This window comes from Diorhabda sublineata, chromosome X, assembly GCF_026230105.1.
Source record: "Diorhabda sublineata isolate icDioSubl1.1 chromosome X, icDioSubl1.1, whole genome shotgun sequence".
Classification (NCBI taxonomy): Eukaryota; Metazoa; Arthropoda; class Insecta; order Coleoptera; family Chrysomelidae; genus Diorhabda; species Diorhabda sublineata.
Window position 1 is genome coordinate 3435889 of NC_079485.1, and position 144179 is coordinate 3580067.

Here is a 144179-nt window from a genome sequence, read left to right on the forward strand (position 1 = left end):
CAGGCAGTGATCCTTATCTTAAGGCCCAATTCGCACCAAGCCAGTCTAGTCCATTCGCGTCCAGTCAAGTCGGACGCTTTTACATTGGAAATATTTACTTACAATTAAAACAAAGAGTATGTGTAAATCTGGTTTCATACTAAGCGCGTCCCGTCAAGTCAAGACTTGCCAAGACTTATTGCGACTCAACCGGTCGAAAATCTCAAGAATTAATCAGTCGAGACAGTTGCAAGGAGAAAATGGATATGCATTAGTGCAAGCGAAAGAAGCAATATACGAGCCTAAACACCCAAAGCACAGAGATCGGGATTTTATTGCTACTCCATGGAGAAGCAGAGCTATAGAATTGAACACAACTGGTAAGTAACTAGCTTTTTATCATAGTATATTTTCGTGAAAAAGAGGTACAGATTTGTCTACAAAACATCCCGACATTTGCCATGGTTCAGAACCTTATGGTGACATGAAATACTCTGTTAATTGTTCTCGGATCTGCATTGCCTTTGTATTTGTTCTGTGGATACTTGTAGGTATTAAGGATTGAAGTTGAAGATTGATTGAATTTCGTTCCAAAAACTTGGTTTCCAGAATCTTGTCACTTTCCTTTTGAACTTGTCGGCAATTTAAATTGAGTTTTCCGTTAATTATACATCAGTTTCTATAGCTTCTCTACTATAAACATAGTAGGGTCTATCCATAAAGGTCTGAAAATGATTTACAGCTCCAACTTCATCGATTGCATTACTTAATGCTAGCTCAAGCCTTAGGTTCATGCAATGTCAGACAATAATCTCTGGATACATTTTACTAAGCCTCACTGCAACGCATGATTTTTCTTCAACGTTACACTGGCACCATTACTCGCAAAATATTAAAGTGGACTTTATACCAAGACAAACTGAATCGTCTATAAGAATTGAAATTCTTCCAGAAATTTGTGAAATTTTGTTACTAATCTTCTCATTTGTGCCCCCCTTAACCCCGTGGTACGTACAAAAATGGTGTTGAAATCGGAGCACTCTCAGTGTTTAAAATACACTCTTAACATGCCGAGGCTTTACTATTCGTATGAGAATAGTGACCGTTACAGCAGTATAATACTACATTATTCTAGAGTATTAAACTTGATCTCTTTTTTTCTCGTATTTACGCTTGAAAAAATAATATTGGCAAAAAGAGTACCTGGTTTGGAGATTCCAAGAAAAATGAATTCTCCTGTACTATAAGTTAGAAAAACTTAATTGAGCTTTGAATTCCCATCCAAATGATACTAAGTTTGTAAAAAATTATTAATTTATAAAGTTATAACTATTTCGCTCTCACCCTGTATCAATTATTGAACACTTTCAAGAAATAGTCCACACTTACCAAGGATTTACTATAGAATAATTATATTTTCTTTTCTTTATTTTGGACTATATCCTCTAGGAGTTATTTGAAAATAGTTTTCAAAAGTTTTTGATATTTTTTGATCAATATAGCAGTTTATTTCCTTTCATCTAATAAGACACTTTACTGAATTAAGTTTGACTGAAATATATTGTGAGTTATAATTGAGGAAAGTCTATAAAATCCAGGAAACTTAAAAAAAACTGTACAAAACAGTAAAATTATTTTGAATGCAATATGACTTGAGTAAACCTGTTCCATTATAAGTCGCCGAGATTTATTCTGTAACTGAAGCACAATGGAAAATCCATAATATTTGAAATATCGTTACAAACTTTAAGTAAAATCGCTTTCAAAATTGATACTTGAAGTAGAGGTTGATATGTATTGTTACATATCGATCTTTTGGTACTTCAACAAGTTATTAATTCAAAATACATCATTAAAACTTTTCAGACTTGCCTTGAATATGTTGGGTAGCAATTCCATAGTATACCTGACTGCTTTTGTTACGACTCGCATTGTCATAATTCAAACAATGTATTGTGACTCTCACAATTATAATTATGTTTTGGTTTTACTTGTCAGAGTAGTAATTAAAAATAGCAGTATTCAGATGTACAATTGAGCTACCTTTTTTAGCTAGAAGTGTTCACTGTTGCAATTAGCGGGTTGAAATTTATGTTTCTGAGCTTGTTTTGTGCACAAAAAAATTCTCCTAAGGATTCTTAAATGAAATAATTGTTTCCTCAAATATTCAACTATCCTTAAATAATTTAGAATGTATTTTTTTGATATTTTGTAAAATATTTTATTACCAAACTTCGAGTCAGGCGAGAAAACATATTTATTACTGAATAAGATTTCCAAGAAATAAATGTAAAGACCATAGTCAACTGCTATAAACATTGGTTGTTCAAAATATGTGAAAAGAGCAATAGGAAGCCGAAGACAAGATTTGCAGATCTCTCTCTACAGTGTCTTGCATCTTCTTGTTTACAAAGAGATTCGTTGAATGTGTTGTTCTGAACTTGGAAATCAACTTCTCTGATTGGATCATTTCCATTGCCTAATACAAATCAATTTTTGGTTACACTAGTTTTTTCGATACAAAAACTATTGCTGGAAATTCAAAAATTTTCAATCGTTATTACCGAGGCTGTAACAATTCAAGATAATCTTAACAAAGTTAAAGCAAAATATTGTTAAAAGTTGTCCAATATATGTTTAATTCATATGATAGAAGCTATTTCCGAATAATTGAATTACAATTTTCGCACCTTTTCATCGTGTATCCCTTTTGTGAACTCGAGGTCATTACAAATGGATTTTTTATTCATCGGTCAATCTCTTTTAAAAACGATCTGGATACAAGAAAATGGATTTGGTCTTTTCATGTTGAGGGATCCATTTACGTTTTGTTACTACCCGAATAATCTTTGCCAGGCTTCTTCGATTTTGTCCCCTTCGATTTCACGACAGATTACTATGGCGTACTGGTTGGAAGGATATTTGCGAAAAGAAAATAATAGATTTAGAAAAAGTTTTCAAATACCACCGATTTTCAGTATTTGGAAATTTGTTTGTTGAAAATAATATGATCTTAATATAAATCTTCACGTTCGTGGTATACATTTAGTTAAACTAAGAACAGTAATTAGGAATTTCTGACGACTGTGATTTCGTTAAAATGCACCAGATATCAGTTTACTCATATGAGCTTACGATTTTATATAACCCTATGAGTAAATGTCCGTAGGAGTTAATTCAGGACTGCGTGAAGGCCACTTGTCTATGGTAAAAAGACACTTTCACAGAACCGATGCACACAACGTGAACAAGGAAAAAACGAGTATGGTGGACGAATAAGCTGTGACTAGGGTATTGAAATGTTGACTCATAGAACGGAAAAGATCATACGAGAATATTAGAACCAATTCGGAGAAAGATTGACCTAATCCCACTCTCTGAAATAAAGGAAAGGTACCGTTAAATATAAAAACTTCATCCATTAACAGCGGAAAACGAAAAGTATGAAGAGTTGGCCTTTTACTGCATGAGATATTTGAAAACAGATAGCCAACATCGAATACATAGACAGATTACAACGCACCAGTCATAAGTAAGCTGGAACAAGAAAGGTACGAGTTTTAAGAGAAGTTACAGGCATTACTAGGCAAAATACCAGCAGGAAACAAACTTATTCTGGCGAGTACTATCAACGCCAGAATTGGCAATCAAGTTGTAGATAAGGTGAAACAACTATTCAACGACGAAACAATAAATGACATTGCCGAGACTCTTTAAGGTCTATGCAGCCACATTGAACTCAGAATAAATGATTCCTCTTCCCATCATAAACTACAAGAGAAGATAACATGGTCAAACTCCCCAGGGGCTACCAATTCGTCATTGATTATATAATTACCAACAAAAAAATACACAGATCACAATGTGCGATCCCTTGCATTACCAGAGCGGGGTAGGGGCCATCAGTTGGTTTTCTGATGACAGTCGTAGCATACTGGAAAAAGAGGCTGTTACTTTTGAAATCAGCGAGGGGAAGACGATCCAAAAGTTGAAGAATGGGAAGTCTCCAGGACCGGATAATATCTGTAACGGAATGTTTGAGTATGATTGCAACTCACTAATAAAGGACCTGAGAGCATTATTGAAAATCTTGTCTTCCGGGACAGTAACCAGTGGAAAACCATCATCACCATTCCTATTCATAAAAAAAGAAAGAAGAAAGTCCAATGCTTTTCAATCTTGTCCTAGACCGCATAATAAACATAGTCAAAACTGCAGGAGAATGTCTATTCTCAAGACAAAGTCTATGACAATAAGTAAATGCCTAGTACTCCGCAAATTAGCGATAAAGCTATGAACTTCAGCTATGTAGGAACTATAACATCAACCAATAGAAACAACTACGAGGAAGCACAAATACTACCAACAAGGCTGCCCGAATCTCCGGAAGTTTGCGCGACGTTATATGGCGCAACAAATTCATGTTCACCTCAAGCAATGTGCGTATATATATATATATATATATTTGTATTAACCAATGCAGCTGAAACGAGAGCCGATACAAACGGGACAAAACAACTTCTCCAAAAAACAGAGATGAAAACCTTTAGATCAATAGTCGGAGTAACCCTCTGAGACAGAAAACGCCGTTCCGATATTAGACACACATCGACAGAATGGGGGGGGGAATAGGCTGGAGAAAAAATAATTCAAGGAGAAGTTCTCCAAAGATATGTGCCGATTCATGGACATCGACGTTCTAAGATCGAGATTGAAAAAACTGGAGGGGAGAAAAAGAAGTAATTTGGAGCACGTGCGTGAAGCGCTGTTTGCTGCACCTAACGTCGTTATTATTTGCGTTGAAGATTAAGCCATATTTAGGCCATCAAAAAACAGAAAATAGACACTTAGTGCAGAGTATTGACAATAACTTTATGCTTGAAATCGTATTTAAAGCTGCAAGTTTATCAATCTCTTCCTTGTCGAATTATAAAGCTATTCAGTAAAAATTGCCAAAGACCGATTGCGCAGTAGTAGTAATAGATATTTTTTTTAAATATAGGGACAAATTTGATACCAAAGTAATGGAACTTACATAAAAACAAACAAGTTATATACGTGGATCCAAATTTATAAACACATAGTACTGCAATGGATTTCAGCATATATAGTTTTCCAATAATCTAGTTTTCCTGTAAGCTTACTTTCCACTATATTAAAAGCCTCCCCTGTCTCTCATCATTTACTACCATCTTATTTAATAATAGAAAACACGGTAGTGATTATTATTTTAACAGTCAAGATGTTAACAAGAATGATGATATTATTTTGAAGGCTCTCCAATTATGTCATTATGCTCCTCGCCACACTCCAACTTATTTTTTAATTCACTAAATACCGAGAACTCGTGGAATAATTATGTTCAAGAGAAAATGAAAAAAAAGCAGCCATGAGAACCCGAAGAATGTTAATTTAATTATTTTTGCATTTATTTGCAAGCAATTACTTACGCTTCATAGGATCTTCATTAGTTTAAGTAATCTACAGACGTGAATAGTTTAACACGACAAAAATGTTTGATGGATAGGAAAAATATCCTTGAGCTTAGATTGTATGAAAAATTTGATTTGAAATTGATTAGAGATGTATCAGTTCTTTAGTAAATGCCATATAAAGTATAAATTTAAATTATTAAAGCATTTTAGTTTGATCATAGGTTTATAAATTAATTTATACGATTCTTGTAATAGTTATCGATACTATTTTTAAGTGCTGGGATTAAGAAAATAAAATATAGCTGTTAGAAGTCTAATGTGAGAGCGACTATTTGTCATTTCTGGGATAGCTTCAGCCAATTTTTGACAATTTACGAACAATAAATGGTTTTATCGGAGCAACATAAGAAGTTAATGTCAATTTAGAAATTTTTCAAAGTTATATAACATTAACATTAAAAGAATTGAATTGAATTTGTGATAATAGAGATGAGTTTATTTAAAGCTACAGAAAACTATAAACTCTCCTTACTTATTCTCGTAATTGCTACAAATAGTTTGATTTCATTTTAAAAGCTACACAACAGGTTAATATTAACTCCAAGAGATTTGCTATATTTATCTACAGCATTCAAACGATTCAAGGAAATATTTGGGTGCTTTTGTCATTCCTGAAAATTTAATTTTGAAAATATACTATGCTCCAATGATAAATAAGGTGCCATATGTACCTAAACATGTTTTTCCACCACTTTTACGGTAAGGTCGGAGAACAATTGATAATAAACATCGAACAGCAGTAACCACGTTTTGAAAATCATTCTCTTTTTTGGTATTGAGTGGTTTTAATATTATTCTTTATGTCACATAACTCATTACAATTTATATCTTCACTAATTTTTTTGTAATTCTCTCCAAAAATTCTAATAGAATGAAAGGTATTAGTTATTGAAAATGGAATGAATTATTTTAAGTGATTGATGATTGGCAACGGACAATGTTCTTACTGATATTAAAGTTTGTTGCGGTTTATTGACATCTTGTTCTTCTTTTAATGCTTATCCATTAATGGATGTTCGCGACCATATTTTTCATGGCTTCTCTATCTCTAGCTGTATGGATCAATGTTTGAATATCTTGTATACCCGTCCACTGCCTCACGTTCCGCAACCATGACATCCTCTTCCGTCCCAATCCTCTCTTACCTTCAATCTTGCCCTCGACTATCGGCTGAAGGAATTGATATTTATGGCCTCGCATTATATGGCCAAGAAATGCAATCTTTCGTTTCTTCACGATGTTAAAGAGTTCACGGTCTTTACTGATACGCCTGAGAATATCCTCATTCCTCACTTTGGCAGTGCATGGTATCTTCAGGATTCTACGATATAACCACATTTCGAATGCCTCTAATTTGTTGATGTTTTTTACCTTCAGGGTACAACCCTCCATCCCGTAAAGAAGCACTGACCAAACGTAGCACCGCACAAGTCTCAGTCTAAGATCAAGATCAAAGTCGGTACATGTAAATACATTTTTAAATTTTATGAATGTACTTCGAGCTTGCTCAATTCGGCATTTTATTTCACCGTCAGACTCGCAATAATTATTTTAGTCCCAAAAAATTACGCAGCGCCTCAAATGATCAATACAATTATATGTCATATCGCAATATATCGAATATTCTGATAAATGAATTTGTTGAAGTTGCACAAATGTACCTAAGTAAGCCTTAAAAAAGGTCTTCATCATGTGTCCATGGCATTGTTCCATTACCGTTTGGTTACGAATATACCTTCATGTAGAGAGAAATGTGATAAACGACTTTACAAAAAATTTCTTACTAATTGACCAACTGCTTCAAAGTTCATCAAATTATACATTTTGTATTGCCCATTATAAAATTACTATAATTATACCTAAAATCAACAAACGTAATGTTATCACCAACAAAACACTATATAATTAATGCCAACCTCTGAACCGAGATCTTTGTCAAATCAAAATTCCCTACACACAAATCACCAAATCAGTGTTGTTTAGACACTTCAACATTATATTTGGGGGCGATAATTCAATAATCCCAAGCAGTGAATAGAATGCAAAGGGGAATAAAATTTTGATGACTTTGACAATTTTCTGACTGGTTGGTATCCATGCCGAGACTCAAACTTTTAGTCCTCGACACTCTTCACTCAATTATAACGAATGAGTGGTAGCAAGCTTTGAATTAGGGGGGCGTGCTGATATGTCTGTTAATATTTTTTGATAACAAGTGCAGGATCGGACTTTCCATAACTGAAATGTTTAGAGATTCTAAATATACTCATTTCGAAGGACCCGCAAATAATAACGATAACAATAATGAGTGTCTCATAAGAAATGTGGATTTTCATATTTGAAAATTTCTCCGCTTCATTGAAATATATCAAATGAAACTAGTCTCTAATCATACGAAGAATATAATTGCTTCACTTTGTATATTGACGTTTTTATGATGAATAACATGGAGTGCGATAAATATGAAATTCGTGTATTGTGAAGACAATATTACAAATCAAAGCAGCAGATAAGGGATGTCACAGTTAATGAGGGAGTAACACAGGGTTGTGTTGGTTTAATCGTTTAAATATTGGAGATTTCACGGTTAAAGATCGTTCTCGCTCAGAGCGTCCACTTGCGACTTCCTTGAACCCCCTAAAGATACCATACATTGTATTTAAAGTCATAAGGTAAGATCTATAAAAAATGTTCAAATGAGGTGTGTAAACAGCCCTGTCGAAAGATGATAGAACTTGCTATTGAGCTCCTACCATATCCAGCATTTAGACCAGGTTTTGCACCGTCAGAGTACTATTTATTCAGATCCATGGCATCTAAAAACAACTTGAAGATGTTGAAAATAAAGTGAGACAATTTTTTTGTATCCCAAAGAATGGTTTTAATAAAATCTCACAAGAACCTACTGAACGTTGGGCTAAAACCATAAAATACGGTGGGCTATACTTCGAATATTAAGGCTTCCTTCTTGTACGATTGTTTAATAAACAGAATGGATATTGGAAACCGACATTAAGAGAAACTCCATTAATCGTAAGCACCAACCTGTTCAACTCTTTGTATAGACAGGTTGAGAAAAAATATATTTCTTGACAGCGGTTTTTAATAGAAAATGAAAAGATGGAATTCAAAAAGCTCTGAATATCCATATTATGTAAATACAACAAATTAATGAGATTTTATTAGTTTACTATCATTTTTTCAAATACAAAGCGAACTGACTGAAACGGGTCTTCTCGTCCGATATTCATTGAGAACCTGCTTAGCTGGTCTGTGCAATATTTCATCTCACTTTACTCACGTTACACAGCTTATACTCGTAGAATTGATATTATTGAAAATAAATTGCTCGTGCTGTTCTACTCATCGAGTACTCAGGGGTTTTGGAATTGTTGAAGCCACTTAAATCCCTTACTCGCAGAATAAGAGACCCTTTAAGCTGTGGGAAAGGGAAGCACTAAGATGTACTGAGTCGTTTGACTGCAGACAACTTGTGGACGTAAGCTCAGGGGTTACACAGGGGGAAATGGATGTGAAAACTACGATACACATCCTTTGTAGCTGGAAGAGTCTGGTTTCCAAGGTAGCAATATCCAGAGGATTTCCCACTTCTATAAAGACTTCATGGATGAATCCGACAAGAAGGCATGGTAAGACTTGCTTATTCTTAATATCGGTATTTATTACGCAACTTTGATTGACATTTCGTTCACTTGTTTCTCTCACTATATACTTTTTGTCGAAGTATTTAGATATTCTAGACAAAAATCATCTACAAGGTCTCGCAAACAACCAAATTGTATTTAAGTTTATAATGACTGTTAATGGTTACCCCCCGTATATAAGCCTCTTTCTAACTCGGTGAATTTTCTAATAAAAATCATGAGAAAATTCATCCCTCGACTAAATTTACTCGAAAACATGAAAACGTACAGCGGCTGCTTTTCGATATTCATTTTGTTACTGCCTTTTGAATGGCATAGAAAAGCAGATAATGGTGAATCTGAAAATTTTATTAAAAGCTCTGTTACGGCAGCTTTTGAACATAAGCGCACAAACACAAAAGGCTCAAAAGTCGTGACTTGATGCTTTACATGCCATTAAAAAATCCTTACAAAAGAAGTACGCTGTACACTGTCAAATGCAAATAATATGTTTCATATGATATTCGCAATTCCATTTTGGATTTCAAAGCTACCAAAGAGCTTAAGCCGTTTTTTGTTATGAAGTTGATAATACTCGAAAATAAAAAATTCAAAAGAAATTATATGCGGCAAATTATTATCATCAATCATTGAGAGGTAAGATGTCGGCGCGTAAAGAGCCTCCTGATAAGGCTGGTGAAAAAACTTTTAAGTGTCATCCCAAACAAAGGGTTACAACGGTAATTTGTTTATTGTGTGATAATTATCACCTTAGTGATATATTAAAAATGAGAAAAGAGAATAAATTAAGCAAGAAATTTTAAATGAACTTGCAAATGAAACTCGAGTGGATAAAAATGCAACGATGCTAGAAGTAGAAGATTTAGAAAGTATAAAAAGAGAATTGTGCTTGTTAAGACAACTTAATGAGGATCTTATGGATAAAAATCAAATATTAAAGGATATTTTAAAAGAAAAACGTAATGTACAACCCCAAAAAACTTTCGCTGAAATTGTTAGTAAATTTCCTAAACAACAACCTAAGAAAATATCTAAAATAATGATTGAAAAAAGGAATGCAGAAGATAATAGTGATATCAAGAATTCCGTGAGCCATTACCTTATAAAAAATAAATCTATCAAAACTAAACGCATGCATATAACTAACGAAAAGGATAAAGTAATTTTACACTGTTTAAAAGAAGAGAGTGTTGAGAATGCTAAAAAAATTCTTCAAAATAAATTAAATAAAAATTATACTGTTGAGAAAGAAAAATTAATGAAATCCAAATTAAAAATTATTGGATTTGAAAAAAACTTAAATTTTGATATGGAAAAGTTGGAATTAGATATAAATAAGAGAAATTTTAATAATTTTGCTGAAATGTGCCGTGTCTTGCATATGTATACTAATAATAAAGGATGGCAAAGCGCTATTGTGGAAGTGTCATCTGATTGTATAAAATTATTAAAGATAGTGCTTTAATGTGGAAGATTTGGGCATAATGGTAAAAAGTGTAGTAATATCTCGGTATGTCTAAAATGCGCTGGTAAGCATAAAACAAGAGAGTACACAAATAATATAAATAAGTGTGCAAATTGTATTTATCACAATGAGCACTTTAATACGAATTTTGAAACATCTCATGTAACGACAGACAGCGCTATGTGTCAAGTTTTTAAGAATAAAATTAAAAGATATATAGAATCAACTGATTATCCCATGATGCCTTCAGTACCAAGATACATCGGTAAAGTGGATAATTTTCAACCTTTGCTAACAAGAAGCATGTCAGGTCTTTTGGATCGTTCTATATCTATAAGCGGTGAACTCAATACGTCAGTAACTACAAGCAGTTCAAGAAATAGAAACAGATTATTTGAAGAAAGCTGAAGTTGTTCCAATATTTAAATCTAAAGATAAAAGTAAATTAGAAAATTATAGACCTATATCATTAATTTCAAATGTTGCGAAGATACTTGAGAAAATTATGCATGATAGATTATTTAATTTTCTAAAAAAACATAATATTTTGTCCAAAAAACAGTTTGGTTTTATCAAAGGTTTGGGAACCAAAGATGCACTAGCATATATTACTGATGTGATATATAAATGTTTAGACAAAAGTAAACCAATTATAGTTACTTTTCTTGATTGAGTCAATCATAAGATCTTACTACATAAATTATATAGTTATGGAATAAGAGGTAGTGCCTAGAGTCTATTAAATCTCTCTAATAGGATGCCAAGAGTAAAAATTGATAATGTTTATAGTGATTATAAAGAAATCAAAACTGGAGTACCACAAGGTACAATCTTAGAACCACATCTATTTATTATTTACTTAAATGATCTTAATAAAATAACTGATAACGATATTGTTTCATATGCAGATGATACAGCTGCGATAGCTGAAGGAAAGACATGGGAAGAAACTATAAATAAAATGAATAAATTATTGGATGAATTAATAGATGTTTGGCTTACTGCTAACAAATTAACGTTAAATATTGACAAAACGGTCTATATTACTTCTGGAAATTATCTTAGAAATAAAAATTAAAGAAAAACTACTAACTAGAGTTGAATACTGCTAATACATTGGAATTATAATTGATTATAATTTAAAATAAAATAAGCAAATTGAATATTAAATCAACAAAACTAAGTATCTTACTTTGGTCTTCTATCCATTATCTATATTCATGGAAAATGCACTTTTTCAAAGTATTATAGGTTATGGAATTATTGCATGGGGTGGTGCGTATTCTAATAATTTAAATCTGATATAGACGCTTCAAAACAAATTTTTAAAAATTATTAACAAATACATTTTTACTAATGGCGCTTATCCATTAAATATGGATCAATTATTTTGCTTGGAAGCTGTTGTATATTACTATAAAGAACTAAATAATAAATATGAGTCATCAACAAGTAAAACTAGAAATAAAAGTATTCTACTACCAAAAATGGTTAAAACTGTTTAAATTTAAAATTATTTAATAAATTACCGAATGAACTTAAGGAGATAAAGGGAAATTACAATAATAAGTAATTAAAAAGTAAATTGAAACTTTGGATTGTAAAAAATGTTTAAACCAAATAAGTACCTACTACATTTTATCAATGTTAATTATTGTATATTAAATTTATTATCAATTTTTTTATACCGGGGTTGGGATGACACATTTCTTATTAATGTATTATCTGTTTTATTATTTTATTTTTAGTAAGTAAGGCACCAGTTCCTACGTACAGGTATTGTATACCTTTGTAGGAATTATAAAGTATTGTAAATGCTTGTAATTTTTTACTGGTTATAAATAAATAAAGAAAAATAAATAAATAAAACACTTTTCGAAATGTTTAACATATTTTGTACATAATGTGGATTCTTATTTTTAGATAATATATGGGGACACTGATTGACTCAACATTAGTATTATTTGAAATTGAATACAATAAAAATGTGGTTCTTTGAAAGAAAAAAATAGTTATGAGATAAGAAATTATAATAATTACCAATTATCCTGCTGTATCCAGCAGTTTTTATTTGATTTCCAGAAAATGCTGTTTTTCAATATAGTTTTCTGAATTTGTTTCTAACCTATATTGTCAAGTTTACATAGATTAAGCAGGTGAGAAATAAGTGTTTAACTGCTTGTAATAAAAAAAAGCAATTTCCTGTTATTTTTCTACTTTGGTCTCGTCTAAAGTTTTAGCTAGCCGCCCTCCTGATTATTGAAATCATTCGACTTTCCGAGCAACCTCGTTGCGCAACTTATATTTCTAACAATAGTGACGAAAATCATGGTTATACAGATAGAAAATACATTCGAAGAACACTTTCTTGTATCCAATTAATATCAATTGTGAATTGATCTTCCTATAAATTACAACTAAGTGACACAGCTTTTCTGATAGCACCCTTCAAAGCTTCAACGAAATTGTCAGAAGCATTTCCATTGAATCAATCTATTCTAATATCAAATCCATATCAAAAATCGGTAGCGGTAACCGGATCAGACAATACGGCTCACACTGGGCTTAATTCAAAATGAATTGAATCCCAGAATTGCCGCTTCTCAATGACTCTACACTCTGACCATTGTTTGGTGTAATTGTAGCCTCTGGAGCAGTGGCTGAAACACCAGGTGGTAAAAGGCCACTTTACGAAGTACCGAACATAACGCCGAATTAGTTGCGGAGGTATTGGATAATTATTAATCTCCGCGGGTCGCTATACTGTCAAATGAACTCTCTTTTTCAAGAGGTTTTAGTGTTTTTATATAACGGTGTTGAAGCATTTTTTCAGTACAGCTAAATACTAACTATATTATCAACTTCGTCGAAATATTTGTTTTGATGCTCCAATATTCTACAGGAAATTATAAAAAAGAAGAGTATTAACCGCCGTAGTTAATGTGAAAGTATTTGGTTGTTGCCCGAAAGGAAAATAAATGCAATAGATGTTAAAAACCAACTGCAATCAAATACGTTCCAAGAAAATAACTATGTATAATAATATAAAGAAGTAATAATAACAAAAAAAGAAAATAAAGACATGCGATACGGATATAAAGACAGTTCATTAACTGAATGATAAATTGGAAAAATATAACTTAACATAAGTAGTTATTTTTCTTTACCAGAAAACAATGACTTCAGAAACGAGTAAAAGTTTCAGCAGAAGAAGAAATTGTGATATTTTTATTTGCAGAATGTATCCAAAATAATAATAAGAAGTCCAAAATAGACTTGCTAAATTAATTTGGAACTAAATATCAATTGCTAAATGAGGACTACATAATAAATGAGAGAAAAATATTTAGAAATTACGGAGAATGTAGTCTACAAGGTGCTAACCACAGCAAAAAAGTAAACTTTAGCTCACACATAGTGTTGATTTTGGATAGATAAATGATATGCCAAATATTCGTTATGCTTTTTATTGATTTCAAACGAAGCTATGAATCAATGCTTAAAAATCAATTCGAAGTGATAATAATAAGAGAAAGTATCCGTGCAGCAACGATAGACAGCAAAGTTTCCGATATGAAGGCACATAAATGTTTTTAACAAAATGAGAAGAAGATATCGAATAATATGTATAGTTATAAGAACAAGTACTATCACAAAAACAATTCATACTGTTGATAAAACCCAATTAGGGAAACTAGTATAAATTTAAACAGAGTGAAATTAATTCAACCATCTGTGATGTATAAATCTTATATATACCTAAATAAATGAAGGAGTAGTGATTCACTGCCATTAAAATGTATATGAAATCCTTAATTAAGAAGAATACATTGTCCGTATTTTGAAAATTATTTTGTTTCAATTTAGAGAATCTAAATTTTGTGAACTCATTGTATAGGTACCTTATCGTTCTATTCGTAGTATTTTCAACTTAAATGAACATTTATATACACATAATTAGTGGTAACTTAATTATGGATTTGAAAAGGCATAACAACTCACGCAATCATCATTCTATCGCTTTGGACAATAGAAGAAAATTGTTTTTCAGAACTTCCACAGTTCATGATAAAACATCCATAATGTGGGGACTTAAAACGTTGTTTGTAATTACTATTTCGATAGAGTCCTTCAACAATAGACGATGTTTATTTTTGAATTACACAAAACTGACACTTCTATGTTGAGTACAATAGAAAAAAACTATTAAATAGTCGATAAATCATTATTGCCGACAGCGTGTCGGATCAAGACAAAATCGAAAATTGTTGCTGTGTTTTGAATGTATTAAATATATGGGTGTATAAAATGTTAAGATACGTGAAATATTTTGCATTTATAATGAATTAGCTTATACGAGGTGAATTGCTCTACAAAATCAAACAAATTAGGTTGAGAAATTCCTACATTCCTGCTAAAAAGGTAAATATTATACCGTATGTTTCAAAAAGGATAGCAGAGTTTTAACGCTTTACTTTGAACTCATTATTTTTATCCATGTTCTCCCTTTATTTTCACACACTTTTCAGAAAGTCTGACTAAAACATCCATGCCACTATAAAGATATGATGTATCTTTAGAGTCAAAACGTTAAAACACCGCCTATTTAATTCCAACAAAAAATAGTCGGATGGAGCTAAGTCAGGGTTATATCGCGGATGTTCAATCTCTGTGGAACCACATTTTTGTACAATAGCCTTGGAAGCGAATCTGTGTGAACTGAAGCATTGTCGTAAAACAAGCGTGTTTTTATACAACTTCGTTTTTGGCGTTTTTCGTGACGTTTGCTTCGTTTGGCATAGTCTCTCATTTCCGATGACACTTTATAGAATCTCATTTGGATGTTTTTACATGCCCGTCACAATTTCTTCTACTAATATAGTGTTTTCTGATTAGTCATTGTCGGAGAACCTGCCGCACTTGGATAATGTTCTGATTCTCGTCGCCAACGAAAAAAAGATGGTAGTCACCGTAAAAAACCTCCATTCTGTTTTTGATTTGTGTTGGTGTTAATAAAAAAAAATTTTTTTTAGCGCGATACTAAATTTGATACATTTTTCGATACAACTTGACTGAGTGGTGGTTCGACATCTACTATAATAAATGAATTGAAGCTGTTATTTTGTGAAAAACTTGTCACTGATGCGTGCATAAAGATTACTGTGAACGCACTCTATTTATTATAAGAGGCCATGAAATCATGGATCATGGACCTCAGTACGTACATAACACATAGGAGCAACTGGAATGCGTTGTTACCACCACATTCCCTTAGATAGCGATAGTAGCAAAGACGACGAATATAGAATAGAAAATGTTTTGTTATGTTTTGTTATTGCAAAGACAGAATATGTATGTCAACTTCACCGAAATGTTGCACCATGATGAAAAAGATTTTTTAGATCCTTTAATCTTTACTTACGAATCGATTGTTCATTTTTCACCACTTATATTGTGAGGCTCAGAAAATCCTCACGCTATGTTATAATCAAATATACATGTTACTTTTTATCTTAATACTACTTCTGGTGATAAAGCTTCGATGGAAGACCGGTCAGCTACTTAGAGCACTTAAGTTTGGTGGTATAAAGATATGAAAACTCTATAGGCAATTCTTCATAATTGCATGGCCTATTAGCCAATATGTATTATAGTTCAATTATATTCTACTTCTTCGTTAAATGAATTAGACGCATGTCGAAGAGTAGGCATACATTATCACAAATCATTTTTTATATTAAATTTTGTGGGGCATTTGAACTGGCTTTCCCCGTAAACGAAAGCGATACTTTCAATAATCGTGGTTTTTATTTGGTCTGAACTAGTTCAGTGAGCAATGTTTCAACTTGGTTAAGTTACTGGAAGCCTTTAAACTGTTCATGTCGCTCATGACATTTCAAATTGAATAAGAGTAAAGACCTAGGTGAAGCGTTTTTTTGTGTGTGTGGCAACGGTTTCAACAACCCATCATTTAAGCATGGAAGGCGATAAAAGCAATTACCTTCCAGAAGAAAGTTTTGAGAAAACATTGCATATTATCTAAAATTTTTACCACCAGCCGCCACTGGATGGTATATATATTATTCGTACGATCACGTTTCAGTAAATTAGATCAATATCTTACTGACATCTAAACGTCCGACGAAACGTATTAAATAAAGGTGGCGCCATATTAGCATCAGGGTGAATTTCTTTTTGTTCCAATTTATTAAATTATGGAAATTTTCAATAATGAACTGCTCGAGTCTATTATTGCTTCATTCATACCACCTTTTGTCTACACTAGCGCCATTCTGGAGGGTTTTTGGACTTTTATTCATCATGTACGGCTTGTCACTTTTTGGATTTTTTCCCATATGAGATACTCCTCTTTCCGTCTATCCTCCATATTTCATAAATGCAGTTCTCTTTGGGAAATAAGGTTGGTTAATAAAAAAACAAATTCCAAACAAACTATTCTATGTTTATTTTTGATCTTTACATATCTTTTACAGTAGTTACTCTAATATACCGAGAGTGATTAATAACAAGATATACATCGTAATTACTTTAAGTATGACTAATACCTCAATATAGGAACAAAAACAATATGTCAATTATGTTATAAATAGTCCAATAAAATTTGTACAACAAAATATAACCAAACACAAATTGATTTGTGTTTGAAATGACATCTTCTAAAAGTTTGGAAAACAATCAAATGTCTAAATCTAACTATTGCTTACTAAAACTGGAAGATTGAAGTCAGGGTTAACATTAATCTAATGACTAGTCAAAAATATAAAAAGTTTATAATCAAAATTAAACGAACTGAACTGAGCGGACATTACTTCAGTTCTAATGATAAGAAAAACAAACAAAATGATATAGCTGACATATGGACCTCAACTTGAACTCAAAATATTTAGGACAATAAATAACTTCGTAAGCCTAATGTATATATAAATACTAAATAAACAACAAATATTTCCTGCTCAAACGTTAGATTTAAAAGTCAAGTTTCTACTTGAGGTTTATTGAAATGATGATGAAATGTGATTGCTACAAACGAGATTTTCCTAGTTTTCCGTTTTAGTATAATTGTTATCCAGCAACCCTTTAATAACAGAGATGAAGACGCTACTGCTGTCAACTTAAATGAAGAATGTCCATAAACCAAAGTTGAACATTAAGATCATAGTCATTGTTTTACTTCGATTGTGAGCAACAGTGAACTTCGAATTTCGCAAAGGACTATATGAGTTTTTGCTAAACGATGTGTGAAGACATTATGACAACGCTCCTTGCCATAAGTCGATTACGATTTGCGAGTTGTTGGCATCAAAAAATATTCATATCTGTCCACATCCACCAGATTCAGCACTATTAGACTTCTGCCTTTTCTAAAAATTCCAAAATGTACTAAAAAGGAAACGTTTTGACAGCATTCACGTCATTGCTAAGACCGCGATACAGCAGCTATTCCGAAAGAAACCTTCCAGGGTTGAATTCAACATTGGGATAAGTAGTATATTGAACTTGAGTAATTTCTTGTTTTTGTCTTATAATGCGCCATATTTTTTGATTACCCCTCGAACATGACTTCTCTGCAATATAATTAAGTTGTAATATTTCAAAACCACGTTTTACTTATGATTAAAAATTCAATCATTTGCTCAAGAAATAAAAAAAAATTGATAATTAATGGAAAAACTCATCATCCTAATACTTGATCAGCCAGTGAGTAGAATGGGATTTATTGATCTAATTGGATTTAGTAATTTCTTGTTTTCCGAATTTCTAGGTTTAACTGTTTCATATTAGTTAAATAATATATAACTATATCTAAAAGCACATAAACATATATTACTGTACACAATACAATATTTACATTTTTTTACATCGACAACCATTCGTACAATACCTTCTTTTCAATAATAAGAGTCAACATCACACTTATAAAAGAGCTAGTTAGGCAGGTAAATTATATAATTTGCACCGAAAGGTTGAATTTACTGAATATAGAAACTGGGACAGCTCTTATGAAAATTTATATATTCTCTATATATACCAATTTCATTTGGTTATTACCAGTTACGAAGAATCTCAAACTTGGTTTCTGAGATAAAAATTTGAACTAAAATTCGTTAATGTGTAAAGCTGCGTTTAAAATGTCAACATGTCAATTAAGAACAAAGTTATTCACAAGACCAAGAGGTGATCTAAAAGAAAGTCTAAAAATGTCGTTATTGAAATACCTGCTTTTTATCTCATAACGTGATAAAGTCACAGAATTATCCCTTCAACATATTTTTCAGTTTCAAATATTATTCAGTTCCGGAAATACTAGGATTGTTGTACGCAATTTTTCTTCATTCAATTTAAATTCAGAATTTAAGCTCAGATGATTCTTTCAAATTAAAAATTATAGCGTGGATTATTTTGCCGGCATATGTAACATAAATTATAACAACGAGAAATGTTTATAAATCAGATTAAGTTTTTATAATTTACCTACCGCACCTGGTCATATTGTTTGTCACAGAAATTAAAGTTTTTTGTTAAGGACGTTCCCAAGAACAACGTACATCGCAATAGTTTTGGCAACAAATTAAAAACTGCTTGACATAATGCAATGCAAGACGCAATATTTCTTGATCTAAAGCATGCCAGATTAAGTTCAGATTATTGTTTCATGCAAAATCTCGCACTTGCAACATTAACGATTTGATGCTATTTTAATTGTGTGCAAGTTGCAATTCTAGGGAGAAGTCGCGTAACAACCAATCTGTCCTTCAGGCTCCAAAAGCGAGGCGGCCGCAGTTATCATTATTGCCAGTTCTTCACTGACCACTTTTTTCTTGTTCATTCCACTTAGTTTTGTTATTTTCATTTTTAAACCGATCACAAAATATTAAATAAAATTTGACGTAAGAAGTTTGTTTAATTTACCAATGGAATTTTTGTTAGGGGCATCCATGATGCAGTGGTAAGAGACTTGCATAATGTCAAACGACATGCAATATCAATATATGAAATATTTTGACTTTGGAAAAAATTGCATGCAGTTTCTTGCACCATGTTAAGTTACCTTAAAGTTTAAAATAGGTCGTTATAATCAAAATGGCTTTGTAAACAAAAAATTGTTTATATTCTTGAGAGTAGTAAGACAAGTATTTTTTTGAGTGTTGCATTAATATGTCTTATAAGTTGGAAATAAGAAATAGTATTTATAATTTGGTTGGACAGATCCCTGACCGCGATAGAGTTTGCATTTTCCAATATTTTTCAAAATTTCACTCAGAAAGTAGATACGTTTTGCGAATGAGAGAGTCATTTTTATTAACGATGAAAAATACTTCACTCTTGCCAATTCGGCAATTAAAGGAAACGATGGCTTTTATACGGACAATATAGAAGTACCCTAACAAAGTAAAATATGAAGAAAAAGCAGAATTTGCTGATAAAATTCTTGTCTAATGTGCGATTTAGACAAGAGGTAAATCTACGCATAATGTGAGAGGTCCGTCCAATTGAAGATTTTTGGGCACTTTTATTTCGCAAAGTGTATAATGGAAGATGGCAAATAAGTAACGTTGTATAATTACATCGTAGAATTTTTAGAATAATACGTAAAATAGCTGTTCAATTCGTCCAAGACCTAATGGTAGATGTTCGCAGAAAATAACATCTGGTTGAGGGGCACGGATCCCTTCAATTAGAATAAGTTATTAAATTTGTTAGTTACTAAGTCGTTAATTATGGAAAATAAAAAAAATCATTAAAGATACTCACACACACTTTCTTATTACGAGAAAAATATTTATAGTGAAACTTTTTTTAAAAATAATATAGTATAAAATAATGATTTTCAGTTATTTAAGACTATTGCTACTCTTTTCGTTTTACTATTGGCCATAATACACTTCACGTGTTGAATATATTATCTTTAACCGCCAATTTTTGAAAATTTACTGCCGCAATATATGAAAAAAAATTCCACATTTAGAGGACGCTTTTGAATATGTATTTGAATTTTTCAGAAGATTCCAGGCAATATTATTTTCTTAGGAACGTCCTTAAGAAGTTATTTTTGCATTAAAGTTCCCAATTTTCAAATTTTTAATTCTTCATTACGTACAAATATTAATACTAAAACTATCTTTAAAGTTAGCTGCATCATTTGAATACAGTTAAAATATTTTGTCAATTTATGTCAAAAACCGACTCGACTGTTTAATAACAAGCTAAGTGTAATGCGCTCTCCTGAAGACTCATGTACATGTTTCATTGATAAACTTTATTTTTAAGTCGCATTACATTAAATGAAGAAGCTTTCCTAAAATGGCTAAGTATACTTAAAGAAAACCTGAAACCATCAAATAATTATAGTTTAACAAATCTAAAACATAAAAGATCTAATTAATCTATAAAATTCCACTTCTTTGTTATTCGATTGATTTTTTTCAACTGTCAAGCTTGTAACAAGTATCAACTAAAATTCTAATATAGTTTATTACACGTATGCTAAACAACGATCATTGCTAATTTTTTTAACTACATAAAAATATGATGTAGAGTGTGAGAAACTTGATATAAAATAACAAAAACATGTTTTATTCAACGTTTTAAGACTTCACGTTGATAAAAAAACTTTCCAGTATAATTTCCTTACCTTGTAATTTTATAACTGATAGAGATTGAAAAACCTTCCAAACTTGTACAAATGCAACTGACTCTGGTAATAATGGAAAACAATTTTCTATTTTTTTACAGACATTATTTTGAGAACTACCAGTTTTAAATTTCAAGAGCCATCTGACTCAGTAATAAGCTACGATAAATCTAAAAACTTTATTGGTAACTACACGACAATCATTTTTTTCGATAGAAATAAACAGATAAAAGCTGGAAGTTAAAAATGGATAAAAAAGCGTTACGTGAACTCAATAGTAATGAAAAGGATATGCCACATTAATTACCAGAAGCATCTCGTCACAAAACTCTCCAAAAGGAATTTATAATTGTGACGACATGTACTACAACAAATAATGGAGAAAGATTATAATTAATTCAATTGTATAATATGAACGAATGAATAATTGTTTTCCACAGTTGGTGGAATATATTTGAAGCAGATACTACCAAGAATAGCTCAGCTTATTGCAGGGCAACAGTTTTTCGCAAAAGAACTGGTGTAAAAAACAGAAACAGGACGGAACGCCTCAGAGTTTAAGGAGTGCAAATCACCTATTGGATCTTTGAATTAATTATATTCCTTCCATTCCATGAATTTGGATTTTGCACAATTAGATACGTTTTTGAGTCTGCTCCTCAAAGGAAAAGTTTTCTTCAATAATAAGAAAAGTGTTGAGATCATCAAAAATAAAGTTTATGCATTGGTTCATGAAATAAATTGGATTCAACATAACTCTATTTCGAATAGTTTGACCAACTTGAGGAAACGATATGTACTATAGCGTCATTTCCAGCAGTTATTTACATTATTCTATACTGGGATGTATTAATCTTTTTTTATTAATTATATTGGTAATTCTTGATTTAAATTTATTCAACAATGTTACAATATTCTCAGAATATGGTATGGAATGGAACATTTTTTTGATAATTTCATGTATTTTTTGTATACTCTAATTTAGTTTAAGAGCTTTGTGTTTCCCAAACTAAGATATGTTTTATATCATGACAATGAGACCATACGAATATGAAATTTTAAACATTCTTTTCGAATAAAAAGGGCTTAATAACAAGCTGCAAAAGTATGAAAATATGATTTTTGCAAAATTTTTAATGGAAATAGAATATTCGGAACTATAAATGTATCTATTTTAAGTGAGATATTTGAGCTTGAAAAGGATTTGAGGTGTTTAAGTAACTTCAAAGTCAATTAAAAATTGTGTCGCAAAATTTGGGTATTCACTCACAAACAACGAAGCGAATTGAAGAAAAGAATGTAAAAAAGCTAACTACAATATATATAAGTCGTCTAATTTGAAATAATGAAGTTATTATATAAAAAATATTTAATTGTGTGAATTCATTTTGAAAAGCATTTGATGATTCCATAAAACATTCATATGTTTGTAACAAAATTGAAGCAGTGGTCAGTTTATATAAAAACCCGTTATATATTATTTCCAGTCGCTGTTTTTTGTGTGAAAGAATATATTTCGAAGCTAACTTTTCCTTTTTTCATAAAGGAACTATCATAAACCTAGTGCCACCTCTCTCATTGAAATAGCAAAGCAGTTGAACTGGGCACATATAATCTAAAGAGGCATATAGTCACCGAAATAGTTGAAAATGACTTAAATTTAAAGTTAAAGAGAAATAAATCATTTTTCTCATCTGATCTATTTCTCATTTTTAATAAGTTACGTAACGACTAGTGTTTCTTTTAATATTGGAAATTCTATTGTTTCTCATGTTTTTTTATTGGTAGTACTGTTAATAATATAAAAATTGTTGTATTATAGCCCGAAACTAAATTTTGGACGGAATGATAATGTTAATAGATGCGAAATCAACCCGAGAATCATCGTTAACTTGAAAGCAACACTAGTAGTAAATATAAACTGTAAAATTTGTTGGTTGTACTTTTCCATATCTATTAATAACTATTGAGTATGTAATTTCTATAATATCCAATGTACAGTCATTGTTTAAATCATAGTACACATATTTTACTAAATTGTTGATGATGGGATTGTAAAAAAAAGTGATTCAATGAATAAAAACTGGAAAAAATGATACCGTCTCCCGAATTCCCAAGAAAACATCATTTAGTGATAAAATCGTAATTATTTGTTCAAAATATAGATATATTGAGATTTCATTCCGAAACAATAAATTTTTACATTTTGAAAAATTGCCTCGAAATTTAAAACGTTGTAAATCAAGTTATGTAATTATTTTAGGGGAAATTTCTGATTCCTGATGTCTATGTTTTTAATTTTCTCAAAATTTTCAACCTCCAATGTTCATAATATATCCACCTTTAACTTGCAATATTGTTTTTTCTATTATCTATATCCATTAATGGTGACTGAGCATTTATAATAAAAATCAAAAAACGTGCCGTAGAGCAGGTAATTACAATTTTTTAAGGTAAGTTGTAGCAATCAATCCCAAAAAATTTGTCTTCATAGTTTAAAAATACTTAATATTCTTTGTTTTTATTTTCAGAATGAGGAACTAGTTAAAAGGAAAACACATAGAGGTACAACTAGTCAAGAAGTTTATGAAGGCCTGCAGAATAAAACGAGTATTCGTAAAGCTAGTAAAATGTCCTAGTAATTTGCGTTTGATGTCCTTATCCAGATATGTCAAAAAAAAAACAAAAACAACGAAATTTGTTCATTGAGTTACGTTAAACCTAGATTCTCACAGGAAACAAACCTCAATTTAAAAATATTCCTAACTGGTTTAAAAGTTTTATGGCTAGAAATCCTTAGCTATCTCTATGAACACCAGAAGCTACATCTTTGAGTATATAAATGTCGTTCAACAGAGCCAACGTTGAAGATTTTTTGACATATAGAACCTAACCACGACGGTGCAGACGCTTAAAAAAATATTCGTTTTCCGTGGTCAAAAGGAGGTCGGTACGAACGCAACACTTCAAACTCTTGCATGTGCCATAAATGCTGTTGGCAATTCATTTCCGCCGATGTTCGTGTTTACTAGAATAAGATCTTTTTCTTCGTGCTGGACCGTCACATACGTTTGGAGCAGATATTCCTTGGGGTGGATGACGCTAGTAGAATTTTTAAAAGTTATAGATCACTTAATTCAACATGTCAAGCCTTCCGCCTCCTTCTGGATAACTACAGATCTCATGTAACTTTTCACGTCGTTGAGAAAGCCAAAGTTAACAATATAATAATATTGTCATTTCCACCGCCCCGGTCTCACAATTTACAACCCTTAGATGTAGGAGATTATGGTGCTTTTGAAAACCAATTTAATCGAGTACAGCCAGCCTGAATATATATGGACATATATAGGGTTTGAAAAAGTTCCTGCCAGTTATAGTTGTTTTTAAAAGTACGATTTAGTTATTATAATTATTCATAAAGGTAAGAAGACTGTTTCGAGTGATCTCTTTTGTTTATAACGTTTTTAAATAAAAAAATTATTAATTATTGACGATTTTGTCTATTAATTTGAGATCGTGGTCCGAAGGTGTTAGAACTATCCCCAAATCGGGGGGAAGTTGTTACAATCGAATTTTCTGCTTAAATTTTCCATTGTGAAAAATTACAATAATTTAATTAATTTTTCACATTTTAATACATGAATAGACATACTAGTGAAGTAATCAAGTGTATAAATTGTTTCATAGCTACTATTATCCTGAAAATAATCTGAAAACGTGCTCCTTGCTACATAAAAAAGTTTTGATGTTCTTGATGATAAATACACGTTTCAAATTAGAAATAAAACTCAAAGTCAAAGTTAATACTTACCTTTAAATAGATTTGAATAGTACATTGCAGTATCTCGTGCTTAATTAGATACATTCAGCATCACATAATTCTTATTAATTGCCGATAAGTAAAGTACAAGTATCACGACTATGTCATAATTACTAAGTGAGATTATTTTCAACATCTCTAATGATACTTGTCCAATGTTGATCATATATTATCTATATTGTAATCGCATAAGAAATTAATTAAATTACGAGTATAACAAGATAGTTTCAGGTTTACTATTAAAAAGTTCTGAATTATTAATATACTTCGATCAAATAAAAAGAATCTCACCTATTAATATAACTAGACATCACGTTCACATTCTATCTGGTCAAAATATGACAGTGAGCGGTTTCCTAAATTCACTACCAGGTATTTGAGAAGGGTACTGCCCGGCGTATTGTGCCATCGGCAGTAAACCAGCAGTACTTTGCTGCATTGCACTTGAAGGGTAATATCCCTGCAGGGCACCAGGAGAAGCGCCTGCAGATGATGTTGTTGTTGAACTGGATGAAGAACTGCCTTCTAGCCTCTCTTGAATAGGTTTTATATCTGGGGAGTCCGAAGATCGAGGCGAACTCATTGGAACTTGCTGGCTATGTTGCTGTTGTTGCTGGTGGTGGTCTGAATACATTTTGCCGATATCTAGACCTATTTAAACAAACGAAAAATTGCAGTAATTGACAAAAGGGGATTATCGGCTTCTTAAATAGAAGGAACTCTTGTCAGCTATACAAATTATACGGTGTGATGCAAAGTAATTTTTCCGGCTTAAATGTTTATAAACCAGACAGTATTGCAGACTTGCGAATTTGTTGGTCACCATGGGCCGGTCCCACAATAAAGAGTAATCAAAACTTATTCCATTATTTATACAATTTACATAAAACTTTTTATTTTCACTTTATGTCAATTATTCCCAGAGTTTTTTCTCTATCATCATGACCACTTGGATTGCCTGACTTATTCCAATAGATTTTTACAACACTTCACATCAATCCATCAAAAAGGCGTTAGAAAAACGGATCTATTCTAAAATGGAGGCGATACTACATAGTAACGGCATAATCTCTGGCAGGATGCAAAAGGTACTAAACACAATTAAAAATTGGGGTGATGAAGAGCAACTCTCGATCAACTCCAGCAAAACAACATTAGTCCCATTAAAAGGAACAGAACAGATTTGATACTTTCAAATGCAGTAAAATATTGGATGTCATCCTGGATAAAATAGATACTCGAAACAATTTTATGGACAAGGTAATCTCGAAAGCAACTGCGGCAATATGAAAAAGATGGTATTCTGTGTGTACAATATGGTATATACAATAATTAAACCCATGATTACATACGCAGCGCTTGTTTGGTAGTCGAAAACTGGACAAATAAAACTGAACAAGATTCACAGGCTGATCTGTTTGGGTATGAGAGAAGCAATGACTACCTATCCCGCCTCAACCTTAGAGGCGCTGCTTTGTTTATAATTTTTGTGAAGCAAAATAATAATTCTTATTAAGTAGGAGTAGAAAACTTCATTCTGGATTTGGTTTTTTAAGGTAACCACAGTATGTAGTGTGGAGATCTAAATTATCCTTGAAAAAGGAAAGGTTCAAAGTTTTCTCATAATGAAATGAAACTTAAGTCCTTCTTCAGATTAAACCAAAGATTATATCTTAAGCAGAAATAAGATGACCATTATAATTCACACCAATATAAGTATATTTAAGTACTAGTACTATGCAAATTATTTCAGCTTATTACATGCTACTGAAATAACTCATATTTATGTTGGTATAATGCTTCAAGAGAGTTCAATAAAAATTCTAACGGAGCTAAAATGAAGTAAAAAAATACGAACCGTGTGAATAACTCCTGGAAGTATCAGGACTATACTTGTTTGCAATGTTTGCATCCATATACATTTTTGAAGATTCGAAATAAGCTTTGGTAAGAGCAGATGTAGAATCAAGGTACCCCCGTTCGAGATAGCTTTTTGAAGAAGTGTCCATATATTTTGGATCTGAGTACATAGACATCGCCAGAGTTGATGGTGGCATATATGGCGAACGGTACTTGTCGGCTTCCATTGAGTATTTCATGGCATCCATTGAACTAACAACCTGAAACAAACCAAATGACATAAGAAATGATGTGAATATTTTTCATCCGCATTCAGCGGACGAAACCGTTATGTAACTGTGTAAAACACTAATGGAATCGTATGGTCGCACATACGCTACAAACTCAACATGTTCTGGAGTGGGCGCCATATTTCGGAACGTTCTTAAGTAGCGGTAGGGCTACCAGAAATTTGTTAAATCATCTGTATTCTGTGATCAAATGTTAAGTAGTAGCCTTCTTAGAAGAAAAATTATTCGGTGACGAGGAAGAGGAAAATGATTTGGAGCTCTATGAAATAATCTCCATTTGAAATATAATGTCCATTTTTGTATACATATGAGAGTAATTAAGAGCTGGATACACATCGTAATTCTTTAAAAGTCTTAATAAGTAAAATGTTTTAATAGCTTCTCAACTCTACAAAAAGCCAAGCCAAAATTAGTCAGATATTATGAAGAACAGTTGAGACGAGATAAACTAAAGTTTAAAGTGAAAATAGAAGAATGAAACGTAAGACAAAAGTTTCGTAGAATCAACACATGAATGGAGTGAATATGATCAGAGTAGCAACGTAAAGCTTGAGTTAAACACTAGACTCGCAAGATTGCTTAGTTCCACTAAAAGAGGATCGTTATAATATTGTAGATTTTCTGATTTACGTAAAAAATAAATCACCTTTCCCTGGGAAATCTGAAAAATATTCACGTTAATGTACAATTTAATTAATTCTGCGAATGATAAGTTCATTACAACAGTCCACTTTTTGCAGATATTGATTTTTTCTTATCCTGCTCTTCGAAAATGCGAGAAACGTGTTTGCTGTCAGCAACAATGTAACAAAATATCACACAGGTGGGCATAATTTTAGGGTTCCAAGTATATTACTTATCTCGAAGAGTCATATATATTATTATGAAAACCTTTGTACCTATCACGTAAGATATTTGACAAACAAACGATTTATTATTTTGCCATGTGGACATGTGGACGATTCTTAAATAATAATATGTTTCTTTAGTTTGCTTCCTTTTCATTCAACAAAACATTTATGTTGCTCTGCATAAATATTATCATGTAATTGTAATTTTCAATACCGTTTCAGTTTGGTAGAGTTGTTAGTATAAGAGCTTGCTGCTTTATGTAATTTTTATTGATATTTATATATTAAGTTGAAATTTCGTGCTGTTTATCTTTGATCTCTGAAGATAACAACGCTTGTCAGACAGTGTAGTTATGGTGTAGTAGTGAACAGAATTATATTAAAAAAAAAAATCTTCAGTTCTCTAAAAATTTTGATTTAACAAGTACAGCTATCATTTTATCTGAAGACCCGAAAGTGCTACGACCAATTTTCTCTTCTAATAATACGAATATTATTCTATTTTTGCCTATTGAATCGTTCTTGTTCCTCTTGATGGTCCTCTATCTTCATTCATTTATTCTAGTATTAACCTATATAACAGGTGGGCGGAAAAGTTCGTAAATAGCATAGAGGAACTATTTTTTTATAGAATTTTATTCCATTATCCAATGGCCTCGAAAGGAGGAGAATGATTATTATGGTCCTACAGTTTTTCGTTACCATTTGTTTCTAATCTTCACTTTCGGTAATAACTTCTTTATCAGCATAAAATTTCAGTCAAGCGAGATCTGAGAATAGAAAATGGTTGTTCGAAATTTAGGTCATGCAATTTTACCATCGTTTTGTGACATGATACACTTTCTTTTTATTGTATTTTAAGCTTGTGTTTATATTATATAAACACTGATAACATAACCTCGCCAGCCGCCTTTTGCGTCTTTTCACGCTTTGAAGTCGGTTTATCACGTGCAGTCCAGTCACCTGACTGTCAATTGGCCTCCGGTGTGAGATGATAGAGCCATGTTTCTTCCATTATCACACTATCACTCCTAGGAATCATCAATTTGTTGTTGTTCTCAACCGATTATGAGCTCACGCGGTACCTACTTTGAACGAAGCTTCCGCCTACCTAAAGATTCATTCACGATATTTCCGGATTTTTTGATGTTTATGTCGGTGAAAGCTTCGTGAGCCCTGTCTTTATTATTATTTTTTATGCCAAAAAGCAATGCTTCAATGACCCAAAAAATCCTTTTTTTTTTCTAATTTTTCGAACCAACAGAAGTTGCTTCACTCAAAATTTCATTCAAACTAATTGTTTGACAGCTTTTAAATATATACATTTGTCTTGAAAAGATTAGAACTAACTGAAAATAATAAATATTTAATACTAGTAGAGTAATTTCCGAGGATGGGCCTAGAAGTACTGGGTCTGAACTAGAGATGACGGTAATTCCTTGAAAAATACCACTGTATTAGAAAGTACACAATCTATAGAGCTCATGTTTCTAGTTTGAAGACACCACATTGTTTAGTGTTTGTTTGACACCCATCAATATGGAGCGTTTCCAGTGAATTTGTGAACATGGAAAAAATTGTTCATCGTTATGTGATACAATACTTTTATTTGAAAGGTCCAATATAAAAGCTGAGCTAGAGCTCATGGCGTCGGTTTGTTTGGGATGCGTGTGGGATAATTTTCATTGAATATTTTGAAAAAGGAAAATCTATCAACTATCAACGATTGAGCAAAGAAATCAAGCAAAAGCGGCCGCATTTGGGTAAGAAGTGAGGGTTGTTTCATCAAGACAATGCACCAGCTGACACATCCGTTACTCCAATGAGCAAAATTAATGAATTACTACCTCATCCACACTCTTAGCCTGATTTGCTTCCCCTGGATTATTTTCTGTCTCCAAACTTGAACAATGAAGAGGTGATGTCGGCAGTTAATGGCTATTTTGAGGAGCTTGATGATTCTTATTATAAAAAGGGTATCAAACTTATTGAACATCGCTGGGAAAAGTGTATGGAGCTAAAAGGAGATTATGTTGAAAAATAGATATATTTTTTTTGTTAGGGCAGGTATTTCTGGGAGTATCCTCGTATGTGATGGCCTAGGAACTTTTCAGCACACTTAATATGATGCTATTCTTATCTCTACCTACTATTCCAAACCTGAAGCTGGTCATTCTCGGAAACATTTCCAAATTTTTATATACCTACACAATTTTAGAGGGTGGAAAGTAATACTATTTTCTATACGTATTCGTTTTAAATTCTATGAAAAGTGGAAAATTTAATAATGTGAAAATGACGAATTGTAATTCAGAATAAATAATCGTTTTCAATATATTTACTAGTATTTCATCTCTTCGAGTAATTTGACTCATAGAAAAAGTGAAATTTTATAGTTATATGTGTTTTATTTTATTTATTATGAAAACGAGAACTTTGTTGGCATTACCATGAGTTAGATGGAGCAAGAAATCCAATAAATTCCATACAGATATACTTAAGGTATATCTCATCAAGGCAACAAAGCTTACTAAATCAGGATTAGCGGTCACTTTATGACTGGAATACTTTTATTTTTACGATAAAAAAATTGTGACCATTAATTTCTGTTAACTGTTGACCATATATATCAGGATAGGATTAAGTGAAAGAGTAGAAACCTGTAAAACGAATTATGCAAGAAAACTTTAATATAATCCACATGAGTAAGAAATGTATGAAATTTTTTGTTTCCTCCACTCAAATTGATGAGGCGTTTCCAGCGTTTCTTATTTTAAACGATCCAAATAATACGAGGAAAGAGGGAGCTAACGAAACAACAAGAAACAGGAAAGGATAGGAAATGGGTTTAAACGTTGAGAGTTATAAACACATGTGGTAATGTAGGAAAGATTATGATGGAAGGAATCTTTTGCTCTGGAAACACAAAGAAAGAATACGTTGCTTATTAGAAAAGATTCTACTGGACATTTTATAGAGGATGCCTTATAAGGAATGTCGTTTTCATGTGTGCAAAATTTCTACTTCTCAAGTTGAACATGTCGTAATTTTGATAAAACTAGTATCTAATTATATGAAGAGTACAATTGCTTCACTTCCATTTGATCATTTTCTCTTTGATTATTGACGACGCAGTACGTTTTTAAAATTCGTGTATTTTTAATACATTAAATTAAGATTAAAGCGCGTTCTGGTCGTTCCCCTGTGTGGAATAAAGTATGAATCCAAATGAGATATTGAAAATGCAGTGCTATACTCCGAATATTGAGGCCTTTTTTTCAATATAATTATTTAATAAACAAAGTAAACATTGGAAACCGACATTATTTATTAGACATAATATTTCTAATATGCACATTTCTGTATCTTAACAATTTTGAAAACAACCTTTATGTTCTAAATCCTATCCTGTAAAATGTAATGTATGTATGCTGGGGTGTTTCGATTGTAAAATAAACGGGTTTATCTGTTTAGTTAGTCAAGTGAGGTGATCAAGTCGGAGGTTTATGAGCGCTTGTGACTACCGCGGTAGCATGTTCATTATGTTTTTACATTCGAACTTTTCAAAAGTAAATTTTTTGATAAAACTAGTAGCCATAATGAAATTAAATAACACAATTTGTTTATTATTGCAACGCAATAATAATGTAATTGAACATTTTATGTTTACGTATATATTCTATTGTATAGACATATTTAAAAATTAGTTAAGAATAAAAAGTTGTAGTAGTTTGAGAGCCAGTGGTAGATTTACCAGCAGGCTGTAAGCTGTAGCCTAGGGCAGCAGATTTCAAGATTCGGCAAATTTTGTCCAGCAATTTCCAGTTAGAAACAACATTATTCTCACTAAGAAGATGAGTTTTGATGAGACGAAAAAAGAGTTTCAAGTTTTTAGACGAAACGTTGATGGAATTAAGCATATAGAAATAATATACAAGAGAAATGGAAAAATATAACAAATAAGAAGATTTGATGACACGCCTGATGAAGATATTGGAATGGGTGCGAGGTAACAGAAAAGAAAAATTGTATCCTAGCGATATAGAAACAGAATTAGTTCAGGAATGCTGACACTTTCAAAGCTACCTTTCACTTTTTACTTGGTATTGCTCTGTGTAAACCAGCGTAAAATTGTTCAGATGAGAGAAACTTTTCTTGCTTGAAAAGAATGAAGAACTATTCACTATCGATTTAAAACCAAAAAGCCTGAACGTTTTAGCTCTTTTATGGTGTCAGAACTAATGAACAAATTTTCGTATGACAATATAGCTAATGATTTTGTTATTAATTTGTGAGTGTAATAAAAAATATGTATCAAAGTTTCTTGTTGCATAAACTATTCATATTATATAAGTCTCAAAAAGTTTTAAAACATACTATACCTTATTAAAGTAGTACACGATTCAACTTTGCTTAAAATAATGTCTTTTAACATTTAATGCTGTGAAAATAATGAGTGATCTTACATAAACCTTCGGCTTCCACATTATTACGTTGAAATTTTTTGGATAAAAAATGTAATTTGAATAAGTATAAACGAAGGTATCGAAATTCAGAGGTCAGAAGAGGTGGAAAAAGATTCATAGCCTACAGTTGGCCAATCTGTGAATCCGCCAAAGTAATACATGTAATGAGTATCGGTGAAATGGAACAAAGTTTATTACGGGAAAAATGTTCCGCGTAGTATTTTATTTACCAAACCTGGGATGCTGAACGTTGTAAGCTCTGAGATCTCGGTTGTTTTCTAGTTAATTCTATTTTGTCTAGGGTAGAAGATATGCCAATTTCAAAAGTTGAGAAAATGGCTTGTTTTGGGATGTCTGAAATCCTATTCTATTATAAGATTTAGCTGGACATATATCAGAAAGTAAATCGCTAATTACAATACAATACAAAAACTTGAGCTTTGGACACAAAATCAATCCTTGTTTATTAGCTGACTAAAGAGGCATAATTTTAAAATTAAAGTGGAAGATGAGATAATTCATTTGGATTACATCACCTGTATATAAAAAAACAATGCCACATCACTAGTGAACGACAAATCCACATTTGGCGTGGATTCAACCAAAGAAAATCCACTTTTTAGACTGCTTTTTGGTCTATGGTCTTTCGTAGCAAATCCAAGTTTACGAAACGATGAAAAACTTCTTTATCTTGTAGTTGGACACTGAACACTACCGTAGAAACCTTCTCATAACCAAATTATCATTTAAAATTTCAACAACTGAGCCATGTGAGTTCGAGTGTGATGACTAAAGCATTCGGTATTTACTGTCCGAAAGCTCAGTAAACTAGTTTTTGCTTCAAAATGAATAACGTGTTTTTTTATAATGCTAAATGAGCAAACGAAATTCATTATATTCCATATTTTTCTCAAATTACAAGATAGACTGTCAAACACAAATTTAATAACGCGGCTAGTAAAAATTTTGAAAGGACTCAAATGACTAATCTCTGTCAAAAGGAGCAGTATTTTTCCTTCAGTTGAGACTACATGTCACACAGATTTATTGAGCTGCTTAATATTTTGGTTGTAAGCGCTAACGCAAATAGCGTTCAAAATGTTATATTTTGAATAATATTATACACTTGGAGACCAAAATAGTTGAGATAATATGAATATTTTTGGATGTGATTATCAACCTGTTTACAGAATATAATCATTGTTGAACTCCTATTCGATAAATCCATGGTAAATTAGAGTTGATAAGAAGAAGAAGTTGATAAGAATTAGAGTTGATAACGAAATGATTGGCTCAGCTTGATTGATTTAATTTGTTTTTGCATTGGAAATAGTAACTCAGATATTCAGTGCTGACTGATTAAATAAAACATTGTACAGAATGAAATATTAAAATATTTAAACATATATAAATCCCAACTATAAATTTATTAAAAAATGTAAACCAATTTTCAAGCTTGACTGTACGCATCTAGCAAAAGAAATGGAGCGTAACGCGGGGGATATATTTAAATCGTTAGAGTCCTTTGTCCGAGATGATCTATGTCCTAAATTGTCCTGCAAGGTGCTGCTCTTCGCGTTCACAATGCCATGACGTATTACTCCGGTTCTTTGTGGATGGAATTTTCAAGTTTTACCGTGTCGTTTTGGAGTATGTCACTCGTAAATCTTTCGAATTTACCAAGGCGTCTGTTATACTATTTCAGAAAATTATAACTGGAGAGAACGAATAAGGAAACTGGGTCGTGATGGAGAGCTACATAAATACGGATTTATTATCGTATTCAGTGTTAACTTCAATAATATAACTTAATTAAAAGACACATAAAGAGCCGATTTTTAGTGAGTTAGTTGAAAATACACGAAGTAATACACTGTATATTGATTAAATTAGAAAACTAGCTATTATGAGCTCATTTCTATATATCCAGATACGATTTTGGAAAGTTCACATATTCGGAGCATAGCTGGAAACATGGAAAAATCTTTATACAGTATTTTCTCCCACTTTTGCTTTTTTCAAGTTAAACAATCCCTCGAGTGGCACGATTTTGAAAAACCTAATATTTTTAAACAATAATATGTTTAAAAATTTGTACACTAAACGTTAAAAACAAGAATGCAAATCTTCAAATGATCGAATTTAGAGATATATTCTTTCTTTTTATACTTCTTGCGCATACATTATAAATATTATTAAACCCTCATGAGAGATTAACGTTCGTAAAAATGTTGTTTTTCTGCTATCAAATTGAAGGAAGCTATCTGATGGAAAGACTGATATCTTTACTGATTTGCACTTTTCACCCATTTCCTAAACTTGAATAGCTTTAAAATTGATGTCTTTTCGAACACAAGGATAACAAATTGATGATAATCCCCCGAAGTTTCATGTACAGTTCGTATTTTCTGTGACTAACGGAGTGTGAGAAAGTACCGGCTGGATATAAATATGCCGAGTCACTTTTTGTCCGAATGGCAATTAGAGAGGAATGACCAGGTGGGCCTCCTTCCTAAATATAACGAAAGTATATTATAGTACCAGTTATTTGTAAACGTAAAATTTCATGTGAGATTAAGACCTGTAGATATATATATGCTTATATCGATATTATAAGATGTGTTGAAAAGAGACGTCAAAAAATTTTTTAATAGTTATAAAATTTGGCACGTCCATATGTTTGTGGATCTTTTTATTTTTCGAAACCTTAAAATGTTACAGTACTTATAATACTATATTATGTCGATGATGTCGATAAGTCTAATTTTTCTACGTATTTAACTTTCAAGCTCACATCCAGCATTTCATGACTTAAATTAATCTTAATTGCTGGTTTCTAGATCACTGGTAATATGAACCTTTCGTACGTTTTATTTTCCAAATATTCTTATCCTTAAAGAATTATTTTGCCAAATGCTCTGCCCACGTTAGATGTAATTTTTTCTTCTGAATCGTCTAAAATTTGGATTCCAGTTCAATACATATACATGTTCTATTTGTTTCATGGTTGTTTTTCATTCCTCATAATTTAGGCTTGGTCAAGATTTATGTACAATTCTTTATTTTTACTTTTTGATTTAGGTATAAAATATTGAAATTACAACGCAAATGTAATTGACAATATCTTTCCCGGGATGTAGGACGGTCCATAAGTTCTTAGCCTAACATAAAAAAGAAGGCCACAAATAAAAAAAATGTGATCATTTTTCAATATATTCTGCCTTTATTTCCAAATAATTTTCGCAGTACCAAAATATTTTAGTTACCTATCATTTGTTCGGTGCTTTTCGTAACCTTTATTTTTTTGGCACAGGTTCTTCTCTCCGATGCTACTCCATGAAACCTCTTTTGGATGTCTGATAATGGAGAAAGACCAAGTTTCATCACCCGTTATTGATCGGATTACACTTTTTTGGTCCTCGCGGCTAAGCTCTAAAAATCCCTCACATTTTCAAAACTTGACGCTGCTTTTGACTGCGCTGAGAATTCGAGGCACCCACCTTGCACTAATTTTTGTCATATTTAAGAGCTTTGTGGGATCGTTGGCATACTTATTTTGGAAATGCTTGATTGTGCTGCAATTTCTTCTGTTTTTAGGCTTCGGTCAGTTGGAACAATTTCTTCTATCTTCAGAGTAATGGACCTCCCGTACGTGGGTCATCTTCTAATGATTGGTCCCAGTGAAACAACTTGGACCAATTTTTAATTGTTGAAAATGATTGACACAAGCCACTGTAAACAATCTCTATTCTATTTTTGATTTATGTTGGTGTTTATCCTTCTTTAGTCAACGAAACTCAATTTGATACATTTCTGAAAACAACTGAGTGGTAGTTCGAGCTCTACTATAATAAAATAGATCGAAGCAGCAAGTTGAAACCTCGTACTCTATTGGATATATGAGGCCAAGAATTCATTGACTGCATTACGTATTTATTTCCATACCATAAATGTTACACATTATCTATCTACATACATAGATTTTGTATTGTGTTAGCTCAACTAAACTGAATTCTACTTTATATAGCCCCTTAGTCTTCTCATCGTATAGTTTAAAAGCTTTTTAGTCTGAGTTTTTCTTTACTTTTACTTTAGTTTTTTTCCGGTTATATCGGTTCCTATGTTTTCTTCTACTTGGTTTTTTGTATAATAACTTCTAATATATTATATTTCTGTCTTTATCTTGTATATTTGTGATTCTTGGTAGTTTTTTTTTCATTTACTTTTTTTAAATTACCAATAATGTTTGATTTTCTGGCTTTTGTATTTAATCACTATTTGGTAAACTAATAATGATCTTTTTATTCAACATTTTTATTCGGTATTACAGCCATTAATTTTTCTTTTCATATTTCCCTCTCATCCACTATCTATTTTTGTTTTGATCTGCTCATTTGTTTCCTTTTTATTTTCAATTTTTTGATGTTAAGTGCCTTGGTTAGTGTTTTTTAGTCTCATTATATCAATTTATAGAGCTGTGAGTTATAAACACAGAAAATATCATCAAAGATATATCGTTTTTCCGAATTTACGTTTAGTAATAGTTCGGTCTTTTTCTTTCTCGGTGTTATTACATAACGTCATTTCATTGAATATATATTTATATAGTGATAATTAACTCCAATTAACTTATATAAAAATACTAAATAACATCTCCATTACAAATATATGCCAATATAACCTTGCGGGATTAAAATATTACTCTATTTAACCTATCACAACTCTTAGTGAATGTTATGAAACCAGATATGTTTTCCAGTGTTAGCGTTTGGTGTTCATATATTGAAACAGTAAACACAGACAAAAACTAAACCAACACCATCAATACACTTATTTGTTGTCTTTCCATTCGTTTTCAATTATTAAGTAAGTGAGAATTGAATTAGAAAGCTCAAAAATATACATTTGTTTCTCTTGTTCGTGATAATTGTGTATACCTGATTTTTGCTTGTTTCACTGATCACCTATGATGACCATTGTTCTTTAAAATAAACAGTGCTAAATATTCTCGTGGCTACTGCATACGAAAAATGTTTTAGAACATTTAAGAAATGATAATTCATCAAATAGTTGTTGGCGTCTCATTTCTTGAAATTTAATTGTCAGATATTACTTTCAAATTAATCACTAATCCTGTGATTTTACTTTAGATGTTAGAGCTAAATTACATAGAATGTTTTCATTTTAAACATTTAATTGTTATCAAAAATCTACAAGTTTCTACACTGGCTGTCTGTAGAGCGTCAAAACGGATTTTTAATAACGCACGTAGCAAAAAATCATTATTAATTTCAAATATTTTTCCGTATTCCGTGGTTTATTTTAGTTGGAAGTGAATAATAATACACATCTGATTTGGTTTCATTAATTTTTATGTATGAGGGTGTTGGAAAAATTTAGTATCCCAGAATGAGTTTCTCTCCAAGGCTGAAGTGTGTGAATGAAGTGATGGCAAAGTTACAACATGAGTGGCGCCTCAGATGAGCGCTGTAGAAAAACCGAGGCAGTATTGTCCGCGATATGGTTGATTAATTGACCATCAGCGTAGGTAGTATTGAGCAAATTATTCAAGAACAACTCGGTTACTGCAAAATTTCAGCCAAAAGGGTACCAAGACTTTTAAGCAAAAATTCACACGCTAGGAAGTTTGCACGCGCCTCCGCGATTTGGGTTGGGAAACACAGGTACACTCATCTTATAGTCCCGCCATGCGAAAGAGGCACTTGGCGGACTACTTCCAAAGCAGAGCGGAAGTAGAATCTTTTGTGCGTGAGATTTTTACGAAGAAGGCATCCGAAAGCTTCCGAAGAGATGGCAAAAGTGTATGAATGCGACAGAGACTATCTAGAAAAACAGCTCTCTAACTAGCAAAATTTCGGTTTATATTTGAACCACACTCGTATATCGAAAGTGCTTGAATAGTGCTTATTATAATTAGTTTGAGCTATTTATACAAATTTTCAGACATTCTGTAGGAAAATATCAAGTGAAGTTACCTGTGCTGGTGCCGCTAATCCTGCAGACATTGCAGCAGCAGATTGTTGTGCAGCTGCGGCTGCCGCAGCCATAGAAGCTGCACTAAGTGAACCATAAGCTGCTGAAGGATTATAGTAAGAAGCCATAGATTGACTCATACTAGTAGCAGCCATACCTGTAATAAAAAATGGAAAATAAATTTTGTATAATTTTAATTATGAAAATAAGAATATATTGTGAATAGTGAAGTGGAGGATACATTTGTATAAATTAAATCCATTGCACTTTTGATAAATCTGAAGCAACTCGATCTGTTGTTAGATTGAGTTCTCCATAAATGTAATATTTGGATCATGTGTAGTCAAAGATGATGAAATCCCGATAGAATGATGGATCATGAAGATAGTAGTTTTGCAATGATATCTTTAGTAATTTCAAATTTCTTCAAAGTTTTATTCATATAAATTCAATTTATATTATTGGAACAGTAAAATGCGTATTCTTTGCTGAGAAAATATTATGAGATAACATTGATGATTACTTGTCTATTCATGTATTGATCTATCTCCTATAATACTAGAGGATAAAATAATTTTAATTATTGTAGAGTTCGCAGTTTGAATATCAAATAAATCAATTCATTTGAAAATTAATCAATTTGAAGAGAAGGTGGTAATTATTCCAGACAACTGATTGATTGTCTTTAATTATGGCACTCAACATAATTGACTTCATAATACGTTATGCAACAATTCCATTACTGGATAACCTTGAAATATATACTGACGCCACACTTTGTATAATATTTTACGTACATTAATTGTTAATTAATATTTTTTGATTTAGAAGATTTTCTTTCTCATAAATAACGACGTCAATGAAAAATAATGAATTACAACATTATTGCATCAGTTGTTGACAGCAAATCTATTGACGATTTAATTATGATAAATCTTCACTATATTTCCACTTTAATTTGAAATTAGGTACATATTTTTTTCTATTCAATGAAATAGAAGCAAATAATAGCTTCAGTTAAATCTCCATATTTTCAATTTGGGCTAAATCTTCACCTGAAAGGTGAAACGTTAAAAATACTATACATTTTACATCCAATAGGTTCCATTTATAGTTTAAAATGTTATCTATAATAATTATGAATCTTGACGCTAACTCTAATCCTCTATATATAAGCTTAGAATACGAAATGGTATCAGAATCAAATCTACACTCCAAATATAAACTTTGATAAAATATTTATTTCAAATCCTGGTATAAATTCCGTCGTGCGATGTCATATAACAGCATCCTGTCCGTGGTCCTCATGAAGTTTTTTAAGGCCGATAAGAGTCCTTAAGGCGTTACGTGCTTACTTCAACTAAGCGAGTCTATCAAATCCTTAATGCGAACAAATTTAGTCTAGGAATATATGTTGAGCTATCTAAGTTTGTTCTCTGTTCTCTCTATTTTGAAATATTTAAAAGGTGTACATCCAATTTGATTAAATATTATATTCGATATGAACAAAATTTGTTAATCTTTTCTTCCATACAAGTAATGAAAAATATGTACAAACATGTAACACTATTTTCATAGTTTTATTTTTGATTGGCTCCAGTCGATAATATGGAAATTATGGACTAGAAACAATGTTAAACACACTGTATTATCAGATTACTAATTCTTTGTAATAGTTATTGTGAGAAGAAAAACAGATTTGCAAAACATAGGTGTTACGCTTAATTTTTGAAATGTGTTGCATTTTAAATTAATTGCAACTTTTATAAAGATGGTATAAATAATCTACCAAAATCCGCTACACATAGTACGGATCCGGAAATGTGGATCAAAAAAATTTTCCTCATATTTTTCAATATTGGTTTATCAACAAAATAAGAAATTATGAGATTCCACGGCATTCCTTAGACTTGCAAAATCGTTATAAACCGTTTTTGAGTCGCATATACAGTTTACTAATAAACACCGTTGTAAAATGCAGATATTCGCAATTTTTGATAACATTTTTGAGTCGCATTGATGAATATTCGCAATTTTTCATACATTTTACTAAAGTAGTTTATGTAAACAAATGTAAAGTTGATCATGCAGCAAGACTTATCAAAGGAAAAGGTTTTACTCTAGGCAGAGGTGCATTTTAAATCATTTGCAACGCAGCCTGGAATGATTTCTAAAAAAGTTTATCCATTGATTGTTTGAATCAGTGAAATAGCTGAAATTCATTATAAGCACCCTATTTCATAAAAAGTCAAATAAAATATGAAAGAACAAAAGTACTATTAATGCAACTGATCATATATATTCAGTTATGATTGTTTAAAATTTGAAAATTTTTATAAAAATGTTAAGGTGGCCACGAACGGGCACCATTTGGAAGTAATGGCAAAATCATTATTTTGTCGACATTTTGTCATGATAAATTTGTAGTTGTCAGAATATAAAGATAAGGATATATCACTAGAAATACTAACACATGACAATTTCCTTTCTCTTATTCATAAATTAATTTGTTCGAAAATAGTACTGTATATTATCTATCAAATAACTTCATAAAAGCGTATTCAATCATACTCTACAAAAAATTTTTCTTCTCTCATCGTCTTTCTTACTTAGATTTTCTTGTGAAAACATGTTTTCCACTACTTTCAACATATTTTTATGTATCGTATACCTACATAATCAGCAATCATAAAACAAACATTCGAAAGCTGAAACAATGCAAAACAAAACGCATCGTTGGTTGGGTTGGCATAGCCATGCGTGAGGTACAATAATTTATGGACTTAGAAACACGCGAGGTCATTTTCACTGAAATATTTGAATAGATCTCTTTTCAGATACACGAACTATTATAACAGACCAGCTCGAATTTAATTATATATAAATTCAACTACATTTTTAAATAAAAATGGTGTAATGTTACTGTGATATACATACATTACAATCAATTATTTGTAGAACAAAGAAAAATTAAAAGAAGATACATCTTTCGCTAGTGGCAATAGTTAGTGCCGTACTGAATCTTAGTTAATAATAACTTACTTTTGAAGTTGAAACTATTTTGGTATAATAATCTAAACCAATTATAGTAGTAATGTAACTTGTAATAGTGGATTCATCTTATATATTAAAAAAATTGAGGATTTCCGTTCAGGCGTTTTACCCAACCGATTTGCTTATTTTTTTTTTCAACTAAAGGTATTGATGCACAGATCAGCCATCAACCATCGGATTTCTTCTAATTTTCACCATTCTCAAGTTATACTCAAATGCGATTTTCCCCTGTACATTACTTATGGGAGTTTTTCACATACACACGTTCTATCCTCAATATCTCAGGTTCTATTCAAGATATAGACTAGGTGCGGACATTCTATGTGGAGTTATGGATTTTGTAGGTTTTTGGCAATTTTTCTACATTCAAAGATCTATATCTCAGGTTCTCATATAGCTACAGAGTTCGTTTTGATTTAAGAACACTCGCTGAAACACCTTCTTTCTTTTGTGTTTTTAAACACTTAAATCGGTTGAGTTGGAGAGGAGCTAGGCGCGGACATTCAATGTGGAGTTATGGATTTTTGTAGGTTTTTGGCAATTTTTCTACATTCAAAGATCTATATCTCAGGTTCTCATATAGCTACAGAGTTCGTTTTGATTTAAGAACACTCGCTGAAACACCTTCTTTCTTTTGTGTTTTTAAACACTTAAATCGGTTGAGTTGGAGAGGAGCTAGGCGCGGACATTCAATGTGGAGTTATGAATTTTTGTAGGTTTTTGACAATTTTTTTACATTCAAAGATCTATATCTCAGGTTCTCATATAGCTACAGAGTTCGTTTTGATTTAAGAACACTCGCTGAAACACCTTCTTTCTTTTGTGTTTTTAAACACTTAAATCGGTTGAGTTGGAGAGGAGCTAGGCGCGAACATTCAATGTGGAGTTATGGAGTTTTGTAGGTTTTTGGCAATTTTTCTACATTCAAAGATCTATATCTCAGGTTCTCATATAGCTACAGAGTTCGTTTTGATTTAAGAACACTCGCTGAAACACCTTCTTTCTTTTGTGTTTTTAAACACTTAAATCGGTTGAGTTGGAGAGGAGCTAGGCGCGGACATTCAATGTGGAGTTATGAATTTTTGTAGGTTTTTGACAATTTTTTTACATTCAAAGATCTATATCTCAGGTTCTCATATAGCTACAGAGTTCGTTTTGATTTAAGAACACTCGCTGAAACACCTTCTTTCTTTTGTGTTTTTGAACACTTAAATCGGTTGAGTTGGAGAGGAGCTAGGCGCGAACATTCAATGTGGAGTTATGGAGTTTTGTAGGTTTTTGGCAATTTTTCTACATTCAAAGATCTATATCTCAGGTTCTCATATAGCTACAGAGTTCGTTTTGATTTAAGAACACTCGCTGAAACACCTTCTTTCTTTTGTGTTTTTGAACACTTAAATCGGTTGAGTTGGAGAGGAGCTAGGCGCGAACATTCAATGTGGAGTTATGGAGTTTTGTAGGTTTTTGGCAATTTTTCTACATTCAAAGATCTATATCTCAGGTTCTAATATAGCTACAGAGTTCGTTCTTTTCTATTATAATGATTTCTGATACTTATTTAATGGATTCGATGCGAGCGAAGCCGCGGGTAAAAGCTAGTTTATATGTATAGTTTTTATTAGAACTAGCTGGTGAACATTCTTTGTATTTGTATTTAAAACCAGTCATCAGTTTACTTTAATAATGTATTGAAAATAGAGTAGCATCTACTCATTTGAAAGTGAGATGTCATTTAGATACTTAAAAACTATGTATACAGTGGCATATTTGATTACGGGGGCTGACCGATGATTTCATTTGTTACTTATCTGTTACGAAACTACGAACAGTTTCAATATGCTCCAGAAAATATGACCTAAGTACTTGCCCAGCAATCACTAGAATCAGTGTAATTAATAAAATCACTTTTATGGAAAAATATTAAGCTGTCTGAACTATATAAAACTAAACCTAAACGTGTCATCATGATTTGATTTTGATTTGTTATCAGCTTGTACGTGGTGATATGGCGCAATATTTCAAGTCTTATGAAAACTTATACTAAATGAAATTGAATTAAAACTAAATAAATAAAAATTAATTATAATAAATTTCATTAGGTATCAAGTATCAATAACAAGCAACCCTCTATCTCTCCATATCCGACATTTTTAGTCTGCCATCCTGTCTCGATATTTATATCCATATACTGCAATTTTCCCTGGATTAAATATGATGATTTGAACACTAATGTCTAACTACGTTAGTACAAGTTCAGTAAAAGCAGTTGAACAAAACTACATAACATATGGCGTCAAATCTTTAGTGAAAAAGTATTCGTCACTTCAAATGCAAATCTAGTTAAACCCAAACAATCCAATATTCAAAAAGAGAAGTTTTAATGAAATAAACAATTAGGAATTAAGCTTTCAATATGATATTTACTTCGAAGATATATAAATATTTCACATCGCGATAAATACTATATAAATTCGTTTGTCGATTACATCAAGAACAATCCTAAATATTACGAGTAACTTCTCTGACACTTGTAGATATTTTATGCACATTAGGTATGTTGAGTTACGTCTAAGAAGGTGTGGCATCCCGCATTGTAAATCGATTGTCGCTTGTAAAGTTCTTATAAAAAGAATAATGATTATAACAAATAGTGTATATAGGAACGTAACTGTAAAATAATAATTGTTGTTATTCTTAGGCCTTATGCAATAGTAGAATAAACATAACTTTCATACAATGTTTAGATTTCTTCTTCATTATTTAATTTTTCGGTCCTTGAAACCTCCATGAGGATTTCGGTTACTCTATCACTCCAATTTATACCAGACTTCATTTTTAGACTTCATAAAAACATAGTTAGTAATGCTTCTCATGAATTTTATTTACTTTTCGATTTAATGTTTTTGTAGAACTAAATACAATTGTTTTGAAAATTTCAAATGCGACATACCGACAAAATTTGCAAGTGACTCATTACACTTTCATGTATGATAATTTTCGACATTTGAAATTTGTTTCGATTGAATTAAATGATTTCTAAACCAAATTAGCTGTGAGAAAGCATCGATCATTTAGTTGTTAAGTAGCAGAAATAACAATGTCAAAAACGTGATAATAAAAATGAAAATAGCCACCTGACCTAATCGTTTAATTAAATTAAATTAAATCATACCCTAAATATGATCAGGGGGTGAAGTATATATCAAATTGTGTACATCAATCGTGAAAAAAAATTAAACGTATGAAAAATAACTAAGTTATACTAATTTTAGACTATGATAGAAGAATTTAATACTCATTTGAGACAGGTAAATAGCTTTGATATAATATTTTACCATATTCCCTCTTATTTCTACTTATTGATTTATTTAGGATTCGACGAATATTATTCTTGTTAGAGACCATATTTTGTGTCAACTTATTTACGGTGATAAAATGATAATAAACTTTCGTTTTAATTTAGACATCAACAGAAAACGTGGATGTAATAATAACTGAAGAGCCACATTAGCACCGGTACGATAATTTTTTTTGTAACTGTTTCGATGCTTCTAAACCAATTAAAACTTTATATAAAGCGACATAAAGTTTTAATTAAAATCAAACTGTTATTCATCTGAGCAGAAATTCGAACATCCTGCGCGAATGAAAGTATTAAACGTTAATTGTTGAGGAATATTTACGGAAATAATTGTTTTTTTGATGGTTGGTTTAATATCAAGATTTATGTGAATGCTCTAGATTTATTTCACATGGGAAGTACAATCATGGTGTACGTATTCCTTTATATTTTCATTACCATATTTCTATCTACTTTTAAAAATAATTTAATCTGGATATCAAGACGTGAAAATTGATGATGGCATTTTTTAGAAACAATTACATATTCATTAAAAAACAAAAACATTACTTCAATACTAATGTTATTAATTATACCAAACATGACAAGAAGACAATTAAAATAATTTCAATTAAAAGCATTTAATATTCTTTCAATTAGTGAAAATGTTTAAAATGTCTCCTTTAATATGTTTTATTAATTTCACTATGAAAAAAATTCAAATGAACGATAAGTAATTAGAAGAATGGTTTAAAGCCCCAGCATTTGAAACAAATAGCACTAATTGTTATATAGTCGGTGTGCAGTTTGAAATGGTAAGACACTTAGAAAATTGGGCTCGTGTAGAAATTTTTGCTTATCCGATAAGTACAAAACAACATGAATCATATGTGTAGTCTCAAAATTCTTTACGTCTCCACAAGCAAAAAAGCAGTTATGGAGAGTAAATGCCCTGGATCACCAACGATATAGAAATTTAAGATTATACCATCTGCAAGTAAATTCAATATCATGCACCATATTGCTGAAGCAATGCAATAAGTATTGAGAAATTTCTAGTAGTAACTCTGAAGTTATACTTTCTACAGCTCAGATTAGGCCGAGGTCTATTTCCTATTTTTGCGCACTTATTTAGCACACGGTTCTTTTCAGTAGGACCAAGACGGGTTAAACAAGTCAATTATGCGTATTGAGAAATGCCTGAATAGATTTGGTAATTTTCTTTTAGGTTTTCGGTTTACTGTGAATAAAAATCTCTTTACTATATTTCTTATGTTAATCCTCGTATTTATAGTGAAGAAATCAATAATATTGAATATTGTTAATATGTTGATTAACAATCGAAATATATTAAACGTTTGAGTACTTCGATATGTTATTAACCTTTATGTGAGTGAGAAAATTTAATACGTCAAAAGATTTGTCAAGCGACTTTGGGAATGTCAGATTTGAGCAATGAATTCTGGTAGGACTATGACATTAATCGTTTTTATAGAGAATATCATACATGCATAATAGATGAAGATGCAACATACTCCATAAAAGAGTTTATATAAAACAAGATTCCGGCTAGACTGGATTTTTGCTGCAAGAAAATTTTTGAATATTTATACTCTTCAAGTGACAAGGTATGTTTAACACACTAAGTTAATTTTTGGTCAGACCCTGAATGGTTATTATGTACCTCGATAAAATTATTTATCCAAGATGTTGAGATATTTTTTCATACATAGTGGTGCATTTCCGTATATTGATAGACATGATTTTTATTTGACCTACACATTTTGGTCGTATGCTACAGAAGTAAATTAACGTCAAGTCTCGCAGGACAGAATTGAAAATCACTGTGATGATCTCATAGTTGATTATCAACCGTTTAGAAGACTGATGTACTATGTTTATAATCAAATTGGTTTTGTTGTTATTCTTTGATTAATAACATTAGCATCGGAATAATGTGAATATTGTTTGAATATTAATAGAAAGGTAATCGTTTTTTGAAAGTAGGTAATTTATTGATTTCAATTATTATTCCGGAAATTGTACATAGTATCACGAAAGAGTGTGTAGATTTGAATGATGTTTGAGCTCACATAATAGATAGATTGGAGAATTTAACGTCAAAAAACTTAATTATTCAGTACGAACTCAATGTTCGCTATGAGAAGCAGATATACAAAGAAATTTATGCGATAGGTCAACTTCAAAATTTTTAACAATGTTGCTAGTAGTTTCATTTCGGTGTAGTCCTATTTTTAATTGTCTTGTGTAAGCTCAACATAATTCGAAAACAGTCAACTAGCATTAAACTTCTGAAGTATAATAAACAGTTAACATCATTATTTACTTTCATGAGGAGCTGTTGCCATGAACCATTGACTAATAATAACAAATGGATAATAGAAGTGACATTATTTTGTTTGTATTGTTGAAATCTTTACGTTAGTTTCTACAAGTTGCTATTAACAAATCAAACAAAAAACCTTTTATCCCTACTTAAAAAAAAAGATGTTATTTACATATCCAAAACAACACTTCAGACTTTATGGTTATCATTGACTTTGTCAATTAACTTCAATTACAATATTTTATGCACGTCATTGGAATTTGTATTTATAAAGTGAAACATAGTATACTTTTATTTAAATCCTCATTATACCCCCAATTATTTCTCTCCAGTTTGAAATTTCCATATTCTCTCTCCATATTGGTTATTTTCTAAAATTCAAGGTTTATTACCATTATGTCCATTCCAATTTTTTTTTATTTGATTAAAATTGCTTCTCAATAAATTGGTTATGAACTTTGATTTATTTCAATTTGGATAATTCAATCTTACGATTATTGTTATTATCTTTAAAAAAATGATAATTCCTATGTTTGAATTTATGGGAACTTGAACTAAGTTAGGATATTACGTACATGTTTACATATACATATATTTCTTCCCTTATAAACGAATCAAATGGTAGTTTTGAAACATTCTATGTGATTTTTGAGACAGTTTTAATTTGATTTGTGTATTGATGTGCAACTCATGAAAATATTAGGTATATTACTATTAAATAACTAATCCTATTTTAGTGCTTACGTTCCAACCATGGGTGGGAGATGATACGAAAATGACTCAATACATCCGTGAATTTTCGAATCTATATACGTATATATATACATATATATCTAATTTTTTCCAACTAAATAAAATTTGTCATGTTAGGAAACAAGAAATAATCACTCGGGGCTAAGCCAGATAATAAGGCGGATGAGGAAGCAACTTAGGAACTTTGCGATGGACACTGTGTATGTGTGCATTGTACTGGTGCAAGAGGTGCATTGTACTGGTGCAAGAGAGCTTTTTCCTTGGAAACTGTGGTAACTTTGTTCTCAAAACCTCATAGTATCTATCTAGTGAATCTATATAATATTCGCCATCATTTATTTCACCCCTTTAAAGATAGTCGATTTGTATTATATAGGTGCATCTCAAAAAACGGTCAATAGGGTTGTATTGGCTGACAATCTCGATAAATTTCGAGAAACCCACTGATTTGAGTATTATTTGTTCATTAGTATGTTGTGGAGGATCCAAATATGATCAACAGTCAAGAAACGGCGTAATTACTCCATAGTACGATTGAAAACTCCAGACACTGCATCATCCACCTTACGGAAAGCTTTCTTATACCCAAGCAATTATTAAAAATTTACAATCTCTCGCACTTTTGATATGCGAAACATCAACACCATGCCGTGAATTTTCGGGTATAGATACCATAACTTCAGTGTCCAAGACGTGCGTCATATTCCATACCTGTGCTACGAAATTTGGTACATCATTAATAGTTCAGAGCATTCACCAAACTTAGCCTTGGTTTTTCCGCGAAAATAATGCAAACAGGAAATTCTATTCCTGTCAAATACAAATCAAATAATGCAGATACTTGGCCGAAGTTAAATAACAGATGCCTATTGATGGAAGCATAGTTAAGCGGTAGGAAATTTAAAAAGTTGGGGACTTTTTCACGTGAAAATATTGTATTTATAAACTGTGTTTGTCACGTCACTGTCTGTTTAAACCGCTGAAAAACTTTATAAATCGACATATACAACTTTGATGATGTCTCGGTGTGGAACAAGTAAAATATTAGACATCTTGGCGTGCCAAGTCCATATTTGTCATCCTCGTTTATTAAAGTTGTTATTTAACGAACATCTTGCCTAAATTTCTTGCTATATTATATAAATTTATTACCATATTTCATGGATATGCAAAACAGTATAGTTGAATGCATAAAGAGGTGAATTAATATTCTCTGTGCTGTATTTATTATTATTAAGTAAATGCGTTGAAGCAGAGTTTAATGGATTGCAAAAATTCATGTTCGAAATGAGAAACATACAAATTCACCACGTGGTAACAAGAATATGCGAACAAATAGGAAGTACGGACTGTTAGTACGACCTCTTATGATTTGGGTGAAAAATATTCCATAACTTAGTAAAATTAGAAACGAAATTATCAGGGAAATTATAACAAAACTCGAAATCGAATTCCGAAAAGTAGAATTAAATTTGTAAGCTACCATTTTAAACAAGAAAATATAGTGAAGGCTATTATAGAAATAGCACTTGGGTGTTATGAGTATCACTAAAATCAAATTTGTACTTGATCGACCACACATGATTTTATGTAATTTGTCTAATGTATCTGCATATTTTTTTCTCCAAATTTGTTTTTGTTGATAAATGAGCACAGAGGCTAAATAGTTGATTTGGTTATGTTCTATCGACCGATAACTCAAAGATGGAAAACTTGAGTTTTCTAATAATACAAAAATATATGCGCTGTTATCATTTCTACTTGGAAAATCGATATATACAACAACCTAGGAAATCTATCATCTCCTAATTTACATTCTATATAGAAAATTATTTTTCTTCTATTATATTAATATATAATAATGACATTAATTTCACTTATAAACGTCCAAAATCTATTAGATTTTTAATCTATTAATACGAGGGTTACCTCTTAAGTTTTTATAATGGAACAATATGTGATGTTAGGAGTTGTAGCGCCTCTGCATTTATGAACATTGACCTTTGTTTTTGCGAAACCTGTGGCATTTTAAAAATTCTACCAAGTTGTTGGTAGTCTGAAAGAAGCAACTCAACCACAATGCATAGAATCGCTTCATGTAACTTTTGATAATGAAGCACTATCAGAAAAGATAATTTACAATCGGTTTGCAGAGTTTCGTCAGGATCGTGCCTCCATCAGTGATGATGTCAAGAAGGCCGACCACAATCGGTTGTCATTGCCCTTCCATGTGACTTATAGATAGTCTCTTACGATATCGCAGACTGCAGTACAATCGTTTTTTATGCATATTTAGTTGTGAGAAAGATATGTTCTAGATGGTTTACGTATGCAACCTCCCATAAAGCACGTTAAACAACTGAATATTTGAAGAAGTAAAATATCGAATTAATATCTCATTGGTCGTATTCACCATATTTAATGATAACTTTTTCTTGTTATTAACTGTCAAACAAAAGATGCGCTCTCAGCGATTTTCATCATCAAAAGAAGCTGTTGAATACTTTTAAAACCATGTTTCCACGATATAAGCAGTAGAAAAAATGTTTCCAAATTGGTTGAAGCATATGCAAAAATTCATAGACCTCATTGGCGAATATTTCGAAAGCAACAAAACACTTTATTTTAAACTTCTGTTTCACTTTTTTTGAAAATTTGAAAGGCAACCCTCGTAACTATCAAGCAAGTAATAAATAAAACAAATTGATGGCTGGAAGAAAATTATATAATAAATAGTACATATAAATAACATCAGCTTTGCATGAATTTTTTTATGACACAATAATTACAATTAACAGTGTAAGCGCGCTATGGGAATCCTTTTTATCGTCTGCTTTATAGCCATTTCTCGGATACAGTGGCTCAACTCAAATATTATTATTTTTAAGATGATTCGTTTTGAATAACTATTTACCTTGAAAAAATAACTAGTGAACTTTGTTGAGAAAGTAAAGGCAGAGTAGTAAAATGAACTTTTAAACTTCTAAAATTGAACAAATTCTGCTTGTTATATCACAGATATTATATGAAGCTTTGTCTTTCGTTATTTCTACAGAATTTTATGTGATTATTTGTTGGTATACTAAATTAGTTATTGGTAATACAATATTACAAAATATAATATATTGAAATAAGGAAAAAACAGGATACGTATATTATCCTACTTCAGGAGTCGTTCAAAATGAATTTTTCAGTAATTCAAGCACAAAATTACACACAACAATTTTCAAAAGTTCTAAAAGAAGACTAACAGCTAACACATCTATGACCTATTATAGTATATGGACTAATTAAATTTACTGAATATTTCAGCATTTAAATCAAAATTCTAAAATATCAGATAATACCAAAGAAAACGAAATAAATTTATTTTTGTTAATACTGTTAATGTTCACTCACTATTTGCAATTGAAACATTTTAGATTATTGTCGATTCGGTAGCAAATCCAGCCGAAATATTTTGGAACTTAAAACTAATCTTCTTTGAACCGTTACTAAATTAACTTTGTTTCAACTCAAAGATTCATATCACTTGTGTTTCTAATTTATATATTTGTAATAAATAGGATATCAAATTGACATATATTATATTAAGAAACCAAAAAATCTTATCAGTCGTTGTTCAGATTCATTCGAATTTGCAAAAAATTAATAAAGGCATTGTGGCCACGTAAAATTTCAAACTTATACAACAATAAAGTCATCATTTTTAACCTGTTAGTAATCACGCATTTCAAATAGGAAATTATACATATACATCTGTCACTTACAAGCATTTCTGTCTTCACCATGGCGGTCTTAAACTTGGGTATACTCCAATCTAACCTGTCAAATCTCCGGTTTAAATGAGCTTTGATTGACGGGTGAATGCGCCGTCTCATACCTAGCTGTACGTGTTAGTGAAACTTGATGGAAAAATGTACAAGGTGATTCCGTTACTTGAGAATAATTGGAGAACCGTTTTTAAATCATTATATTCCAAAACTGAAGATTTCGTTGAAAATATTACCATTTTGTTCTAAATTGAAGATGGAAAGAAAACGGAAAGGTACGAAAAGTGTAAGAAAACTGTTTTACGAAGGTTCACAGAATAAATCCTATTACTGTACTTGGCCTTTAGTAATATATATATATCAATTGGATTGGCAATTAGAGATTATTCTTCACATTTATGTCCCATATTTCTAAATTTCTAAAGTTTACGAGGGTGATTTCACTAAAAAAGTTTTGAATGTCTTACAAAATTTCTTTTCAACTCTAGGTACAAATGAATCGCACTGTATAAAAAAATTGAGGTGATATTTAATCTCGAGGCTAAGTTTCTTGTAGACATAATGACTTTGCTAGAAACGGACATAATTATAAGGTGTTTCAATGTTTAAAGTATTTAATATTTCAGCCACCAACAACTGTTCGAGAATCTCACTTCAAAAGTTGATTTATATTTAATATAATTTACTGTTGAAGAACACGTATTAAATTACATGTCCATTTTTATTGATGTCACTGAATGCTGTTAATCATTAAGAAGAATTATGTATTTACGTCTATTCTCCACATCTCAGATATTTGTTCTCGTATCAACCCATAAGTAACTGTGTAAAAAGAAATTAGGAAATCTATTGATGTGTTTTGTTTTGATATTATTTCTCCAAAGAATTTGATTTGAAATTTGTATTCCTGGGACGTTTTACTTTTCAACCAACAATCTTAGTGATGAATTTTTAGATTTGTTTTAGTTTTTCGGCACAGTAAAAAACACCTCGGCCAGGAAATACAACAAATCATTAGTTAGTACGTAAAGACAAAATAACAGTGTTTCTCCAACACTGTTTAACCACAATATAAGCTTTTATTATTATTGGGTTTTCAGAATTCTTATTATAGATATATAAAAGGTTATTATTATTGTTGAGCTCAGATTCTTGGATTATATTATATATTAAAAAAAAAATGATGATTTCCATTCCGAGTCAGTTCAGGCGCTCTACCCAACCGATTTGCTTAATTTTTTTTTTCAATGAAAGGTATTGTTGCACAGATCAGTCATCAACCATCGGATTTCATCTAATTTTCACCATTCTCAATTTCCCCCTGTACATTACTTATGGGAGTTTTTCACATACACACGTTCTATCCTCAATATCTCAGGTTCTATTCAAGATAGAGAATTCGTTTTGGTTTAAAAACAGTCGCTGAAACACCTTCTTTCTTTTGTGTTTTTGAACACTTAAATCGGTTGAGTTGGAGAGGAGCTAGGCGCGGACATTCAATGTGAAGTTATGGATTTTTGTAGGTTTTTGGCAATTTTTCTACGTTCAAAGATCTATATCTCAGGTTCTAATATAGTTACAGAGCTCGTTCTTTTCTATTATAATGATTTCTGATACTTATTTAATGGATTCGATGCGAGCGAAGCCGCGGGTAAAAGCTAGTAATACATTGAAATTCTTTTTCTTGAGAAATTTTACAATACACTCTTCAAAACTAACAACCATCAAATGAAATAACAGTTCCTGCCTATTAGTAAAAGAATTTGTTATTTCTACGATCTGTGTTGCCGAAAATAATATAGATATTATTATACGCTTGATGAAAAATGATATTATTTACCTTTCTGTCACATTTTTGCTTGTTAAAACAACAAATTTTGGAATATAGCGCATATAATTGGAATAAATATAGCTGAAATTCTGTTAATAAATTTTATTGCTAATACAACAAATTTTGGAATATATTCCATAAACTGAATCATTCCTACCAGAACGTTTAATATTGAAAACATTTTGCGTGTGATTAGGTGATTAATTAGCCAGCATTTAATATTTTGGAACTTCTTTAAGCGATAATAATATAATGCTACATAAAACATTATTTCTGGTAAACTCATTATTTGGTACACTTAAAATAAGACTTAACTTTTCTCCTATTTTAATTTTCAAATACATGAGTTGTTTCAACTAACGATTTGGAATTATTTTTATTTTCAAACATTTTTTTTCCGCGTCAACCCCACAGGCTCATTAGTGAGTAATTGAGGTTTAATACATTCGGGATTACAATCTAGATTTTATTACTTAGTTTGCAGTCTTTTAGGTAGTTTTCTTGTGAATGTGGTAGTTGATTCATTTTTCGTTCCTTGTCATATTTTATACAGTCAATTAAGAGATGTTTCACAGTCAACTCATTATTGCACTTTCCGCACATCGGTTTGTGATTTTCCGCAAGTAGGTAGTCATGTGTGATACGAGTATGTACGATTCTTAGACTGAAGAGGATCACTTGTTCACTTCAACTTATATTGTTGGAAATATAGTCGAGATAATTTTTACCGCTTTCGTGAGGTTTGTGTTGGTTCTGCATTAAAAATGCTTTGAAATCGGTATGTATTTTATAGTTGCTCTTTTCAGAATGAACGTTGTTTTATGTATTTTTTGCTAATTCAGCTACTCTTCCGGTGTTAGATGGAACCTACATGAAATTAATATCTATATTGTTGTTTCTAAAAGAGAAAGATATTTTTCTTTCACAGAATATAGACGTAAACAAAAGTTATATAAGTAAGTTTAACAACGTTACGCTAGTTTGTAGTCGCCATTTCGATTATATTTGTTGATACGTCATTAATAACTGGGAAAAGATGTAAACGTGTGGGAAGTTTTCCCAATTTTACAAAATTAATCGGTTATTTTCTATTATTCCAAACAATATATAAGAAGGAAGAAAATTGTAACAGAATCATCCAATTTATTATTTGAATAATACTGATTGGGTTACCTAATAATGGATAATATTTAAACAGATCAGTCTATAACGCAGATTTCTGCTCGCAAAGAACATGGTAGACGCAGACAACCATAAACAACCTCTGAATACACTGTTCACACCAAAACTCACGGTTACACTGTCTGACGCGCGTTTCGATAACCAAGTTATCGTTGTCAGAGGCTGAAGCTAAACAGTTTACCTTCAGTCACTGAAGACGATAACTTGGTTGTCGAAACGCCCGTCAGATAGTGTAATTTTGAGTGTTAGTGTGGTGGTATTCAGTATGAATATCACCAACGGTTCCAGAAATTCCAACTTCATAAACAACGTCTGCTTGAACGACACGAGCAACATTATTTGCAATCTTGTAACCATAATTAGAATTTGCACTATTAATTATACAATTATACATATTAGACCATATTTTCAAGTTTTAGTGAAAATTACATACAGTAGAGTTCAATATTTAGATAGAAAAAATATAAACACTAAATAAGTAGATCCACTGTAGCAACAGTTTGCTTTTATCACTAACCTGTACAATATTAATAAGTATATAGAAACGTTGACAACGTTATATATCAGAATATGGAGGAAAATATTAAAATTCAAATCCTTACAAATCACGTACCTTAAATCACACCTTAAACGCGATCAGTAACGATATTAAATCGACTTAAAAAGAAGAAAGAAATAAATAAATAAAAGAAGAGTTGACTTGACCACGTTGTGTGATTCATGTATAAGGACTTGCTATTCAGATATTTATAGAACTGGAACGGGTTCAATATTTATCAATTCTGATGGTATATTAAGAGTACGAATTGTAAGCAGTTAAAAATGTTTGTACGTATTTGATATGTTTTGCAACATAACTGGTAGTTAATGTCTTTATAAATCATTTAAAAATTCGTTAACGAGTCGAACATTCATCCAAACAAAAATATGTTGTCATAGAATTAAAGTACATTAATCAAATTTGTTAGCTTCCGACAAAAAAGTGAAGAAATAATAACCATAATGAAAAAAGCTAAAAACTTAATTTTCCAAACTGAAGAATCTGGATCTGGATAGGTTGATGATATTTAAGATCAGGAAGTATCCAAGTAGTAGTCGGTTATTTGGTTAATCCTTTGATAAATTAATCTTTCAAAATATTTCTCACTTCAATCAGCAAAATGCATGTTTTTTCCCACAGGAAGAGAGTCTCCATTCCATTGATTATCCTTAATTTAAGTTTTTCAGTATTAAGAATAAAAATCACAGTGGCGGCATTTTCAATTAAGGCTGGCAACATAAAGAAGCAAACGTTGGTAGCAGCAGTCTAAAAATAAGTGTTTTTAAAAAATGTATCAAAAATTTTAGTAGAAGGAATAATGTCAATCGGAATTTGCTAAGCACTGCAAGGATTTAGAAACAACCGGTATACAATAGACATTACGTATGGTATCAAAAAAAAGTTCATTTTAATGAGACAGCTTTCATTTGCTTTATTGAACACACTCAGGAACTAGAGTCCAATGAGTTCAACTAACTGATGTCATTAACCCTTCTTAAGAGGAAGGAAAATATAATAAAACATCATAACAATAAATGCAAACCTGAAGATCCAGAGCTGAGAATATGTAAATTTATAAGGTGTAAAACCGATTATAAAGTATGCGATAGAAAGTGGAGTGGAGAATACAATAACAAAATACAAAATGGCTCCTGCGGAATGCAGAAATGCGAATACTTACAGGATATACCGGAAAAGAAATATGAGGTCGCAGAAAAATAGACGAAACAAACCTCAACCATTGGATAATTATCTATACGATGTTACGAAGGCGCATCTTCTTCGTTCTAACTTTTCCTAGTGAATTCTTCAAAACAATATAGGCAGCAGAAGAATAATCTAAATGGTCTGGTGAAAAATGTACAAAATGAAAGATTAGTGCGCTCTTGAGAATTTAATATCTCCATGAGAAGTCCAAAAATGGTCCAGTTTTTATCACCGAAACGAGAAATTACATGACCTGGAAATGTCTCATTTCAGTAATTGCATTGTTTGTAAAAACTTGTAAAACTATACCCTCAATTTGTATTCTAAAGTTTCTTTTAATATCATCTGTCATCAATACTTTTTCACAATGTTTAACATCATGCCTTAAAGATAAATTGTTCAAGAACGAAACGGATATATGTCAATATATCCGAATATAATACTATAAGTGTGATTTATTTAACTTTAATGTCATATCACTCGATGACTTAGCGTGACAAAACGTGTCTTTATAGATGTCGTTTGTCAAGTTTATTTGAATCATGCATTCTTTTAACACACCTATAAATACATAAAATTATATCAAAATCAATGAAAAGAAAATTTTGGTAATATACAAATTTTAATTATACAAAATAAATGTAAAAGCGTGTTGAGTCTAGTTGTTATGGAACCACGAAGAATTCTGATTATTTGTTCTGTAATTCGAGCATTCATATTTTGAATCCAATACTGCTCAATGTAGTTCGGTTCAATCGTACTAATCTTGTTCAACATTGTGTGGACTAATTCATGTTTCAACTTTTTGTATTCTCTTGTCAAAGAATAGAACATTTTCTTAGAAATATATAGGTTGTAACAGACTATAGTATATAACTCTCCTTTATATAATAACTAAGTATTACTCAGTAAAAGTTGGTGTATATCTTTATATTCAGATATTATATTATTGCATTGATTAAACTCTTCGTTCTCGATTATTATATCTAGAATTGATCAGTCTGTATTACAAGATTGATGTCGTATCGATGTCAGCAATTACTTAGAGGTAGATAATAAAATCCACTCGCTTCTTCAATTATCCCAAACCAGGTTAAACAAGATACAACAGAAAGTATTTTACAGAAAAAAATATTTTGAAAAAGCATCCATACTGTGATTTATATGAACCTGCGCTAGATAATAAATCTACGATGATACATAATTTATTCTTCATATACATAAAAGTCACGATTTAACCGTATAGAATTATTAAAGAGAGTCGAGCAGTCGAAACCAATAATTCAAGTGTATTTATTAAATAAGCGTAAGTTATATGCCTCATAAAATCTCTTCACACTGTACACTGTCAAAGCAAATTTAATTCGGCAAAGCAAAGAACGTACAGGCGGAGCGCGAAGAGCACGAGCACCGTAAAAACCCAAGGACGTAGTAGAAATTTTCAATTCAAACAACTCTCAATAGAGATATTTTATGAAGACGGCTTATAGTCTATTCCACTGGAACCTTATCAGATCTATTGTGATTTTCTCAATCTAGATTAAATTTTCAGCATTATTTCTCTTGTAGAGCGTTTGGAGATTCAATCTTTCCTGTAGTTCCAGTAGCTTGTCTTTGCCTAGTACCGAGATATGCACGTTTGTTAGACTGTGGCAATTACATAGAATTCGCTTCCTCGGATCGTCAGAATTCACAAAAGAACTCCACTGAGAATTATATCAATTTTACAATCCTCACAATAGTTTTACCGTTTTCTCGTCTTATTTTCAAGTCTGTCGTAAACTATGAGGTTATTCCTGGAAAACTGTCGTCGCAGCAGTTATTGATTTTGCAAGATCGCAGAAGTGTTTTGTTACAACGAGTGGCACTTTTGCCAGTTGTTTAGCCATCTCGTCTGCCTTTTTATTGCCCTTATAATTCTCGTGCTCCACTGTGACTATACTATACGATCAAACATCATATTTGTAGCATACAAATATAATCCCACGATAGATTTCAGTTTACCTATATAGAATCAAGTGCCTTGTTGTTTGGATTCTAGCGTCTTCTCGAATAGTACCATGAAGTGAACACAATCTGTCACACATGTGTCCAGCTGTATACGATAAATAACAGTTCAAAAATCTTCTAGAACAGATAGAAAAAAATTATTATAATTTTTAACTTAGTTCATTCCTAGCCTTTCCTATAACCTAAATGAAATCCACCCAGATGCTAATGTGGCGCTACTCTTATTTAAAAAATTCCAACTAACACTTGTTCTTATAGGGGTTAAAGCCACTTGGTATGGAGTGCGATGCAATGGAACACGCCAAATATATCGGTCAAAAGCATCAGTTCCAATTATACGCTACTATTTTGATACATTACTTTCAATTATAGAGACAATGGTTAGTTTTAATTAGTAGCAGCTGTGATGCATAAGCAAGATCCTTGCATAATGTCAGAAAAAGGGCCATATTTATTATATGCAATATTTTAACATTTTTCCACTCCACGTTTAGCGATCTTCATGAATATAATCTACTTCTTCTAATAAAACTATGATTTTACCATACCACGTGAAATGTGAAACTACTACATTACTTTTATATAAATCAAATAAGAAAAAGTAATAATAATATTAATCACTTCTTATAATATATAATCCCAGTTCTACGTGCAGTATGGAACCTAACCTTTGGTATAAACATTAGTACGTCCCTGTTTAAGACTCCCCACTAAGTGTCAGATAGTGCCAGATACCAAATTCCTCACACCTTTCCTGCCGAGAGAGGGCAACTTGATAGTGTTTCGCTTAAGCGGCACATTGATTACAATCATTTCAGATCGCATTCACTTCCATAAAAATATCAAACGATCGAGAGGTTAAGAATTACTATTATATATTAAATTTTTGGTATTGATAATGGATTATGTAATTTTTTTTTGCTCACTGGAAAATTATATTTTTATACAATCCATATGTCATTATGTCAAGACCAGTATGCGTATACCACTCAAATTTGGAGAAAATTCTCGATTTTGAAATTCTGTATATTATTCGTCTACAAAGATTGCTTAAAAAATTGTTGAATTTGAATTTGTAACAACTGTTTAACTACAGGGTTCCCTATTTACAAATTCATCTCATATGTGTTTTGGGATCCATTTGGTCGATAAAGAAGGCAACAAACAGTCTGTGAATGAATTTAGCTTGTCAAATTACGACGAATAAATAAAAAGTAAGCCCGTGGAAATTTAAAAGCTATCGAAAAGTGAGAAATTATTTTCTTCTGTAGCCGACCATCAACTTCTTCAACTGTACTCAGTATCACTAACGTAGAGAAAATGATGTCGAAGTTAGAGCAGAGGATATGGATGAATGAACAATAGCTTGGAGCCAAATGGAAGAAGTTTAGACCTAATTAAACTTCTCTCAACTGGCACTGTGAACTTGACATTATTTTTCGAAATTGCAAAGATTGAAGAAAGAGTTATGGCTGTATTTGGATGATTTTATAGAGAAAAAAGTGGAGAATAATCATTAGTTTGTATTAAATCACAACCAAGAATAGCACGAATTCAATGAAATGATAAATATTGATATATATTGAAGAAAGAAAATATGTCGATTATGACACACAATTTATGAAATGGTATATATCCAGAATGGTTATTCGTATATATATACACACTTTAAATACAGTAGTACGCTCAGAACTATATGAATGAACGGTAATTAAAATATTAGTGTTAAATAAATCTATAAGTAATTGAAGTGCTTTCACCAGTATACCGATTTATAATATCCAGATGTTGAGGAAGGGACCGAATTTCCAGCTAACGAATGGATAATGTACAAGTAACAACACCCTAATAACAATCTATAATCACAATACTTCAAACACACAAGTCCAGGACGAAGTAAGAAAACGTAAATAGTAACTACCCATAATAACCTTAACTAATAATCAGCGAATGCAGAAAAGAGGATATTATAAATATAAAATCAAAGTCAAAAAACTGAAAAACTGTAACAGAGTACTACAATAAAATTTAACTACTAATACTGTATACTAGATTAAACTACCTCTAATGAACTGTCAAAGAATGAAATATCGAAGAAGTTCATCTTTAAGAACAATTTTAATTCAAATCTATGTTTTAGAAGGGAATAGAATTAAAGTACGGTATTATAATTTGATAGAAATGCCATCGAAAAGTACTCGGATGGCTCCGAAACAGTAAACAGAATTGGAATAGGAGTATACATGGCCAAAGCCAAACACTCTGGAAACTTAGGTAATGTACCAAGTATTTTCTAAAAAGGAATATGCGCAATTGGAAAATGTATCCCATTCCATTTGGAAATGGATGATTGCAAACATGAGATGATTATTTTATCTGAGTAGTTATTACAGATCTAAGATCCAATGTCATATGATCCAAGCTAATTTAGGAATGCTTGGACAAATTGAATGATACTTGATAAAGTAGTGACAGATAAACTTTTTTCAAAACCCAAACCCTTCCATGGAAACTGATACAGAGCAAAAAAGAGAATATTCGAAAATTAGGTAAATAGAAAAAATAATCATTCATTGGAATCATTTACATCGGTTGAAATAAGCAAAGATGTTCCTGTATCAAATTAAGAATAATCTCCGAAAATAGTTAAAGCTTTAGCAAAGGATGCAGCTAGTATATTCTATTATGTAGTGAACGAAACCTCTACCCACATTCCCCTGTAGTGCGAGAAACTACAGAACTCCATAGCCTTACACATGGGGCTGTATGGAATAGAATATGAAGATCTTTGGCAGCTAGAGCTCTCCCATAACCTGAACTTCCTGAAGGAGTATCGTCTCAGTGCCAAGCAACAAAAGGATACAGAATAGTTCATTTGGGTCGCAGTGTATATGATTGAATGTTAAGGACAACCTATGAAAACATACGAGAGATGTGATACCAGTCTTACGAATTTATGAAAAAAGTACCATCCATTCAATATTCAACTAACCGGAACTTGATACAAATAGATGCCAGCAGGATATGACGCTTCTCAAGTAGCATAAGTAGTTTTATTAACGAAAATCGCCGTTTACAGGTGCGCAATGGTGCTCAAAATAGTTAGAAACACGTTTAAACATTACCTATTCATTTAGCTCTTAATAATCTGATTAGGACCATTTTACGCGACCGTTTTATTGAGATGGTCGATACAAAAAGTTTTCTAGCTATATAACTATTTTGTTTTCTTAGTGAAAAATTCTATTTTACTACTTTTTACTCATCATTGCTGGTTCAAAAGCTTTATAAGGTGCACGTTAGTTGAATAATATAATATTCGAGAACTTTAACATTTTTTCTCGATCATGTGCATCATGGTGTCTGTAGAAAAAATATTATTGATAATGAAATGTGGAAGATCATTCTTTAACCTAAGATTACCAACAAAATGTACTTCACTGTGAAGCATATCTAAGATATGGTTGATTAATAAATTGATTTTATCCTTATTTTGATATTCATGATGAAGGTGATCTATAGATCAAAATTCTCAAATTAGGCAAAATCCTCACCTTATGAGTGCAGATTACACTATTCTATTGAAGTTCGGGTTGTTATAATACGGAATCAAGTTACACCAAAATAGCGGCTCGAGTTGATCTTTGGTTAAAATTTGAAAGGTTATTTTGAATCATTATCATGAAATAAGGAAAGTAGGAAATTAAGGAAATCCTTGTTTATATTTTATGTTTTTCTAAGTACGGTTCACCCTGCTTTTGTCCCTAAATAATGTTGGGTATTCTAGAATAATTCATTCCGCAGCAATCAATCAATTGAATTGAACCACCTATGTTTCAGTTCCTCCATTTTTTAACTATAAATGAATCTTTGAATTTTTTACTGATTTCAGATAATACAGGAAAATATGAATTCAGATAAATTTCTACACCTTTTATGAACTGACATTGTTTATTTATCACTGCTGTACTGATAAATTACAGAATTAGGAAATAGCATTCCAGTAGAAAAAAGTTGCTTTGAACCAATACAAAGCTTTTTTTATTTATGCCGCATCATTAACATATCTTGTTTAGGAGAGAGATTAATGTAAAAGCAATTTTTTTTACCAGTGAATGTATAAAGCGGCTAGAGTCGAACGTCATTTGAATAACAATGGTAGTTCCGATCGAGGTGTATTAAAAGTGATTGACTCATTAAAATTTTAATTGTTATCATCTGAATTATAATATGACTAACAAATATCTTTGGTAGATTAAATCGATAAGGCTATGTATGTTTTAAAGTTTTGATATGTATCACTTGGTTTTTTTCTTACCGCCCACTTAAAATTACGCAACTAAAAAAAAAGTTGACCTTAATTTTATTATAAACACATTGGTTTTTGCAGCAACGGAAACTTTTTGTATTTTAAAATGATACATACTCCTTTTCTGTTCGAAGTAATGTGGATACTTTCCTTTCCTCTGTTTGAATTAGTGTGGAATACAGGGTAAATTTTTTTTCAAAAGTTGAGCCTGACAGAAGACTCTTTTTTAATAATTTTAAGTTAATTACATTGTTCTTTAGTGTCCATAACTAACAATTTTAACTTTACTCAATAGCAGATTTGTTAGCTAGTTACTAGTTAGATCTATTCTTTAAATAATTTTTAAAGAGCAATTATACCAAGATTTACCCCACAATTTTATATTTTTTAGCACATATTAAATGTGGTTTATATCTTTATGAAATTTGTAGAATGAAATTAATTTGATACCTTTATGAAATTACATAAAAGAAAAATAGAATACTAAATACATACGATTTTATCAAATATTTCATCAATTTCTTCATTACATCGTGTAATTGTTAACCAAAAGTAAGAGAGTATACGGAATTTCAAGTCAATAAATTGATATTACAAATTAATAAAAATTTGATTATAACATTTCCACATAAAGCGAAAAGAAAATTCGTAAATATCGTCAAATTTGTTATCCACAACTTTTATAATTCAGTTAAATTAAACTTAAATTAGTATTATTGCTATAAACAGGAGATACATTAATTTCGTATCTTTTCAAACGTTCACCAATTTGCTAAATTAATTGGTCATTCAAAAAAACTAATGTTAAATAGATAATCTAATAACTTGATACCACTACTTACTAAGCGCGTATGGAATACAGAAATATTAAAATTCGTGTGTTTTTTTAAATGTTTTGAAATAAAGGCAGCATTTATGCTTACAACATTTCGTCATTTTTAAATATACAATTTTAATGAAAACAAATTTTGTTACAGTTAAATTTGTAGGCGCGAAAAATCTCATGTAGTAACGCGGTTTTAAAGGCCTATTCAAGTTAAAAAAATTACTTTGGTGAACCACAATTTCTTGCCAAATACTTATAAATGAAAATGGAAACAAAACAAATATTTTGAGGTCGAGTTATTTTAAACTCAAGTCTTCTGTTTGAAAATTAGACACTTAAAAATTTAGCAGAGCGCCCCATTTTACCCTACACATAATAAAAAGGTGCCCATAAATATCCGAAAAACTGTGTCTAGTTATCATATACAGTAAATATTTCCGAAGCTGTTGTAATACTGTCAAATGGTTTTTCTCGATATCAATCCTCAGAATATTGATATATTATTCTATTTGGGAAAAGTAATTAGACTGGCAACACTGTGGAGATATGCTATTCTAGAGCAGTTTTTTAATCCTGCTATTTTCCCTCTACAGTCAATATATTATTTGATTGTGCCATCAGTGATGTAATGTAATGTAACATCGTAATTTAAAACGTGCGATCAATTTTGGTATTAAATATGGTGAATTCACTAGTGTGACTATTAAAAAATTGTAATCGGGAGAATTGCTTATCAAGCACACGAGTTTTCATCTGGCACAAATAATTCCGAGAAGACATTGCTCTGAGACACCTTCAACTTAAAAACGTCGAAGGTGTAAAAGCTCTTGTAAGATAAGACCGCCGTTTAATTATAAGTATGTTTAGAAACAAAGATAATGACAGACGACTCGAACTTGCAAAGAGTTAGACTTCAGTATTGATAATGTTGAGAGGATTGCCAAAGACCAAACTTCTACTCACGAAATTGCAATGTTTTAATTTGATGATTGGCAGTTTACTCTATGAAAGAATTGTTACTGCACTATAATTACACACATTTTATATAACTGAGTTAGCACCAAGTCGACTCGCTTTTCTAACTTTTTTCTTTTTTCTAATTGTTTAGGTGTAGTTGCTTCCAACCTTCATATACGTTTCGTTTCAAATTTCGCCAAAAATGTTTAAATGGCCACAGTTTAGGCACATTAGGAACATTTCAAGACGTCAAAATAGCACGGAATATTCAACTCTACAAAAGCTCCTACAACGTTCTTTGCATAATGAGCAGTTGCCATATCTGGACAAAACAGAAAATTTACTTCAGGATGCTTTTTCTCTATGAACTGCATCAATGTATATCTAACCCACTCTCTCATATATTTTGGCGGTTACATAAGTTCGAGAAGGACAAATATATGCTGAAGAACAACCACGAGAAGATGTCGTCAACCATATCAACACTTTCCAGTGGAAGTTTTTGTGACTTTTGAATTTACTTCCTCGCCTTTCTGGCTTTTATAATTCTTATTATTCGCCGTTTGACTCATGGCAAAAGTAAAATATGACGCGTCATCGATAATGATTTCCAAACCTTTAGTCACTGAGACTTTTGATTTTTGTTCCATGTTGCCATGAATATTTTGATGCCGTTTTTGAGCTACGTTCTGTTCTTTTAGAATGTTGGTTACACATTTCTTATCGATTTTGAATTTTCTGCTCAATTTTCGCAAACTGACTGTCAGTTTTTCGTAAACCACTTTAACCAAAGTAAATCTTTTCTTTTTTGGCATTATTTTTGCTTTTCTGCCTAATCCTGACTTTCTTTCCATTGAAATACCCGTCTCAAAATATTGACAGATATCATAAATTGTTTGTCTCGTTATTCCCATTCTTACAAACTGATTAACCATAAACCATTTCTTCAAATTTTGATATTGTTTATAAAACTTTGCAATTACTTTACATCGTTCGTTTTCATTTAGATTTTCTATACTTCAAACTAAACTAATAGAGAAATTATGTTTATATTTGAGACATTTGACAATTGCTAAATTAACAATTAATTACATTCTCAGTCAACGTCTACTTTACTTGAAAATTGATTTTTGTCTCCACACCCTTAATTAGTTTTTCTATTTAATTCCACATTACATTATACTGAATGTTTAAGATCCAATGCTGTAGATCAAATTGGGCATACCCAATATTTTTATTAGTTGTTTTAATATTTTGATAATTATCAATATTCACTGAAAGTCCTGAGCTTTCTATTGAAAACATATGTTTCTATTTGGTTTAAATAAATTATTAAATAATACACACGAAATGCACTAATCAAAATAATTGAATTCACCTGACACTCTACCTGAGATTTTAAAATATTCTCATTACAATCTAAAAATTCATTATGTATTGAAATATTCAAAGTGCCTGATTGCATATTGTGAATTGCAATTGTACGGTCCCAATTGTGTATTTTATTGAAAAGCAGGTTATTCGAAAATTTCAATTATGCACATTTATTTCGTTGCATTATTAATGGATTAATAGATGTTCTATAATAAAAATAATAAATTATTGTTTTTTATTATTTATGTAACACTTTTATTTATTTAATATTCAAACGTACCTTATCGGCTACATTTTGTTTTGTTATTCTGCTTTAATATTTCCAATTTTTATTCTGGATTGTCAACATTGTGTTTTTTTATTTGTAATAAATATACCAACATCAATTTTGTTACTTTGTAAGGTATGAATTAAAAATTTATGGTGGATGCACTTTTCAATACTGATATTTACTGAAGTTATACAGTGGAATCGATCGTTGTCGTGACCTGTGTATTATTCTTTGATTTTATACCTTTGACTGTACTTCTATCTTGGTATCAATTGGGATTTGAGAAAAAAAAAGTAATTATTTTGCTACTTTGTATCAGGTCAATGCAAAACAAATCACAAATCTATTAGATAGGCTACGAATTACTCCTATCCCCTTTATTTTCTGAATTTAGCTCCAACTGACTTTTTCTTGTTTCCAAATCTAAAGAAATAATTCGAAGAGAAGAGATTTTATCCTAACGACGGAATCATCACAAAAGCAAATACTTATCTTGATGACCTCGACAAATTTATATCTTTTATCCAAAAACCCGTGTCCATTTAAAAAATAGTGAAATCTACTAGTAAAAAACACAACATGACTAAAGAATGCAGATTTTTTTGTATATTATATTAATTTGTTGATAGTTTTCAAATGAAGAACAATCGCTGAGTAGGAAGCAAAGAAAACAAAAAATAAGCAAAAAGAAATCTAAAAAACAAAGGGCAAAAGTGTAAGCGAAATGTAGCTAAGAAATCCAAATTAATAATGCTTTGAAAAATCATTGGTTGTGTATATGCCCCTAGTGGTTCCATTTAGCTTATACAGAGCTATATACATCTACGCTATGATATAGCTGCAGTTCGAAATGACTTATGCACGTTTTGCAAATTCATTTCATAACAATTATGACAAAAATTGTTAATTTTCAATTTTTAGTAATTAATATAATATGAATATGTTCAAAAAATGTTTGTAGAATATCCGTTCAATTGAAAAACATGTTTACTTGAATATTTTTCACCATTTTACCCATGCGTTTTTCTATTTGATAAATTTAATGACTTTCCACTATTATTTTTATTTTTCAATAACAACATTAGTTTGCCACCTGGTCACCAATTGCCGTATTGATTTTAGAGATAATAATCAAGAGACCAAGAAGTAGGGAGAAACACTTTATTCAAATTTCATTTATTAAAACTTCAAAAATTTTACATTTTTCAATGATGTATTCAAATTAACTTACTTTATCTTTTTATATATATAATGTAAAAAATTTTTCTACTAAAAAAAATATGTTCATATACATTTTTTTGGTTTCTAGTATGCTGTAGAAAATTAAATGGTTTTTTCAATTTGTCTGTACCAACACCCTTGTAAAATGCAGTATTTCTCAAATAAATCAATTGGTGCCACACATAAATAAGTATATTCTAAGGTTTGCAATTATAAATAAATGCATTAAAAGTATTATTTGTTCAAATTTATACCCATTCAACTTTAATTACTCGTTTTTAGTAGAATATAGTCCACCTGGTTCTTAAAGAATATAGTTTAATATGGTAAAAATAAATTAAATTCCAACCGGGGTCCGAATTAGCCCTATCTCGGCAGTTTCGAGAAATGCTTGGAATCGTTGTCATGCTGGAAAATATTTTCTGCTGATCAAGTGCTCACCACAACGTATTACATTCCTCTTTAATATTTTTATAACATTCTTTCGTCAAAATCCCTTCAATTACTAGGTCTTCAGGCCTCCACTGCGTTTTACAGTCTGGATCACACATTGATCTAATATCTGGTCTTCCTTTGACCTTCTCTTTGATCCAAAAATTCGAACTCTGACTCATCACGCCATAAAACTCGCCCACTCTCTATGCAATTTGCTTATTCTTCAGCCCATTGCAACTTTTTAATTTTATTTTGACGTCTTAATCTTATAGGTTTCTTCACTGCTACCCTTCCAAAGTATTCAAAGTACTCAAATAAGGATAATAAACAAATTAGCCGATACTTGCAAGTTTTAACTTGTCGCTCTCACCAAAATAGATACATGTGCTCGTATAAAGTAAATAAAAACGGACTCTATTATTTTTTGGTTTGTAAGACACCGTTTTTATCTTCTTTTGACAATGTGAAAGTGAAATTCGTTAAAATTTATTATTTTGAAATTTAATTGATGTATTATGGGGTGGCTAAAAACTTTTGAATGGTAGTGTATGTGATAAAATTGTGTAGAATTTACAAAATCTGTATATGCTCAACACTATAGCATTAGAAGGATTTGTAACTATCATTCTTTACGTATGTTTTTACCTTCTTAAACAAAAAAGATGAGGTGTAAAATACCAAGGGGTAAAACTTATTGACCCGATATAATAAATTGTCGAAAAATTTTCTGCATCCTTTTGTTGTTAATTCATTCAGTTTTATATTATTCTCAAAAATTATATTGGGTTTTAGCATTCAATCCTTTCCAAATCTACAAATTCAGTTTCTTGAAATCCAGTGGTCATTTTACTAAGTACCCAATTTACTATTCTTAGTTGAAAACGGTTTTAAATTCATATCCATGATTGATGATGATTATATTTGGACAACACGTGCGTTATTCTTGAATACTAAGAAATAATTGTTGATGACTTTTCAAAATCCTAATGATTGCTGACGTACGTTATAAAGTAATACACAGGAGGTTAATCATTTTTTTATAAAAAATTGCTTAGTCATTATGTCAGACATTTTATAAATATCACCTGTAAGTTTTCAATTGTGCTGGTAGATCATTAAAACAACAAGAATAACGAATTTCAAGGGAACAATTTGCGATTTTGTTGATACTGTCAAGGTTATAATTTTAAAATTGATTCTTCATAGTCAAATACATATAGAAACTTTTAGATTTGTAAAAATGAAATGTGTCGTACTTAAACATGACGTACAGTATGATTTCATGGAAAATGTCACTTCATCTCAAGTTAATTAGTTTGAGAAATATTTTTTTACAATTCGGCGTCTATAAAATGTCAGCTGCATAATTTATTTTAAAAATTACTAGCTATAACCAGTTACCATTTTTTGAGAATTGTCAAATGTTAAAAAATGAACTTTAAATTGTGAAATTCATTGAGCCGTTTTGTTCTTATATCCCAATTTAGAACCTTGGTGAGTCCACAGGTTATACCAACATACAACGAATATTTACTCAGTGATGTGAGGGCACTTATTTGTTGAGATCTATGGAGAAGTCATCTTTAAAGGCCTTCGATTTTAAAATGTCACCTTAGTAGATTAAATTTCGATTTAAATTAATTTACTTTCAACTCAATGCATATTATTTAAGAAGACAAAAGAAGAAAGTGAACTGTTGTTCTAATTACTTCTATTAAATTCTTTGTGTACGTCTATGCTTAAAACAGAGGTTAATATATAAATGTTACAATTAGTAGCATACTCAATCATTCTTTCGACATCAACAATTAATCAAACACTTAATGCACAAAGTCATTATTATCTTTTTGTTTACAAGGCCATGATTGTTTTACCATCGTTATTTCACAACGAGCCGTTTGCAGCTATTGTGAGATCTTAGTGAGCCAGGTGCGCCAAATTTGACAGCTAAGACCTTTCAATTCTTTTACTTACATAAATAAAAATAGCACAAAGCTTGGAATATGATGCCTTTTGTGCGTATCCGATCAATATGGAAGAGTTTCTACTACTGGTAATACAGGTAAAGATTGAATTTATTTTTATACAGAGGCTCACAATAGATTCTGATTTGTTTATTGACAGTGAAGATTATGTTGATATTTCATGCTGTCTGGTTTCGTATGGGGATTAGAATATGAATGTAAAGAAAACAGAAAATAACAACTGGATAAACTTTATGTTCAGGTTGTTTGCAAGAGGACAATCACGATTATTTTTATTTTCCTATCGTACTACTGTATTTAGTTGATATTAGTAATTAATCGAAGTCTGCAAATCTTAATCAATCACCTGGAGCAAGATCGGAGACTCTTTTGTAGCAAGATCAATCGAAGATAGAGTCCCTTATTCAGTGATATAACTAAATTTTTAGAATATTAAAATTTTATCAACGATATCACGATGAAGAAGGTGTTATTGATACTGTTAGATTCGGATTACGTCGAAAAACAAACTGTTGCTTGCAGAACTTCATCATATTTTCCAAAAAATATTTAGAAAATATTTTTGACAAAACTATTTATATAAATATTTATATAAATATATATAAATTTTTTACAGGAAGTTTCTATGCATATGTGGCTATGAAACAACTGCACTAAAAGGTTAAAAATCCTGCTCAGATACTTACCTACATACGTTATTTGAAAAAATTTTGACTCTATTAGATGCTTCTGTACCTCTTTCTTAACAAATGATTATTATGTTACAAAAGGCTCTTTGAATTATACGGGATTGAAATTTGGAATTTTTGTTACAAAAAAGGATATTTTAATAGATTTTTCACAAATAAATCAAAAACTTTACATTTTATCAAAAAAGAAGCTTTTAAAGAAATAAAAAGCATGTTTTTCTTTGGTTATAGACCTAATACAAACCGAGTTATGATTTATTAACGTTGGAACTTTTTAAAAAATTGAAAATTGAATAAGTGGAAAACGGTCAATTTTACGAAAAAAGTGTTTGGGATATTTTTCAAAGAACTTTAAACAACCATTCAAACGAGACTTTATAATACATACAATAAGGGAGTTATGAAGAAAATTGAATAGAATACCTATATTTCATTGAAAAAAATCATTTCTACTCTTGATATTGCCACCCTAATTGAAATAAAATGTTATATATTTGCAAATCACTTCAATTGAATACAAATAATGAGATCAAGAAGTTTGAATGTTTTAGAGAACTTGATTCTGAGTTACAATGGAGAAAATAGTTTCTAATTTTTGAAAATTGTCATTTATTGAAAATAAATTGAAAAATATGAAAGATACGTTAAAACCATTACAAAACAAGAAATTTTTTCAATAAATTTTTTTTTATTTTTTCGTAATTTTTCATAAGTTAAACGAGATCTAGCCTTGGAGCCCTTTGAACGTTTCCTTTTTAAAAATGAAGGGTTCAATGTAATTCCAACCCTCTTTATCCTAATAGACTATAAATTTGCCTACAAAGTGGTGTTTTAATCGACTACATAGCTCAAAAATTAAGAGAGTTATAACTTGAACAAACTAACACATTTTTTTTTTCAAATTCCAGAGTAGATGAATTTTGGAGTATAAATAAGGCTTTCTACATATAATATACATATAATATGGGTTGAAATACATTGATTAAGGGTTGAAAAACATAAATAGCATCCTAACAATCATGAGATCTTTATTTTAATCCTATAAATGTTTTTTAAATTTCTAAATGCTAACTTTTATGTTATTGAATTTTGACAATAATAAGGGGTAGTTTTCACCGTTTACAATAATTTGTACATATTGGAATATGATAGATTTTCAAGTGAAGGGTAAAAATAGCTCAATTCCAAATTTTCACGTAAATTTATGCGTCTTGATGGAATTCTGAGATGATACCACATTTTTACCGTTGTTCACTTGACTATTGATAAAAAATAAGAAACATATCTGATGATATTAAAAACAACAAACGACTCCGTTTCTTTCTTTTCATTATATCGCAGTTCACTAGTTTAATCTTGTTGAGACTTATATGTTCAAAATAGTTTGTACTTACCTGCTCGTAGAGCATCCATAGGTACCGATGGATAAGGTATCGAATAAGGGTATCCCTCCTTTCGCAAAGTTTTCGGTTTACGTCTCGGTCTATATTTATAGTCCGGATGTTCTTTCATGTGCATCGCTCTTAGTCGTTTGGCTTCATCAATAAATGGCCTTTTCTCATCTTCCGTCAATAACTTCCATTCCGCACCTTGAAAAAAATAGACTTATCGAATCTTGAGAAAGTACTTTCTTATGGGAAAAAAGAGAATTCCATTCCATATTGTTGTATAAACGAGTATCCGAAGTATCCGAAGATATGTCAAGGATAAACCTGAAATAGTTGCAATAGTTGGTGCAAAAGCCTAAAGCCGATCTCGACCATGCAGATGAAGGTATATTACGTAGAATAACAATACATACGTTTATTAGTGACACAGTTTAGTCAACAATACTCAGGACATTTAAAAAAATTGAAAACACACAGGATAAACAAATTCTCTCCAGGAAACACTTAAATCAATGCGCCCTTGTTCCTCAAGTATAATTTTTTCATGAAAAATCATGACATACTGTCTTCAAATGCTAGCTTCATTAGAATTTCGACGTATCCTTGATAAACAATATAAAATTTCAGAAATCAAGTCACATCGAGTTTGTAAATAGTTTACTGAAAGAATAATAAAATTCCAAATCCAAGTCACTATCTGTTTTTCCAGCCGCTGTTATCCAAAAGACAATGGACCACCTAACGAAATAAAAAATCCTATCTAGAGAGAGGAAAAAGCATTAAATTATCTTTTGAGTGAAAATGAGAAAGCAAACAAAAGACCATCATGGCTTGTAATTAATTCTTATCTCGCTTCAGAAGACGAGCACAAAGGACCCTATAGTAGAGCTTCACAAAGTTCTAGACACAAAATGACAAAACACAGAACAAAAACGGGTGTAATGTAATACAGCTTTCCTATTGGACGGGACCAATCGACTGCTCTATTGTTTTATCCAATGACAAAATAGGTGTATGCCATCTTAAATAATGAAAGCATTCAATTGTATTATGTTAATGAGATATTTTTTATTATAATAATGAGTAATCCGTGCAAATTATACGTTTTTGTGAATTAGCAAGTTATAAAGAGACGAAAAAGACGTTTTGTATGATGCTTTAATTCTGCAATGTCTCTAATAAATAATCATCAGTACTACCAAACAAAACGTGCTGAAAAGTCTTAGTTAAAGTTGGTACTATTATACCATACAAATTCCGGTTAATTTTGGAAACCAAGCATATTAGATGTTGTGTATGCCCTGAGTTCAGATCTTCATTAAGATGCCAATACTCAAATCTTTTAACGGCACTTAGCATTAAACATAATTTGAAACTCTTCTGTACGATTTAATTGTGCTCCAGAAAGTGTGAATGCAGAAACAACATTTCAATGTGGTTTCAAAGTATTTTCATTAGGCTCAATTTGCAGTTCTTTGGTTTTGCTGTAGTGAACAATGACAAGTCAAGTGAACAGAAATTGTTTTGTTAGCAAGTGCAGAACAAAACTTAACAAGTATCCGCTTGTTAAAGTGATAACATATATTTTCGTTTTCTGTCTAAGATAATGGATATAAAAATGAAAAAATCATAGCTACTTCTATTCTATTGGTTCTGCTGTTTTTTGTATCTGTGTGTATCAACCGTGACATTGTCGTATCCATTATCTGTGCCTCATACTACTTATGAACCCACAAGACGTTCAATTATTGCTTCTCAAAATTGAACTTGCCCATATTAAAAACTTTGTTGAAGCAGACAATCTCTACTTTTCTGTACTTTGTTTTTTGAAAAGTCATACGCAAAAATAGGAAAAAGGAATATTTGTTGGACCTGGACAATACACAAAATGGTGCAATAGTATTGACATCGGTTTTCATCTGTTGGACCCTAATGCGTTAAACGGATCTCAAGCAGTCTGAAAAGTCCCTGTTAATTTTTGATTCATACTTTTTTGATTCATTGAATAGGCGTCAATAGCCAAAAAAAAGTAAAATAAATAATTAATTTACTGAATATTTCTATAATTAACCTCTTTTATAAAACGATAAGTTGATTTGGATTCGGTCCCCAATTAACCTTTTCTTTGCTCAGATCTAAAACCGTTTATTATGACCGTAAAGTCGAGTTCCTCCTATCTTCTCTAAGTAGATTTCAAGAATATTAAATCGATATGCATTTGGGTCCCAATTGTCTCCCGAATGATACAAAGACGGCTTAAAGCCCAAAATAATTAGGATTAACTTAATGATGTTCATGGAAAATATTCATTTTCTAATTAAGTATGTTCTCATGCAGAATTAATTTTCTAATAATATTGAATGAGGTGATAGAAACCGATTTGTGCTGACGACATTATAAGACATTACAAAATGAGGCTGATAAACTGTTGAGGAAAAGTCGGAAAGTGGTGAATCGAGCAGAAACACAACAATTTACACAGATAGCCAGGAAACCTTAGAAAAAATAGCATCAAAAACACCAAAGAGAAATGTGTCCTGGAATTGTGAAAGTAAGCCTCTGCTGGGTACCTGGAAACTGTGAAAGGGAACTCCAAAGCAGATAAGCTTTCAAAAAGAGGGCCGAGAGATAGTAAGCCTAAGAGACAGTTGCAATGCTACAACCGATGGAATTGTTAAAAGATAGTATTGACCCAGGAATCAAAGCCAAACATTAAGATATATGATTAAACAGAGCTGATTGCACGATATTCAGAACGATATAGCGAAGGACCATTGAAAAACAAAACTCCAGAAATTGCGAATTACAGAGTTCAAGGTGTAACGTGAAAGAAGAGACGATTGGGCATCTGCTCTGCCAGTGCCCTGCTCTGACGGAGATGTTTTAATGGTTAATTAAGTTAAAAAAACAAATTGTGCCTCCAATCTCCAATATCAACCTAGCCTACATAACAAAACAGTTTTCGGTTTAATTTGCTTTGATATTTGAATATTACTTATCTTTACCGAAATTAGATAAGGTAAGGTTACTTTTTTATCATCAAAGGTACTCGTGATATGGAAAAAATAAGCAACTAAATTTGTCGCATATGAGACGTGATATACGTTTTTAAGAAATTGTTATCTATTCAAAAATAGTAAGAGTTAAATTCTATATATATCTCCTTACATACAGCTTACATAATATTGTCAAGTGGTCATCGCGATTTTCTTTTATTTTCTGTCTTAAGTGTTAAGTTAATCTACTATGAAAAAAATGCACACCTGGTACATCGATTTGGTAACAAAAGGTTATCTAAATCCTATTGTCATTTTCACAAGAAAGAAGTTTATGTCCAGTATGTTGACAACAAAAGATGGAAAAGACGAATTTGAGTTTCAACACACGCTTCAGTAGAAACGACGGCTAAGACAGTTGTATTTCTAATAGTCAGATCCGTACTAGTAACACATTATATAAAAATGTATTTATTGATAGAATAAATATGCGTCTCTATCAGACTGTTTATACACATAATAGTGTGATTTTTACATAAAACGCACTAAATGTGAAATTTAAATTGTGTAGTCAAGTTTTTATTAATCGAAAACGTAACAATATAAATAATATTCTGGATGATTCAAACTAGACTTTAAAATAGTTTGGTCTTTAATTAGATGGTAATGATAGTAAATAGTAATGATATGATAGTAAAGGTGAAGTAAAACTATAAATTAGAATATGAACTCCAAAATTGTATTATTATATGAATTTTATATTAATGCATTTTATATTATAGTGGGATAAATAGCAGACGTATGTTCTGCCACATTGGATATAATACTTATTTACATATTTATAGGAATAATATGAAGATAAAGTTTTGGATTTTCTACATGTAATTACAATACGGTCCTGATTATGTTTCTATAGATTTTGCACAGTTCAAACTGTCCTTTTATGTGAAACAAACAGTTCGGATGAAACAAAGCCTCGCAAGCGATGTCTCTTTAGTTGGCATTGTTCAGCTTTATTGTTCATAGAATAGATACTTCAAGTTACATCATTTCTAAGAGATTGCCTCTGATTGCTTTATCTTTCAGTTCGAGCCACAATAAGTACTGTGCGGCGAAGTCGGATGTAGATTACAATCAATCTGATTTTATATTTTATTCTTTTTATCATTGTTCTGATGAGTTTATCTCTAGAAGTTATCGTAATTAGAACGAAAATTTATGTGGCGAAAAGACATTTTGGGGTGTTCTGTAGATACGTTAAGTTATAAATCAATTGAGAACAATATTGGTGATACAGTTTGCTCAATATTACGTGGGTATCACAATAGATTTTGGATAATGTCAACGACAGTGGGCAGCTGTGTTACGTAATCTTTTGAATTATGTAGTAAACTTACACGAAAAGTGGGTAGATGTTGGATTGTTTGGTATAAGTTAACAAGTTTTGAAAGTAAATGCCGCCTTAAGTTACTCAAACCCGGAAAACCAATTTAACATTGTTACGTAGTATATACTGAATCTGATTAGGATCAATTTTCTCCATCATAAGCAAAAATTTTCATTATTTATTCAATCTCAGCATTTTCTTCGACTCAATCAGTCAATTAATAGAAATTATTTCTATTCCTGGTTCTAATCAGGATGTTGTATCACTTATAACTATAAGTAGCAATTAAAATCCTTTAAACTAACAGTGAGACACAGCTCTGCAACTCATGAGTCGAATTTCAGTTGACCAATTTCACAATCCAAGAGATATTAGTCATAAAAGGTCAATTGGTTTTATTAATTGGTCAGCATTGAAAATTTTTCATTAAGAGTTTACAGATTTTCAGAATCATATACAATATAATAATGGAAATTCTCAAATAAAACGGTTCCAGTTGTGTATGTATCTCATACTTTGTCTTTTTTTAAAATTTATTTCGCCAATTGTCATATGAATAAACGTTTTCATTATAATTAGTCCGCTCAAGCAAACAGAGAAACTTTATTTTTAATTATTTTTTTCCTCTTCTGCGTGGAAATCGTTCAGTAAATTAGAGTTCAACGTTCAATTTTTAGAGATTTATTAACACGAATTTAGATCTTTAGCCGTCCATAAGGCATGCGTGTTACGACTGACAGCTTATTTAATTTTTTTAAAATCAAATCAAATTGACCAAATATTTATGTAAGTGGACCAATCATCAGGGAATGCTTCTTGATCGCACGAGAATGAAGTGCTAGAGCTTTCAATTACCTCGTAAAACTCACAATAAGAATCTTTCTAATTCAGATCAATTAATAAAACCAACTGACCTTTTATGATCAATTTCTGACCTCTCGGATAGTATCATTGGTCAATGAATATACCACACATCTCATTGTTTGGTGATTGAGAAATATTTGCTATAATTTTTTCCTCTTCAAAACTTGTTTTCGACCCATAATAGATCTGGAGTATTCTAGTAAAGTTATTTTTTAGTGAATGAAATTAATAGGAATCATACAACCCTTCCTCAATCGGTGAATTTTATGTCAGCAGTTACGCTCACAGTGACAAGTTTCAACTCGTTTTGGTTTGTTCGTCTGTTACTATAACTGATTTAGTATGATCTACAGTGTCTAGCGCGAAACATGAATCTTGAAAACTGTTAACTTTCATGTTGAAAAGAGTGTCAAGAAGTGCACAATATGAATTTATTAGTTCTAAGTGAAAAACCATTGACTCACATCGCCATAAAAAGGCTTGTCAATCAAGTTCATTGTTATTATCTCGACCTTAAAGGCATCACGCGGTCAGTATTAATTACAAGGAAACATCTGTACTCGAATTCCTGCGGAACGATTTGCAAAAAACGACTTGAAAATGAGCTAATGGTTTTTTTTCTTGACATGACATGAAAACGCGTTGTTATAAGTTGCTTTAGATTTGCTAGTTTTTGGTAGCTAAAAGTCTTTCTGGTTCTTCCAGAAAATAGAAAATTTACTAAAAAGAAAAAGATCTGACACAATACCTGAGTCACTGAGAAGCTCGTAGCATTCACACGCAAAAGGACAATAAGTGTGTATAGTTGTACAAGTGTTGGTTCCAATGTTGGGTACTCCTTTGACACAGGTCAAAAAACCAACTTTCTATGGCATACGTTGGAAGCAAAATATTCGTCGAATGACATGCGCACTACGACCACACAATGCGTCCAATCATACTAACGTCCAACTTTGAAAGCATTGGACGCATCGTATGGTACTGGTTTAATTCCAATGAATTGGTTAATATCAATACTACATAAATATGTTTTTTCGGATTTTTTCATTCATTCAATTTGATATTAATAATTCAAAATATTATCTGATTCATTTGATTATTAATGTTTTCGACGTATTAGTAAATTATTATTTTCAATGACTACACAATTATGCTATGCGTAATGTAGATTATCTGCTTACTAATAAACACAATAATCGTGACCAGTAATTAAAAAAATATAGGAAAATTAAATTTATTTGAGCAATCACCAATAGAAAAACAATGAATAAGTTTGTTGATGATATGGAAGCTTCTTACTGTAAACGCATGGTAGGTAACTATATAAAAAAAATAAGCTTTCGAATGTGTACTTCTGACACCACGATGATTTCTTTCTCCCTCAGAGGATGTAAATGAATAGAAAACAGAACGTTTTCTTTTTGATACATCAGCAGATTTAACACCATGCGACTTTTGTATTGAAAACGGAAAAAATTTGACTGCATTACAGAAATTTGGAAGATTGTAACAAAACAAATAATAGAAGCTTTCCAGTTATGGATTCACATTGGGATAAGTGCATTTCTAACTAAGCGCAGTACTTAAGAAGAAGTTACAACATTTACATTGTTTTTAAGAAAATAATTCACCGTATTTTTTAAGCATACCTGGTATAATGGAAAAGAGAAATACGACACAAATTGAAAACAAAGTTCAAAATATTGAATATCAATTAAATTCAGAAGATAATGGAGGAATACGTCGACATTATTCGTTAATTGGCTATACAGGCATTATCCATGAAAATCAAATTACACAATAGCTTTTTCTATATAAACAGTATCGTTTCTACCATTGTATATTTAAATTAATGTACCTATTTCGAATGAAAAGAATTAGTAATAAAGGAGGATGGTCCGAAAGCAAATATTCAGTTAGGAAGAAGATATACAAAGGATAAAATAAACTCAAAACGAATGAAGCTCTCATATCAACTTGCTATATGGATTTGAACGCATTACAAAAACCAAACTTAGCATATGAATGCACATTATATATCCTGTAAATGTCAAATTTTTAATGGGTTTTTCCACCCTAAATGGCAATATAAAGGCATATCATAACACATTGTGTTACTGTGTTTGTGTAAGTGGGGAGCCCTATGCATTATTCATACCATATTTAGATCATCTACGAAGTTTCTGATCGACAAGTGACAGTATACAGCTGCTGTTTCACGGCTATCTGGACTTTCGAGTGTTTTCTTATGCACCTCACCCATATTTTCTATTTTTTTGTTTGAATTTGGTTCTGGCGCAACATATAATTGGAATAACATTAGAGGGCTCACTGAAGTTTTAAAAATGTTAAGATTCAGAGACGTACTTTAAATAGTAAGAGATCTACACATAAACATTAAAATAATGCTTTGTTGCGTGTAGTCAATCGGTTTTCAGACATTTTGAAGCATAGCCTTATAAATATTTACTGTTTTACTAGTAATTAGTAAATAGAAAATATGTTACGGAGGAAAAATATTAAGTTGTTCGGTAAAATCGAACTCTGCAATAGAATTATTGATAGGAATTAAGGTACTGGCAATATCGATGGAAGGAACAGAAATAAGAAAAGTAGAATAATCCATATTATAGGTTATTATAACATATATTGATTATAACATTTTAAAATCAACTTACTCAGAGTATACAGTCCACCACAACTTTTGACGAAATCTTTCATAAACCTAGCCGAAATATTGGTGCGGAACCAAAACGGGAATTTTTGGATTCACTTTGCATGCTGTTGAGCACTTCCATCATGTATAAATTTCGAGATTAAAGTAAGACCGGTAATGTATTTCTTAAAAAACATGATTTTGAAATAACATGAGGAGGTCAGAAGGTCACAAACGCTACATTGATATATTGACATTTTCATCTGCTAAATAAATACGAATAAAGTTGATAATGTTTGGTATGTGCGCGCCTCTCTCTCTCTCTCTCTCTCCCTGTCTCATACCGTAAGACGTTGATTATTTGGATAAAGATCATTAATAAAAAAGTTCGTTTCATTTAAATGTAATATATTATAGAACCTTATTCTACCTATCTTCAATACATTGGAAACCCCATAACCCTCGAGAAAACCTGATTTGGAATTTTGAGCTTTCCTACCATAGGTATTGCATCAATAAATCTATTGAGCCTAACTGACAATGAATTTTCCAAACTATTCAAGTTGATTTTGGCAAAAATATTGGCTCCTTCTATTTTTCCTTTTTACCTTTCCAGGTGCCAGAGGTCAATGTTTCCACTCTGTCCTGTCTCCTGCTAATCAATTCAATTCCTTCCGGGTTTTTCCTTTCTTATATCCCACCTCTCTTATTTAGTTAATCTTGATGGTATTTCCTGCTTCGATCACTTTTCTTGTAATCTCATCCCAATTTAGATGTTTTCTCTTCATTTGTCTTATTATTGGCTCATGTTTTATCTCTCCATTTCTATGTTTTTCTCTCTTCGTTTTTCCTCTATTTTCTTAGGTGTCTCATTTCAATTGTGTTCATCTGATTTCTAATTGTCCAGTTTTTCTGCTGCTTATATTATGCTATTGTGTGGGAGTGTAAACTAACTCAAAAGATTCATAACCATATCAGCTAAGAAGTCTGAAGAACTTCTCGTGATGACAGGAAACTACATGAAACTGATGGTCGGTCTCCTGACAGGACACTGTCCCGTCAAATACCACCTCAAGACAATGAGCATGGCAGAGGACGCCAACTGTACACTGTGAACAACTAAGAATGTCCTGCCCATTTCGCTGTTGGGCGTAAGTACCTTGAAGGAATAGTACTAACACCTAGTGAAGTGGGACACAAAAACATCAAAAAAATCGCCTTATTTGGAAGGAATATAAGTATTTTGGAAGCAGAATAATAAAATGTAGAGTATTTTACAAAATATCTTTTAGGTATAGGTGCGGAGGCACTCCCCAAAACAATCTTCAAGTACTTAGTTGTCAGTAGCAAAATTTTGGAATGTTATGTATTTCATAGACTGCCTCGTTCCACCCCTGATTTTTTTTTGAATTTTTTACGGTCCGTTCTAGTACAACTAAAAATATTGAAATAACATTAGAAGGCTCACCAATGTTTGTATAGGTACGAATGAGATAGATAACAATGTCGTTGTTAAAACAACATCTGTTATGAGCCTTTAATTGTTTGAAGAGTGTGATTATTCACATATATGTGTACATAGACAAACAAATGTGTGATGTTTAGCAACTGGGCGTTAACGCTGATACCATGTGTTTAAGTGGAGTTCAAACATAAAACTCTTAAAAAATTGTAAAACGATATATATGAAGATGCTACTTATATGAAAAAATCAAATACGATTGTTTGTAAATAGATGAATTGAATTGGAATAAAAAAAATGAAAAATATTTGCATTTATTAAGAACCGGAGTATAAGTTTATCATTTTTATTTTAACATTCAGAGCGATTGGTCGTCTTATGTACATGCTCAAAGATCCATCGCAAAAATCAGTGAATTAAATTACAATCATCCACTCTATTCGCCAGACTTGGCTCTGGTAGTCTTTCGCATTCTCACTTCACGAATTAAATCCATAGATTACAACTACATTTGATTTTAGGGAAAAAATGATAAAATCGAAACAATATTTATCAATACGAACAGAATATTGAAGTTAGTTTTAAAATTTCTTTTTTCCAATTATTCTAATCATAGATTTGTGAAAATATGCATTATTTACTGAATAAACAGTGAAGTGTTTCATTTTATATATCTAATTCGATATTTGAAACGAAACCTTATTTCTATTATAAAGATTTTCATAGTTTATTCAAATCATACTATCAGTATCATTATATCTAGCAACGCCCACCCAAATTTGAATCATTGATGAAACATTTCTGCAATTTCAATATATTTTATTACTGTTGTTAATATTCCTTAGTACTTAAGCTGACGATTGAAATTTCCTTCTTTAGAAAAAATTCAAACATTGCATCTGAGCTTAAAACATGTCGTAAATATATAAAACCACCTTTAGTCGCCTTTAGTAAGTCGTAATGATAAAATTATCATAGACGCGCTAATTGGTCTGGGTATCCTGTGTTTGTAAAATGAATTTTTTAAACATATTTGTCAGTCAAACGGTAGACAACATCTAAAATATTTGTTTATCTAAGGGCGCCAAGAGATTTGTTTAAATTGGCTACTGGGAAATAAACTACCACCTTACACGCATTTTGTTCTAAATTGTTCTAAATAAAATGTATTCTCTGTTATTAGAGCTTCTGGGTTAATGTTTGACCAAATCTGTACGTTTTTTACCAGGTAAAATTCAAGACAATAATCTACATTTGTCAAACTTGTATTTATGTTATTTGAACGGGTCCTAAATATAATTCCAATAAGTTATGCAATATTTTAATACTATAAAGTACTCTTAAATTAAAATTAACTACTTTTATTGCTATAGTCCCTATATGCATTTGATCTGTACTAAAAGGCGATGGCACAATCACCTACGAGTCCATCTATAAAGGACCCCATTTTGAAATCGATTTTTCCTAGTGACTAATATAAAACAGTGAAGTAGCCTTTTTTCAACGCGACTCTATATTTTTGTAAATATTCCGCATCAATTCGTTAAGCGTCACATTGCAGAAGGTACTTTGATATATTTCTTATCCTCTATTTCTACTTCCGTGCGTGAAGTACGTATTTTAGACACACTTTACACACTAGTGCGTGAGAGAACTTATTATTAAGGCCTCCGTAGTATAGTCGCTAGAGTACGAGGCTCACATGCGGTAGGTCACAGGTTTAAGTCGCGCTCATGCTATTTTTATTTTTCTTCTTATGTAGTAATAATTATATTTCGGTGTCATTTATGCACAATAATCAAATTCGTCGTAAAAAGGCTACTTTACACACTTGTTACATAAATAACTATTAACTAGCTTTATACAAAGTTTCAACTTGCTGCTTTTATTCATTTTATTTATTATAGTAGAGCTCGAACGACCACTTAGACAAGTTGTTTTGAAATATATCTCAAATTTAGCGCTGTTATAAAATTTTTAACTAAAGAAGGATTAACACCAACAAAAACAGAATGGAGACTGTTTATGGTGACTTGCGTCCATCATTTTTTTCAACAATTAAAAATTGGTGTAAGCTATTTCGTTGGGGACAAGAGTCATTAGCGGGGCGGCGCCTAAAAACAAAAGGAATTCCAGCACAGACCGGAATTTTCAATTTAAATATAACAAAAATTAGTACAAGGTGGTTACCTCGAATTCTCAGCGCCATGCTAAAGAAGCTTCGAGTAGAATGTTGTGAGCGATTTTTAGAGCTTTGCGGCAAGTACCAAGAGAGTGTAATGTAAGAGATTTCCTACCAAAAAAAAAACAAAGATCACGAAAAGCTCCAAATACGTGATGGCTACAATATTTTGGGACTGAGTGGGTATTCTTTTGATCGACATTAAGGAATTAAAAAAAAAACCGTGAACGTAACGTTACTCTGACTTAATAATAAGATAGTTGCGTCTACTATTATCGAAAAAAGGCACGGCAAAATCAGCCGAGATATGCATTTGCTTCATGACAATGCTTCAGTATACACTGCTTGGTTTTCCACGGCTACTCTACACGAAAATGACTTCACAGAGATTGAACATCGACCATATAGCTCTGATCTGGCTCCATCCGATTACTTTTTGTTCGCAAAGGTGAAGGGAGAGGTAGGGGTAAAAGTTACATCATATTTTTTCAATTGCTTAGAAGCTTTAGTCAGACGCTCTGAAAAGTGAGTGGAAATAAAGGGAGAATATATTGGAAAATTATATTTTTATTATTTATGACCTTTCTTTCCATGTTAACTTATGGACCGCCCTACGAATATATATTTTATATATATAAGTGTGGCAAGAGAGGAAATAACATGTTTCTTCATCTTAAACTATTCAGGAAGTGGTTGCAATGTTTATCAGAATATTTTCCGATAAAATAGCGCTGATTTTCTCTGGATAAATTTCCATGAATTTTGACTACAAAAAATTATTCGTTTAACTGCATCAACCAATGAGCTAATTTAGTTATTAGATTCTTTATATAGGTACAAAGAAAACAAGACTTGCTCTGCTCCACTTGATACGCACCTAATTTATGAGAAGCTTCTTAAGGAGTGCGCGTGAAAAGATTTTTGACTTACCCAGCCTCTTGGAGATCTCGGAATTGTGCATTTTCGGATTCTCTTGTGCGATTTTCCGCCGTTGCAATCTAGACCATACCATAAAGGCATTCATAGGTCTCTTAATATGGTCCTCTTGTTTCTTGATCGCTTGACTTGATTGTATCGATTGGGGGACTCCCAAGGCGGCTCCGCCTAAGGAAGCCATCCTTGAAAGTCCCTCAGCGGCGCTGAATCCGCGGTCACACATTTGGCTGACGGAGCTGTAAAGAAAGTAAGTAGTTTTATTTGATAAGAATATCAAATATATAAATTTTTGTCTGTTTTCTTTTTGTCTTAATGAGGTACAAACATATTTAATCTGATTACAAAATAAAGCGAAAATATTTAGAGAATGGCTAAAGTGAAGGTATTGAAATATTTTACTTTTGTTTTAGCATATGCTACTTTTTGTTCAACTGCTATAGACTATTAGTAGGATAGGTTATTCAACAATATTAGAAACGACCAATAATAATAAGTACAGTAACCAAAATTTTCACATTACAGATTGTCATTCAAAAAATATATAGTTTTATATTTAATCAATGAAGATGAATTTGGATTGTCCAATTCCAAAACGAACCATTGTTCCATTCTTTCAATACTTACTATACATCATCTCTGTGTCTTTCTACCCTTCCAATTGTTAGACGTGGGAGTTGGCTTTCTTTTATTTTCGGGTCTTCTCATCAATGTCTCCAAACTTCTTCATTTCTTTTAAGTTTTTGTTTGAGGTAGTACCTCGTAATTTGTTCCTTCTAATCTCAGTAGCCGGGTTGTTTTTATCTATCAGGTCTTCCTTTACTTCAGTTTCTTATTGCTCTAGTTTCGTATATTCTTATAATTCTTTCTCACTTAACCTTTTCACATATCCGAACCATCTTAGTTGATTATCTTCTATGTGTTGTTCTCCAGGTTTTTTATTTAATATTTGTCTGTATATTTCGTATCTTAAGCGGTCTAATGGGGGCTTGTTTTCAATTTTTCGGAGGATTGCCATTTCCATTATTTGTATCTTTTTGGATAAGTTTTTTTGGATGCAACGGACAGTATTTTTGAACCATTCAAATTATAATAAATAATAAATAAAAAACTGAATAAAACTGATAAAAAATAATGACAGTAGTGTTCTCTATTGTAAACGATCCAAAATTTTTATAACGCAAAATACAAGAATATTTCATCAAGTAAATACATAGTAACAACTCTTTTATAAAACGAAAAGTGAATTGGGAGCAAAGGATAACCATAAATGGATGCTTTCTGGTCTCTTATCACAAAGAGTAAAAACTACTAAATATTTGTTATGTAAAAAGCAAGCAAAAGAGGGTAAACCCTATTGGAATCCAGTAGCTGGAGTGGAAACTACTGAAATGGTTCTATCAGATAGTTCCTCTGCTGATCTGACACTTCTCCAATTTGTCGAATTGCTCGAACCATCGGATTGGTGGATATAGTAGGAAAGAGAGGTATAACATTGAAAGAATTTCTGCTTTCTAATTTCAAATACGTTTTGTCTTCTATTCTCCTTAGGTATTCCATTTCAGCAGCCTGCAGCCTGAATTTGTGTTTATTAGTCAGAGATGTACACAATAGATCAAAAGTTTTCACCCACCCCATAATCCATCCATTAAATCTCAAAATAATACACGGTGTCTTAAAAACCAAAAATAATAGTGTGCGTTATTTGTTTACTTTAGACGAGTGCATGTTTATATTTTGTCGGTGAGTACAAGTTAAAACTTGTAAGTACCGACTGATTGTTTATTATTTTTTAGCTGTGCATTATTTCTTCGTTGTTTATGATTGTAGCTTAGTCCCAGTTAGTCCTGTGAGACACAAGAACGTGCTATGATTCATACTTTTTGGATCAATACACCTTTTTGTGGAGTTTTTTGTATTGTTTCCGTTCTCGCAAATTCAGACTCATAAGTTTTAAAATGGGTAAAACCAAGGAACTATCGGTTGAAGCTAGAGAATATAAAAATTGAATACATGGGGTGATGAGTCAAGTTTTGAGATTTGTGGGTCTAAGAGGAGAGTTTTTGTGCGCAGGTCAAACGAAGAACGGATCCATGTGTAATTCCTACTGTAAAATACAGTGGAGGCTCGGTCATGGGGACATTTTCGACACAAGGCCTCTGGAGACCTGGTAAAAATTGGAAGGATTTTGTAATTTTATTATTGCTATATTCTAATTGTTCTTTAAAATATAAATATCAAAATCGATCGTATTGTTTTTATTTGTTGTGTATCACGCAAACTATAGGGTGAGCAATAACTTTTGACCAGTAATGTAAGTTAGAATCGAGCGGTTAACGAAGACTTGGTGGAGCAGTGGCGAACAGGCATCGAAGTGATCATCCTCGTAGAAATCTATGAGTTTACGACACTGAAGTGTCGATATCAGAAGATTTACTAAAGAGGTAATTTCCAATACTGCAGTGCGTAGAAGATGATTTTGGCAGGTTCAATATAGAAAACCTTTTAGAGATTTAGCAATCACTACAATGAACGCGAGCTCAGGATATTTGTCTCATCTGTGCTTTTTACATATGATTTATATGATATGAACAAAAATTATTTAGTAAGCGATCATTATGCAATAAAACTTTTCGAAGAAGAGTATTAAAACATCTACCTGATAATGAAAGGTCTACTTATGTCCAAAATGTAATGTACTTTTTAATTCTTCTTCCGTAACAAAACGGGAGAAAATTTTGTTTTTATAGACGACAATGCATCCAGCATGAATCTTTTTGAATATGTGTGTGATCATATGATTAGAGCAAGTGAAAAAATCCAGCCGCTATTGTCCAACAACTTGTTAATGCAGGTATTGTAAAATGGAGGAATATCCCTGAAGCAATTATTTGATAAACAAAGAATAGCTTCTTTAATCACTTATAGAAGGGAAAACATTTACTATCAATCAAATTTTTTTTGTGAAAATTCAAGGTTTTAATAAGTTTCAATAATCACAATGATATTTTCCAATATGACGACTACAAACACGATTTTTTGTGGGTACTTCTTAAGAGCCTTCATAACTTCAGCTCACGATAGTTTGCTAGATTAAAGGGTGCAATACTTTTGAAAGCCAGTGTACAAACGAGAGATTCAAACCAGAATGAAATAAAAAATCTTAATTAAATCCAGCAGATAAAGCACCATTGTCAATGCAGTCCATTCTAAAATACAATTTGTTTTCATAATAAAATTTATTCGATATAATAAATTTATCATTGAAAGGAAAAACAAAGCAATTCCATCCTGATGGAATAAACACAAAACCTCTAAATGCTAAATAGAATTATGCCATGAATATCTTAAAATATAACATAGAAGGAAGGAAGACAATAAAATCATGAGCATGAATGCACTGTGTATAGAAAATCCCTTCAAAGTTAGCACTGGTTTACAATTCCAATTAGCGCATTATCTACATTTTTCAGCATAGGTAATATTCCACAAGCTTTATGAGAGTAACGTTTGGTTTATCTGTTATATACCATACTCCATTTCAAGATTTATTAAAATTACGTACACCATTAGTTTTCGGAAACACACGAGGTGAGCAGTGTAATTATATTGGAATTGAATGAAAGAGAAACTAATGCAAGTATATATTTGAGTCTGTGGTCAAGTACATCATATAAAATATGTCTTCACGTAGTTTCAAATACGATATTAGGAAAATAGCTCGCGTTAATACGTTAGTTCACTATTTTTGAGCATATCTCTATGTTGACTATAACTCAACAGTTGGTCTTATGATAACTAGAGTCCCATTCTGACAGATAGAATATGACCATAATTAATGAACAGCATAGATTGCCAAAAATGTTGTAAAAATCCTCAAGAAGTGGATATTTTTCAGCACCGTTACTATGTGAATTACTGCGAAATAATGCTCATGTACAGGAGATTCCTGATTACGTTATTTTTTAGTTCATTTGTAATGGCAAATAAAACACTACTTTCTTCTTATTCACCTTTACTACATCATTAAACCATAAACCAATAAGTAGTGGACTGTATTTACTGTTTAACTAAATTGTACATTGAAACTAAAACATTTATACACTCTTGCTAATTGACATCAACCAAAATACATAATATATAAATATATCTATACGATAGTAGCGCGCCAATAATCACACACACGCTACCAAGGCCAAAAATCAAGTGTTACATTTCTTTTTCTATTTATCTTACGGACCAGAGCTCGCCGACTAGACAAGCAAAAAAAGGTCTAAAAATAAAAACCACAATACAGCTTGTTGCCACGGTAACAAAATTCAGTATATGCGACGAACAGATTAATAACATGAAAGAAATATACATATATACGAGGTGCGTTCACAACACCTCATAATGTTAAAATGTACAGGTGGGAAATAGGAAGATAATTACCTGATAATTTGGAGGTATAAGATTTTTAATGGTGAAGAGAAATAATGAGAATTCTTGATATATAAGATATAGCAATTGTTTTATAATCTCATCCCAACCATACCTGAAAATACTACAATCAGGGAGTATTAAGTTTAGATGAAAAATATAGTAAAGAGCCTATTAACATTGGTAGAATTTTCTTAATCCCGCTGCAGTTTACAATAGTCCCAAAAAATACTTTGCTAGGTATATTTTGAGTGCACTTCATATGAATACGCGAAGATTGCGTACATCTGCAATTTAATGAAAATTGCGTACATTCCTCCAAGTTGATATTTTATTAGGGTGAGATAAGGCCTGGCCATAAAGTTGCAGCTTGTGACAGACGAAGAAAACCTAACCCCAAGCTATGTTTATTTAACAATATATGTGGGCTATACATTATTTAGATGTTTTAGTATTAGTGGCTACTCAGTTACACTACATCATATAGTAAGTTTTATGTAATTAATAAGAACTGATTTGTTTTTTTAAGTCTAATATATCTAGTCAACAGCTAGGCGTCGTTCTTAGTGGTGTACGCTTTCTTCGCCTGTCACATTCCGCTGCCTCAAACCCTGTACACAATCGTGCAGCTCTACGAAAGTTTTGCGACACCATTTGTATACCTCTCGACATCATCTGCTGAAGTTTAGAATCGCCACTTTACTATTCGTAGAATTCCAGTTTGTCCTTCACCGAATATGGGGACAATTAAATGTTTTCGAGAGATATTTAGTGTAGCAGATTTTTTAATAGATTTTTCTCTATACTCTCCCGAACAGCGTGCCAGCCACCTGGCTGCCGATAAAAGTTACTTTTATTAATGCGCATCATATCTTTACAGGCAACAATTTTGATTTTTAAGCAATTTCATGAAGATATTTATCTCTTTCACTTCACTCAAAATGTTTTTAACAGCATGAATTCATTAATGCCAGATATTTATTGTTATTGAAAATAATGTCACAGAAACTATAAACCAAAAGTAATTTTAATATTATTTTATTAATAGACAAATATGTATAAATGCAATCTGTCAGGCATTAATTTGGTTGCCAAGCCACTAGTCAAACCAATTTAGTAGTTATAAAAATGTATGTAAGTACTTGAACTTACTTGAACGTACATTTGCCACAATGGAAAAATTCATATGTCACATGTATGGGGTGTCTTTAAATGTTAATGCTGCTCCTTTCTATTCACTTTCCAAAACTAATCAATCGAAAGATTCTGATGATAATTTCGAAAAAACGCCAAAGCTTAAATTCGTCAAGCTTATCACCGTGTAAAGCTGAATTATGTCAGGATTTCATGCGAGTGTGGTATGTAACAAAGTTTGGGAGAAATATCCATTCATTTAAAAAATCCGTCATCTTTATCACCGTTAGTTTCCGATTGGATCATCAATAGCAATAAAAATGATTTCATTTGGTTTGCTAGGGAGCAGTTTCCATCATCAGTGGCTAACATTACAATAAAAAGTATTATTTCTATGATTAATTAAGAGGGTAAATTATTATTTAAGTCGTGGTAACCTCATAATGATTTTTTTGCTTCACAATCAACTCTAGAAAACTAGAATGCAACGCAACATGATTATAATGATATTGCTGATGTCGAGAATAATAGTTATAGTGATGATTAAGGAAATCCAAATATGAAAATAGAAACCCGAAATATTTAAATCAATTAGTCAAATTGAATAAGAACTCATACTATTCCCGTATTCTACTCACACTCAGAGAGTCTATCATTAAAAAACGAAACCCACCATGCTTAGTCAACAAACAAACAGCTTGGCAGAATATCCAAACTATGTTAGAAGAACAAATCAATCTCTTAAGTCTTAAAAACAAAGAAGACAAGGATGTTGAAATACTAATCAACTCTATCCAACAAGCTGCATGGGATAGTACCCCAACCTGATCACAAGGATAAAGGGCAATACCTACCCAAACGAAATAAGAGAACTAATACATGAAAAGCGCAAACTGAGACGCAGGTGGCATCAAACTAGAGCTTCAAAAGACAAAACTAGAGAGACTAATGCTATCCAACAACTAAAAACAAAAATCCAAAATAACAAGAATGAGACTATAAATGAGTACTTAACGAATGGACAAACGACGAGTCTACGGGATACTCACTATGGAAGGCGACCAAAAGATTGAAGAGACCAATTACCCAAAATCCTCCACTCAAAAACCAAGATGGTAGCTAGGCTAGAAACTGTCAACAAAATGCAAATAGATTTGTAGAACATTTAGCACACACTTTTACAGCTACCCAAGGTGACGTACGACTTGAAGAATTAATACAAAATAAAGGCAGCTTGAAAATAACATACTACTTCAACGAAAATATTCACAATGACTAAAATATCAACCCGAAGAAATCTCCTAGCTTTGACTTAATCACACGGGAAGGACTGAAACATTCACCAAAGAAAGCTACTAACAAATTAACGCATATTAGGCCAATATCACTATCACCAATAATATCAAAGCTATTGGAGAAAATATTAAGTCGTATACTTGAAGAAAGAAAACTAATACCTTCACATCAGTTTCGCTTCAGGGCAAACCACTTCACCATAGACCAAGTACACAGGATGTCACAGAAAAATCAGTAGAAGAAAGTCTGCTACTCTCAAATACAAATTGAGCACAATCTTGTCTAACTAATATGCCTAACTGTTTGAGTTCTATATAAAAAAACGAACCTTCAGTATAAACCAAGCAGATGCTTACTCAGATTTAGAGGAAATGAACGCGGAAGTCCTACAAGGTAGTGTTCTTGGGCCGGTCATTTACCTCTTATACAGTAGTGACATTCCTCAATTAGAAAACCACACTACATTTGGAGACGACAAAGCCATTTTGACTGTAGGCGATTCTCACGAAGAAGCAGCAGTTAACCTACAGACATTAATGAATAAAATTAATTATTGTACCAAAAAAATGGAGGATAAGTTTAAACAAAAAACAGTAGACGTTAAACAATTACCATATGCTAATACAGTAAAATATCTGGGGCTAACACTAGATGCGAAGTTATGCTGGAAACCTCAGATAAAAAAGGAACGACAAGTTGCTCGGAAAACAATACACTCTGTCAATTTTTGATAAACTACTTGTGTATGAATAAATCCTGTAAACGGTTTGGGCCTACGGGATTCAACAAAGGGGATGTGCCAACGAAAGAAACACCCAAATAATCCAGAGATTTCGAAATGAAGTGCTGAGGAGCATCGCTGATGCACCCTGGTACTTTATCTTCATCGGGACCATGAGCATCAAGGCAAGTTGCTTCAGATTGATTTATTAATTTCTCACTTCGGATTAATGATGAATTAGATTCCTCTATTTGTATTATTGCTCTAGAAACAAAGCTATAATTATCTTTCATATCTTTTATGTTTTATTTTTGTGTTTTTGTATAATTGCTTATCGTCAGTAAAGGATTGGGCATGTTCGTCAATTCTGGAGTTCAATTCTTTTAGTTAACATAAATGTTTCCAAAAAAAGGCTTCCAACCAATTTCCTTATCTCGGAAGATGAGTGTTGGGTGAACTATACTCTTATAAGAGCTTGGAGAAAGATTTTATTATATCTCAAATTAAATTAAAAAATTATATTTAGGAATAGGCGTAGGGAAAAAATTTTGAAAGAGTCCCTTGTGCACAGCTAGTCTCTACTGGATGAAATCGCGCAGACAATTTTTTCATCTTCAGTTCGGCATCAAGTATATTATATAGGCATTTCATGGTATGAGATACCACTCTACCACTCTAAAAAATATGTCTAATAATATTGATCATGAACTTTTCAACATTTTCATATACGGTAGCGGTTGTATGTGCTTCATTTGATGTTCTTCTGTGTGTATACACGTGGATTCGAATTGAAATCAACTATTCAAAACGCAAGTATTTAAACCTTACACGTTCTTCGAGACAACCATGAGATATGACTCAAATTCGGGCTTCTACCGTAGGCAAGCTTCAATAGGATCGATCATCTTTCATAAAGAGAGGAAATGTTAAGGACTAGCAAATAAAGGATAATGCTGATACGTATTTATATATGCCAATTAGACCTTCATCAATATTATTCTACAACGCAACTTGATTGTTGTTATAAGAAAACTGATGTACATGAGATTACGTTCAAATGAGAATAAATGCACAATGAAATGAGTTTTTCTCGAATTCAAACTATTGTGTAAGACATGTAGGTACTCAATAGATGTCTCTGTGTTCATACTATATCTTTATCAAGAATTAAAATTCAATAGTTGTATTTAATTTGGTGATAATAAATGTTCTATTTACTTAATTAAGGAATAAACGAACTATTCCCAGAATCTACTTGCCAATAGTAGGGATTTACTCAATTAACTGCAATAATTCAAATCCAAAGGATAAACTCAACGCCCGCTGACAGATAAATTAATAGAAAATTAACTTTATAATAATCTACAAATGATTTCTCCTATCCAAAGCAATTCTGACGGTACCGGGTCAACAAGAATATTTGTAAAGGGGATAAACAACCCCTACAGGACGTCGACAGGACGAAGTCCGACCAGCTAAGTAATCAACTTCCTGCCGTTGTCGGTATTGTTGTCCGCTATTTTTGGGGTATTGTGTTACGAGCTTGAAAATATGCCACTCGAGATCTCCAGATTGTCTGAGGAGTTATTAACGGCCTTTCGGCAATCGGACCTGTTGACTACCGATAGGAATAAGATACAATGGAGATTTAATACATATAAGAACCAATTTGCTAACAAACGCCGTACAAACTAGATTTATGGAATATATAGTAAGGAGCAAAATAGATCTGGCAAACAAGAATAATTATAGGAGATGGTTAAAACTTCAAATACATCAAATCAATGTATTTAAAATTAATTTTCCATCAAGTTTCCCTGATCATGTCCATATAAGTAACCTCTCAGGATCACCTTATTGAAAAATATTTCTTGTCATGTTATTCCGACGAGGTCCATACTAGGATCACATTAGCTTGACCCGTTTGAAAATAAATTAATTTTTCCTCGTGCTTTCCTGATCATGTTCATTCAAGGAATCTCTAAGATTTATCTTTTATAATTAAAGTTTGGATTAGTCAATTCGTCCCGAATATTTCTATGATCAAATAACTCATTTTAAACCATTTATTTTGAACCTCCTACGAGTTTCAATTTTACTTTTAGAAATTGCTTATTCATTTGGCTGTTGAATTTGATATCAAACTCCAAGAGAGTTCGTCAGGAATATAGAGAGTTGATATCAATCTAAATCAGATATAAATCTTTGCGTGAATAGAAATTTCTGAATATAGTCAACATCATAATATATAATATATAATATATCACTTCTATTATTTCATCATTGTTTATACTGGAAGCATTCGGATCTAACGAACGTTCTTTATCATTGGTTTACATCCAGTTATATGCCATTACGACTGTCAAAAGTTATCGTTGCTAATTTATTTATTTGAAAGTGTTTTGTTAGAAACGCATTGTATTCGCAAGTTTTTTCTATGAAATTTTGTACAAAAATATCGGAAAAGTGAAAAGTAATCTGAAGAAACATTGAAATTAAGAAAACATTAGTGATTAAAAAATTTGCAGTTGTTTTAGTTCTTCTTAAAGTGATGGTAGATACAAGTAAAGAAAATTTGTCCTCAGCATTGAAATTTCATTTATTACAGTACAAATTATTGACTTTATAACAAACTGAAAATTTATAAGAAATCAAAAAAAATAATTCAAGTGAAGTGATCAAGAAAGGGTTTGTCAAAAGAAGTGATGTAATAACAAAATTACTGTTTTATGATTTTGGAATAAAAAACAGTGCTTATAATTTGTTTTCTCTTGGTTTATCTAAAAATGTTACCTAAGTGGTGTTTATTGCTTTTATCAAACGTTTCTGGTAATATGAACAAAATTTATGGTAGATATAAGTTTCTATGATTTTTGCTTGTGTGAACCAGCAATATGTTGCATAATCGTGATTAGAGCAGTCAAGGCAATCCTGATGAACACCATGTGAAGTAATCCTGATCAGAACCATATAAGGTAATCTTAATAAGGGCAATATAAGGATCAGGTAGGTCATTATGATGTTTCATGGAAATGAGGAGGGAATTCTAATCTGGGTAGTGTTTTCCTAAAATTAATTCTCTTCTTCTATTCACGTCTAAAATTCTACGAGATATTTTGATTCATTTTACAAATTTCTTCCTAGTATTTTTAATAGAATAATACGCGGGTCAGGACCTCAATACTGATCTACGTTACATAGTTGCGGAATTACCTGATAAGGTCCTTATCCGGTCCTCACAAAAAATTCTAGTCTGGAAACTACTTACCCACTTACATATTGAAGAAAAATTTATTTTTAAACTAAAAATTTGAAATTACTACTAAAAATGATTGGAATTCTTGTCTAGCACTAGTTTTGTACTAGGTAATAAATGATAATCATTTGTGGCACAAATATTGAAAATCTATTCTATTCGTTTTGCGAAATAGTTTGTCAAATACAAACCATTTCAAGTTAGTGGTTGTATTTCAATTTCAATCAATTTTGTTGTAACAACAACATTTAGAAGCTGGTGTATAATAATGCTACGTTTTTAGATAAGGAAGCAAATAAAGATCCTGTAAAAACTGACTTTCTTAACTGACAACGATCTTAGTCGGAAAGTGGGACTATTTTCTTCTCCAGGACCTGTATGAACCGTTCAATATGCTCGTAAGAATTTTTCGAATTGTGGGGTCACTGTACGCGAGTTTAGTTGGGTTATTCATCTAGTATAAGTCACAGTCCCACTTCGAAAGTTCATTCCAATTGGATTAAGATTTCTACAAATATATCTATACCAACGGTGCTAAAATTTTTTCCCAATTTATGTAAAACATGTATGTATGAGTGACATAGAAAAGTGATGAAGGAATACCCAATTGGCCACCATCGGTTTCAACTGACACCTTTGTTAACCCATAGAAAATAGTCTCTGGAAATTGACAGTGAGGTTCATTCGAAGCAATTACATCAGATGAAACTTTTTGAATTTTAATCAGTGTCGAAAGATCTTAATTATGTTTACTGGAGTCATTTCCGATTCCAATTCATAATCCAACTTGTCCAAGTTGAAAAATACGTTGGTCAAAATTGAAGATGAGAGTGGATAGTTTATCTTGTTACTTTATTTTGGAGCACTTTGAATTCTTTCATCCATCCATCATTTGGAAATCATTCTGTATTTTTTGATGTGTTGATACCACAAATCTAACGTATTGATATTATTTTGTGAATTTTTCCGGGTTTTCGAATTCCTTAAGGGGGCCCCGTCATTATTTTAGCCCCGGGCCTTATAAATCTTATAATCCGGCCCTGGTTAATTTATAAGATCATATTTTCGGGTTTAGATACACAATTTCACAATGCTATATTATGAACGGCTTTCCAGCTAAATACGATGATAATATCAATCTGTTCAGTTTCCACAACTACCATCATCACTCTACGGTAAACGTGTTTAGAAATATATGTACACTATTTTGAATTGTCTCTATTGAGAGATACCAGAACTTTAGATGATTTCGAATTAAATTTTCGGCAAATTTTGGCACTATAGTACATGACTAAATTTGTAATAGGATCGCTTAGTTTCCAATCTATTTCAAAGGTATAATTACAAAATGTAGATTTTTCACTTTGAGCGTAAGTTCTTTTTGAAAATATTTTGAGTGAAACTACTTCCATCCAGGGCCGGATTAAGATTTATGAAGCCCGGGGCTAAAATAATGACGGGGCGCCCTTAATGAATTCGGAAACCCGGAAAAACTCACAAAATAATATCAATACGTTAGATTTGTGGTATCAACACATCAAAAAATACAGAATGATTTCCAAATGATGAGGCCCTCTTGGACCTGGGGCCCGGGGCTATAGCCCCCCCAAGCCCCTAACTTAATCCTGCCCTGCCTCCATCCATTCTTTTTATTTCAAGTAGTCCTGAACAAAATGACCAGCACCATATTTGTATTAATTTACAATATTCATTTATCAATAATCACTAGTACTTCCTTGGTTAATAATGACAGTTGTCATTTCATAATGTCTTACTCGTATTCCAGACCACAAGTTTCAAAAAAAATTCAAAAATTGGTGTCTGCAGTATGGTGTAAGTAACAAGTGAAATTTGAGTTCGCCAAAAAATTTTGTCGCCGGACTCCTTTAAATGACGGATATTCAAAGCGACATATTGCTAATAGTTTCTATTGCAGAATGGGAAGATCGTATAATGAAACGAAATTGTACAATCTAAGATCGGGGTAAAGTGAAAAAGTTACGAATTAAATCGCTAATCATTTTCCAATCAATAGTAAGGTGCTAAGAACGGTTAGAAGACATTTACATGTAGCAGGATTGAGCAACAGAAGACCGGCTAAGATTTGTAAAACGTTCTATTCTTGAATGAAACTAAACTTTGCCTTCGAGCTGGCGAAAGCGGGAGAAACTATTTACATGCAATATCTTACCTTAAATGCCTTTTTGTGGTGGCTCTAAAATGTTCTGGGAAGGAATTGATGCCTCTACAGAGTTAATCTCTGTATGTGATCCCTATGTGTTTATAGATGTTACTAACCACCTCAACGCTGTCAATATATCTTTATAAAAGTGGACGAATAACAGTCCAAGCATGAATCTGTGGGACTAACACAAGTAAAGGATCAGATCAGATCAGCAACTTTTGATGGCCGTCATTTAGGAGAGGCAAACTTTTGTTAGCTAATCATGTTTCTTTTCTTTCAGTTGTGCTTCAGTTATTTTCAGTTGTGTTTGATATTGTCAATATTTAGGTTTAATATAAAGTAATGTGTAGTGTCCAGGAGTATAGTTTGAGGAGATCATTGTACTTATATACACTTCTCAACACTACGTAGATTTAGTTTCTAAATGAGAGAAATGTAGCCTTGAATCATATCTAATCGCTCATAATGTTTTTTTTTCTGAAAGTTACAGTGTGACAGCAACAGGACTATCTAAAAATTTTTTCTAGTTATCTATAATAGATAAGAGATGGAATATGTGAGAAAAACATTATTTCAGATATTTGAAGCTTATATAACGGCAAACCGTCAGTTTTTATTATTCTGGATACAGAATCTGGTTGATAAATTGATTGTTGATGATTTCAATGGGTGGGTATTATTTAACCATGAAGGTATACCTGAAGAATAGAAGTAAAATAGAGATTTGGACGGGAGAAATGTTTCAATCCAAAAAGTCTTGGAAACACATTAGAAAATATTGTTAGAGGGAAGTTCACAAAGAAAAACCAGTAAAGATAAATGGCCTCATCTTCGAAGTGGAATACCTTTAAATACTTAGGAACATTGATAAGCCACAAAAATGATAGATAGAATGAGACAAGTCAAATAACTCATGCACGATTTAGGGCATGTAATAAGTAGAAAATTATGAAGCAGAGCAATGAATCAGTGAATGTTGGCACTAATGAGTATAAAGGACTTATGAGATTAAGAATATATCGGAAAATGAGGATGTAGTGTATACAATGAAGGCAAAAAGAATACAATGGTACGAGCAAACTAGAAGAATGGAAAAACGGAAAGGCACAAGGAAAATCACAGAATGGAGACCGAGCGAGAAATAATTGGCAGGTAAACAAAAAAATAGATGGAAAGATCAGATTGTATAAGATACGCAGAATCTAGGTGTACTTGACTGGAACAAACAGATGCAGAACAGAAAGAAATAGAGAACAATAGTCAAGTAGTGATAAAATGTGGGCTAACTAACTACTAACTAACCACCATTAGAATTTGCACCCAAATTAACCTACTTAATAAATGCGACGATCTTAACAGATAAGCACATTTGGAGTGAGTACTTCATTATTTACAACTGGTCCTGTTTCATAATTTCCAGAAGTAAATAATGGACATTCTCAGAGTTTTTATCATGAGCGATAATCCGTATCGTCCATATCAAAAAAATTGTACGTGTAAAAGTAATAAAATGTAGAAATTGGCAATACAAGTGCAAAAAATCAAACAGGTAAAAAGTTAGTAACCTACATAGTAAAAAACTAATAGGTATATTTAAAAATATATTCATTCCGACTAATATACAGAAGTTTAGAATGGATCACATAGAAACCCGGATATAGTGAAGAAAATAATGATTAAGTACTTACAACAATAACGATATTTATGAAAATTAATTTAAATTTAAGTTGGTTTGTTGTATCTCTTCTCCATCGGGGTGTTATAAATATTTCATAACGTACAGACTGGTCTGTTAATTGCACGTATAATAATAAAAAGTTAAAATGAAATATTTACGTTTTTGTTAGGTGAACGAACATTCGATTCAATTAATTATGGCAAATATGAATCGAACTAATAGATTTACAATACTTTTAAATGATTCGTATTATAAGTACACGTGAATGAATATATTAATAACATATTCAACATTAATCAAGCTTTGTTGATCTACTCATTGTAAATTTGCATAAAAAAGTGGAAACCACGCCACATATGACAAGTCAATAAACATCGAACAGAACGTGTTAATTAGCATAGTATAGAAAAGGACACCAAGATTTACGGTTTGTTTACAAATGGAGACTCACATATACCTCATAAAATGGCCATTGCTGGCCTGTCGCTGTAGCTCCAGATCAATCTTGTGGCTGTTCGAAAGTTCCTCTCACAAAACAACAATGAACACAGTCACTAGCACTAATTGTTGTTTATTGGATTAAAGTCCATTCACTTATTAATCTATACGTGTAAGTCTTAACAAGTCGCGAGACTCTATGCAGCTTTGCAAGCCAGTAAAGGTAAGATTGCACTGAGCGTGCGCCATTGGCATCTGATTGTCGTAACCAATCGAGTAAAAGGGAGTGGCATGTAGCTTTATCTCTTCATGTTATGCTTGAAAAACAGATTAGACTCCGCCTACCTATTGTTATGCTGATTTTTTGTCTCCTAGTCCTTTATACAGGTGTTTCTGAATTGTGTGGCATATACAGTTTTTTTATTTCTTACTAAAAAGAGTATGGGAGGAAACGAGGCTCTTCTTTTGCATCAATAGGTGTCTGTTCCAAAATTTTGATTCAAGTTAAAAAAAAGTGTGACAGTTTATCGAATGTATTGTAATATTTAATTGGATACTGGGAGTATCTTATTAACGCGTGAATGCATCAGACACAACATGTTATAGGTAGAATGATACGAGAGAAATGAATATATAAATCATCAGTTGAACTACATACATAATGCTACCCTCTAGATAATAGGTATGAAATGAGTGCAGTTCGATATTTGTCTCTACTAGGCATACACTGAGAAAACGTTACAAATTTAAAATATACCTAAAGAGACACTCAGTCCTCGTGGTAGCCACAACCATCAAAAATAAATATTCATATAATGTAATGCAATTATTTTGTCATTAGTTACTGTTAATAAATACAATAAATACAAGTTAAATAAGCAGAGAGTATTTAGAATTTGTAAGTTCAAGTCGAAACACTTTTTTTTTCAAATAACTGGAGTGCCAAATATAATAACATAATAAAATGGAACAAAGGTGTGACAAACTGATCGAACGATTGAATGTACCACTTTGGTCTGCTCTCACTGAAAAACAATTCCAATTATCTTGAGAGTTTGATGGTCATTCAATAGGACTCTTTCTACTTATCTATTTCTTTGGAAATATGGGATCGAGATACCCACGAAAGAAGATGGGGGCCGTGATGCAGCAGCCAGACACTATCGGTGAAATGTTTTTGCACCCTCCTCCCATAATCCATTCATTACATTTCAAAATAATATACTTTTACAAATTTCTCTTTCATATTGTGAAGGTCAAAACGGTGCAAGTACTTGCAAGTACCGGCAATTTTGTTCATTATACTTTGAATGTGAATTATTTCTTTTGTGTTTTTGATAGTAGTTTAGTCCCAGCTAGCTTTGTGAGAAGAAGGAACGTGCTGTGATTCATACTTTTTGAACGAAGACATCTTTTTATGAGTTCGTTCACGAATCGTTTGCGTTCTCCCAAATTCAGACTCATAAGTTTTAAAATACATTCATCGCAAGTCTTCATAGTCTAAGGGAAAGTTATGTTATCATTGCTACCGAATCAAAAATTCCTCGTCGTACCGTGGACCAAAACGTTGAGGGCGGCCTCGAAAAACCACAACCGTTATAAATGTATTGATCAGTAAACGTGATCGACGACTCACGTGCCCACGACCCTGCCTTTGAGTACCTTTACAGTGAAAAGGTGATTGATGAAAATACCTCTTTTAAGACGTCAATGTAAAATTAAGAGGTTGCAGTTGCAGACCAGAATGCTGTTCGTCTCTAGTTAATCCATCACAAAATTTCAGTTTTCTAACAAGATCATCTTCGAGTAATTTCTGGAGGGTTGTAAATGTGTGTGGATGAAATTTAAAAATTTAAAAATTGCTTGCTACATATTTCCATTATAAAATAGATCTTTACAGCAAGTAATATTTGGAACAAAAAATAATTTCCAATATTGTGGAAAAAATTATTAAGCAAAATACAACTTCTGTGTAACGAGACAAATTAAATAATAATGTGAATAAATGCATTGATGAATATCATCGAAGGACCTTGAAAAAAGCACAACACACATATTTTGATAAGGAAAAATGTTTCTTCTGATAGAAGAGTAGAAATTAGTCTAGATATTTCCATTCTACCTGTAGTGTAGGTGATAAAACTCTAATTTACTCTGAAATGATCAATTCTCTCAAATATACATCTCCTAATAAGTAATTGCTGGAGATATTCATCAAATTATGTACCTTTCAGATTTCGTTGTTATTTGATCGTGTCGCTTATGGCGTATCCCATTTATGTTTTGTCAATTTAAATCCCATTAAATTTTATTAAGGTAAGTAAGTCCTCATAACAACAGATAGTTTACGTTTTTACATTGTCACACCACAATAATAATAAATCAGAATTTAATAGAACATCGTATTATTCATATCTTTTATTAAGAATGTATGCAAATCCGACAATTTAACAAGAACATAATGGCAGAACAACAAAAAAGATTCAAATAATAAAAGTGCAATAATCTAGCAGAGTACCCTTGGAAGGAGAGGGTGAATTATTATTATTGGCACGGACAAGAATATTTAATAATTACCCCATAATATCTATTGTGATGTTAATTCAATTGACAGTGGTATAAAATCATATAATGGTAATCGCGAAGCCACGCTTTGGATTCTTTAGTAGAGTGTGATGTGTTGCATATGGCAATATATGTGTACTTTTTAAAAGCATCATTTTGTTTACACAGTGGCGCGCGAAAAGACAATAAAATCAACAGAAATAATAAAAAATTAGTTGCTTTTGGTAAAATTTCGAGATTAAAATATAGATTCACTCTTAATGGTTGATAATTATGTTGGTATTAAATAATTTAAAATGTAAACTAATAAAAATTTACTCAAACTATCTCCGGTTGGTTAGTGTTTTTGGAATTCTGCCGTCGGGGCCGTGTACATATTAACTGAAAAAAAAAAAAAAGAAAATTTAATTATTTATTCTCTCTTATTTGAGTATATATTGTAGATATTAAGCACAACGTAAAAACTAAAATATCAAAACCGATTAAGTATCAATCAAACAGTTTGGCATTAAAAAATAGATAAAATAAAAAATTTTGATTGGCAAATGCAACCAGTATTAGAATTATTATCAGAATATACACAAGTTTATCATATTTTGAATTGAAATTTTTGCAGAAATCAATTTTTATTGTCTCATTCACATTTTAAATTACACCAAATCTGCAATTATTAAGTGCCTAATTTGGAGACCAGTTAGTTAATTCACTATACCAATATCAGCAAAAAGATATACTAGATAAGCAATTAAAAAATTTGTTGCTTCATTACGAAGATGAATAATTGCGTTAAATGAAACTATTCAGGAAATAAAGACTTACCATGACTTTATTATGGATTAAATCATTAAGTTACGATACAGGGTTTGTAACACAACAAACAAAACAGCTACAAACACAGAAAATAACTAAATATAAAGAGAACAAACTGTAGTATAATTGGAACTTAACGTCAGAAATAATGACAGTGACAACTGACTGATTGATGAATTTTGGATTAAACGCTGTCAAATTATATTATCAAATAATTATTTTGGAGATATATTCAAATTCATTGCTATGAAGGTAGGTAATATCTCAGATGAGAAAACTCGCAAACATGAACATACTACAAGGGTAATTGAAATATATATCGGAAATTTTGAATAAACTCGGGAACAATTAGTGTCGTAAAAGTGGCCGCACTGGATGTTATACTGGTCTGTTACGATGCGTAGTCGGGACGGCGTAACCTCGTTTTCTAGTGTACTTATAGCAATAAACGAGGAAGATGTACCAGTGTCTGTTGCGTAACGCCAATCTGCGGAAATTAATAGAGCAATTCGGGGACGAGTGCCTCTCCAAGACTCGAATGTATGAATGGTGTTCTGCTCTCCGAAAAGGCCAAGTTACCACATGCGTGGCGCCCCAGAACATGTGTTACCGATAAAGTTTTCAGCGCTGTAGAAAAACTCATTTGGAACACCGACTCGATACGGCTGAAGAATTGGGCATATCAACTAAATCGGTGTCAAGAACTCTGATTTTTTAGTAGCAATTCACATGCGGGGAAGAAGAAAATATATTGCACCGAATGAACTCGCAGCTATGGAGTGGAGGAAGAAAGACAAAGACGCGCCAGCTAAAGCGAAAGTGACTCTGTCGGCCGAGAAGGTGTTATGTACCGATTTTTCACCAGGTGAATACCATTTATTTGGTCCATTGAAAGGGGCACTTCGCGGACTGCGAGTCAAAAGCAAAGCGGAGGTAAAATCCTTAGAGCGCGAATGATTCCGAGAGATTTTCACGGCATCCGAAAGCTTGTGTGTGACGGAGACTATCTAGAAAAACAGTGAACAATTTCAGCTCTGTAACATAATAAAAATTTTCATATGTGACCACCCTCTTATGAATAACATCCTAGAATGTAGAAAAAAATTGTTCAAAGAAGCAAAGATCTCATACTTATATTTTGGCGCTAAAGGAAATATTTTTTATTATTCAATTCAACTATCAAGTCATATATAAAAATTCTTTCAAGATGTGGCATGCTGAGATAAATATAATATTGTTAAGAGTAGTACGTGAGATTATTGTATTTTTAATTATCTCTCTAATTTCTTTCTTAGTTTCATTTCATTAATTTTGTCATTTGAATGAACTTATTAAAATAACAACACAAAGAATTGCGAGATTTTTTTCTTTTATTTCAACCGCTGCACACTAGTTACGTCATCCTAAACTAGTTGCATCAGGGTTGATTATTTTCTTATCTACAAACTAAGTGCACATTATTAAAAATTACACCTATCTTTAAATTTAATCCGATTAGGTTAGATTTGGTGTTACGATTAATAAGTTGGTAATAAGTATTTTACTATTTTACGGAAGTTCTAGGTAAAAAAAAATGGTTAAACCAAATATAAAAAAAATATTTTATTACTCAACATATTCTCCTCTTAATTGGAAACATTGATTACAGCGAACCTTCCATGTCTCTACACCTTTAAAAAAAAATGTTTCTTCTTGCTCTACAAACTAGACCTCCACAGCTTTTATTACCTACTCGTTGGAAGAAAATTTACGACCTTTTAAACTTTTTTGGTTGAGGAAAGAGATGATAGTCGGACGGAGCCAAATCTGGTAAATAAGGGGGGTGTTCTAGTAATTCAAACACTAAATCACGAATTTTTTGCATGGCAGCAATAGATTTGTGTGCAGGGGCGTTGTCCTGCAAAAACAAAACACCTTTGGATAGCTTTCCGCGACTTTTCTCTTTAATTTTTCCCCGTAGAGTGGTCAGTAATGTCGAATAGTAATCTCCAGTTATTGTTCTGCCCTTATCCAAAAAATCAATCATGATTACTCCACGGCAATCCCAAGAAGCTGAAGCAAGAACTTTTTCAGCAGATTTTTGAACACCAAACTTCTTGGGGCTTGGAGAACCAGAGTGTCGCCATTTCATCGATTGTTGCTTTGTTTCTGGATCGTAGAAATGAACCCAAGTCTCATCCATAGTAACAATTCGGCTTAAGAAGTCTGTATCGTTTTCAAATCGAGCACAGATCGAACTCGATGCTTCGACCCTTACACGTCTTTGGTCAACTTCAAACATTTGGGGATCCATTTTACTCAAGTCCAAATTGACGTGAACTATATGATGAACGCGTTCGTATGAAATATTCAGTGCGTCAGATATCCGTTTTAGCCCAATTCGACGATCTGATAAAATCATGTCATGAACTGCATCAATATTTTCGGGGACTGATATAGGAACTGTCCTTCCCGATCGGTCATCATCTTCAATGGAAAATTTACCTCTTTCGAAGCTTGTAGTCCAATTTTTCACGGTCGCATACGAAGGACATTGATCACCAAGGGTATTAAGCATATCTTTGTAAATCTGCTTATACCTTAACCATTTTAAATACAGGTACTTGATGGTGGCTCGATACTACAATTTTTAGATTTTTACGATTTTGGTGGACATCTTTTTTGACGTCAAATTTTACACTGACACTTCTAAGAAGTTATTGTTGGTTGCTATGGTATATAGTTCTATATAGGTCTAGGCTAACTAGATATTAATACATCCTCGTATTTAGTTTGCAGAAGTATTTAATACCAAATTTCTTAGAAGGGAAGCAATTCATATACGACCCTTACAGTAACCCTGATTAAAATTTGACTACGGGACGCAACTCGATGCAACTGATTCAACTGTTCATCAATCTGTTATATTTTCAATTTTCCATCTGGCAATATTTTTTCTACTTCTCGATCTTATAATATTTTCATGATAATTACTTGCTCAAAATTAATTGTTTCCTCAAAAATTACGAGGTGTACGTCTATGTTTCAATGAAAACTTGAAGGTGTAAGTTATTGTGTTCTGTACTAGATGGGAGGATTAAATGGCGCGTTATTAATGTACACGTGTCGTTAATATATTTTACAAATTTAGTTTTTGTATCCGTTTCTAGTTACAACGGTTTGTATCGAGGGATTGAAAGGGTATTGCCTCCATCATTTGAGATTTATTCCTGCTTTCCCGAAGTGTTAATTTTTCTCACGTAGCTCTAACTGAAATTTCTGAATTTCAGCATGTTTTAAATAACATGTAGATTTCTTCAGTTGAAGGCGTCGCTTTGCAATAGGTCAAATAGAATAACATCCCAAAAACTTATTTTACTTTGGTAGAAAAAAATAATTTTTGTTGCCTTACCCAGTGGCTGAATTATCCTATTCAAAAAACCAGAGCTATATTATCGAACTGCATGTCTTATCGAAAATTCCTGGTTTTTCAAAAGAGCGAAAAAAATTTTTCTCATATTTATTCAAAGCTTGCTTAATCTTCAACGCATGGTTTCATGTATCCTAAATTGAACTCTGGACAAATGTTTGCTCAAAAATAGAAAAATCTACTTGAGTCACACTATTCAAGGCTTAAGCATATTCTGTACGTTCTTCATAATTATTTTGGATTCAAAATGAAATTTGTTGATCGTAAAAACCTATACATATATCAAAGAGTATCTGAATTTTTCTCTAGGATATCCATTTGATGCACGAATACAAATTTTCGATATTTTATTGGTCTTTTAAAACCATAAACTGTACAGGTTTGGAGAAGCCAAAAGCCCTGTCTATTATAGATTACCGTAGTCGTATCACAAGATTTTTCTCAATAAGTACCTATTTTCTAATAAAGGTGGAAAATTTAGTTTTATATCTATTGAAAGAATCTCAAAATTATAATATAAGTGAACACCCAAAATATACATGAGAGAATTAAAATGTGATTGTTTAGTATTTAACGCTCTGAATAAATCGCAATATCTTTATTTGCCTCTGTATATTATGAAAAGGTTTTTGAAAGTCAAAAATGTCTATATTCGAATTAATTTATACGGTTATCCAGTTCTTACATCCCGCGCCGTAATTTTTGTAAATAGAGCTTTTGGAATGTATGGATGATGAGAAATTTCGAAGAAACTGTTTGTGCAGTGGTTTGGAAGTAATTTTTTTTTATGTGAACTAGCTTTTTGTCTCCGGACAATTCGCATATTTACCGAAATCCTCGGTAATCCTTGTACTTTATATTTATTAGTAGTTATTTTCGTCTTTAAAAAGCGATTTATCCTTCTTTTGCAAATTCATAAAGCAACTTCTACAAAAGGTAAAATTCAACTGGAAGAAATTTAAAGCTGAATTACCGAGAGGGCATGAGATTTTCAAATCCTCAGATTTGGCGTGCAATTGATCGGTAACCTAGCAACGACAATCAATTGTTCTCCTGCAGGTGCCCAATCAATAGCACCTGGTATACGACACGACACTATGTACAGACGGCGGCGAGTAATAAATAGAGAATTTTGGGGAATCCGAACGAACGTGATTCGGGACAGACAACGTGTCGCCGAATAATTATTTTGTCTGTTACCTGCATTTTAAAACTCTTTTTTGAACAGAGATGGACTAAAATCAACAATAAATTTCAAGAGCTGAACTATGCCTAATATTTCATTCGAAAATATAGTTATATAATATATAATAAGCAATTTTGAAACTACTCTCGTTACCCATTGGCATTCAATCAAATGCGTATCAGGTAATCTCTAGAATGACGAATGGCAAGGTAGAATCATGTTTCTGAAATATACAACGTTGATATTAGAAGTAAGAAATACAAGAATTTGGAAGCCGCCCATATTTATTAAATTATGTGAATATGAATTGTCATATATCACAAAATCATCTGTTACCAGCAAACGAAGAACATCGCTGGTGGTTTAGAACCAAAACACAAGCCGCAATGTAATAAATATAGTAAATATAGAACAATTTCCAACTTTTTTTCGAATAAAAAATAGATCCACGCATGTATTCATTAAAAGATATCATGAGCTAATAAGCGTGATCGACCACTACGAGGTCCGTACCAAAAATTTGTGATTTATTACTGAAATTTTGAACAAACTAATTTCTATCTCAATTGAATGGAGAAATTTTGCAACTTGATATTATAATGCACAAAAATTAGAGAAAAAAGTGTAATCGTCCCTAAAAATATCTATATTTGTAAAAATATTGCGACAAAAACTCTTCACCAACATCTTTTTTTACTTTTTTCAATGAAAGTGAAGTGACTGAACTAGATTTAATCAAAATATCCTATATATTATACATGTCCAAGAAGTTGTGTGTATTTTGAACAAATTCTCGGTGATGGTTTTTAAAACATATATATACAGATATTATATAATAAAGATTATCTATTTTGAAAGTAAATTTCAAAGCTTTATTCTGTATTGTAAATTTTATCAAAAGGCATAAGTATGAAGCGAGATTGAACAAAGATAAAGATTCTTGTCTACGCATCATCATAATCCTTTTTAACAAACATTGTGTTTTCAATAGCAATCCAGTCTAATATCATTCTCATATCAAAATCTTGAAAAATCCACTGAGTTGCTTCGGAATTAAAATTGTTTAATACGTGTGAAATCCCATTAGCCAATACGAAAAAGAAAACTTTGAAATTTCGATACAACCAATTACCCGAATCATCGATCACATATTTATTTTCGATAAACCTTCAAAGGACCCTCGAGGTTTTACAGATTACTTTTCTTTTATTTCGGAGATCTGATAAGGATTTGAAAAGATCACGAATCCGATTCTTCCCTCTGTATAAAAAAATGCCACATTGTTGATTTTACATTTCCTGGTTTGAGATGGGACTAGAAAGTGACCCCATGTCTGATTTCAACTGTCGATAGAGGCATCAGCGAGAACAATTGGGACTGTCTTGGGCCTTGTTTTTTATGTTTGGGAAGTAAAAAGATCGGCAAACTCTGTATTATTTGTGTTGTAACGGTTTTATTTTTAATAGGCTACATAATATACAAAATAGTAACAGATTATAGCTGGCGAGCCTTTCAAATTCGGTAAATTAATAATTGTATCAAAAAGTATACAGGGGTAACCATATGAAAACGTCGTTATTACAATGCATTGCTTGTCAGTAGCAAGAGATAAATTTTTACCTACACTGCAGATTGTATTTTTCATGAAAGTACAACTGCAATAGTATTTTCTCCGGCATAGCTCTTAGAAGATTGGAAAACTGCTTCGTTAACATGCGTTCAACAATATTGGGAAGAACTTGAGAAATGTCGAATATGAATTATTGCTGTTTTACTTCTATCAGAACCGTATGGTCTTGAAAGTACCAAAATGCTAATAAAATCAAATTCCAAAAAATGTTTTTCGTGCTTTTGTCAATTTGGAATAATAATAGCTAATAAATAATCGCAGAAGGAAATGGGTCCTCAAATGTGAATTGGATAATCTCCGGGATTTTTTCGCTTTTACTGGTATTTGTAAAGGTAGCATATTTAAAATGTAAGACATATATGGGAATTAGTCTTAGTGTCGAGGACAGGGAAGAGGTATCACAATAAACAGTTCGATAACTCAAACTATATTCACATCAATATACACGAAAATATATGCAACGAAAGATTAAACTCCGTCGCGCGAGCCGAATCTCTGGAAACGGCGTATCTTTGCTGAGATCTCGGCGTTCGATATCTGATCGCCTCGCTACCCTGAGACAGAATCAATTTCTCCTCGATTCAGAACATCTCGCCTTGGTTCGTTCAAGTATGGAACAATGAGAAGGAAGAAAGATGCTGATGTATATTTGAGGATTAATTTAATCGTATGCTAATAGAACATTAAGAAGGTTATAAAAGAAAGGATACTTGGAATTCCCAAAAAGCGTCAGGAATCGATTAGTCAGGGATGGATTATTGTTTTATTGAGAAAGTCGTTCGGAGAAATGTGTACTTCAATCAAGTATTTTTAAATGCAAGGGCACATGGCGTGGTGGTTACACATATTATTTTTTTGTTCGTAACAAAGGAGTAAGAAACTAAAATTCAGTTCTTGACCACTTTGTTCAATATAAATTTTTTTAATGCACTGAAACATTCTATTGCATAATTTAGAAAATAGTGATAAACGTTTTTTCACAATAAGCACTGAACAAACTTTTTACACTATTTCTACACCAACACTCATAATTAGACTGTCTGATTTCTGTTCTCCATTTGAAATTTGTTTTCTGTATATTTTAACAATCAATTTTCATTTTCTCATTCTAATATAAATACAAATAATCAAAATCTATTCGATTAAAATAATATCGGACGATTATTTCTATTAAGCTCAAGTGGTTCCACCTTTTTAACAAGTACATAGACGAAAATATGTCATTGCAATGCGCTAACGTCTCTACGGGGTGTCTTACACTAATGGCTCTGCATACAGGGCGTCACTTGCAACCTCTATTTACATACCCCGATATAATAGGGATTTTTATGAGTGTCAATAAGTGGAACGATTGAATTCATTCTTGTTGGGGAGGATTTAGATGATGTGCTGTTGTCTTCTTACATCTTTGGGTAGTGACTAATGATACGGCATAACCATCAATATCAAAAAGTAATTAATTTTCTTCAGATTATAACGAATGTAGTAAGTATCAAGGAATGTGAATGTAATCTAAATTTGGAGCTACTATCTTCTAGTTAAGCTGTTTTTTAAATTATCTTCGTGCCTTTTGTCCAAATTTATTGCTAAATCCTTTCGAGTGTGTTCAAAGATAATACGAATTTTTCCATTTATTATCTTTTTGCAACCTTAGGAAATCTACTGGTCTGGAAATTTTTCTCAGAATTTTTCTCTTTCCGCATCTATTAGTGCTAAAAATTCCAAGAGAAAAATTAACAATTAATATACAAAATACACAGTGAGATTTCATTTTCGATTAATTTCCACAAATCGTGCGATACATATGAAATGCTTGTATTGTTAAGACGTTATTGGAAACAAAAGTTTGTAGTAGCCGTGGTAGCAATGAAAATATGTGAAATTGAAGGAGAAGACAGTTTATAAGCGAACGGTACGGTACAGCCTTGCTTTAATCGTTTTAATTGTAAGATACCTAAAGATACTACACAGCCAGAGGTAGATGGTCGAGCTATTTGCAGATGTATAAAACGGACAGCTGATGCGAAAATATGAAGTTTTATCGGAGAAATACTTGGTGGTATTGAACTACATTCAGTATTAAGATTACTATTTATGCAGATCCATGATGAAATTCTTGCGTGAGAGAAAATATGAACTCAAAGGAGATGTTGAAAATGTAGTGAGGCAATTTTTTTCATCTAAGCCTAAAGAATGGTTTCACGAAGATGAACATTGGGTTGAAAGCATGATGGACTATACTTCAAATATTAGAGCGTTTTTTTGGTTTGATTATTTAATGAACATTGGAAACCGACATTATTTTCAAGACACCCTCTATGTTATAATGTCGAAACTAAATTTTTATTAAATAACGATTTGTATGTTATTAATACAACCGTTGGTTAAATAGACACCTGCCCAGTGTTGCTTTGAATAGCTGCTTGCTGATGATGTGTTGGTAAAGAGATTAAGTGTAGTGTACGAAATGGGGTGGTTGTTTTTGTTTGAATAAGCTCGTATGTTCTGTCTTTCTGTTTGTGATTTTGATTACGACGAATAAAGGAAATGCTTATTTGCCGAGTACGAAAACTATACATACACAGACGGGTGGTGATGGAGTTGGGTCTAACTCCCCTCATAATCATAAGAGTTTTATGTGTATTAGGCGGATTGAGAGTAATTAATTATAAATAATTGTGCCCATTCTTACGGAAAATAATGGAAAAAGAGTTCAATATAAAGAAAATTTAGAATATTCAAAAAAAAATCAGAAATTGTTGACTGTTTTTTGGTTAAATCAGTTAACTAACGTTTGATCCAATCAATTTCTTTAATTCCATCTAATTAAATATTCTTATACAAATTATCCTGAATTTTTTAATTCTAATTAGTTGAAATTTTCAACAATTTTTTGCCATATATTAATGACTACAGATATTTGACCAAATTTGTAGAAAATATTATAGCAATAATCCTTGTAACACTGGAGCTACTAAATTTGTATTATAACTTCTTATATTTCTTTTCTACCCTGTACACCTAACATGATTTACTGATTGAGAAGTATTTGAGGTTGAATGAAACGGCCTTAAGAACCTTGAAAAAGGTACGGTCAAGTGGCCATCAACCACTACAGACACAGTGGCGACGAAGAAAGAATCCGCTCCCACATGGAACACCTGAGAATGTCCCTGGAAACCCCACTGAGAGGCTAACCGGTAAGAAAATACCTCTGTGTGGCCATGAACTGTCCGAACCGAAAAAACTATAAAACAATCATTGGAAATAAGAATGAATGTGATTAAATGCTACCTTTTGTTTATTATCTTCATTTAACAATATTTTTCTCAGAATACAACTTCGTATTAAAATGAATAGAGTGCATAATAATAAAAAATTACTGTTCAAAAGAGATAAATAGATAAGTTTCATTGTTTCTAGCAGTTCAACTAATTTTATAAAGTTATAGGAATTGTATAGAGGTATTTACAATAGTTAAGTAAGAATTTGTTACGTTCGTTTTGTCCGTCAAATGTTTCATTTTATGATAAACTTTGGCTTGATTTCGTCCTCCAGAGGTAGGCTTACAACCTAGAAATAATCTACAGATTTTTCTCAATACAGCAATTGTTATAAATTATTTCTCGCGGCTCTTCTATAGGGAAACTCATATATGGCGGATTTATATCTGTAAATCACGCTCATTTTAATTGGTCAAATAAGATCGAAGAAGTTACCATTCTTAAATTTTTGAAGGAACGAAAAGAAAAAAAAACTATTCATATAGACAACTTATTAGATAAATTTTTAGGAGGTATTAAGAGAGAAGAATAGTTGCCAAATTAAAATAGACAAATATCGGGGAACTACATGAATTAACTTTTAATAAAATATCTTGTGATAGCCTAGTATGTTGTTTTCACCAAAATGGAATAATTGATATTGACCGTGCAATATTTGGTTCAGTTCTTCGATCCACTGAAAAACCAGTAAAAAGATGCGTTATTTCAATACAATACCTTTTCAAAATGTTCATAAACTCTGTTCGCAGAAGTTCTTAAAAAAAATTGTATACTGAGATATGGTCACTTTTAATAAAAGGCTTAAAGAGCCTGTGAAAATAAATTTCCGTTTCAATGATTTAAAACGTATCTGCTAATCATTATGTCGTATACCCCTAAATACACACACCCAAAATACTAGTATTTAATAAAAATTTATAGACTTTTTTGTCTCATCCCTCTTTCAGAAACTGTTTTCACTTCCTTTTATGCTCCAGAAAAATGCCGTTCTACCTGCTTCGTACGTTTCTAGTTCATTCTTAACCCCCCAAAAAATACAAATAATTCACACACTGATTATTTTCAAAAGAATACATTAATCCAGAACGTCACAATCGAGTAGTTGTCAAAAATAAAAGTCAGGACGGACGCAAAAAACAGCACAGCTTGTCATTCCGATGTCATGCTGTGAAATATTTGTTCAAAGCCACCTAAGATCACCCCGTTCTTGGCGATATCTAAGCCACCTCTAAGTTAACCCCGCTTCTGATACGTACAGTAACGGAATAGCTATTTCGTCTACAATTATAAAATCATTAGTTTTCAAAGCTTTTTCTCATAACTAATTTAAAAGTGTATATGATAGAGCACTGTTATTTAGATATTATTTATAAATTACATTGTCTACTCCATTCAGCTTTTTGTTTGTTTATTTGTGTATGAATTCGCAGATTCACGAAAAAAGTTAGATTCAAATTTGATTACGAGGTAATTATTTAAAATGGATGTATTTTTGGTTCTTGCTATTATATTTTAGTTAAAAAAGCTGGCTTAATCTACAAATATTAATTTAAATAAGCATTTCCACGTAAAAAGGAATATTTTTTGTATACATATTTATTATTTATGCTTGATATTGAGTTTTTCCCACTTTATATATATCTTATGTTTAGAAATAACTTTACTAACATACCTTTTTCCCACTAAATCAATCAATTTTCTCTTGACTACAGAGAAAATATTTCACATTAAACAAAAATAGCATTCAATCAAGCTTTTTCATACCAAAAAAGCCATGTCAGTTTTTGTTGAATATTATCAGGTCGTTATTAAATTTGAAATGTGTTTCTAGTAAACAAAAATCTCCATTGCTTGCACAACAACATTGAAGGTATTGATCCGTTCAAGGCATTTTGGCTAAATACTTCAACAGGCGTTAATAACGCAGCATACTGATAATATTCATATAGAATGCGTAATTAACTTGTATGTTATTGCATACTTATTTATAATGTTTTAGTTTAGATGGACGATTATTTCCTTGAATAGTAATTCTGTTCATACTATGAGTATAATTATTCTGTTAATAATACAAAATCATCAATCATTTTTTGGACAATGAGAACGGGGTATTCTACTTATTTAACTAACACACTGAAAAAAAAAGATATTCATTTTCATATGGTATTTTTATATAACAATTTAGGAAGTGAAAGGTTGCTCCAATAATTTGTCAATCTCATGTGGTAGTTGCAACGGTACCAACCTACTAAAACAACAATTTTTGTAAGAATTCCGTTATGATGCTGTAAGGACGTCGCTGTTATTGGTTAGGTATTCTTAAAATCTTTTAAATCATCTTTTTGAACTATTATGTTGAAAATATTCTAACCGTTTGAACTACAACTGAAATTATTCTTAATTCAACAAACAATAACTTCTCGGTATCGACATATTAAGAAATTTGAGAATAGGATTCTGACAGGACCCAGGAAACCTATTTTTAGAGTGATCAAAAAAATGCATGAAACGCGTAAGATAAATATTTGAATCCGTTTTGGGTAATCCCATTTTATCTTAAGCAATATCTTGTTGTGTAATAATTACATCAACCGGTATAAATATGTAAGGCGTAATTCTTCTTTTTCATTTACTATTTGCTTTTCAATATATTTTTCTTGTACATAAAGCTTCAATAGAAGTGGACTGAAATGAACATAGAAATTATAAATATAAAATAATTTTTGAAAATGTTACTTTTTGTTATACGTCCCTGTATTTTAGCTACTGGACCTGTAGGGAGCTGAGAAATTTTCATTCGTTTCGATTGAGAGGAAATAAAGGGGATGAACCTTTGCCCGATAATTTTGCCATTGTGTCTCCTCAGGTAAATGGGAAATCTCCCTTTAGGGTTACTTAGGAGGCACTTTTTTGGTTTTATTTTGTAATTAAACAATATTCAGTTCTTCAAATGAATGAAAAAAATAAAGTTTTATAGTGTTCACTATGATTGATGATGCAATTTATTACAGGGTCATTATACTTGAGTATGGCTTATTGTATTTGGAAGGGTGTACATTTTTGGCAACAAAAAATAAACCGCACTTAAAATAAATAATAGGAAAATTGAGATATTTGTTATAAAAATTATTACGAAACAGATTTTTTTCCTAAATAAATATTTTTCGGAACTTTTTTCATTTGTAAAGAAACAAGCTTCAATGACAAACAATAATCTGGTAGATAAGTGTTATCTATAACTTGCAGGGTTTCCCAGGCCTAATCGCTGTCTAAAAATTGTACTCATAACATTCTCCTGATAACATTTATATAGTTTTGTACTGGATGTACATTTATGTAGATGTTCAAAAATGTTCACACGATAGATAACATCGCTAAAGTTAAGCTAAAGTTAAACATACTGTAGTGATACTCTTGTGAATACTTCTAGAACATAATGATATACGATTTGATGCATTGTTAATAATATTTGGTAAGTAAGCCACAAATAATTAATAGAAGCCCTGGACAAAAAAAAAACTTAACACAAGAGACATACAAATAATAACCAACCTGTACCTGAATCAAACTGCACCTTTTCGCATGCTGTACAAACCGACGCATGCAGTGAAAATCAAGCGAGGAGCCAGAAAGGGGTGTGTTCTTTTTCCACTCCTTTTCAACGACTACTCAGATGAAATGTTCACCAAAGTCCTCGAAATTGATGCGGGCAGAATATGAGCACTCCACTGAACATTCTGTACTACGCAGATAACACGGTACTTCTTCCTGAAAACACAATAGGATCATGAGAATATCATGGACAGATCATGCGCCCAATGTGCCCAGAGGTCCTTCATGAAGTGAGAAGAAGGACCCTTTAATATCTTGACCACATAATAAGATGTCAAAATATGATATCCACATAATTCAAGAAAATATTTTGGGAAATAGATCTGTTAGATAGTTAGATATACTGGCTTCGGAAACTGCAAAAATGGTTAAACGTCACATTATTTGACCTTTTTAGGGTCGCAGCTTCCAAAGACAAAATAGCTCTGAGGGCCTGAAGAAGATAAATTTTTTCAAAAAATATCAGTATTCTTTGTAAACAATTAATTGGTTTATAATTGAATCTCTAACGATTCTATTTTCATTGAAAGTTAACATAAATAATCCAATTAATAGATTACGTTCATTTTAATGAGATTTTTGTGTCCTATGTTAACGGCGTCAAATATTCCGAGGAACTGACCATATAACTTCATAGCAATATTAGTGACATAAGAATGGGAGAAATGGCACCAAGACATTTGAAATTAAATTTATGTTATCGTATTCTTCAAAAAATAAAATATCAGTGGTTGGCTGATGGAGCTATTAGTAATCGATAATATAGATTAATCACCAAAATTTTGAAACATGATTCATAACTATATGTACAAGTACCTTCTCAACAGGTATCTAATTATTTGAATGAATATGGAATTAGAACAAGTCCAAAAGGACACGATACATTAACAGAGTATTTCAGTAGTCTAAATCTAATACATCAAAATTGAAAAAAATATATATATATATATGAGATTGCTTGTAATTATTATAATACTATTTACATAGGATAAACATCCCAGTATTTAGAAAATAGATTAACAAATTATCAATACTATAAAAAATTTCCCTTAACAAAGCATGAGGTAACCCAAATAACATAAAATTATAAAAATTCAAAGATCCTTGAAACCGATTCTAATACAAATAAGAATAGAGAATAAATTTTTTAGAAATAGACTAACATAAAATTGAGTAATTCATTGATAATATATTTTGTTAAAGACCGAAATTTGGTCGAAACATTCAATAACATTTGTGTGTTTTTCCGTAATAGTTGTTTTTTGTTTTTTACTTCAGTCTAATGTCCCCCACATGCGACTCATTCGTAGTAGTAAAGAGCAGGTGTATAGGATCAGGGCTCAGGGTCTAAACGAAGTGCATTAACGTGGAATGAATGGCGGCCAATGAAGCCATTATTGACCATCAGTGGACGGTATAAAGAGTGGGTTTTTTCTACTAATCATTGTTTGGGACGGTTCGGTTTGATTGAAATATATCAACTTGGAAAAATACAACCGCCTCGCTTGCTTATCACAATAAATCACTAATGTGCTCTGCTTTGATATCTGTCTGTGAAACGTCCATAATGTTTTTTTACCTTTTCTGATCGGAAAATGATTTATTTCGTATCTCCGATCTCTCTGCACTATTATCGGTGGGCTAAAAAAATGTATTACTTAGACCCTTTTCACGAGAACGGACGTTTACTATTTTTACAGATTGTAGATTAATGAAATAATCTGGAAACTCGCCTGCGTCTGATATTGATTGATATACATTCTACGATTATAGAAAAAGAGAGCAGTTTCATTTAATTGAAAGATTATTGACATGTAAATCGACTCGACAAAATGGGCTCACATTAATATATGATTCCAAACAATTATCATATTCCAGCATAATTTTATTACATTACAGGAATTAAAGTGCAATAAGGAAGGTATGTGTTTGTTTATCGGCGCCACAGTAAATTTATCTTTGCTTTATCCCCATGATTTCATAGCAAAAAATATAGCTTCACATCCAATTTGGTAAATGTACTCGAAATACAATAATTCATTAAAAGTGTTCCTGGATCTTGAGAAATATGTCATTTGTGTAAAAACTGAGATTCTCATAATAAACGAGAATCGGTTTCGTATCTATTGGTTTCCAGGACTCACAAATTGTTTCTAAAGATTCTGAAGATTGTAAACATGAGAGCCTATCAAAGATCCCTTTGTTTGCATGAGCTAGTACCCAATATTTGGGAAATCACATAAAATTAACATGAGGAACAAAATGCATAACTACTGTCCAAATAAATATTCTAAGTCAGATCTGTCATCAACAGAGATACAAATTGTCATTGCGCAACGAAGGAATGTTTGTATATTACATTTGGAAAGATAAGTAATGCGGAGGGCAGTCCAATAGCATCAGTATAAGAGAAATTTACTATCATGTAGTACATTCTCAAAGACGGAATGAAATGTCAGCCAGATCGGATTTGTAGTTTTGTTTCGACTCCGTGTGAAAGCAAGCGGATTTAAGATGATGATTTTTAATTTTGGAAAGGAAATCGCGCAGCGTGTATGGCGAGCATCAAAAATTGGTTCGTAGAGTTTCAACGTGATCGCACGTTGTTTTTTGGTAAGCCACATCCAGGTGCCCTAAAAAACAAATACCACGTATTGGCAGGTTGTCGATTTAAAATACGCGAGATAGCTAAGACAGTAGGTATTTCAAAAGATTGTGTGGTTCATATCCTACATGATATATTGCTTATGAGAAAGCTATCTGCATGGTAGGTGCCACCTGAACTGTATTCTGAAATTCTGAAGGTATGATATGAATCGATTACCTACAGAAGGGCAAAGCGGTCACAGGCCTGTACTATGCAGACTTCTTTGTTTGTTTCCAAATTTAAAGTCAGTCAGGAATTTGAGTGGATTGAATATGTAATCGTCGTTAGCGAGGTCTACTTTGAAGGACTCGAGACGTATTTTTCAGACAGCTGTATCATGGAATGAAATTTTCTTGTTATTAACTGAATTATTATCTGTTTCGTCTCCTTGTATTTTCAAAAGATATATGACGTTTAAAAATATATTTCCATAAAATCGTCTCTATTGGTAGAATATATGAATATCATTAGTTGCTTTTTCTTATATGACTGTATCCATCCCTATCAGAGAAAAAGATAAACATCTATTTTGAGCCCTTCTCCGCCACTGCACCCTACATATGAATCCCAACAACTAAGTGGGTTAAGAAGAATGTGAAATGTCCACTCTTTGAAAGTCATTGTGGCTCCTTTGGAATGTAAATTGAACAAGAAGTCTTATCTCTGTGTTGGCAGCAACGCTTTACTTAATAAACCATTGTTACTTCAGTAACTGAAACCATATTGTGCGCGATAAACATCATATTTGAAAAGGAAATTTATTTCACATGATCGAAATGTAGTTTAGTTTTTTTAAGAGGAGTAGGAAATGGAGTATCAAGACGAAATATTTTTATAAAACCTAATGAAACTGGAAAATAGGAGAAAAAGGGCTTGGATAATTTAAAAAAAGGAAATTCTTTTTCAACGAAAATAAATACAACTTGATTTTACAAGAATACTGGTGTCGACAAAATGCTACTGTCTGAATTGAATTATCGCTATTTTGTCAACAAAGAGTTAATTTGTTGATAAAAATGGAGTAGGGTTTGTTCGTGGTCCATCAGACAACTTGCCCCAAATAAATTCTCTTGCAATGGTTAGTTTTTTGCCACAACTAACGATTTTATGACTGTTGAATTCCTCGTCATAAAACCATCAAGGTATATGTATATCAGTTATTTTCAAGGTGTTTGATCGAAGAAGTACTTATATGTGAAGCTGCTCTTTTTTATTGACGAACATGATGCACAGTGTGTTTGAGGTCTCTTCTTCTTACTTTTATTTTTTTATGTCGCATACGATAATTGTTCGAAGCAAGACTAGGTCTGTCATCAGAGAGGTCGAGTTGATTGTCTACAATAACACCACTACCACTACTATAATTAACCCACTCCCCTGCTTTTGGAGTGATAATTTGATAACTCATATACTATGAGGATTTCTACGCGATGCACGTCTTTTCGCTGCAGCGCCTATTTCAGGTTTGTTAAACTCTGAATCTGACTGTTGACACTTTGATATGAGGTAAAACACATTTTCTGAGTCTTACATTCCCGCCTATCACCTTCCACTTCATATATAATTGTGCATATCAGTTTACAAGTTTTTTACGTTACAATATTGGGGAATTTTTTATGACAGTTGGCCCAAATGTAAAGGATTATTCTATACTCGACTCACAATGTACATAATATGTACTAACATATATTTTATATTACATTATGGATTTTATAATTCATATTAATATTTACACAAAATAGATTACCTATTCCATAGCCCTGTGTTTTGCTTTTTAAGGTAATCTGAAAAAGAAGTCTTTCATTCTGTCAATTTAATTTTTATTACAAGAAATTTGAATTAAGTAGTAGCACACCTTTTTTTAGCACGTATGCTATCTTTTGAGCTACCTTAATTGATTAAAAATTAACTAACCCCGAAATGATCTTCACAATAAAACCGTTTACATGTATTCGAAAAGAACTTTGTTTATTTTATTGACCATATTCATTGCATTACACCACCGTATTTTCTCTCCTTTTGGCACACTAATGAATATTTTTTTTAGTGTTGTTATTAGCGTATTCATACATTTTGGTACAAATATTTATAATAACGAACATTTTCACATTTAACAAACACATAAAACAGCGAAGGCGTATTAATAATACGTTCTGGAACTAATTCTCTAGTCATAGTCAGACTATCGGCGCTAATGACGTAGCTTATAGGTCGAGTAAGTAATTATAAATGCTAGAGGAAACAAGATATTGCTAAATTTAAGTAAGAAAGTGCAAATTTAAGTCATAAAGTGCCCTTACCTTAACATAATAATCCAAATGTCGTTACCAAGCTCATTATTGTGATTAATTTTGAATAAATTGCAACTCATCCTAGAATATGTTCGAATTTTAAAGTATCCAGTAGTCAAAAATGAGAAAGTACGCCATATCATATCAGATATATTTGATTATAATTCGAGTAGCTCTGAATATTTCTAATTTAGCTGGAAATTTATTCCATTCCTCTGGCATTTCTCATATATCTTGTACACCAAATAATGATTCACTTCTCCTCTTATCTCTGGTCTAATATTAGTTCGGGTCAAGGTTTTATATTATACTTCAATTCTTTCACAATTTGTTGGTTTTGTAGGTTTTGCTATGTTTCTATATCCTTCTCCTTTTTTATTCTCCTTATCATTTTTAATTCATTTTTAAGTCCAAACCCCTATCGTTTCTTCCTTTCTACATACTTTTATTAAATAATATCCTTCTTTTGGCTATGGGAATTGATTATCCATATAGTCACAGATTAATTTAGTTCTTCTAAAACCTCGATACTTCACTTTTTCGTAAACATCAGTCAAATGTACTAATTTATCTGAGGGTTGAATACTGCAATAGTTTTAACTTCAACTGATTTTGCAATTAAAACATTTATTTATTTATGGAGTAATTTTTTTGGATTAACTATATATACGTAAAAAATATTATAATGATGTAATTATCAAGTATTTTAGTGCATCCTAAGTATTTACCTGTATTAATTGTTTGGGATTACCTACTACCTACTTAGCGATTACTAGTGAAGTTTATTAGAGTCAAGAAGAAATGTTTTATGCATTTTTCAATGTTCCGCCCTTCAACATGGATTTCAAAGTCAAGCCTCGTTTATATTTTATGGATTGTTGATGTTGTTAATGTACCCATACAGATTTATAAACATACATACTAGAATAACATAAAAGTATATAAATTTGTTTAATATCCTATTTCTTCATCCCTTTTATTTGATTTTGTTGATAAATTATCTTGATTTTAAGTCTTCATATAAGATTAACGTTTCGACTAGTTTCAATCTTCATTAAAATCATATTATTATCTTTATTAACTCTAATACTCTCATTACATAGTCTGCTTCCTCTTAGTGAAATATTTCTTAATCTTGAAATAATATATGAATTTCATTTTGCTGGTTTATTATGGCTCCATACAATCTGATAAAAATCGAGTAAAGGCGACACGATGTCTAGCAAAGCATGATGGTCAAGCTAGACCCTTTTAAGATGTATAAAAACACCCTTCGAGAGAATGTTTCCTTTCACCTTTACCCACACAGGTGGTCATGAATAACATTTCCCTCCAAATCATCTCCTGAACACAGGGCCGTTTTTTGAAATTTTTATCCCAACTTTAATTCTCTTCAATTTAATATAGATGTTGAATGTTTTCATAATATACTTCGATATTCTATATACATAAACAAGGTTTTAAGGTTTATTGAATACAATACAGTTTGTTATGTGCATTTGAGATTTTAGAAACTGGTTACAATGAATACCCTCAATACATAAAATCAAGAGTCCTAACTGGAATCTTCAAAACTACTTTATAGGAAGTTATCGTAATCAGAGGAAATTTCAAATGGACTATGGACAAATGATTCTGAAATTTATAGCCTAGGTATTATTTATGAGAGGTTTCCAACCAAATATATATTATTCTTATGAGCTAGAACTTAATCTGTATTTTAAAAGTAAAATATGTATCAGAATAAAAAGAGATTTCCAGAATTACATTTTCGATGGCCGAAAATATGTTATTTATTTAACTCAAAATTACAATTAACTTCACAAACGAATCAACTATAATTTATTAAATGAACTATATATTCAAGAACGATACATATATTCATTAAAAAGTTCGTATTTATAATAAAATAATTGCTGAAAAAGTGTTTATGATATTTAATCCTATTGCGTTTTATTTAAATAATCTTCTGGAATTTTCTCCATGTAACTCCAGTATTGTTATTGGAAATATAGTTTGAAATGAGAATGAAACGTTTTTCAGGATAGAAATCGTTAGTTAACACCCACACGTTATGTATAAATATATGACTATATTTATTAATCAGGTTTTTTTATTGAAAATCTAGAATGTCTAATGATTTTTTCTGTTCGTTTATTAGAAAGTATATAACATGTAATGAATACCTGAGACGGCTCTGTGAATCTTCATTCATGTCCATTTGTAACATGAGACACAATTTAAATCGAGATTGCCATGATAGATGATTGAGCGTTCAGAATAGATGAAATCGGTCGTAGTAGGCTTTGGATTAATTATGGCCGAGATGAGTTGACAAATCTTAAGGGGTTGATTTTTTTGTTGAAGTACTGTTTTGAAATTTGTTACGATAGACGTTCATTCATCAAATTGTGTACGGGAAAAGATACTGTCATTGCTACAAGGAATCATTAATTTCTTTAAATTGAAATGACAAAGTTTGATATTGCGCTCGAGTAATTTATGAATTGAGCTTTTCAAATGATTTTCAAAATAAAGAAGAAGATGTTTTGAAAAATTTCTCTAATGTACCTTAATTCAACCAATTGAATGTTACTAATTATTTTCCAGCTCTGTACTGTAGTATCTGAATGTGAGAACTGTCAATACCAACCAAATATGACTAGTCTTCAGAATTTGTGAGATTTTTCGATAAAATGCAAAATGAAATAATATAACTGAATGAACATATCTCAATTGAAACCAAAGAAATAATTCAACAATACGTCCTTCCAACCTTTTGAACAAAACAAAGAATATGAACAGATTCCAAACTGGATGACTGACGCTAAGTGAAAATTACACTGTTTAATAATCAATAAATCTTTCCTTCTAGAAGTGTTCAATATTCTCAACGTTTATCACTTCTTAAATATCTGCATTTCAGTTATTACTGCAACTATAATAGTCCAGATTCAATTCCTCCACGATTGGTTTTTTCTCGATTGTTTTGTAGATTTTGTTATATTCATCTTAAGCTCTTCATAATAGCTTCTAGAATCATTCAATTTTTTAAATTTCTTTTCCTTCACACGCTAATTGTTTCTAGTCCTCCTCTTCTAAAATTTCTTCTATATTCTTCCTTCATTAAGTTGTAACTTATCTTTGGTTTACTCTTTATTTTTCTTCATTAGCAAGACTGCAGCTCTCATGCTACTCATATTCTTTATGAATTTTGAATTTCTACACATTTCTACCTTCTTGTTAATATATTTTTTTCTTTTGAATAGCCTATCATTATTATTTTTGTTGAATTTGCTGTAACAGTACAGTCGAAGTTTATAGTATTGGTTAATAAATTCAGTACAAATCATTATCAAAACATATTTTCAGTAGGTACAATAACGGAATAAGAATTACACTGAGAGGTTGATTTTTATTATTAATTCTTGTACTTCATCCATAACCTCCTCTCAATCATCATTCCTCAATTTTCTGTACATGGTCCCAAATGTATTGCGATTTTTCACTTTCTGAAACTACAGTATTCTGGTTCATGGTAAACACATGATTAGGATATCATGATCCATTAGAAACTAGGTTACAAGCTTCAGAGCATCAGCCTCATAAAAAATACCTCTTTCTACTTGCCTTTGCTGCAAGGCTGTATTTCTCCGTAGAAAATATGGAATACCTATGATTCAAGACGATAGAGACGTAGTCACTCTATCTATATGACTCACAGTTGCTAAGAAAATCAAATACCTCTACCTCTGTAAATAGAAAGCCAATGCTCCAACGATTAGATATCGTGAGACAAGAATTTGAAAACAATTTTCTCCAGGAAAAAAAGTCACAAAAAATTAAAACTAAACATTCTTTTTCTAATCGAGCATATACGTGTTTGCATTGGAATTTTTAGTGGAGAGGACGCCTTTTATATGAATGAAAACGTATTAAGAAGATAAACTAATAGTAGTTCTGGGATCTTGCATATTTTCAAGAACGATGAAAATAATAGAATTCGAATTTCTTAAAAATCCTTTAAAATCAAACTATCAAATAATAAACTAGTTTAATTAATTAAACTAGCTAGTAAACTAGCTTAATACACTCGATAGCTATTTTTAGTTCATAAACACGGCACACCTTGTAAATTATTTTAGATTACTTTTGTGCTGTAAAAGGTATGTTGATGTGAATGTACCATTGTCTAATCACAAACATGTTTGCTGTTCATATTGATTTAGTAGAGAAATAGCGATTTTTAAATATTTGAAGGACGTGGACGGACTACACCTATCATGTTGTAATTTATTTATCTGATTAATTTATAATTTGTTCAGTATTTTGTTTTCCGGTTTGACTATAAACTATTTAAGTTGGAACGATATGGAAAACTTTTTTATTAGTGGTTTTATGAATTCTTGTTGTTATTATTGATGAAATGCAACCTTCAGATATCAATTTTTTAAAGCAGTATACGAGGTTTGTGAAAAAATTTGAATTTCGTGCGAGAGTAAATTATATTTATTTTTCACAATTCAGAAAAATGTTATGAGGTAAAGTTTTTTTGAATTAAAAGTTATATTCAAATATGCAATTACAGCCATTTACTATGAAAATTCAGGTTTTTTTGATTATTTACTAATCATTTAGTATTAATTACTCTGGCGGGATAAAAATGTCAAATTTCCTAGACATCCTCATAAAAACATTCGGCATTCAACAGTTAGAAAAATTTTAAATAAATTTAAGTCTAGTGATACACGTTACTACCAAGGGATTACGATATTCGTTTTGAATTCTGCGCTCTGATCCAAGAGAAGTTGCATGAAGACCCGTTTTTTACAAGAACTATAATATTTCCGATGAGGCAACATTTTCTTCAAACAGTCTCATCACAAAATTGTCGCTGGTGGTCTAACAATAATGCAAACTTTGTAACGAAAACTCTGAACCAATATTCTTTGGACCATCTTTTCTTTCGATATGCCGCACAAGACAAGACAATTATTAGAAAATCAAGTAAGTGATTTTTTGCATGATCTTCCGCATGACTTTAAAGTACTCCTTGAAAATATGTTTAATGGGAAGGTGATTCACAGGTATTCAGATATTTTTTGGCCTCCTTGGTCTGCTGATTTGATTCCCTTTGACTTTTTTATGGGGTTACTTAAAAAAGCAAGACCATTTGATAATGACAAACTTCTATACTACTGATGGTTGCATTTTAACATTTGGACCATGCAGAACTTTTTGTCAAGATAACTTTTTTCATAAAACCACTAATAAAAAAGTATTCCATATGGTTCCAACTTAAGTAGACACATTGTATAAAGATAATTTCGCAAATTGATAAAAAAATAGTCCGAGAAAATTGTGCTTTTCGTTTAAACTTTCAGTAACAAGATATATTTTTCTTTGGTTCATTTTATTTAATCAAAAAACTATCTCCTCAAATTTCTTTGGAGAACTTGATTGTTCACTCTAACTTATGCATATATGAGTTTGCTAGAAAAAGATTGATGATTTGATCTGTATCATCACTTTATAATAAAATTGATTTTTTTTGTTTGGCTTCATATTTACATTCGGTGGATGATTTGAGCTTTTGAGACCAACGTTAGTCCAAATGTTCGATACGAGTTCCTTGATTCCGACAGCATGCGGTATTTGATTTGGTTTATTTAGAGCAAGTTTTGTGATGAAAATTATTAAAATTATTGAAAATGTTTTGTCAAACGATAAGTATTTTGTGGTCAGTTGGGAATTGCAAGAAATATTGTCTTCCAACGTCTTATTTTGAAGAGAATGTTATTAGTTTAATTTTCAATTTATTTATTGTTTAAAGCATTCGAGGAACAAGTATGACATTCTACGCCAAATTTGGTTTATGTTATAAACCCAAAAAAGATTGTCCAATTAAACAAATAAATTTTATAAAAATATAATTGAACTGTGTGGTGCTGCTATCATGCTTAATGTGGTAATCATCGTTTTTACTTCTGATGTTACTAGCACAAAAAAAGATGCTGTTAGTATCTTGAGAAAATATTTTTTGCAAAAAGCTTCCGATGAGTAGCATCTAATGTACCAGGTAGTATTGTTCTTTAAAGTTGCTGCCTGTTGCCAAAACTGAATTAAATTTTCTTTGCATAAAGAGTCTAGTGCTTCAGAAAGTACTAAATCATTATTTCAGAGCACCAAGAAAAAGGTATCATACGAATTTACTATAATCACTGATAAAGAAATGCGTAATACTACTAATGCAATCAAATGTTAAGCATGATAGATTTTTTCTTTCTCATTAAAAGGATTAAAGGATTAAAAGGAAAAAGAAGAAAAGGATATTTGAAAAGGATCACTCAGTTGTCTTTTGCTTGTGGATTCTGAAGCTCTTTTTGCGAGGATCAAAATGCAACATGGAATTGAAATACAGTTGCTAAGAGTTATGTGAAAAATTTAATAATTAATAAACCTAATATAGCCACAATCACCATTGTGGAAAATTACATGAAAACTATGCTAATTGATGCTAAACAGGAGATTATCTAGTCAGCTGGTGTCAACATCATAATTCTTCAAGTATTAATATGATTTATCAATAATTTTTATAGAAGTGTTAAAATTGAGTAAATTCATAGTATAGTACAACGAATTCATTGACAAAAAAGGGTGCAATGAGTTTTAAGACGTACCATTTTATGTCAAAACTAGGAAAACCCAGATTCCTCTATTACTATATTCACTAAACGGCAAAACAGATATATGTAAAAGAATAGGAAGTCAGACTCACAAAAATAAGTTCCTCGAAGAAACTTAACAAGAAACCGTTCAAACATTGACTTTTTCATTAAAGTGTAAATCATATTGTTATATTAATAGAAGTGAACATTAGGTGACATCATTAAAATAAGAATGTAACTATGGAAGACCATCATATTTAAATATTTTACAAAAGCTTAATAAATATTTACAGAATGTACATTATAATATGTGTGTGAAATTGTGTGGTATGCAAATGGAGTCATTAAATATAAAATAAAAAGGTTTCAATATAATTTATTACTTTGGCATAAAACATACAAAGGTTTAGAAGATAATATAACTGAAGCCAAACCTATTAGTGAAGCAGTAAACCCTGTTGAAAGCTTTTGTTCATATCAACAAAGACAGTATTCATCCAAAATCGCATTTTGTGGTTCATCGTAAACGTCTATCGAAACATTTTAACTCTGCTGGATATACAAAACAATAAAATGTGTCTTTTTTGTAGAATTGTATGAAACAATATGTGACGTATATATTTAATAGGATTGCTCCGAAGCTGGACTATAATAAATGACAATGGATTGAATAAAATTATGGATATTTTTATCATAACAGACTGAACAATGTATCGAAAATATATACGTGAAATTTAAATCAATGTAATCATATAGAATAGCAGGCTGAACACGTTGTTTACATGTGATTCCAAACCATAGTTTTTCCTCAAATAATAAAACAATCCCTTTGTAGGCGCACGAGGGTTGATAGTTATATTTTGCCAGACACCGTTTGACGTTTGTAATATAAAATTTGACATTTTCAACTATTAGATACTTTTCTCATCAGAGATCATTTACTGCTTAGAGTGGAAATGATTGGGTATTATTTATTGAGCACTATACCAAAGAAAGAATAGTGAAATTAATTTAAGATTAGATTGTGTACAATCAACGTAACAAAGAGAACTACAGGAAGAAAACTAACAATAATTCAAAAAAGTTTAGAATATTATTATCAGAATAATCATACAGTTTACTTAAAAAAGGCCGCTTGACATGGTGCAAGACAACGTGCCAGAAATTGCATGCAATTTCATGCAGGGTCTTCTATGAAAATGACTTCCAGATATTCCAAAGTTGTCAATGTTATATATCTATTCGTTATCACTTCATAATTAATATTTCTCATATTTTTTTGATCTACTACCACCCTTTTGCATTTCTTGATATTCACTTCCATTCTCTTTCATGAAAAATTTTGGAAACAAAAATGATTTTTCGATAGATGTCTGCTGATGGGTTAGGTTAGTTCCTTCTAACTCAAGTCGAAGTCATGGTCGACAGAACTTAACATTTCCATTAATTTCTAATTTCATAAAATATTGGCATTACAGCATTACCGAAAAAAAATCATTTATTCATAATTCATAAATCGGAAGTTGTAGCTTTTTGGTAAGAATACTGCACCAGAATCCTTCCTAAGATCTGAATAACCATAAAACCGTTTTGTACCCACCAGTGTTTTCTAAAAGCTAAGTTTTTAGTTCTTTATTCGATTGAAATTTTACTCTTTTTCTCTTACTTCAAACGTACTCTTTTAATTATATCTATTTTTGCATCATAGTGAGTTATATGTAATTAAGATTTAACGTTTTTTTATAAATTTCTATGGTTGGAAGGTCTGTAATTTCTCAATTTTATTCATGTATTCAACTTTGACATTTTATTCAACATAAATTTGTTATTTATATGAATATATCTGAGTAGTATTGAGAAAGTAATTGTAAAAAGTCCTCTGCTCTAAACTTTGATATATTTGACAATGTTACATCCCATTTAACTCTTGATAACGAGCAAAGAACATCTCAATTCGCCCATTAACACTACATTTAGGATCTTATGACTTTTTTTCACAATGGCCCATAAATCGAGCATTAAAATGTACGCCCAGTACTATTTCAAAAAAAGATTTAAAAAAAATTGTCATGAATGAGAAAATCTATTGTGAAAAAACTTCGTTCTAAAGACGATCCATAAAGGGTGCTGCACAATAAAAAAATATCACGGGGCAATTTTAAATTCATTTGGGACAGATTGTCCCATAGGGTAACCTTGCAACAAATCAAAAAATTACCATAACATTGATCAATAACCGATCAGACCGTTTCGAAATTAAAAAATCGTTTAAAGGGCGTGCGCAACGTATTCTGCATCAGTTTCATTTAAATTTGACTTTGAATATACTTTATTGAGGTATATAGATACGGAACACATGTTTAAATCTATTGTTATTAGATGATTTTTAGCTGGTTGTAAAGTATCGATTACGTATGGTGTAGCACCATACATGTTTTTGAAAAGTAATTTCAAATTTGCATTCCTGATATCAATATCCAGATGTTGTATTCAAATTTAACTCGATGTAAAGGATACAATTGGTTGATTTAGAAAGAAACTGATAAAATTCTGAATCGTCGTTTGTACATATCCCTTGAAAGTATCGTGTTCCTTCAACTGACATAAAAATTTATTTTGCAGATAAATTCAAAACTTCTAATCTCTTAATATTAAATCTCATATGACGGTCTGGAATGGGATTCTATGCATTATTCAAGAAAGGGAAATTAAAAAGAAAGTAACCGATTCTAACGAATCTACAGACCTATTGAAATAAATACGCCTTTATCTCAACTCAGTTTTTACAATAATTCAAGGAACTTTCAAAATCATTGCAACACGTGAAAAATTTATATATCTGAATATCTCCTCCATATTTTGGTATATGATCATTTTATTCTATATTTTGCTCTTTCTTTTCATCATCAAAACTTTAAAATTGGTTTGGAGTAAACCAAAGAGACAGATTAATTCTGTCCATTCAACTTATGCCTAAAAGTTTTTATATGCTGATGATTATCCTTGAATAAGAAAACATATTAGAAGGAGTTCATATTCATAAAATGTGAAAAGTCCCAGGATTTTGACTTTTTTGTCCACTTCATGAGAGTATCTTCTGTTTTATACAATGTTGAAGGAAAGGGACTGACGAAAAAAAAAACATTTTCCTACTCATATTTTCAATATGTTCCTATTCTCTAGGATTTTCTTAGACGCAGCGCAGCCTCTTTTCAATTGACATTGATTAGATTCTATAGATAAAAAAATGAGAATAAGTGGAACAAGTGTTATTTAGAGAAGATTCTTAATTAATATGTAAACTTAATGACGTAAAATGAATGTATTAAGAAATTGGGAGATATTATTAGTTATTTTGAACCTTTTTTTTAATAGGTATAGTTCGTCTCAAGATATTTTGTCTTTATTTTCTTCCCGCAAATTGACAAAAATCTTTATATGTTATTATTTCTAAGATATCACTTTTCATGTGAAGAGTTAAAGATGATGATTTTAATCTATATTGTAATGTAATACTTCCTATGAAAAAATCTAAAATATTTTTTATATTGTTGAAGAAACATGCAAAACAATTTTTTTTTGTCGTTAAACCAGTCAAAGTGTTTCAAGTGTTTTCTTAGTATCAGAGGAAAGATGTTTTTCGGATCGCTTCACGGAGTTTTGAATGAAATTATTTTAAAAAGACCAGGTGCACCTACACAAAGGTGACAAAAGATAATATTTGAAGAGGATAACTAGGTTATTGAATGGATTGATAGAAACACGCCATTTTAACTGGAAGATTTGAGATATACTAAAATGGTTCTTATACAACGGCCAAGAATGCAGTTGTATAATGTAATATGATGTAATTACTCCGGTTAATGAACGAATAGGTTAAATTTGTAGTGAAATTGTATAAAAATCTTCAAAGTAAACAATTCTAGGTGCTTACCGAAAATACGAGAACTGCAATTTATATAATTGACATTGGCACTGATTCTGACTATCGTTGACTTTTCCAGTGTAAGCTTCACATTGAACATAACTTTAAAAATATATAAATAAATTTTTTCATTTAATTTCAGTGCGCTTAAACGATGTTTTGACGTAGATTATAAATAAAATTGATTATATAGCGATGGTGCACTATCGTATATTTGTAAAAAACGGTTGAAATTAATTTTAATGTGGTCTGCGTTCACTCCAGAATGAAATCCTCGGAGAACGTCCGCCAAAATCGTCAAATGACATATCGTAGATTATTAGTACGACTAGCATTAACAAGATACTATATGATCATTTGGCCGTAAAAACAATATTTTCCTGGTGGATTCCGCAAGACCTGTCCAACGCCGAAAGAGAATTATTATGCAGAAGATGCATCAAAGACTGTGTATAACACAACAGAATGCTGCATTATATTTTTTTGCGAGAATTAATTCGGAAATATCGAAGAAGAGTAAAACATTCTTTCCAGCTTGTATTCTCAATCAGATGGAAGAATGGGTTTGTAGGTTATCCACCATATAACACTAATTTGTCACCCAATAAAGTTTTTGTATCCAAAACACAATTTTAGTGCTTCCTCAGTAGAAGAGGAAAAACATTTGTTCAATCCCATAGGAAAATGTATATTAATCTTGATGAAGATATCCTGAAAACGAGTGGTATTGATGATAAATTCTTATTTTTTCTTTGTAAGACAGGACATATAAATAGCAACTCTCGTAAAGGAAACTATATTATAAACTACTTTGACATATTGAATATAAATGAATATTTTATAAACCAACTTTTTAATATAGATGCAACGAATTTATTCAAGACTTAGAAAATTTTTAGAATAAGCCAGTTTCAATTTGCCTGGTATACCTATACTAATTCATTCAGGCGGTCAGCCTATTGACAACTTAAATTTCTTATCGAACTCTCCCTCACTGCCTATCATTCATCCTGAAGATATGAATACCTATCAATTTATTTAGTGAATGATCCCCGAAATGACTAATTTAGTAGCTTAAAAGCCGCCTCACTCACATATATGTAACTTATGCTATATCACGGCGTATTAGCCACGGAAAGAACAGTTGAGCATCGGTATTTATAAGCTAAACAATCGCGAGTAACAATGTTGTCGAAGATGAAAGAATCAACAATGAACCGGAAACCCTTAAAATGTGTGAAAGAACCATTCGAGATGTTACAAAAGGTGTGGTCACTTTTCACAGAAAACAAAATATATCTTCTCTACCTGCCCCGTAGCATTCCATTGGGAGCTGCTATTGATAGGGAATGTTCTTTTTTCATGGAATTTCTATGCTTTGAATAGGACTCATTCAAAATTTGTCGCTAGTAAAAATCTCCCCATTGACGCTGATAGTTGATACTGATTCTTCTTGTATTTGTGATTTCTTTAATACTCATTTTAACATTGTTGATAGAGTAGGGTTTTGTTATGAGTACGAATGAGGTGCTCAGTTTTCACACCCAGATTTTCGTATTATTTCACTGCTACTGTTTGATTTTAAAACAATGTCTATTCGTGATACGTTGTAATTAGGGTTGTGTTGAAGTGTTACATTTGAAATACGTAACTATGATTTATGTCCCAGCATTCATTCAACACGTCATTAGCGTTTTCATAATGGGATTGTGGCAAAAATTAAACAAGTGTACTAACTCTAATATATTCCTAGCTTTATCTTTTAAAGAACATCAGTCAACTTCAAAATTAAACATTCAATTATATAATCGGATCCACATATACCACATAGCGGTGTGTGGTCAAGGATATAGTTTTGTAGTACACACAAATTTGCTCGATTCTTTTATATTACGTGATGTTATTTTTACTTCTCTCCATATGTGCCTCTTTTCTCAAGTATAGTATCTATTAATTTGTCCAATGTTGCTTCGAGTCTCCCTCTTTTTTGTTCTTGCCTACTTTTGCTTTCCATAATCTCTTCACTGGTGTTGAACCTTTGTAAATAACCTCAACTCAACTGTATTTGCTCAATAACTTCCCTAAGAGACATAATTTTCAAATCTTGTCGTATTTAGTCATTTGTTAATCTATACTTTTTTGTTACATCTCTCACACTCCACTTTTTTGTCTATTAGGTTAATATTGGTTTGTAAATTGCTTTATAAACATTTAGTTTCGTATTTCTTGTAACTGTTTTATAGTAATTATAAGTAAAATTAATTAAGTTGAACCAAAATTTATGCACACCTTTATTATGACGACAATCATCGCACAGTGTTTATACAAAGAACTTCATCAATAATCAATCGGTAATTTATTACTGATGACTGTGAGCAGGCGCATAGACAAAACCTTTTTTCTGGTTTAGGGTGTGGATAATTAAGTTTGAATAATAATATAAATACGCAATGGAGATTTTATAATTAATTCAAATGTGTGTTTAGTAATTCTAAAAATTAAACAAACATCAACAATAACAATAAATGCAAACTTAGCAAATAAAAATTTCAAATTTATAACAGAATTTTTCTGCTTTTTGTAGCGGGTCTCAAAGCTTTTCTCTATCGGAAGAAAATGGCCACACTCATTGGAATGGTGCACACACATTATACGAATAAATCAATATATGAAAACATATCATAGTACTCAAGCGTTCAGATGCCGTTTCTGAAATTTTAACTTCAATGGAATATAAATCGAATACATATTACCCCCTTTACCCCCCCTCCCCCCCAAAATCGGTATAGACGAATAGTTAAGCTTCAAGTAATAATATAGTGAAGAAAGGAAAAACCACTGAAGATTAAAAATATGCAAAAATAAAACATCAACCATCTAAGAACGAGGTTGCTGTTGGAAAAATCTGGCTTTTGTGATTTTTTATTTCAATTAACATGAAGATATTCCATAGAATGATTCTTAATTGGTGCGTAGAAAATTTGGAGCTAAGTAAAAACTACTTAAAGAAATTTCGATGAAGAGGCTTAATATCCACTTACTCATAGGCAACTTATTCTAAACTAAGTGTAGGGGAAACATTTCTTTTCAATTTAATTATTTCCTTTATCTCCAGTTCAACCCAGCTCCAGTTGAGCCAGGTTCTTTGCTATTATCGCATTCCATTTCTCACTAGATCCGTCTATTCGTTAATCTTTTCCCACACTACATATGCAAACAATCTCAGCCTTTTGATTTTTTGTATCGCAATCATTACGTTTAATTCACACTTTTTTGTAAGTTATATAATTTTGAATGGTGTTGGGGGTTGAGGACTCAAAATAAAGCTGTCCAGGAGTTTTTAAAAATGTCCACGTTTCGATCTTTTATTTGATCTTCATTTCACACGTTATTGTTTTCTGCTTCAATGTGTTAGGTCCAGAATTTGCATTTGTACGTCAGCATTGGTGGTAGTACTGACTCGTAGATTTTCATTTTTGTACGTTTTGTTTTTACTTTTTGGCAAAAAAATAATATGTACTACTTATGTGGATATAATTAATAATTAATCCTGCTGGATACCTCTCTTTCAATTCTTTCATCTGGTCCAATTGTCCCTAGATATTTCAGTTTTTAACGCTCTTTTTTCTCTTCTTGTATTTGCACAGTTATATCCTCTGGTATGTTAGGTATTTGATTATGTTTTCTGTGTAGTTATCTGCAGTTCCATTTCATTACTACACTTTTTCGTTTTGTAGCTCTTTCTTTGTATGAGCCAATATTAACATGTCGTCCGTATACATTTGGTGGTTTATGTAAAATGATATGTCTATTTAATCGTTATTCAGCTATTTCTTCTAGTCGTTATCAACCCACTTGTACCCACAATCTCAATTTTTTAATATATATTCTATACTATGTTCGTCGATTACCTATAACTTTCAAATGCCCCATTATTTCCCATTTTTCTCTACTTATACTATCAGAGGCTTTTTCCAAAGTAACTGCTACAACGTAAATTCTATTGTCTGTTATTTTTTTTGTTATTTGCCTCAAAGTTTTGCCATTTCTAATCTTGGGGATCTGGTGCCTTTGTATCATTTAATGTATTGTCTGTCTCCTGTTTTAAGTTGTCTTCAATTATCCGTTTATATTGATGTCCTTTCATAGTTTTTGCAATCGTAAGTGTACCATTGATGCTCTTTTCCACTTTCTGGAATTGTGTTCCCGTTTCCGGGGTACTAGTAATATTCTTTATAATAATTATAGACCCTTTATTTCATCTATTCGTTGCTTTTTTTAACTTCTGCTCTTCTCGTATTGCTGTCTTCTCTTTCTTATTGATCTTAATCTCTTCTTGCTGTCCGTTATTAGTAATTCTTCTCATTAATCCAATCTGTCTAATATTTCATTTTCATTTATAATGTTCCCATATGTTGTATTCAAGTTGCTAATTCACTTTTTCTCCTTTTTTCTAATCTGTTCAGTTAAAATTTGCAAAAGTTCAAAAAAATGTCGAAATACTGAGGAACATAAATAAACATGAGAAATCTATCAGTGAAAAAAAAACATATAACTATAAATAATTTAGATTAATTATTGACTTGAATATTAAAATATCAATTACAAGGAATTGAGGATAGAAAATTTGATCTTCATGTGTTATATGGTATGAAAATATAAGCTATTGACAATTCTCTAAAATCGAGACACTCAACCGAATATATTCGTCTTGAGATATTGTATAATAGCTGCTTAAAATTTTTACCAAACTAATGAAAAACGTCAACTTTACAAATATAACAATTGTGGAATGTTGGAATTACATTATATAAATTTTCATGGTTATCAAAACTTATATTTGTGCCTCCAATTACAAGCATCAACATGCTTTTGACAATTTTATAATAGCATGTTATTCATCGATAAGAAAACTTAACAATAGCAAGGCCTTCTAAGTCCAGTTGTGTGCTTCGACAACAACTGCTCATTCTTATGAGGGTGGTTTATATAGAGGAAATCGGATTTTTCAAGCCCACTTCCACACACATAATGCCCTTTTGGTAGCGAATACAGCACACAATGTTGGATTTTCAAAGAGCTTTATTCCCAGAATAGAAAAGCTCTTGTTATTGATATTGTTATAATTTGTAATACTTTAGTAATATTGTGCAAAGTTAGGGTTATTCACCATTTTCGAGCTTAATCTTCTTTTTTTTTTGGGTACGAATAACCCGACATAATGTTTAATTTACAATTTGTATACAGCCTCGTGTCTATTTTTAGTACTTGTTATTATTTACTTTTATGCAGTGATTGATAATGGTGAGGCGTTATGAGGGAGGTTTTGATGTATTTTCGGTATCTTTTAATAATAATTTAGTAAATTTTTGGAAAACTCCAAGCCACTTAATCGATGTATTCACAAAGAAGCCCGTTAATAGTTGCTGAATTACTGAAAACATCAAAAGAAACTTAGTTTACTCAAACATAGCCGACTCTATTGTGCTAAACTTCAAGTTTTTGTTGATATTTATAAAAAGTTCTATTTATATGAATTAATAGGATTTCTGAATGAATCGACGTATGTATTACCAAATAATTATAGTTCACATATCACAAAAAAAGATAATAAGAAGCAATCAATTCAAGCAAATTGAATGGAATTGAACTCAAAGTTGAATTATATTACCAATGGAATCTATATTGTTTCTACAGCGGGTTTACAAGATCGGGCATGACAAAATAATGTTACTAAGAAAATACAGACTTTTCTTTGATTGATTCGTTTAGTTTTATATATAACTTGGAACCTTTTCTGCATTACATATAAAAAAATTCAAATTATCTTCATTATCTAATTCACTTTCTTTTATTTGAAGATAGTTAAGTAAAAAGGCGTGGATTTCAATAACAATCATAATAAGAATCATCACTTTTATAAACAGAGAGTCACATACAAATCTTTATATATGACGTAACTTGTCCTATGCAAGAAACTAAGCTTAACTAAAACTGTTTTTCTTACATATTTGCCCAAGGATTTTTCATCAGAGTATTAAAAGTAAATTAACTGGAGATTCATGTAAAATATTGAAATATGAAATCAAAAACATGGCGGGAACTAACAATATAAGTGCTTTTCGGAAACTATGTTCGGTGAGGTAGATCACTTATCAGCTCATTGTGGATACTAATCTAGAATGACATTCTTATTAGTTTTCAAATGTCCAATTCCGTGTTTGGTGTACATTTCAAATGTGAAATTCCAACAAGAAAGAACCCTCCATTTTAATTATTTCAATTAGGATACATATGTATTTCCGGACCTCAATTCAGTTGTGTAATAGATTTCCAATGTGTTACAATAATTATTATTGATCAGTTGTTAGCTATTCACCAACGCAAAAATATTTCTCAACAAATTTCTATACTGATAAGCTATTCTAATATCAAAAAGTCAACAAGCACGAGTAGCCTGCCAATTACACTGCCCATAAGAATCAATAAAAAAAATGTCATCATCATCATCATCATCATCATTTAGCCTTATCTCGTCCACTGCTGGACATAGGCCTCCTCCAAATGCTTCCAGTTTTCTCTGCTCTGAGCGGGCTACCCAATTTGTCCGTATTCTTTTAATATCTTCAGTCCATCTCCTAGGAGGTCTTCCTAGATTTCGTCTATCTGTTCTCGGTCTCCAATCTAGAATTCTTTTTGTCCATCGGTTATCTTGTATCCTTGCAACAGGTCCTGCCCACCGCCATTTTTGTCTCAATATTTGGTCTATGATATCTTTAACTCCAGATCGTCTGCGCAATTCTTATCCCATCCCTCATAGTGATGCCGAACATAGACCTTTCCATTTTACGCTGTGAAATTTGCAATTTGAGTATTGATCTTCTAGTTAATGTCAGGGTCTCCGTTCCATAAGTCAGGACTGGGAGGACGCATTAGTTAAAGGCTTTTCTCTTAAGTCCGATTGGCCCATCTCCCATTCGAAAAAAAATGTACGGGGCATTAAATTAAATAAAGTAAGCAAAATTAAACAGAACAACCCGTTAGCTAAACGTATTTACCCACAATATACTAGAGTAGAATGGCTCCTATCTTATAGCTGTAACAGGATTACTTCTATCAGTTTCCGAGCGACAGTGTACAAAACCTGAATTCTTAAATCATGACCAGATTAACCCGATCATATTTATCGAAAAACCCTATTATCAAGTGTAGTTAACCTCTGAAAAGTTACTTTTTCGTCATACTGCCCATGTATTCATCTTCAAGCCAAACCTCGCTAGAACCTTCCTTTGCATTTTAAAATCACTCCATTTGTGTCAATGTTGTACATAGTTCTAGTTGGTACTATTAAAAGAGTAACAATTACAATAAGCTGCTCCTCATCAAATAATTAAATCGAGATAAACTGAAACATTTCTTGTTTGATAAATTAATTATTCAGTATGACAATATACAGTAATCTTGAATAATGAATGCTTCTGTTATGTACCCTGTGTAAACTAAAAATTAATAACCATCCCTCGATATTTGACTAATAAAGCAGACGTCCTCACAAAAACAGTTATTACAATAATACCAAAGATTATGTGCTATAAACTATCCTTTATGTTTATTACAAAAAATTCTCGGAGACATGTTAAAGTTATTGAACATTCCCAGAAACCAGAGGTAAAATATTTTCGTGTGTAGAAGAAAATATGATAATTTCACATTTTTAAGTTATTGATGACAGGTTAGGAGTTATAAAAATACCTAGAGCTGATAATTTAATCAGGTCTCATATTACAATATTTACGTAAGATGCTACAGGTTGTTTATAAATATCTAAATATTTCTGTGAGACACAATCTTTTTGATAATAGATATTATCCGGTGGCATATCTACCTTCAGAAACACAACAACCAGTAGTAAAGTAGTAGATGAAATCTGATCTCTCTTTCGAGTATATTTTAAAGAGATTAGTTCTAAAATGCTTTTCCATCGTAAAAATTAACTGTAGAAGTTTGCAGAGGAATTTTCAATTGCACAGGAGATAAATCAAGTTCACATGGAAAACTGAAATAGCCATGATAGCCAAGAGAGGAGAAATTGAATGAAATGCAGGTATAACGGACAATCTGAGAGAAATGTTGGTTGAACTGGAGCCAAATTAATTGCGAAGGACTTGCACCTATATACGTAGGGAAATTGTGCATAACTATTCTAGATTCTTCATAAAGAAAATTTGATTTGTAATCGACACGTTAATTTCGTATAATATCAATTCAGTATTCAAAATTTTTTACTGTTTTCAAAATCAGTGAAATAAATATGAAAAGGGTAAAACGGAAGAATTAATGTACCCACCTGTTTTCTATTGAAAAAAAGTAGAAGAAGAAGGTATTTCTATTCTCAGAATAAAATAATAAAAACACTATTTAATGGTAGTTGAAGTTAAACTGTATCTGTTTGAGATCTTGCATAATTTTAATAATAGTCACTGAGATAATGATCCTTTTACACAACGTTAAAGAGTAGCTTGCTAAATGATTAGGCAGCAAATGTTATATAAAAAATACCTAAGAACCCTGTCCATCAATGCGAGAAACATAATAGCAGATTGACTCTAAACGTATCTAATTCTTCTTTCTCCCATCAACCGCTTTTTTCATTCAAGATTCCTTCATGCCAGTGACGTACCGTTGATATTAATTTTATAAATCTTTTTTTTTGTAATTTTACACCCCTCTAACAGTATCTTCCTTTGCAGGGTTTTATGTACCATCATTTTTCAAATTTTACTACATATTTTCGATTCAATAGCTTATTCAATAACTCTATTATTTATTTTCCTGCTTACACAACGTTCATTAAATGTTATTACGAAAACTAACATTTTATGAAAAAATATGTGTGTTATATGTTTTAAAAATCCAACTGTAGTGAACATTTCTTGTTTGTTTACTAACTAATACGTTGGAAAAAACTTATGTGGCGCTTCTGACGGTGGATGTTCAGGTGTTCATTTCGGCATTGAGAATGAGATTCGGGCTCATAGATAGAGAGATGGTATCTTGTGGAACCGTGTTAGGAACATCACTATCCCCTGTTAGTAGGCGTACATTGGCCATTGTTATGTAATTGTGTGTTTTTTGTTTGAAATGGGATGCTGGAAACGCCTTAAATGTCAACTGTCTTCAAGTAAAATGCCACCTGGGTAAGTTGATACAAAAGGTTCTCTTATCTTGCGACTATAAACGAAAAATTCCAATTTAAATAGTATGTTTCTTGTAATTACGGACAATTTTGACTAGTTGGAAAAATTTATCTTTAGAGTCCTTTTCAAACGTATTTTGATCTTGAAATTCGATATAATGATATGGTGGAGAAAAATTGGTTAGATCCCACTTGTTCCTAATATTTTAATATGATTAAAGTGACAGAAATACAGAGTTGTAATAAAAATAAAGAAGTTATATGCAACTTTCGTTTGCAATTTGGCTTCTTTTTTAAATTTTCGAAACGTGTATGAAAACGTTTATATCATATTTTTTACACATTTTTGTAGAATTTCCTAGACCTAGAAGAGTCTAAATAAAAATGCTTCAAGGTTCAACTACAAACTTTTTCATATTTGCGAACCGATATTTTACTTTTCATTAATTTTTCACATGAAATAAAAAAATCTTATTATTGTCATATTATTTTCTTCAATTTCTCCAAATGTACTATTTTTGAAATGAATAAAATAGGGTGTTGAGTGTACCCCACTAGTGAACTCATGTAATCCGGTTGAAAACTAGCCTACAAACTGCCCCCCTTAAAATTAATATGAAGCGTCTGTATATTTTTGCATTGATTATAAGCGCCGAAATATTAGTGGTACGTTACTGAATTGAGACAATTTATGTAATTTAAAATCGTAATATGGTAAAAAAATAAATCACACATGACTCATGACAGTTAATACTTTGTTTTCCCTTTTTTAAATTCATAGAACAACAATTCCTCAGAGATTGGAATTGCAATATATCTTTGGTTGCGATTCATATAGGTTTATAAAATTTTTCTAGTTACATAAGGAATGTATGGAATCTTTTGTTTGTGAAATTCATTGAATTATTGATTGCAGTTATAAGAGAAATCTGGATAAACTGCTAATTTCTGCAGCACGTCGCAAATCTGTCCCCTTAAAATAAAATATAAATTTATAAACTGTTGATTTTTTATTTTTTATATATAAATTTTTTTGTATTCTCACTCATCTGTAATTTCCATTTTTCTATGCTTGAAGAAAATAAAACCATATTTTCTTACAAAACACAACAAAACTATGTTGTGTTTTGTCCAAACAAATATAACAGACGCTACTGTCTGGGAGGAAATTATTAACTATAAAATACAGATTTATGACTATTTAGGCTACACATACCCGTAATGAAGGGCAAGTAAAATGAGTTTTAACTTACGATTCGTCGTGCTGAAGGGTTGAACAGCAAATATTTAGCATTTTGTCTCACGTTCATCAAGTCCACATGTTCCATTGCTTCCACTGAATGTATGCAGATAGTAACCATTATTTTTCGTTCCGTTAGTTTACATATATGCGAAACAGCAAAATTTTTAAGGGATACCTACAAAATGCATTTCCAAGTGATAATCATAATTCGTACATATAAAGAAAATACGTATTGGTTCATAACACTGAGGTACCATGATTTTTGTGACGTTTAATCTAGAAACAAATTAAACTTGTCTTGTTTTTTGACGATCTAATCACTTGCATTCGTTCTAAAATATTTTTGGGAACAGATTTGTTATTATAATTTATCAAATGAGAAATTTTTGAAAAACTAATTTTATTTACATTAATCTCTCTATTTTTGTACTTGAAATTGAAGGAAAAGAGTAACATATTCAAAACCTCAATTAAAATGCATCATCATCTAACTGTGTATTATATTTTCTAATTTTCTTGGAATAATTGGAATTAAAAAATTTGTGTATTTCCTCTGTACCTTCTTCAAAATTCTATAGACAAAAGGGTACATTGTTCAGGTAATACCTCTACCACACACAAATGCATTGTCACTTTAGAAAAAGACCATGTGCAATATATTATATCAGCCATTGAATTTGCTGCACAGTTTTATTCTATTCAGACTTTCTAACAATAACTTCACCTAAAATATACACGCGTTACTAAAGCCTAAAACGCCGAAAAGGCATTGTTGCCATTGTTAACATTGTTGCCAGTGCTGGACCCATTCAGAGTGTTTTTGTCAAGGAGGAAGTATGAAATAAAATGTCTAGATGGGATTTGATGCTTTTCCTGAAATTCTCAAAATGGAACAATGACGGAGGTGTACGCAGGTACTGTGTTACCTTTATTTGGACATTATATGTATAATTATATGGGCAAATGTCTATACCACGATAGGGTCTCTTTGGGCGAAAATAACAATCGCACTTCGTGAAAGAATGTACACATTTTGGCTTAGAATGGAATACAATTCCGTAAAAATCGAATAATGATGGACTCAACGAAATAATAGAAGGACTTGTAAAAGAAACTGGTACATTTTGGGTAATTTGCGTAAAATGGTTTCTTATTTTTTTACCATGATTCATTTACTTTATAAATGAAACTTTCGTAGTTTGATTGGGTTTATGCGATAAATTAACATATATTAGATATAATGATCTGCAGAATGCCAAATACGCACTTGATGCTTTTAAAGAATTTAATAGATGGTGAAAATTGATAAATAACATAGTATCCGAGAAGATGGGATTCGAATTTTCAGAACATTGGACAAAATATATCTATACCAAAGTGCTTCGAAAAATGATATAAAGTCGTAGCCTTTGAGGAATCATCTATTAATTAATCATCAGTAAGAAAGCAAGATTAGATCATTTTCATGATCAATAACAAAGCAATCAAATTTGGGAGGTATTATCACTGAAAATTTTATTTAGGTAGCATTATTTGTCTTTGAAAAATTATATAAAAAAAACTAATTGCGGAACAACAGGGACCTAAAATCAAGACGATTTAGAAACATAAACATATATAAAAGGTCTAAGAAAAAATATATATTTATTATGGTACATTAAAAGGTTTTTGCTTGGTTTAGTTGAAAATGTTCTTAAATGTTTATTATCATGAATTCAGGAAACTAGGAAATCAGAAATGGGTGGAAATGAATAACATAGAATAAAGAAGATATTCTTTCGGATGAATCTTATTTGATTTTCGTTTTTTGGGGCTTTTTTCTAATCATAATCTTTGAGTCTGCTTTGATTTAACTAATACTAGAGTAGAGCTAAAACTTCACAACACATAAGAGATGTAAATCAATATCGTAGACAAAATTTCGAATTCATTTAAATAGAAACTGCAAAACTGAAACATCGAAAGACAGTTTTATGGATGTGGTTAACATCTATAATTGTTAGATATTGTGAGAGTTATTTTAAAAATAGCATTTAGTTTAAAAACATCTCCGATTCCATTTATTATCT

General features: G+C 31.5%; 1 protein-coding gene across 3 annotated transcripts; it reads right to left on the reverse strand.

The window, feature by feature from the left end:
• Positions 1-17046: 17046 nt before the first annotated feature.
• LOC130451180 (transcription factor Sox-19a) lies at positions 17047-99880 on the reverse strand. 3 transcript variants are annotated; one of them, XM_056790016.1, is made up of 6 exons: positions 99664-99880; positions 84512-84753; positions 72041-72235; positions 38545-38699; positions 26940-27201; positions 17047-25732 (listed from the first exon to the last, which is right to left on the reverse strand). In XM_056790016.1, the coding sequence occupies exons 1-6, from the start codon at positions 99666-99668 to the stop codon at positions 25413-25415; spliced, it is 1179 nt and encodes a 392-aa protein (XP_056645994.1). In that variant the 5' UTR covers positions 99669-99880; the 3' UTR covers positions 17047-25412. The 3 variants fall into 3 exon arrangements, with proteins under 3 accessions (XP_056645994.1, XP_056645992.1, XP_056645995.1); XM_056790014.1 differs by having other exon boundaries at positions 17053-25732; positions 99658-99860; XM_056790017.1 differs by lacking the exon at positions 99664-99880 and adding an exon at positions 99217-99318 and having other exon boundaries at positions 17053-25732.
• Between the last annotated feature and the right edge of the window lie 44299 nt (positions 99881-144179).

Coding starts and splice junctions, on each gene's coding strand:
- LOC130451180 (XM_056790014.1), bottom strand. Junction 72,236..84,511: donor CGAGATCTCCAAGAGGCTGG/GTAAGTCAAAAA, acceptor ATTTTTTTCAAG/GTGCGGAATGGAAGTTATTG. Junction 27,202..38,544: donor GATTAGCGGCACCAGCACAG/GTAACTTCACTT, acceptor GGTTTGTTTCAG/GTTGTTAGTTCAATGGATGC.